The sequence below is a fragment of the Marmota flaviventris genome, chromosome 11 (assembly GCF_047511675.1).
Source record: "Marmota flaviventris isolate mMarFla1 chromosome 11, mMarFla1.hap1, whole genome shotgun sequence".
NCBI classification, from domain to species: Eukaryota; Metazoa; Chordata; class Mammalia; order Rodentia; family Sciuridae; genus Marmota; species Marmota flaviventris.
In genome coordinates this window covers 28464009-28608187 of record NC_092508.1, presented here as the reverse complement: position 1 = coordinate 28608187, position 144179 = coordinate 28464009, and the positions used below count along the sequence as shown (strand labels likewise).

General features: G+C 40.5%; 1 protein-coding gene across 4 annotated transcripts; it reads right to left on the bottom strand.

The window, feature by feature from the left end:
* Positions 1-55052: 55052 nt before the first annotated feature.
* Positions 55053-140873, bottom strand: Klf7 (KLF transcription factor 7). Of its 4 annotated transcripts, none has more exons than XM_071618862.1 (5): positions 140749-140873; positions 139040-139279; positions 98022-98652; positions 62329-62452; positions 55053-55965 (listed from the first exon to the last, which is right to left on the bottom strand). In XM_071618862.1, the coding sequence occupies exons 2-5, from the start codon at positions 139139-139141 to the stop codon at positions 55914-55916; spliced, it is 909 nt and encodes a 302-aa protein (XP_071474963.1). In that variant the 5' UTR covers positions 139142-139279; positions 140749-140873; the 3' UTR covers positions 55053-55913. The 4 variants fall into 4 exon arrangements, with proteins under 4 accessions (XP_071474963.1, XP_027797572.1, XP_027797571.1 ...); XM_027941771.2 differs by lacking the exon at positions 140749-140873 and adding an exon at positions 139482-139587; XM_027941770.2 differs by lacking the exon at positions 140749-140873 and having other exon boundaries at positions 139040-139587.
* Positions 140874-144179: the final 3306 nt, after the last annotated feature.

The following is a 144179-nucleotide window of genomic DNA, read 5'->3' as shown; positions in this document are numbered from 1 at the left end:
TGCTAAAAATGTAAACTCTTGGTCTCTGCTAGACCCACTAAATCAGGAACTCTGGGTAAAAGGTCTACTGACTTTTACTTTTAAGTTTTCCAGGTGGTTTGAGAATCACTGTCTTATAGTAGCCAATAATAAACCAAAAAGATTATAAAGATATGTTTCTAGGATAATAGAGAGAAATAAGGAGACCTAGAGGAACATTCAACTGGTTTTATAATGCTAACATATCCCTGATACAAAATGCAAAGGACATTAATTACAAGACAACTAGAGACCAATATCTTTAATAACCATGGATGCAAAATGCCCTGAATTAAATATTAGAAAATTGAAATTAGGGAAACAGAAAAAGAATAATATACCTAGTCCAAGTGAGGTTTAGTCCAAAAATATAAGACTGAATTTATATTTTGAAATCAATAATATAACTCACTACCTTAACAGGAAGAAAAGAATAACTACACGATCATCTTAATAGAGGCAAGAATGTCTTTGACAAAATTCAACACTCATTTGTGATAAAAGCTGTCAGGAAACTAAAAATGGATGGGGATTTGTCTCAACTTGGTAAATGGAATCCTCAAAAAGTTTGATGCTACTACCATATTCAGCTGTGATTCACTGAATCTCTTCTAAGTCAGGAGCAATGCAAATGCTCACTGTTTTTATTTAAATTATACTAGAAGTCTATGGCAAAAAAAAAAAAAAAAAGGAAATAAAGGGCACAAAGTTTGGAAGGGAAGAAAAGCAAAACTTAGGTTTATTCATGAATTCACATGATTATGTATAATATTCTAAGTATATTCCTATATACTAACAGCAAAAAATGAACATTTAAAAAAACTATACTTAAAATTCTATCAAAAAACACCAAATACCTAACAATAAATTTAATGAAAGATGTGTAAGTTTCTACCTATTTAAAAATAAATAAAACCAGGGGAGGGAATGGGAGAGAGATGGGGAATTGCACGGAAGAGGGAAGGAGACCCGCATTGTTATACAAAAATACATATAAGAGGATATGAGGTGAAGGGGAGGAAAAAAAATAAGAGAGAGTGAGAGAAATGAGTTATGGTAGATGGGGTAGAGGGAGGGGAGGGGAGGGGAGGGGGGATAGGAAGGGGATAGGAAGGGCAGCAGAATACAATAGATACTAGTATGGCAGTATGTATAAACGTGGCTGTATGATCAACGTGATCCTGCAATCTGTACACGGGGGAATAATAAGAATTCATACCCCAAATGTATGATATATGATATGTCAAGATCAATGTAATGTTTTGAGCAACCAATAAATTTCTGATGTTTAAAATAAAAAATAAAATAAAAAGTAAAAAATAAAAATAAATAAAACCAGGAAAAAAAAAGGAGAAATATGCTCTATTCATGAATGGGAATATCATTATTGTGAAGATGTCAATACTTCCCCAAAATTTCTAAAAATTCTACACAATCTGAATCAAGATCTAAACAAACTTTTCTTTGTGAAAATTTAATAATTTATAAAATTAAAAGAAATTTTTAAAAAATTAAAAAATAAAAAAAAGAAATTCAAAGGACTTAAAATACATAAAATTTTTTTGAGAAGATTGAGATACTTACATTAGTAACCTGTTTTCAAAACTTATTTTAAGGGTAAAATAAGCCACAGTATGGAATTGGTATCAGGATAGACAGAAAGGTCATGAGACCAGAACAGAATCCAGAAACACCAAAAACCAACTGATTTTCAACAAAGGTGCTAGTCAACTTTTTTTGTTGATATGAGCAAGGACCTGACCAGAACCACTGTAGAGGAAGAAAGGTTTATTTAGGGGCTCATAGTTTCAGAAGTCTTAGTCCATAGAAGGCCAACTCCATTCCTCAGGGCTGGAGGTGAGGCAGAACATCATGGCAGAAGGCGGGCGGGGGGCGGGGGGAGAAGCTCACATGATAATCAGAAAGCAGAGAGAGAGAGACTCTACTCACCAGATACAAATATGCACCCCAAAGCCACGTCCCAATTCCCATCTTCTCCAGCCACACCCTCCCTTACCTTTAGTCACCACTCAGTTAACCCCATCAGGGGATTAATTCATTGATTGGGTTAAGATTCTTACAACCCAATTGCTTCTCCTCTGAATCTTCTTGCATTATCTCACCCGTGAGCCTTTGGGGGACATCTCATATCCAAACCTTAACAGGTACCAAGGCATTTTAATAGGGTTTGCTGTTATCTTCAGTGAGTGGTGCTGGGGAAAGAAGAAGAAACTGTGACCTTTTCCTCTCCACATACACAAAATTAATTCAAAATGGCACCTACATCTAAACTAAAGGGCTTACATTACAAAGTTTCATGAATAAAATACAATGCTGGGATTGTCAAAGATTTTTTTAGAGGAGATTCAAAAGTACTACTCATAAAAGAAAGGGCATTACAAAATAAAAGTCATCAAATTCCTCCTCAAAATAATTACAATTAATTAGGGGCTGGGGATATAGCTCAGTTGGTAGAGTGCTTTTCTTGCATGCACAAGGCCCTGGGTTCAATCCCCAGCACCACACACAAAGTAATAATAATAATAATAATAATAATAATAATAATAATACTATTAGGTAAAAAGGTGAGTCTGGGAAAATTTATTCATATTAGTTTTATCTAAGTTCTTGTTCATAATTTATAAAGAACTCCTACCAATCCACAATTAAAAGATGACCAAATTTTAAAATAAGTAAAAAATGTAAATAGACATTTCACAAAAACAGATATCTGGATGACCAATAAGCATGTGGAAAAGTTCCCAATGTTATTAGTCATCAGGGAAAGGCTTGAAGGAAGTGTCCAGTATAATGGAAATGTTCCATGTCTACATTTGAGTGCTGTTTACACAGGTGGGTATTTTGACAAAACTCATTTAACTTTACACTCAAGATTTATACCCCATTGTGTGTGTGCATTTTACCAAAATTTAAAGGTATATAAACAGCTTATTTTTTTTCTCCCCGGTTTGCTGCTATTCTACTATTTGTATATGGGATAGATTTTCTTTAAAGTTTTTATTATTTGGTTTTTGTATTGTCACACATTCATTCATTAAGTACCAACTATGTACCAAGCTTTGGGTTTAGAGACACCAACTTGTCACCAGTTTGAATACGACTAGGGGGACATGGGGAGAAGCAGCATGGTGGATTCAACTTAGGTGATGATGTACTGACGCAGAGGAGAAATGACTGGGGCACCAACCAAGGAACTGACATTAGAGATGGAGAAGAGGGAAGAGGAAATGAACCTGAGAGAAATGCTGCTGCTATTATGCCATAGAGACAATTAGACACGGGACACAGACCAGGGAACGACAGAGGGAGAAACATAGAAACATCCTGGACTCCCTTGTGAAGACAGAAGTGTGTGACAGGTTTCCTCACCCATTAGAAAGGTCACAGGTGGCACTCCTGTAACAAAAGATTGTTTAACAAGAAAAAAAATAGCAGACTTATTTAATCAAAGATTTATGACATAGGAGACTTCAGAAATAAAGACCCAATGACCCAGGAAAAACTGTCTATTTTAATGCTCTGGTTCAAGGAAGAATGGGTAGCATAGAAAAGTGAGTGGATAAAAAGAATATGATTCAGATGAAATGAATGAAGAACACACACACACACACAATGGAATATTACTCAGCCATAAATAAGAATGAAATTAGGGCATTTGCTGGTAAATGGATGGGACTAGACTATCATACTAAGTGAAATAAGCTAATCCCCCCAAAACCCCAAAGTTTAAATTTTCCCTCTGATATGTGGATGCTAACTCATAGTAAGGGTTGGGGAGGAAAGAACAGAAGTTCATTGGATGAGACAAAGGGGAATGAAGGGAAGGAAGGGGGGATTGGAATAGGAAAGACAGTAGAATAAATGGGACATAACTTTCCTATGTTCATATATGAATATATACCCAGTGTAACTCCACATCATGAACAACCACAAGAATGGGATCCTAGTTAGAACACGTTATACTCCACATATAATTATGTCAAAATGTACTCTACTGTAATGTGTATCTAAAAAGAACAACAATAAAAAAGAAAATATGACTAAATGGTAATAGACTCCGGGAGTAACCCAGCAGCACTGCCTATTTGGATTCTTTCTGGGTTTCTGTATAGCATTCCTCCCTCCTGAGTATGGGTCAGAACCCCTCTAGAGTAAGAATCATCAAAGGAGAAGAAAAACTGGCCTCCTTAGATTCTAAAGCTTGCTTTGAGAAGGCGGGGTTCTAGTTTCTAGGATCTGTCTAGGGGAAGAGGAATTTTGGTTTCTATGATAGGAAAAAGGAGGCTGAGAGACAAGAGGGCAGGAGAAGGTTGGGTAGGCCTTGCTTCCTCTTCCTTCCAGTGTCCTTCAATTTAAAGTATGCAGTATGACGTGGCCATACTTGGGGTTGTCCTCTTGAGCCTTAAGTGACTAAGCTGGAAGACCATGTCCATTAATCAAGAAAGGACATGCAAGAAAGAAGTTAGGGCCGGAAAGGGTACAGGTAATGAGCTGATACAGGATGATGATTTTGGTTTCGCACAGATTGAGTAGAATCTGCTTTGCAGCAGAAACTTGGATCTCTATTTTAATCAGTCTCATCCATAAAATGAATTTAATTTTTCTGACCCCTTTCGTCAAAATGTTTCAAAGTGAATGGCAAAAAAAAAAATAAATTGGTATTTTGAAATTAACCATCCCCAAACTTTAGATCAGGGTCTATCATGGGCTATCCTATAGGATTAGAAAGCACTTGAATTTTGCAATCCAGCTGAACTCGATTCCAGTCCTTACACTGCCATTTAGAAATGCAATGATCCTGGATAAATTAACTTATGGGTACCAGCTTCAATTTCTTCTTCAGCCAAAGGGGACGGGGAGTCCTATCTTGTAGCAGTGTGGTGAGGTACTGCGTGGGAAAGAACCTGGAATACAATGGATGCTTAATACATTTGGTGCATCAGTAGCCTTCCTTTCAAATGAGGAGGGGATGATGTTTCTTTTACCAGTAAAACTGCTCTAGGTAAAGCTGTCAGCATTGATTCTGCTTCTTTCTCCATCCCTCTTCAAACCCTGAACTTTTCATCATCAAAATCAGTTCTCCTCTTTTCATCATCAAAATCAGCTCTCCGGAGAGGATATGACATCAGTCCTTCGCATCTCTTCACTAATGAGCTTACATCATCTCCTCCTTTGCCTGCCTAGGGGGACTTCATGTTTCAAACCTTCCCAGTAACAAAAGAAAGAGTGGCTTTGCCTCTGGTTAAAAGTTTGGTTTGCTGGTTGGGAGGCAATGCACAGCAGGGCCCCTGCCTGGAACTCCTGAAACCCTGCCCATAATTCCCTCTCTTCTCTGTCTCTTTTGTCTCTGGTGTGAAGCTTAAAGTGAAGGAGAATACTATGTTGCCATATCTACTGTACACCTGTCCCCAACTGTGCTCGGAAGCTTCTCTCCTCATCATGTAACTGCCTCCTTGGCTGTGTGGTTTTATTTTGGATTTCAATTATTTTTTTATTAGTAATAGTAATTCTCCATATGAGATAAATTGGGGGAAGGGGAGTATTTGTCTATTATTTATTACTCTTTACGCTAAATGACAGCAAGTTAATTAAATTGAAAAGTGCCCGCCCCCCCGGGATGTACAAGGTCCCTGGTGGTCCAATAAGGTAATAAAACCATGGTGAAACGGAAAGCATTATTGCATGCTGCTTTATTCTCATCAGCAGCAGCTTCCAAATACAAATTTAGTTAATTATTGGGTGATTCAGAACAGGTTTTCTGGGAATTTAATTATCAAAATGGTCTGATGGGCACCACAGCGGCTGTGGGGCAAATGACTTGGAGTTGTCCAAGGGCCAGCAGCCTCATGTCCTGACTAAGCATATGTACTCAGAAAGTGACTGTTGAACAAAGAAGTCTGCTATGGTTTTATCAAAGAAAGTGTCTATCACAGCAACAACCTCTTTTAAGGGTGTGTGTGTGTGTGTGTGTGTGTGTGTGTGTGTGTTTCTGTGTGACCTCATTTTCTTAGCTCCTCAGCCTCCCTACTATTAATTCATTAATTCTGTAAGTCTTTGTAAGCATCTTAAATTCCCCCAAACAATAGGACAGACATCCTCAGCATCTGAGCAACAATGAAATCAATAAAGACTTTGGAAGGGAACAAGAAGAATGGTACATGGTAATAGCAATTATTCACCGCAAGCAATCTAACCCATTTTTAATTTAATTTGGAGTGCCATTATTTCAGGATTCCAAATGCGAAGGTCATTTTAATCATGCAGATCCCATGTCTTATTGAGTTGTGGTAGAGAATTACTTTTTTGTGTGACCCCGAGTTATCAAGGACATGCTGGGCAAACAGCCAAGGTGCTATTCGCTCAATAATAATAATAATCTATACTTAAAGTTAGTGTGATGGTTATTAGCTATTGGCTATCCTGATAGGAGGAGTGTCACCCCCTCAGACCTTATAGCTGTTTGACTTAGCACTTTCTTTAGTGAATGAGAAACATCATCAAATAAACTATCTTTTTTGCATGGGAGGAAAGAAGGCATAAAACACAGACTATAAAGAGCCATGCAGTAGCTAATAATATATGAAGGAGAGGGGGGTGTAGAGTGGGGGGGGGGCTTTGGAAAGGAGAATGAAAAGAGTCTGATCTTGCAAAGAAGGGCAAAGCCTCCCTTGCCTGGAGGATTGTCACAGAGTGAAGCAGAGCTTTATTGTGCTCTTCTCCAGAAGGAAAAGAAGGTACTTACTGAAGAAAAGAAAAAAAGCCAATAGATACTTAAATCTGTATATAAGGTTTGCATTCTCTTCTCTAAGAGTTATCATTTGTTGAGTTCATATTATGTGCAGGGAAGTTCAAAAGTCCATTGCATATATTAGCATTATTTTTAAAAAACAAATCTGCTATATATATGTCCCACATTTTATAGATGAGAAAATGGAAGCTTGAAGAGGAATATGTAATTTTGACCATAGCTAGCAAAAGGCAGCACAGAAATACTTATTCTGGAATTCCCAGCCTCCCACTCTTCATTCTGCATCACCAACAGGCATTTTCCAACAACTTGTTAGAGGTATTTGTTGGTGGTGCTGTTTGTTTGTTTTAATAAAAAAATCAAATATGGCCTTCCAAAATGTGTTTTTCTGGAGTTAAGTAACTTTCAAGGCTCCCAGAGAAGTACTGAGACATCTGATCATTTATTCTCTCCTTCTCAGAGTGCTCCAAATATTTAAGTTTGATTTTAGAGGCACAACTAGTTAGAAAGTGGTACGTGCTGTTTGGAAGACAGGATGTTCCCTGTTTTAGCTGATAGTTACGTGGGGATGTAGATGGTGAGCTAGTGGACACTTAACTGCGTCTATGCTGGGCCAGCTGTGCTAGAAGGTTTGATGACTTCTGAAACCGTTTTGCTGAGTGACATTGAGAGCCACTTACCCATCCTGTGACTACCTAGAAAGTAGGATTAATAATTTTGGTCACTATCTTTTTGGGCAAAAGAGCCAGATTAATAAAACAATACTCACACAATTGTAATTAGTAGAAAGAAAGAAAAAAAGAGTTGACTTTAAAAAAAAAAAAAAAAACTACTGCAAAAACATTAATTCCTCCAATTTGCCTTCTAGGGAATGAAGACACAAGATAGTCAATAATTCAAATTCCCCAGTAAAATGAGAAAGTGTTATTGACCCAAAAGAGTAGAGGGGTTAATTTATTTGCAAAAATCACCTCTTGCCACCAACTCTGGGTGGAAAAGAAATTATGCTAGCCTTGTGAGAAAACAGTCACCCCATTCTCTCCACACCCCAACATTTCTGTTTGCATGTTAATGAGGGGTTTTGATTACCTGGAAACCATGTTGGAAAATACTTAATAATTCTGTATTAACCGTGTCAGCTCCTTAGCTTTGCAGATTTCAGAAGCGTATATGTTCCCAGTTTGTCTATCAGAGAAGCCAGAGGGATCAAGGGGGATATTGGCAAATATGGATGACAGTCAAGCACATTTTGCAGGCCAGGCAGAATTTTTGCAGGCCTACTTATTTATTTATTTTTTAATGATTTGCCAGCCTGGATAAATTAAATTACTCCGTGTTGATTACAAAGTAGGTTAGTAGGGAAGCCCAGAGGGTCAACCTGTTCACCATTACAACTACTATTCTTTATCTCCACCCGAAATTGTTCTTTGGGGAAATTACTCTCATCTTTAATCCAATCTATAAAGACTATGGCTTTTCCTCAAATTATCCCAATAACTCAAATAAGAGTGCAGTAAATTTAAGTCATGACTTGTTGACATTTGATTGGAGATTCACCGATGGGCTTATTAAGAAGCTTTTTGATTTAAAATTTCTTTGGAATAATATATATATATATATTTTTTTTTCTGGTAGACAATATGTCTGGTTACAGAATTCAAATTCCCTTTAGGGAAGGAATATCTCCCATAGGTATACAGACTAAGTGGGGCCATAAATGACACCTACCCTCACATAATATATGAGGTAAATGGTGGAACTATCACCAGGTCCATAGCAGTCTCCCCTTTATATACACACTTAGGTGGCACTCACCAGTCCTGGCAGCAGAGCAGGGTGAGATTCTTAGGTAAGTCTGGAAACAGAATTCTAAAACAATCTGCCTCTTTTATTTTCCACAGTCAGTTCTGTTCCTCAGTTTTCTCTTCAATACTCTGAGTAACCCCAACCATACTACACTTACTTAGCAAATCCTTATTTTGCATACATGAATGCAAATCCATTCCTGTTGTTTGCAATGAAATACTCTGATATTCTGTCATTATGAAAATGTGAAGATGAGCTGGAAGCAATGATGTTATGACCAAGGTCTAACTGAACCAGATATGTGGGTCACTTACTTAAAAGTTTGGGCTTTGAACTCATTTCTCCCTTGTATTGTTTTAGAAATATCTGGGGTAGAAAAAAAATTACAGTGGAATTTCTCAATTAGCCACAATGCTCTTGAAGAAGGTGTCAAGTCTTAGCCTTTTCTAGTATTTGCCTTTTTGCCTCTGTACCCTGGACAGCAGCCTCAACATACAAGCCAATTCTAATATAAAAAAATAAGCAGCAGATATGATTTCCAAATGACATTTACTATCAGTGTCCCTTCAAAAGGCAACCTGGGAAAATTATGAATGAAATAAATTTCGAATTCTGTATTAGATCATGCCAACCCCTTAGCTTTGCAGATTCCAAAATCTGTTTCCAAGATATGTCATTAGCTTTAATGTATTTTCTAACCTGATTCAGACTCTAGGCTGCTTTTTATAATTTGGGTTCATTCATAATTTACTCCTCAGGAAATTATTGTGTGAATAACAGCTGGAGAAGATCATCCTCCCTGCTCTAAGAATTGCGGTGATAATAGCAAGTTAACAAGGGCTTTCTTGGGTGTTCAGATAATAAACTCCTTGAGCTACATAGTAGTTGAGAACACAGGGAGGGGAAGGTAAGGAAAGGAACTAAATTTTCATGTATTTTTTTGCCAAGCATGATGCTAGGAATTAATTGTCCACATTTTTTTAAGAGAAAGAAATTGATATTTTGAGAAGCTAAATAATTTTTGTTCAATAAATATTTATTGAAGATTTAGCATGTGCCATGAACTGTGCTAGGCCCTGGAAATGCAATGATGACCAAGATGCTATAATGAGGGCTGGGAATGTACCTGAGCTGTATAATGCTTGCCTAATATATATGCAGCCCTGTGTTTAATGCCCAGTACCACACACACACACATTAAAAAGAGAGACAGAGAAAGAGCAAGAGTAATAAATGGCAGAGCCATGAATTAAACCCAGGTGCATTCATCCCTGAAGTCTGGGTCACAGTTAGTAAGTCTTTCATGCCATAGCTCCTCATTCAAGCTTTTTTCTTATGACATAAAAATAGTACCAACAACCAGAGTAGAGGCAGTTTCTTCAATGTTTTAGTATCAAGACAATGAACTCTTTACATAAATATGTGGTGTATTTTTTGCTGATTGTAATAAATTTTAAAAGAATCAAAGAAGAAAAGAATCCAATGTACACATACTTGGAGGAAAAGTCGGAAACAGAAAGAGATCTGTAATCCAATATCACCTACAAAAATTAAAAAACATGTGCATACACAAATATATATGTTGAATTTAAAGATACACATAAAGACCATTAACCTGGCTGGAAGGGAATGGTAGTGGTGTGAGGATAAAGGAGGATACATAAATAGTAGAAGGAATAAAGGAAGGATGGAAAGAAGGAAGGGAGGAGAAAGGAAAGAATGATGGGAGGGAAAAGCATTAGTTAGCTATCATTATAATAGTATTACATAGAAATTATTAAAATTTCAGTGGTTTACAACAATAAATATTGGTAGGTCTGCTGGGAGATGACTGATGGAGGCTGGGAACTTAATCACAAGCTACAAGTTGGATCTGGGGCCATTCCATATATTTCTTTTCAGACTAGAAAAAGGCTTCTCAAGGCATGTTCTCGTGATAAAGGGCAGGAGCTCAAGTGGATGAACACAACTATGCTAATGCAACGGCTCTAACTTCATATTGGCCGAAGTTATACAGTTATACGGCCAACCTGAAAGTCAAGTGCAAGAAGAATGTCCGACCCACCTTGAGACTATGGCACTCCCTACAGAAAACTTAAATATTTGAAACCTACAATAGAATCTACAATAATGATAGTTATGAGTGTATGTAGATAGATGAATAGATTATTGTTACATATGTGCATATGTGTTTAAGTACATAAACACATTCATTAAAAAAACCAACAGAAGGATCCTTGCTTGAACAAATAATGATAATAAACCATGAACTAAGGAGCATGATTAATCACTCCTCTACATCTAAGTCACAAAAAAACAAAAACTACCAAACAACATTAGAACAGAAGGGAACAATAAGTGGGTAGGAAGTTCAAAGTAAGCATCAGAGAAAGAGTACTGCAAATAACTTTAATTAGTCATCTCCATATTCATTATAGGGAACAAGAGTACAAAAAGAATGTTTCCCCCTTTATTTGAAATCTGACAATATATAGGGATTTTTTTTCTGTTGTTGTTGTTTTGTTTTGTTTTTTCCTTCAAAGATAAGTGGAATCCACGCTGCTAAATAGAGCTATGATGTGCTTCTTTTCTAAGCAATTATATAACATGGTCAAGAAAGTCAAATGTTCTGTACTCTATGTATATGTACATACATAGAATCTATATGTATATGATCTTTTAAGTTTTATGTATAAAATGAGGTAAAATCCACTCTGGCTCTACTTTATTCTGGGCTGCTTAATGTACAAAAGTCAATCCTTTGCAACCAGATGTATAATTAGCATACCAGAAGGAAAATCACACAAAGAATTTACTTGGGGGCCGTTAATGAAAATGTATTAATAGAAGCAAATTCCCTTAGAACATGTTTTAAACAACTTCAGTTCACTGTGACCAAAATACCTGACAAGAACAACTTAAAGGAGGAAAACTTTATTTGGGCTTGCATTTCCAGAAGTCCAATACATGGTGGGGGTCAAGTTCATTGTTCTGGGCACAAGGTGACACAGCCAATCATGGCAGAAAGGTGTGCTTGAAAGGAGCTGATCTATTAGTGGCACCTAGGAAGCAAAGAGAGGAAGGAGGAAGTGACCATAGGGGAAATGAACCTTTCAAGGCATGGGCCCAGGGACACACCTCCCCAGCCATGTCTACACTTGCCACTCAGTCAGACCATTCAAATATGGATGGACTGATTAGGTTATAGCTCTTATAATCGAATCAGTTCACTTCTGAACATTACTGCAATAACACAGGAGTTTGGGGTATACCTCGTATCTAAACCATAAGAGATCACATCTAAACTGAAAACTTACATTTACCCATAGACAAATCAGCAAAGTGTTGGGAAAAGATCTTTACAAAGCAATGTGGAATTGATACCTAAAATATAAGGAACTTTGCAAACAAGCAAGAAAAAGACAGGAAATCCAAAAGAAAAAAAAAATGGGCAAGAACAGGAACAGGCAACGGACAGATGGGGAAACTGAAACAGCTACCACATACATGAAAGATATACATCCTCATTAGTAATCAGAGAAATGCAAATTTCTTTTTACAAAATAAGATGCCATTTTGTAAATTTCACCCACCAGATTGGCAAAAATTAGAAAGCGTTGGCAAGGATATGGGGAAGTTTCATCCTCACTGGTGGTGAATTAAGAATTGGTGCAAACATTCTGTATAGCAATCTGGGAAGTATTTAGTGGAAAAAAAAAGTATGAGTAAACCCTCACAACTCAGAAATTTCCCTCAGGGAATATGCTCTAGAGAAACTCCTACTCAGATCCACCAGGAAACATGTTCATGAAGGATTATTGTAGCATTGTTTATGGTACCATAAAGTTGGAAGCAATCAAAGAATCCATTAGAGAATCTAGGTAACCCTTAAATAATCCACTAGGGAAATGAAGAAGTAAAATGTGCTACATGAAGAGTCCGAAATGCTCTCTGCATGTATCAGAATGGTCTACAGGACGCAGAAGTAATACACTAGATTAATACAGAGAAAAATGTTTAGATTTCAAAAACACAAAATTAGATTAAAAAAAAAAGAAGAAGAAAGAGAATGATAGAATACAGCACATTACCATCTACCTAACTTTAAGAAACATATTTAAGTGGCACTATTCATTCTTCTAAATAAACATTAAGAAACCAAATAAACACATGGAAGGTGGATTAAAAGGATCTGTAAAACACAATTGTGAAGGTGCTGATGGAAATGCCAGAGAGTGATTGAGGATGGAGACTAGGAGAGAAACAAAACCAAACAAGAGGGCTTTGCAAGGATAATAGTGTTCCATGAATTGTCTCCACCATGTACCTTGTGATAAATAAATAGCAGTTGGGTTCCTCACAATTCTCTCTATTGCTTTAAAAAGTGCTGTGATCAGAAACTATCTTTTCAAGTTCATGAAGAAGTCCAACAGCAGAAAGCACACAAGAATTGAAGACAACAAGGCCATTTATAGATTTTTCTTGGCTAATCATTCATTTATATGCAGCCGTGGGACACTGCTGATCTAGGGAGATATTCTATTGGTTTTAGCAAGTGTGCTGCAGATGAGTGATTGAACAATGGCATTTGTGTAAGTTAAATTGTTTTCTCTTTGTTCTCATGCAGTGACCATCATTTGAGGACTAAACACTCTATCAAATAGCTCTACATTTCTGACCAAATTGCTGATTGCCAGGAATTGAGCAGGCTGGAAACATTCCTACACAAGTCAGGCAGCTCCAAATCTCTCTGGATCTTCTTTTCAAACAAATGGAGATGTTGAGAAGGGCATGACCCATAGATTCAGACTGACTAGCAAAGATGGCACCTCAAATAATTTTAACGAGTCATCTTCCGACTCATTATAGGGAACATGAGCATAACGCAGTTGCATTTCTCTCCTTATTTGGAACCTGTAAGTGTGCTACTTACTGATAAATATAAATGAGACTCATCCTGCAAAATAGTGCTATGATGTGGTTGTTTTCCAAGCAGAGCTCCAACATGGGTGAGAGTATCTAATGTTCTGGAGGTGGTGGTGGTAGCTGTTTTCATGGGGCTGGGGATCAAACTCAGGGAACACTAGAGGCAAATGCTCTTCCACTGAGCTATCCCCCACCCCTCTGCTCTGGGTTCGAATATAGAGTGAGATGAGACCCTTTTACATCTGGCTCTACTCTATTCTGGGTTGCTTAATGTGCTAGTGCCAGCTTTTTGCCACTAGGCATATATTTAGCCTACTGGAAGGAAAACCCCAAACAGGGAGTTTACATAGGAGCTAATCTGATAATTACATGGATATCTGAAAGCCAGACAGTAAGGGATAGTGAAAACAATATAATTAAATAACTTGAACAAAGCGGGAAAACTAAAGGAGTCTTTCTCTGAGACTGGAGGCTGCATAGATTTTTATCAAAAAAGGAGATCCAAAGAAAAATCTGATACAGAAGCACATTCTCTCTCAGAAGATTGATGGGAGTTCATAATCCCCAAACACCCCCCTGGCCTAGTATTTAATTTTAGGAAGAACCCAAATTGTGATTCTAACTGAAAACAGAACATTCAGGAGTTAACTTTTGGCCACATTCCATGGCAATTCTTTCAGTTCCTGAGTCTTGGGAATGGAAATAAGCCACAAAAAATTGGGGATTCCTAAGAATAATATTCTACAAATATCAATTATTTTCAGTTAGGGTTTTCTTTTCTTTTCTGTTTTTGCTGCCAGTGTAGCATTTCCATTTGCCAAAGTCTTCCAAGATATTTTCACAAACCACCCAAATGTTGCCTTCAAGGAGCAGGTCATCATGACCTCCAGGTCCCAGATGGTGAGGCTGAGGAATTAAGTGAGTAGCCTCAAGCCATATACTTCATTTTGAGGCATCAGGTGCCAATATGAGATTATCTCTCCAAGTTTCTGACTCTTTGTACAGCAAATAAACCTTTTCATGGTGTAACACATCATATGGCATCTGCTATTTATACAATACAAGAAACTCTCCAGTGCAATCTAGACCTCTTTGGATGTCACATCTGCCCTCGGAAGCATCCAGCACACGTTCATCAATGACTCTCCCACATAACAAGGGGAGAGCATTACATTTATTCAGAAGCAAGCACAGGAGACTTGTTGAAAGCAGTGGCATCGAGTGGGCACTGGCAAGACTGAGAATGTCATAAGCAAACACACTGGTTCTTTTTTTCCTCTATATTTTCATTGGTTCATTGTAGTTATATATAATAGTGGAATTTTTGTTACATATTCATACATGTACATGATACAACAATATTTCCCCTTTCCATTTCCTCCTCATTCCCCCTAGCCCTTTTCTTCTGCTTTAATAGTCTCCCCTCAATTTTCATGAGATCCCCACCACCACCACCACCACCACCACCATTTTTTCCCCTTTTTCCTCTCCAGCTTCCACATAGAAGAGAAAATATATGACCTTTGACTTTCTGAGTTTGCCTTATTTCTTTTAACATAATGCACTCAAGTTCTACCCATTTTCCTGAAAATGGTATAATTTTTTTCTTTATAACTGAATAAAACTCCACTGTGTAAAGACACCACATTTTCTTTATCCACTTGTGCATTGATAGCCACCTAGACTGCTTCCATAATATGGCTATTGTGAATTGTGCTCCTATAAACCTGGGTATATATGTATCACTCTAGTATGCTGACTTTAATTCTTTTTTTAAAAAATTGTAATTGTAGATGGACAGCATGCCTTTATTTTATTTTATTTTTATGTAGTGCTGAGGATTGAACCCAGTGCCTTACACGTGCAAGGCAAGCGCTCTACCACTGAGCTACAGTCCCAGTCCTGACTTTAATTCTTAGGGTAAATACCAAGTCGTGGTATAGCTGGGTCAAATAGTGGTCCCACTCCTAGTCTTCAGGAACCTCCATACTGACTTTCATAGGGCCAAGCTGATTTACAATCCCACCAACAGTGTATAAGTGTTTATCCTCCTATCTTCTCCAGCATTTATTGCTTGTATTCTTGATGACTGCCATTCTAACCAGAGTGAGGTGTAATTTTAATTTACATTTCTTTAATTGCTAATGATGTTGTACATTTTTTCATATATTTGTTGGTCACTTGTATTTCTTCTTTTGAGAAGTATCTATTTAGTTTATTCACCTGTGTATGGGTTATGTAGCTTTGTTGTTGGTGGTGATGGTGATGGTATGTTTTTTGTGTTTGTTTTTTTTTTAGATCTTTATATACTCTGGATATTAATCCTCTTTCAGAGGAGTAACTAGCAAAGATTTTCTCCCATCCTGTAGTTTTTCTCTTCACATTCTTAATTGTTTCCTTTGCTGTGCAGAAACTTATTAATGTAATGCCATCCATTTATCAATTCTTAGTATTATTTCCTGAGCTTTAGGAGATTTCTTGAGAAAGTCATTGCCTCATGTCTGTATATTAGAGTGTTGACTCTTTATTTTTCTTTTAGGAGTTGCATAGTTTCTGGTCTAATTGCTAGGTTTTTGATTCATTTTGAGTTAACTTTTGTGCAGGGAGAGAGGTAGGAATCTAGTCTCATTCTTCTATAGATGGATAACCAGTTTTCCCAGCACCATTTGTGAAAAAGACTGTCTTTTCTCCAATGTATTTTTGTGGTGCCTTAGTCAAGGATCAGATGACTCTCTTTGTGAGTTTAACATACTGGTTCTTAAAAGGTATCTGTCCTGAGGCAGAAGCAGGATGTGAACAGGATTTAGATGTGGTTGAATTCTTGGACTCCCCCATTACTGATTGAGTCACCTTGAACTTCATTTTCTTTCTCTGTAGAGAGGAGAAGATACTAAATGGATGGAGTTTTTGTATGTTCTGGGTTAAATTGTGTCCCATTCCCACCCAAATGACCTCAGAATGTGCCTCAGAATGTGACCTTATTTGGAAATAGGATCTTTGCAGATGTAGTTGCATAATGATGAGGCCACTAGGGTGGGCCCTAACCCAACATGACTACGTACCTAAACAAAAAGGGGAATCTGGGCAGGGGATGTAGCTCAGTGATAGAGCCCTTGCCTGGTATACAGGAGGTCCTGGATTTGATCCCCAGGACTACAAAAGTAAAAATAAAAGGGGGAAATTGGACACAGAGAGGAAGATGATATGAAGAGACACCAGGAGAACATCATGCAAAGATGAAGGATTAAAATCAAGAACCTACAAGTCAAGGAATGCCAAAGATTGCTGGCACACTACCAGGAACTGGGAAGAGGCCTGGAAGGATCTTCTGCTGTATTTTCAGAGAGAGCAAGGCCCTGCCATTTTCTTGATTTCAGTCTTCTAGTTTTCAGATCAGTGAGACAATAAATTTCAGTTGTTCTAAGCCACCCAGTTTGCAGTGCGTTATTGCAATAGCCCTAGGAAATTAATATATTGCAAATATTAAAAGCAATTACCTATACAAAGCGTACAGCAGCCCCACAATCAATCTAAGTCCTTGTCTTCATAGAGAAGGACTTTCATGCCTTGCTCACTTTCTCTCTTGAACTCTGCTGTGATCCAACCACATGGCTGATGCATCTCTGAATCTGCTGGAGCAGGCTTACATTCTATAAATCAGTGCCAGAAATGATCTGACCTCTGAGGGACCTCAGGGCTTAGGACTGTGGAGGTCTGAACTCGCCAAGAGGAAATGACTGACTGAAACATAAACTGACATATATTGGGAAGAGCTGAGAAGCTTTTCTCCAAAAGGACACTGAAACACAGTGTCAGGCCTGGCCACATTCCTGCACCCTGGGCCCTTCTCTCCCCACAGCTGTAACCTCTCCTTCTCACCTGAATCTCAGTCCCAGTCAAGGTTCTGGGAACCTGAAGCCCTTGAAAGGGAGCTGTGCTCTGAAAGTCTGTTTGATGCAACGGCTGAGAATGACTCTGGAGCCAGATGGGCAAGTTACTCTTTAAGCCTCAGTTTTCTCCTCTGAAAAATGGGCCTACCCCAGTCACAGGTATGTTGTGCAGATTTGGTGAGATAACCTTGCTCAAGCTAGATACCATAACTAAAGCGATGGGTCAGGTTGAGACATCTTGTGACTATTACTTCTGATGCTATTGTCACCCTGACTGTTCTCCAGCACTGGCTGCTGACTTCCTAAAGCCCTTGTCTTGATAGCTTGCCTAATATTTAGATTCTCCAGAACTAGGACCTGGATCAGACTCTCGCTGCACCTTTTCCCCATTCTCAGTAGATGGGACCTTTTGTCTGTGGCCCTGCCATTTTCCCAAAGACATCCCTAAAGTTACCCACCTGCAGGATGTTCAGATGTTTTGAACTCTGTATCCTCGGTCCCCCCCTTCAATGTGTGATCTTATGAATCTCTGTGTTAACCACTCAAACAATGGCAAATTTTTGTCACCTGCTGCAGCCAGCCAGAATGGATTAGCTTCACATCTTAGCAGCTGGACTGTCCCTGAGATGCACCCCCACCCCGCTGTCTGTTCTAGTTTCCTGCAGTGAAAAGAGCCATGTCTACCTGTGGGACCAGGTATTCCCACACCTCACCCAAATGAGTTTGTTCATTTTTACCACATTGCCAAAACATTAAAAATAGGTGGGCACTAAATAGGCATTTAGCACCTATGATTAATATCTATTTAATAATGACAATCCCATCATTCACAGGTGTTGATCTGTGAATAGGAAAGTCAACATTTAGAAGCAAGTTGCTCTTCTATTAGTCATTCCTTCCAAATGCATCAATGAGTGGTATTCAGAAAAAAAAAAATCTAGAACAAATTACAAAAGTAAAAAAAGTTTAACCATTTTTCTTCACCATGATGACTCCACCTAGGAGGTCTTAGTTAAATTCCTCAAATCACAGAGCTATAGGGGCAACTGAAATACCAGATTGCCGGGAGGAAGGCTCTGAAATTAATGTTTGTTAAGTACTAATTATATTTCAAACTCTACGAAGTGCTTCCCACACAATGTAATTGTCATCAAAATAAACTTGTAAACTAGTTATTAACACTGTATTTTTACAGATGAAGAAACTGAGGCAGAAAAGAAGTTAAATAACTTGACCAAGATTCAAAATCTACTGTAGCTGAGATTTGAAAATTGACCAGAGACCAGACCATGCACACTAAGAACAAAAACTCTTTTACACTCTTTCTTCCTTTTCCAATTGATTTTGATTCCTGCAGCCTGATAGTGTCCAACTAAGCATGCTCCTTCCAAACGTATTCAGTGACATTTGCCTGTGAGACACACTGCCAGCAAACACTACCCTCATTGTCCCCAGCATAATGCAAAGTCACCGTGGTCCTGGGCAGCAGAGGCAAGGAGAGTTCCTTTTCAATTTCATTAACTAACCTTGAGAGGGGATGGGGCGAGGAAAACACTAGAACTGGTTCTCCCAGCCAGCAATCAGCCTGGTCAGGGGACAGAGGCAGGATGTGATTGCTAGGGGCCTTCCATGCTGATTCACCTTTGGTAGAGATAGACCCTGAAAGGCGTGCCTTGGGAATTTCTAATACATTCTTTGATAAAAATGAGCATAAAAATGTTTTTAGGGATGAAGGCAGGAAATTAGTGGCAAAAATTCCCCCCCACTCCATATCAAAGAAAATGGCTTTAGGAAGTTGAGCCTCAAATCTTGTTCCTGTTTCCCCCTCATAAATCTACCCCTAAGTAATCTTCAGGGAATTAGAGCGGTTGCTTTCTCCCTGGCAATAACGGGAATTTCAAGTACAGACCAATTAGAACACACCCAGAACTGCCAGTAAAATGTTTCACTGACTTGACTTTATTGGTTTCATAAAACAAGTGGAAGAAATCAGAGAGAGTTCCAGATCTAGGCCACGATGTGAATCTCTTCATGAAGTAGATGGAGGGGGACCATGTGGGTGCCCGAGCTCCCATCCTCCCTCTAGTGTGCTCTGCCTTTATCTGATGATACCTGTGTAGGACTCTGTGGTCTCAGGAGCATCAGCTCATGACACAGACCTGAGATTTGATCTTTCCCTTGCTGGATATTTGATCAGCGTCCTTGGAGGTTCCTTTCTTTTTCTCTGAGCCTCACTCAGTGTCCTTGCTTGTCAGTTTCAAGTGATGTCCTCTCATACTTATCTCAGGCATAGAGGTAATTTAAGATCTTAGAGAATGACCAAATCCTCAGCTAGGCAAGGGATTGCCTTCATTCTCCCCCCCACACACACACTACATTATACTTCTGGATTGGTATTTAAGCCTAAGCATAAATAATCCTTACTTTTATTGACACCCTATTGCAAGTGGTGTGTGTGTGTGTGTGTGTGTGTGTGTGTGTGTGTGAATGAACGTACCCAGTATGCCTGTCTTCCTTTCATTCTTTCTTTGTTCCTTCTGGAGACTTCTGTGAGAGGAGGAATACAATGGGATGTCCTTGTCCGGCCCCCTCCCCCTCCCCAGGACAAGGGATGGGCCACTGGCTACCACTCTCTTTCCAGGATCCCCCTCCCCCAATCTCATCTGCACAGTCAATGAAATGAAAGCTGAAGAAAAGTGAGTGATTCGATTATTTACCTGACCTTTGCCAGTGAGGGGAAGTGTGGACCCAGTGTTTGTTTTCCATCCCCCTTTGGGGCTTTTCTGACCCTGTCTGGGTAGGAGCCCTCCTGCCGCTCGGTTGAATCAGCCTCAGTGGGCTGGATGTGGTTCAAAGCCAGGAGACCAGGAGCCCACACCCCCTCCCCACAAAATGTGCCTTTATCCCTCATCACGTTGGTTACAAACAACAATCACTGATAGTAATTAGCTGCCCAGAATAACAAGGGCATTATATTTTGCTCAGCTGTACGGCAAAGGCGCATGAGCAAATCTTATTGTGCTTCAGCACAATAAAGGACATTGGAAAATCCACTTTTAGGATTCTGGAAAATATGACCCTTGTCACTTCCTTATAACCTATAGAGCCAATTCCCATATTTATCAGGTTGGATTTCCCTTTTCGCCACAGTTCAAAAGGGAGGAGGGAACTGTCACTTTGCCCATAATTTTTTGACAAAACCAATGCTTGACTAGGAATACGTGACCAGTCACTCGCTCTCTCCTATGGTTGTCTTGGGTTCTAAGGCTTCACATGGCCTTGATGCTGTCAATATTGAGGCAAAAGCAACAATAAAATATGAAGCTCGAGAGAGAGGAGAGGGTGAGAAGTTAAAACTCTATTTAAACCACGGGAAGGGTTGGAAAACCGACTTACCAAAATAGCAATATCAAAAAAAATCCGAAAAACAAATTCACCACCAAACAGTTTCTACTGCTCCATTTATTTCAACTAGTGTGGTATTAATAGAACGCCTAACAGCAGGGAGTAGGAAAATAAATGTATTCTCACTCACAAGGGAATGACTAAATGACTCACAAATGCGAAAATAAATAAATGGCTGCCTATGAAAATCCGAAACTATATTACCCCAACTGAAACAACTAAGCTTTTTAACTGTAACCTAACATGTTAAATTCAATCAGTTTTATTTGAGGCCATAGATGGATTGAGCAATCAATCTCCATTATCCTGGGCTTTTTTTTTTTTTTTCCTTTTCATCTTCATAGTGCTATTTTTCTTCCTATGAGACATTTCAGTTCATTTCCTTGAGCCTTCTTCAGTTTAATGGCTGATTTTCAGACCAAAAAAAAAAAAAATCTCCTCTTCCTCTAGAGGGAACAAGGGACAAATAGAGCAATGGAAAAAAAAAAAAAGTTTAGGAAGGACAGGTCGTAAGTCTTAATTCTATGTAGTCAAGAGAAGGGCAGAGTGAAAGAAGATAACAGGCAGATAGATAAATGCTGTGAGTTCCAGCTTCTTTCAAATGTTAACAACAGGTGCTGCCTCCTGACACTATAAAAAGATCAACTTTTTGTCTCCTTCATAATTTGTGAACAGGTAAGCCCTGAGGACCTCAATGAGGTCATGCCAATTAATGCACCAATTCCTGCAATCAGAGTGATAATGACATCCTTAGCAACCACCTTATCACTATGGCACTAGTTCCTGCTATAAAAACCCTTTTTTATCTGCCCTGGTTGTAGGTTGGGTGGGCAAGAGCTGTGGTCCTGAAATTCACAGGCTAAGTATTTACATGCACCCTTCAGTCTCATTCAGGGCATAGAATCTTTTCTCTCTCAAAAGAGGTGGGGGATAAAATTTTCATTGGCCCCAAAAGCTAAGAACTAGGGCTTTCCCCAAGCACCAAAGAAATCATTGGTTGGTTTGTTGGAATTATCCTTTATTAAGGGAAGTTAATGAACTTTATCTCTCAACTTTGCCCAGCCTGATTGCATTCTATATTGTACCCCTTGCTTAAAAACGACTTGTGAATTATCTGCCTTTATCAATAGACGTTAATATTTACTTCATATGATGGGAATTGATACCCCAAAGGCAGCTGAACAACAACAACAACAACAAAAAAAGTCTGCAACATCTAAGGCCAAGAAGTTATTAAACATTTTTAGGTTTTTGGAGATAGATTGAATATATACAACAAACAGGAAAGCAATGAAAAACACATAAACCAAAAATATCTCTGGTGGACAAATTTACATCAACAAAGTTCTCCAGCTACAGGCATTTCAGTTGGAGCTGACATTTATTATACTAAACCTCTCTTACCTGCTCCTCATTATATTGGATACTTTGGAAAATTCATGAAAATGTAAGATGCTTGAATGTGTCCTTCCTAACCATAAAGGAAGTCAAAACCCTTCTGGGAAGAGAGAGGGAGGGAAAGAAGGAGAGAGAGAGAGAGAGAGAGAGAGAGAGAGAGAGAGAGAGAGAGAGCGCGCAAACATTGAATGGGAGATAATTCTTCAAGGTATAGAGTCTTCACGGCCATACACCACCTTAAATGATCTCTGATAATACATCTAAATAAATAATAAAATGGAAGGAGGGAAGAGAGGAAGGGAGGAAGAAAAGGACAGTCTGAGAGACAACAGAGACTGAAGAACAGCTACTCACACCAGGAGAAGGCAGTGATTACCAGGGGCTCTCCGTAGTCAAGGCCCCTTTCTATGGCTTCAGTTACTTGCTGCCCGCCAAGATCTGACAATATATTCTTATAATGTTCTATTTTATTAAATATTATTGTTAGTTTCTTTGCCTAATTTACAAAGTGAACCTTACTGTAAGTATGTATACATAGGAGAAACATAGCATATATAGGATTCAGTGCTATCTGTGATTTTTGGGAATCTACTGGGGATTTTGGAACATATTCCTCTTAGAATAAGAAAGGAACAACTGTATACCTCAGGGACTTTGCGTTTGTTGATCCTCTGGATGACATGCTACCCAAATCTTCACATGCCTCTTTCATCGTAAGATGAAAATATCTTACTTTGTACCTTTTTAGTGTTTGTATCCCTGCCCCCAACCCAGAAGCTCTATCCATCCTAAAATAGTGCTAGCACAAGGTTTTCTCCAAATGTAATGAAAGAAAGAAGGAAGGAATACGAAGCATTCATTGCAGAAGATGGAAACTGCATATTGGAGGAGCTTGTCTGGTAAGAGCATGTGGGCAGCAGAACTCAAGCAAGAGCTGTTCTCAAATTCCCTAAGCACCGGTGACAGTGTTGGCAGGCCTATGACTTCAGAAATGATTTTCAGAGCCAACGTTATCTGTAATGTCAGCAGTTACCATATATTTCTCATTGGAGGATATCAATTCTCCGTTTTCCTAATTGATTCCAGTAACATAGATACCCTGAGTGCTGTATACAGCTCACTGATTGCTGGGCAAACATTATTGAAGTGTCAATATTTGCTCTTTTTCCTAGAGCATCATTGTCGAAAGGACTGCAATTCATTTGGGGACATGTCTCTTATATTTAATGTACAGGGAGTGCCAATACAAAATAAATCTTCATTGTATTATTCATTACCCTGATCTGGTCACAGGAATGGCTTCACTCACCAGTCACCATGGCTGTCCTTAGAAACTTCAGAAATGTTCCCATCAGATGCTGCTATGGGTAACAGCTAGATAGTGCTATTTCCACTCTTCCAATGAGCCCTGAGAAAGAGAATCTGGAGTGACTTGGGTCGCTGATGATCAAGGTTCTTAATCCTCTTCTGAATTGTATTAGAGGTGGCAGCTATTTCCTGTCTGACCATTTAGTTCTCAGCCTCTTGGGGTAACTTGAACCAAACTTGGACCAAAAGTCCCACCATCACACATGGCTGCAATACTGTAAAACTAAACACATATAACATACTCGGGAACATTCTTTCCCATTGTGGCATACAAATGTCCAGTCTCTTTTTTGGTTTATTGGTTTTGCCCAAGACAGAAAGGACTTTGTCTTGGTAGAGTCAGTGACCTCAAGTCTCAGTCCCCATTATTCATATGGAGATGATTATCCTGCACTTACTTCAGGTGCAATAGAGCCACACTCTAGTGCTTTGTGTCTCCAGGAAAGTTCCCCTAGCTTGCTTCTCTTGGAGCATGTGTCCTGCCCCCTCACTAAATCACCATGTGTCATTCCATCCCTGATCAGTTCCATTCTTCAGATTCCTTTCTTCCAATTCCCACTGGGTGAGAATTTCAGTCTTGGAATCAGACCAGATTAAATCACTCTTATATTCCAGAGGCTTACAAAATATTTTGTGACCAGAGTCTTCAGTTCTGATGACCCTGGTTTCTGTGTTCTTCAAGTTGAGGATGTTGATAATGACTTTGTTCATTCCAGCCATGTTAAGGGCAATTGAGGTCCTTCTGAAAATGAAAACAACCTGAGATGTGAACTTTCGTGACATGCCAGGCAGTGATATTTCTGATTAGTCATCACCAGGCCACCTAGACTTTCAGCTTACTTCTAATTCTGTTTCAGATAATGCTATTCCCAGTTAGGCAGATGATCATTGTAATTTCTGGTAATGAAATGGCGAGGGAGCCCATTCTGTGGTGGGAAGACAGCCAGAACCTGGCACTTGGTGAGAAACAAGTGTTATGGCTTAGGACAGATAGCTGAGGCCAGGGTGCTAGTTAAGCATTTCCAACATGCATCAGATTGAATCTTCATCTATTGCCCTCCCTCCTACTTAAGATGAATACATTTTCAAAAGGACTTGAAAGCAGTTCTGCAGGAAGCAAAGACCTATCATTTTTCTCTCCCCTTTGTGCCCTTCAATATGCCAAAGAATCACTCTTGGCCTTCCATATGGCAAAGTCATTTACTCTCACTATGGTCAATAGTGGTTTGATCAATAACTTACATGACCAACATCAATAAATAACAATGGAACTTTTTTGATGAGTTAATCAGATGATTATGGATAAGACAGGAAAAGGAGAAGGAAAGGAGTTTCCCCCCAAAGTATGGGATTGTCGGTTCCTAATATCCTACACCCCATATTTGTTAATTATACACTATTCACTTAGCTTCACATTTCTGGATCTTTGGACATTCCAGTGAAAAGCTGGAAGCTAGATCTCAATGGCTGTTTTCAGCATATTCAACAGTTTCTCATTCTCCCTCCTAACCATGAAGAACTCATTCTCCTTCAAGGTGAAAACCTGTCTCCCCTGATTCAACAGACATCGATTCCCTGCATACATTTCCCAGTTGTCTTTGTCATCAGGTGGCCAGCTAGGTTCAGGCAATGGAGAGGACCCAGGGGCTGGAGGAAAGGAAGTGATTCTCTCTTTCTGCTTTAGGTGGCAGTTTAAGCAATGATTCTGTCTCGTCTGTGGTTCTCACAGTCCCTCCCTGGCTTCTGGCCTCTAGAGCATCACCTTTCCCTGTATCTCTTCAGACAAAGTTGGCAGCAGCTCCCTGTTGGTATTAGTCTCCGGGTCACTTTATCACTTCTTGTGTGGCTTCTTATCTTTTACATCACCTGCACAATCCATTCTACTCTATTTGGAATACTTAGAGGGGTTTACTTTGCTGATTTGACCTTATCCTAGCCTATTCTGTTTGTTTCTGGGTAACCTTCATTGGATACAGGTATTGATTAAATCCATATTCAGATTTCAAGACATTTCAGCAATAATTAAAACTATTAAGAGCCCAACAAGGACAATAGCATCTCTCAACTATTCAACCACAGTTTCCGGGGGTCCTTACATGCAGCCAGTAGCATGCTAAGCAGGTTGCTCATGTTAGCTCATCTAATTCTCTCAAAACATTCTGGGCTAAGTATTAGCACCCCCATTTTATAAATGAGGCAACTGAGTCTGAATCAGTTTAAGTAAATTGATCACAGCTAGACAATGACAAGTGCCAACATATTGCTTTGAAAGTAGGTTCATTAGAAGCCCCTAGCTTTTAACTCTTGGGTCATACTGGCTCTGAAAATTTTGATGACAACCCACCCACAATCACATTAGGAAGATACAGCCACTTCACAGAGGAATCATTAAAGATCCCAAGCATTGCATTTTTTTAATAACATTGCCCACTTCCTACCCTAACCTTTCGAGGTCATTCCCTCTGCATAGAAGCATTAAAATGGATATTTTCTACATCTCAAGGACACAAGGGAAAGAATGAATGCTCAAAGCTGAGGATGACAATTAATCTCCCTCAGGATGCTTGCAAGGGATGAGAAAACGGTTCTCAGGCTCTTCGAGGGAGCCTGAGCGCCAGGGATGCCTGCTGGCCTCTGGGTTCCCAAGTGCCCTGCAGGCCTGGGCTGCTGAGAGGAGCCAAGAGCTGCAGCCTCTGGAGCAGGTGCACAAGCTCTGATCTTACCTAAGGGCTGAGAGATAAGCTGCAGAGAAAATTAATAAGAGTGAAGGAAGAAAGAGCCCTGAGAGGAGGAGGGGAGGGTTTTGCAAACAAAGAGAGATTGTCTAAACACCAGTTACATCCTCTCTGCTGCCTTTTAAAAAATCCTTTCTCTTTCTGTTTTTCCCCCCCTTTTCTTCTAAGTTTTGTTTTCAGACTGATTTGTCTAAGCATTCCTTTCTTAGCCTTTCTCCCTCCATGTCTAAATATGGGGTGAGGGAAGGGGGGGTCAGAAAAGAAGAACCAAATGAGCCAAACGTTTTACCTTCGGGACCAAGTGATAAAAATAACAGCCTAGTTTCCTCTCTGAATCATGTCAATAGTATTGGAAGCATGCGAATGCTCCACAGGAGGGGGAGCTGGGAAGAGAGGGGTTAAGACTCTCGCTCTGTATTAGAACTTGATTTATGGCTTGGATCAAGTTCATGTTCCTCTCAGGGTCTGGTTTTGAGCAAAAGAAATGACAATCTGCCAAGTACGAAGTCCAAAATGGCCACGCTGAGCGTTATCATGCCACATTGGCCTCCGGGAAATAGGCAGAGTAGAACCTGCAAGCTCTGAGCTTGCTTTGAAGGGGACAAAATGTCTTTGGTCCTTTGCTTTGGCCCAAGGGTGTGTCCGGAAAGAAAGAACTGTTCATTTTCTATTATCCAGGAGCAACTTACCCAGTTTGTGGTTGGTAAAACATTCCTTGATTTTCCTGTTTTCTTCTGTTTACTACTTGCCTTCAATCCCTTCCAAAGATGTGGGCAATGGAAAAGAATTCAGAAAATCAGCAGATTGGCCAATTATTGCTTCCTTCTAAGCCACTCTGATGTTGCTTGTTTAGCTGCCCCTTTTATTTTCTTCTGAGTGCACAAAAATTGTGTTTGAAAACCAAAAATTATCGGGAGATTGGTGACCCTTCCAATTAAATTCCAGTTTAGATCTGTGTCGAACAGATACCACATTTTCAATTTGGCTATGTAAAAGGAAAAAAAAAAAGAAAGATATTCTTGTTTACCTTCTTGCACAAACTGGTGAATGGCCCGTGTGTTAGCGCTGAGCAGCCTCATACACACACACATCTTTTTATACTCATAGCCAGCAAATGCTGCAATGATTTAACACTGCAATCATAAGAGCTATTGAGAATGCAGGTTTTATGAAAAGGGGGCATGTGAGTATAAATAAAATGAGGTGTGAAATGAGAAAAACAAAACATCCAAAGGTAAGACCTATAAAAGATAAGGGCCTGCTATTTTAATTATTATTAAAAAGAAAAAAATAGCAGGTAGAGAAAATAGAAGACACATAGCATAGTCTGAAAGACAAAGGAAAGGGGAATAAGTGATGTTTTAACATTAAGGGTCTCCCCTCTGCAGCAATTATCACTGGCATATTCTGCCCTGACACAGAGAGACATGACTTGATATTAAAGGGCTTTTCCATTTGTACTTCCTACAGTTTGTGAATAACTGGCTTCCCAGGTGACAATTACTCAGCTTCTTCCAAACACAATTCTCTTCCCTCCTTTGACCCTCTCAGCACAAGCACTTAAAAAATAACCCCACCGGGTTCTCCAGAGCTCTTCCTTCTCTGCATTGCAAGTCTGGCCTTGCTATCTGGAGTTTGGAGGTTGGAAACAGGAAGAGAGAGGCTGCAGATTAGAAGAAATCGCCTTTTCAGAATCAGACAGTCCTCCAATCTCCCTTAGAATTAAAACATATTCCCTTGCCACCTTGCTCCATGAGCTTGTCAATCAATGACCCAGGCAAAGGGCCACCTGCTCCACAAGCCACTTCCCACCTGCTAGAGCACCTGATTGTCATAATCTGAATGTTCCTGAGGCAGGAGGGTAACATTGACCTTCAGAAAGGTACCAGGGTGCTGATTTCAGGGACTTTGTGGTGGTGTTGCCCTTAGGGTGCCAGCATCTCCTTTAACTTAAAACTATCTCTCCAAGGGTGCCAGAAATTCCATCAAGATTGATTTGTCTTATTGAGGTAAAGCAGTGGGTCATATATTAGTACTTTGGAACAACCTAAGGGGATAGAATTTCGGAAATACTATTTCCCTTCCCCCAAAGAACTCTTTCCTCTTTTAGGATTCCTGTATCACGGGGAATGCTGTCATAATCAGTGACAAACATCCTAGTATAATTTAGTGGGTTCAAATTACATTTCTATAAGCATATTTTTTTTTAAGAAATAGAATACGCAGGTCACTTCTTGTAGATTCTGGAAATTGAGGGAAGGCTGGGCACAGTGGTGTATACCTGTAATCCCAACAGCCCTGGAGGCTGAGGCAGGAGGGTTGCAAGTTTGAAGCTAGCCTTAGTGATAGCAAGTCACTAAGTGAGACCCTGTCTCTAAAATAAAATACAAAATAGGGCTGGGGTGTGGCTTAGTGGTTGAGTACCCCTGAATTCAATCCCTGATACAAAAATAAAAGAAAAAGGAAAAAAAGAAAAGAAATGAAATTGAGGGAAGGCTGGGGATGAATGCAAGGGCCATAGAAAATAAAGAATGGTGTGTCCATGTGGAATAAATTATGTAAATAGTAGATTCAATAATGGTTCAGAGCAGGACTAAATCATGGAAGCCTCCAAGAAGAGGTAAGATTTGAGTTGGAAGAGAAGTACAAATTGAACTGGAGAAACATGGTCAAAGAAACATGGAGAAACCAAGGTCACCAGGCTTTCTCTCATGTTCTCATCCACCATCCGGGTCTTGGCTCATCATTCTAGAAAGAGCAGACAGGAGTCTAAAACACTAATTGGATCTTCATATGACTTTTTATTAGTTTTAAAGGGAAATCCAAACTCTGGGCCAGCTCCAGCTCCTGCCTTCCCCAGCACTGAATTTCAGCCATGCATTCTCTCTTGTTTTAGAACAGGAAACCCCACCCTCCAACCTTGCCTCCTTCCCCTGCACCCCAAGCCTAGTTGACCCCTCTGCATTTTTCCAGCTTCAACCTAAAGATCCTTTCTTCCAGAGACCTAACCCAACTCCCAGACTAGATTCCTTCCTACTCTATGTCAGTACTGCTGATCTGTGGCAATGCTGCTGGCATGAGAATCATGGTCCCTGCCCTTTGGAGAGCTCCCAAAACTAGCAAATAAACACCTACATATATATGAAATTTTCAGATGGTGTTAGGGACTGTGATGAAAATGAGATAGAGTAGTGATCCCAAGAGCAGTGAGGGGGCAGGGAGGATAGCAGGGATGTGTCCTGCTTAAGTGGAGTGGTCAGGGAGTTTGTGGCTTCCCACTTGTTTGTCTTGTTCGCTGCACTTCCCCATCACAGGTAACAGCAGTGTGATAAGAGCCATCTAATCATTTATGTTCCTCATGAGATTACAATTCTGGGGCAAGGTCTATCTATCCATTTCCTCATTTCCCTCTGGTTGCTAACTTGCCTGGAGTGTAGCGCTTGATAAATGTTGAATAAATGAGAGATTAGAAAGGGGAGACGCTTGAGTTAGATGACAATAACAATTGTCTGATGAAAGGCTGAGCTAAAGTGATGCTACCAAGGGTGAAAAAGAGAGGCCACTTGGTGAGTGGTATCGTAGAGGAAGTCTCAACAGGAGCCAGTGAATGACAGGACAAGGGAAGGAGATCAGAGGAGGACGAGGTATCTCCTTCAAGGCTTTGCAAACAGATTACAGGGAGAGTAGGAGACCACTCATTGCACACTAAAACCCTCCTGGGCACACAGCCAGATAACAGTATGCAACCTCCTTTGCAATTAGAGCACATGACCAAATTCTAGCCAATGAAGTTGAACTAAATGATGTGTTCCCCCTCTCCCACCTGGCCTATATCTATTGCCCACTCAGGATCCTCAAAACCCTTGTTCCTTTTGCAATCTGGATGCCAACCTGAAGAGAGGGCTTGGTTATGGTCAGGGATGCTAGTGGTGCTGAGGTCAGGGTGACATGAGAGTACAATGGAGTAGAAACCAGATTGTACCCCAGTGGCATGGCAAGTATGTGGAGCCAGTAAGCAGAGAAGCCTTTTGACCTCTCCTACCCGGATATTGCAGAGAAAAACTGAAAGTGACATCTGAAGCTACAAAGAGTTGATGAGCAAGGAGGAGACTGTCCTTACCTGTGGCCTTGAGGGTATGTGTCAGTGGAGAGGACTCTGATGAAGCATAAGACAGAAGAAACAAGGAGTGTGAACATTTCTGGAGGAGCATTAAGAGGGAGCAATCCAGTGGACATGGGGATGCATCTCTGTCAACAGAGGGACTCTTTGCTGACATGTTATGGCTTGGATCTAGAATGTCACCCAAAGGCTTTTGTGTTGAAGATTTGGTCCTCAATGCAGCAGTTCAGAGATGGTGCCTTCAGAGAGATGACTTGATCATGAGGGCTCTGACCTCATCAATGAACCAATCAACTGAGGGATTCATATTTGATGATGTTATTGGGAGGCGGTGGAAACTGTAGGAGGTGGAAACTTGTGGGAGGAAGTAAGAAGTAAGTCACTGGGGAGCAGGCCCTGGAAGGCGCTCTCTCTCTCTCTCTCTCTCTCTCTCTCTCTCTCTCTCTCCTGGATGCCCTGTGAGCAGTTTCTCTCCACCAAGTCTTTCTCCCATGATGTCCTGCCTCACATTAGGCCCAAAGCAATGGAATCAGTTAACTGAAACTTCTGAAACAATGAGCCAAAATATGTCTTTCCTCCTCTAACCAGATTGTACCCCAGTGGCATGGCAAGTGTGTGGAGCAATCCAATGGACATGGGGATGCATCTCTGTCCACAGAGGGATATTTTATCCTAGAGATGAAAAACTGACTTGCACAGAGGTGACATCAGTGAAGAACATAATTGCTCAACTCCAAGGAAGGTAAAGGATGTGGCAAGGAAGGAAAGGAGCCGCAGCGGAGATTTGTCCCCACAGGGCCAGATTCACTCTTCAAACCGCACACCTGCCAGGTCCTGCCAGCCTCTTGTTCTCATTTCATTTCAAAGCTCCTGTTTGCTTTTAACTAGAGTCTCCAGCTCTAGGTATTTCTGATCATCAAATCTTAAGATTGGGTCTGGTGTCATCAACTTAGGCCCTGAATGGTGCTTGAGTACTCTAAATAGACAAAATTCTGTGAAAGCATAAAAGAGAACCATATCTCATAATCATGACCCCATTCCCATGTGGGCTGTTGAGGGAAACAGGGCCTGATCCCTGGTATGAAGAAGAAAATCTATTTTCTGTCCCTAACATAGAGCCTGAAGCATGGCAAGAATACAGCAAATGTCGGCAGCTCTTATTAATATTATTATTAACAATTTCCCCCTGGGGTTTAAAGTAGTCATCCCAGAAATGTTATTATCAACAGTAGATCCAAGGGATTGGTGGTTACAGCTGAAACCCAGAATTTTCAAGGCAAGGCACTTGGGGGATGGAAGGGGTGGGTGGGAGGGGAGATGGTCATTAGGCCTCTGCTTCCTATTAATGAAGAGGGTCAGATTTATACTTTAATTATGTTGCCTAACAAAGTAGTATCTTCAATCTCTAGACTGAAGGAAGCCATCATTGCACAACCTTAAACTTGTGTTCCATTTTTGAATCCCACTGTCCATGGTTTCCAAGAAGTATTATTTTTATAAAGGCTTTTAATTATCTTATGAGCTTAAAGTACATTGCAATCTTATATTAAATGTTATTAGGTTAAATGTAGATACAGATAGCAGGATTCACAATGTGCTCACCTATTTGAATGGTTTTTAAGTTCCATTTTGATTTTTCATGTTTTCATTAGGTAGAAGCTTCTATATAGGAGGCTTCCTGGCTTTCTCTTGACCAACAAGAGTTCCAGGCTAGAGATGAACTATTTTAGTGATTCTTAAGCACAGGAACACATTTGAGTCATCAGTGGAATTTCTTGAAAAACAATGCCCCGCCCACCTAGAAACTGAGACAGGAAGTCTGGGGTATATCTGGGACTGGTGTCTATTCTGAAATGCCCTAGGGTATTCTGGTCCACAGCGCTGATTAAGATCCACTGATGTGACCCAGTTATCTTTCCTGCCTCCCCATCTGGGGCTCCACCCATGTGTTCACAGCCTGCATGTCATTTACCAACATATGCCCAAGTTAGGAGAGCCTGGGGCAGGTGCATTTGTGCTCTTTCAATCTGAGCAAGCGAGTCATTTTTTTTTTCTTGCCATCCTTATCAAATCATAACCCTGACGCAGGACCACAATGTGGTGCTTCCCAAAAGCCATGTGCATTTGGCTTCGGAAGCAACTTTACAAAATAAAATAGTCCTCCTGTCTCTCCCCACCCCCTCTCCCCGTCTCTCTCATGAAATTTGATGTGGGAAGCACATGTTCCCAAACTTGAATTGGTGATTAATTGAGAAGATTGCTTTATGGGTGGGACTTTAGTTCCTGCACCACTGGGCCAGAGGAGTGATCTGTGAATTTCCACCTTCTTAGCATAGCAGTCTCTGAGTTAGGGGCTCCAGGCATCCTGGGACTCTATGTCATACCCTTAGGGTGCTCCTCCTAAAAAGGAGCTGGAGTCAAGTGGTCCTGCTCTTCACTCCAGGACACAGAAGTCGCTGGTACAGCTGTGCTTCTGATGCTCCAGGAAAAAGACTGAACATTTGTTGATGTACCGTACACTCCTGAGGGACAGTACAGCACACAGATGCTCCCCATAAAGGGACTGACCATGTGTCATCTTTGTGCTTTCCAGAGGGTCACGGCACATTAGCACTGGTCGTGATACTTTTCAGAGGGATAGGGCATTCTGTCTCCAGATTGCATTCAAATTCTGGACTTAATGTCTGTGTATTTGACACTAAATCATACCCTGTCTCATGAAATCGATGGTCTTGTCTTTCTGATGTTCTATAACTATATATGTATCTCATATACACTATTTATAGTGTATCTCATCTCCCCCACTAAATTGTAGATGCCTTGGGGGGAATTGTCAGTTGCCCATCTTTGTGTCCCCACAACCTGGTGCACAGTGTGAGTTCAGCAATTTCAGACTCAATGAATAAAAGAGTTCAGGAAAGTAGCCCAAATCTACTTTCTAGTTACCAGTGCTATTAATATAAGTCACATCCAAACATTCATGATTCTAAGGTCCTGGTCCTTAATTGGCAGAAAGATAAAGGAGGATAAAGTCAACCAGTGAATACAGTCTTGTTGTTAATGCTAGCTCTCTGCAAATTAATAGATCTGGCCTTTAGTCATTACCAAAGAATTATCTATAGACATCACCCCAGTTCAAATTTCTGACGTTTCTTGAATATTGGAAATGCAAGACAAAAAGCAAGAATGATAATGACTGGCAAATGAGGACTATGTCTTTGACTTTGGCTTTTCTTATTTGAGGTTCTGGTTAGGCTGAAATAGATAATACATCAGTTGTTGAGGGCCTGTGGAAGTACGTTCTATATAAGTACCACATGCTAACCAGTTGTGCCACTGGAGCATCCTGAACTGTGTATTCTGAAACAGAACTGGGAAGAGTGGAAGTCAGTAGTGCCTGGTGAAACAGGATCAATCTATTTTATCTATCAATCTTTGAAATAACAAATTAATTCATTTTGAAATCAACAAATAAAAATTTTATGTTTATCATACACAACATGTTGTTTTGCAGTATATAAGCATGGGGGAAGGACTAAATCAAGCTGGTTAACATATGCAGTCCATCCATTCTATTTCTAGCAATTTAGCCAGAGGAAGTCATATGAATAGTGTGCAAAGACACGTTAAGAAGTCATGAAATTATTGAAAACAACCCAAATGTCCACTAATGGGGGAAACTGTATTTTGTCATTTTTTGTTATTGTTAATGTCTTTAAAAATGAACTATTAGTGTTTTATAATCAAAGAAGTCTCCCAATTATAATTGGCAGCAATTTTTCCTTCATATGGGCATGTAATCTTAGAATTACAGGTAAATTTCATTGAGTGAAGTATGTTATATTAATGTGGAAATATAGTCACAACACACAAAGTTTTACAATTCTAAGAACAGTCTATAGATAAGATCCCATTTATAATATATATGTTAGTTTCTGGAAACAGATGCACCAAATTTGTTATAGTATTTGTCTCTGTGGGGTCAAAGAGTTTTAACCTTTCCTGTATTTTTTTAAATAATGTACAACATTCATGTATATCCAGAAGAATAAAGATATTTTCAAATGAATCAATAGTTGTGTCTTTTTCTTCCCATCCACTAAGAAGCTGTTACTCAGAGTGAGAAGGATTTCAGGACTGGCTGTTCATCAAGGAGGCAGGTGTGCTAAATATTGTCCTTTTCGCCTGCAATCAGGCAGCAACATGGTCACGGCCACAAGTCTGTGACTCTTGGCTCTCAATTCCTCAGTGCAGACATCTTTTTGTGAAGTGGCCTTGCTTGACTGAGCTCCTATATGACCTATTTTAAGTATAGCCTAATAAGATTGTGATGAGGACAAGGAGGTCTTCTCAAGGAATCCTGTTTGGTGGGGGAATGACAGGGGTTGGGGGGGCGGAGTGGAGACAAAGTGGTTATTTGTGGAGAAAAGCTAGCTCTTCTGATTATGAAAGAATAACAAATAAAACATTTAGAAGCTAAGTTTGCCATTTATCTTCTTCTGACCCCCATTTGGTAAATGTGTGCCCATAATATGCGGCTTCAGGATTGAACATCAAGTATGTAAAAGGAGAATTCAGAACATGAGAACAACTGTTTAAAAGTTTCAGGGTTTGGGATTTTTTTTTTTTTTTGGCATTTAATTTTATTACATTATTTAAACAACCATAATTGGATGATAACCAGAGTCATTTAAACTTATTTAATGTGTGATTTTTAAATTCCTAAGCATTGTGCTAAGTAGAATGTTATTATCAATTACATTAGCATTCTTACCACTTTTGTTCTCAATAACTTTTCAGCCTTCCACTGCTATTGTTTCGAATTTTAGTAGCATCTCATCAGCAAAGGCTCATTGTGGCTGCCCGTCTGTTCCATTAATAATTTCTTAATTAAACGAGGAGACGGCTGTCCCTCCTTGTCTGCACTACCTTGTCACTATCTTTCTTTCCAGAGTAATTTTGTTCTGGTCTTTCTCATTTTTTTGTTCCTTATTTTTTCCCCCACAGACAAGCTTAGCTCCTGGTGTCTTTCACAAATGGATCTGAAATCTCTTCTCTGATCCTCACCCCGCCTACCCCAATCTGTTCTCCCATCTACTTGGTTTCAGTTCCCCCTTCATTCCCCTCCGCCCTCAGAGGCTCTTCTCACATCTTTCAGTTTCTCTTCTCCAGTTCTTTCGGTCGTCTGGGGTTTCTTTTCTATTGATACCCACCCACCCCCAATCATTTGTATTACCTTCTTTTTGTATTTCTCTATAAATCTCACCTTACATTCTAAAAACCCAGTTATAGGAACATAATCCTCAGGTGAAGAGACAAAATTAGTGCAGCTTCATCAGGGAAGCCCCTCGTGATCTGGAAACTGTCACATTATAAAGCAATCCCCACAGCAGGCATTCATTTATTTATTCACCTCTAAGCATTTTTTTTCCCCTAGCTATTTTTCTTAATGAGAAAGGGAGAACATTAACTCTGGAACAAGTAGTCTACTCCATACCCAAATACAACCCCCAGGAGAATGTTTCTTAGGTTTTTTTAACTATTGAGACTATTGTAATTGTTTTGAAGTGTTTCCTCTTGTTGATACAGAAACTGTGAACTTTTAAAAAATGTCTAGAATGATATTTGATTCAGAAATTTCAAAATTGGCTTGGGAGTCAATCCTTATTGTATCTAAATGGACTTATCTAGTTCTGAATTGTATGTGTTGAAGCATAGATGGAGCCAGAAAAGACCTTAATGGGTCCTTATTTTGTAGACAAGAGCCCTGAGCAAACACAGTTTGGGGATTTCTTCTGGTCACTCCAATAACCACTAGCCATGCATGACGATTTACATTTAAATTAATCAAAAGTAAAAATGTGTGCATAGTATATTTCTCAGTCACACTAGCCACATTTCAAATGCCGAACAGTCACCATGACCAGTGGCTACTGTATGAGACCACACAGATAAACAAACTTTCCATGTTAGCAGTAAGATTTATTTAAAAGTATTAGTTTGAGCCATACAAGGCTGAGGCTCAAGAATCTAGGACTCCCTACCAGTCAAGGAACCCCATGCCCTATAATAAATTTTATTTTGTTATGTTGTCTTACAGTACATGAATCTGGGAGGTCACATACAGAAGGAAGCTAAATTAAATAAAATTTCATATAGTTTACAGCTCATGGAAAGATGCTTTTCTGCTTGCAAAGCATTTCACATTCATCATCATACCTGGAGCCCACAACGGCCCTCATGATAGGAATGACAAGTGTCCAGTATCTTCATTCAGAAGAAGAATCAGTGGGTATGAGAAATGAGGATTTGTCCAAAGTCACACTTCTTTTAAGTTAGGGCATAAACTCAAGTTTCCTGCTTCTTTGATCTTTTCATCATATTGAAATGCACCAGGTGGATAGGAGTTTTTTTGTTTATGATAATGTGTATAAGAACATTCTAGATGCCAATTATCAAGAATACAAATAATAATAAATGCTGGCAAGGATACAGGGGGAAAAGGTACACTCATACATTGTTGGTTGGACTGTGAGTTAGTACAACCACTTTGAAAAGCAGTATGGAGAGTCCTCAAAAGACTAGGCATGGAACCACCATATGACCCAGTTATCCCACTCCATGGTATATAACCAAAAGAACTAAAATTAGCATACTGTAGTGATACTGGCACATCAGTGTTTATAGTAGCACAATGTACAATAGCCAAACTATGAAATCAGCCTAAGTGCATGTCAACAGATGAATAGATTAAGGGAATGTGGCACATATACACAAGGAGTTCTTTCTACTTAGTCATAAAGAAGAATAAAATTATGACATTTGCCAGTAAATGGATGGAACTGGAGAACATCATGCTAAGTGAAATAAGCCAGACTCAGAAAGTCAAGCATCAAATGTTGTCTCTCATGTGCAGAAGCTGGAGCAAAGTAAGGTGGGGGAAGAAACAGATCTCACAAAATAGATGGAAAATCAGTGGAGTGGAGTAAGGGAAATGAAGAGGAAGGAGGAAGGATAGAAAAATGGAGAAATGTGAAATGAATTTGATGAAAGTACAAATGTACAATGACAAAGCATTGTACATTTATAACTCTGCCACAGTGAATTCCACTTTTATGGAATTCTCCCTTGTTTTCTCTCTTATTTTCTGCTCCCTGTGCTCTCCGCTGGGCCTCCCCCAGCTCTGCAGTCCTGTCTCCTCTGTGGGCTTTGCTCGTGGAAAGTCTCTTCTTCAGCTTTCCCTTTGGATGCTCATTCTCTCCTCCCCAGGCACCTGTGCTTTCTGAGGTCTCTTCCCAACCTTGAATAATGCTTGGCATCATAGAATCTATGTATTCTGCTTCTATGTATTCTATGTATAATAGAATCTATGTATTCCTGCTTTAGGATCCTGCTTGCTTTTCCTCTGAAAAGCAAGGAAGGGGAAGCTGGGAAGGCTGTAGGTACAGGGGTATTGACTGCTTTCTCCTCTCTCAGCTCATCTCTTTATTCTCCTCTATGCTGTTCCCTCTGCCTTCTCTTTACCGATGGTTGCATTTTCATATTTCAAGACCCAGCTTGAACCTAACTCTCTCTGTACCACCTCCTTGATTCCTCTGCCCATGCATGGCAATTTCTCCTGTATTCTTCAAGCAACATGATATAATTCTGTAATGGAGCTCAAGTTAAAGATATCATGTCATGATCTGTTCAGAGATCTCCAGAAGGGGAGCTGCCCAGCCTTCCTGGGGGTGTCTCATCCTCACCTACACCCATGTGGCTCTCACAGGATCCCCCACAGTAGGCTCTGTGATCTGACACCTTGTGCATGCTGACTGGCTGAAGGAGGCACTGGACTGAAGCAGAGGAGCCCTCCCCACAGGCAAGAGCCAACTGATACAGGATGAGCTCCTGGTCCAAACACAGCCAGTCAGAAGCCTTCTCTAGGGATTTCAGAATTAGAAACAAGAAGAAGAACTCGTCTCTAGTTCTGAAGCAATAAACTTCAAAGGTCCTGGCAGCCATGTTTTTCTGACATGAGGGCAAAGGAAGTGGGAGTTTGTAGAAAGAGAAAAAATAAAACAAAAAGCTGAGGGGAGAGCAGCTGAGTTAAAGATACCCTATTATTCCTATAGTTAATTCTATGCCAGGATCCTTAGAATGAATTCCCCTTTGTGCACAGACTACTTCAGTTTGAACTTCTGTCACCACCAAAAATAAATGAGTAAAGATAAATACACAGTTCTAACTAATATAAATTGCCTTGTGCATCTTTGAGTCCCCAAAGTTTAACAGTCTTCAGCTCATTGTATACTCATTAACTAAATTAGAGAATTAATTAATCCTTATCCCAAATCTTGTGTCATACAATGCTAAACAAAAATCCCCCATTTTGTAAAAAGAGCAAATATAACAGCATAGTTATGTTCTGTCAAAACTGGACTACTAACTTACAAAAATGTAGTATGGCTCACCTTTTGAGCAAACTTCCAAACTAAGTGAATCAAATTAAGTGGATCAAGTCTTTGGATATCCCATCACAGAAGGGTAAAATCTGCACATGGATGAGAAACAGAATTAATAGAAATAATTTCTATTAATTAATAGAACTAATAGGAATGTTTTTGCTCCAGCTCTATTACTTAAGGCCAATCTTCCTGGGCCTCAGGATCCTCATTCAAAAAACAAAGAAGGGACAGGGAGTTTGGCTTAGATAATATCAGTTTTCCTACCTCACAGGTTTGTTGTGGATATTAATTGAAATAATATGTTAAAGATCTCGTCCAGCTCTTAAAACAATAGCTAAAGGGGTGACACTTTCACCATTAGCCTATCCTATCGCTGGTAAACCACTGAATAGCTTTCATTTTCTTCTATACCAATGAGAGCTATTATTAAAAAATCCAAATCATCAAACCAAATCAATTAAAATCAGCTTTACCATTATAGCAGGGTAAGTGCTACCACTTGTGGTGGATTTTCAAGAACTCACAAAAGTTCCTCTTAGGGTGGGGAGCGCTCAGGATGTCTCAGAAAGATCTTCTGAAATTCCCTGAGATGCCTTTCCCTTTTCTCAGCTCCCCTCTCTTTTCTTCCCCTCTCACTGAGCGCTGCTTCCCCGGGCAGAAGCCTCCTTTAATACTAACAGGAGTAACAGGACGTTTTCTTTTGCAAGAAATTCAAATCCTCGAACAAGCAAGCATTGTCTCCTTCTCACAGCCAGAGAAACTGACCCAGTGAGCCGAGGCTCCGGAAAGCCAGCCACGCTGCCAGGGAGCGCGGGGCCCGAGGGGAAACACTGACTCTTCTGCTCACATCATCTAAGGACATTCTCCGAGACACTGACCTCCCTGCACAAAAAGAGCCCGGGCAGCCCTGACCCCACGGAAGGGAGCGGCGCTGAATCACGGACCCCTCCGTTTCCAGCTCGCTCGCCCTTCTTCCTCCCCGTGCTCTCCAAGAATTGCAGGAAATCGGACCTCCAGTGTGGAACAAATAACACTTAGCAAAGAAAATGGCAAACATTCCCACCAGGCTTCTGTTTTCTGAGAACACATTGATTAGTTTTTCGGGGATGAGGTCTCTGGAGAAAGAGCAGGAAGGAACCTGGGGAAGGCAAGCTTCATGTGCGAAAGATCCGACCGCCCAGGCGCTCTTGAGGATCCCACCCTTCAGGGGTATCTCAGCTCTGCAAAGAGTGGGGACCTTGGCACCTGGGGGCGGGGGGGGGGGGGGGGGGGGGGGGGGGGGCTCCAGGAAAGCAGGCAGCGTGCACAACTGGAATCCACACAACCATCTTCCCTGCCTTAAGCCCAGAACAGAGGCCACCAGACCAAGGCTTAGGGTGAATATGAGCAGCATGTTCAATTTCCCAAGGACTGTGATTAGATGGGGGTCTCGGAAACCCTCCCCATAAATGATTAGAATTTCTATTAGCAGCAACAATGACTGTCGGCAAGTACAGAGCATGTAGCATGTGTCGGGCCCAACTCCTATTGTTTCCTGTGTGTGAACCAGTGTGATTCTTACAATGATCTTTGAGGAGCTAATAGAGGCTAAACAGTAAACATGGTGGACAATTCATATTTAATGTCTGCTTGTTTCCTTATGTTTTTACAATTTATAATTTATCTTGGAATGTGTTTTGAAGTTATTCTAAACTGAAAGAGGAAGTTCTATTTAAAAGAACTGATACAGAAGAAAAAGGAAATGTGGCCCAGTGTCTCTCTTCAGCTATATCCTTCTCTGCATTTGTAGTAGAAGAGTTCAGAAAGTCTAAGCAATCTGCCTAAGGACACACAGCTCAGCAGAGGCATAGCTAGAGCTAGGAAAATGATTCTTGATTGCTCACCCACCATCCTTGCTGCCTGTTCATCATGCTGCCTCACCCATAGCAATAAAGAAAAGCATCCTTGACCTTTTGACCATCCTTGACTTATGGAATTATTTAAAAACATATGGTATTTTTCACCATTGTGCACCTTTTCTTTAGGGTCTCATGGATCTATCTTGAAAAGTGCTCTTTTGCAAGGAGATGCAGCAAGAAGAGGCATGGATAAGGAGAGATCAATGTTTCCCTAAGGTGAGTGGGTGAATGCAAGTATTGGCATAAATTATAAACTATCAACAGAAACAAGAGAACTATTTGCAAGACCCTATTGAATATTCAAAGACAATTGACCCAAAAGATGAAGGGAAAGACCCATGCACATTGCCTCAAGGAAGCCCACCTGAGTTGCCCATTCTTTCTTCTTTGCCTATGGCTTACCCTGGGGTCTGTAAGGATGAACAGGACAAATGCCTTGCTCTACTGTCTTGCAACAGCTGATTCAGCCAATGATGAGCCAGACCTGAGGCTGGCCAGTGAAATTCTCTCATGGAAAATTGGATGGAGACCCAGAGACTGTGTCAGTTTCTGTGGGAAGCCAGTTGACAGGTCTTTAGAGCATGGACCTAAGGGAGTTCCTTGTGATTAGCTATGGTGGAAGCTATACTGGACCATGTGTGATGGATGAGGAAGTAAGGAAGTTTGTAGAAGAAAATATAAAGCAAATGAACAAAGCAAAACAGAAATGAGACAGAGTGGGAGGTCTTGATAACTCAAATTCCCACAGGGACTATTTTTCCCATGGTAGGGTCTCATGAAATCCCTCTGCATATTTTTCTGAATCTTTTTTATCTTGATACAATTGTAGTAGGTTTTTGCTCTTTGTAGCAATGTGGACTTCCATTTAGAGAAAACCAATAGAATAGAGGAGATATTGTTGCTTTCAAAGGCACAGGTGATGTGGAGCTTAGAGAATAAAGGTAACAGGCTGCAGAGACCGGAAAGGGGAATAGAGAAGACTGAGGCTTGGGGAACACCACCAGGAGTCAGCCTGGGGAAGCGGAGGGGGTGGGTGAGGATGGCACCCCATTGACTCGCTGTCTGGCCAGTTATATTCTCCATCCCCAAGAGGCAATCAGCTGCTCATCACTGCAACACAGGGAGAGCATCAAAGGGATTTAATAATGGTTGGCAAATGTCAAATTACACTGAATCTAAACCAAATTCCAGACATTTAGTGCTGTGCAGTCATTAGCAATCAATTAGTGCACTCACTTTTCAAAGCATTTTTTTTTTATACCCTCTCCTCTCCATGACAAGGAAACACATGCTCTGCTTCCTTCCCCTCTGCGGCAAAGCAATGCAGCGTTCCTTCAGCGTGGTCAGTGAAGGAACAATCCTGTCCCTGTTCTCATTGTGGTTTCGTTTCCCTGTTTGCATTTTCAGGAGTGGAAGGAAACATTAAGTGGCATTTGTACATCCTGTCCTGCAAACATGGGCTAAAGAAAGAGAAATCAGACTTTTTTCTTTCTTGGGAATCACACAGTAATGAAAGGCAAAGACAAGGAAGAGAATCCTCTAAAGCCTCTTATCTAGTTGGAAAGGAGTGAGTGTGGAGCATTGAGGAGTAGTGCATACCAACCACACGGGGAGCCATTCTGTGAACTCAGTTCACCTCTGAAGGGCCATGTTTGGAGGCAGCAGGATTACATTCCAGAAGCACAGCCAGTAAACATTGACCACAAAACAAGACGTGGCTCTATTGATTGCTGCGTATCTGCTTCATCCTTCCCTTTCCAAATTAGCTCAGATTTATGGCAATTCCCTTCCTGTTCCCTGAGTCAACCACATCATCTCTGAGGTCCTGCAGGTCAGAGGAAGGAGATAAGCAGGAATCTGTATCCGAACATTTTCAGGAAGAGCTTTCACAATCGTTTTGAAAATTCCTCTTTTGCTCATGCTTTTTCCTGCTAGATCTCCCAGAGGTGTTATTTTTAGAATAACTTTCTCAGAATATAGAAAAACCCATATTCTCCAACTGTGACATGTATTCTTTCCTCTAGTGTAGTTGATAAAGTCTGGACTTCAAACTGGGCTTAGTTCAAAAGTGGCAAATGCACACATGGGTCCTAAAGATCTCTGTCTTACATTGGGCTTCCTCCAAGCTAGCTTTAGGTCACTGTTGCTTGAAAGATGAGCCTCAATGGCATAAAGGTGGCAGTGCGGAGAGAGGCAGAGGTTTAGGAAACAAATAGGACTTGACACAGAGAGGGTGTCACTGGCTCCTCTTGAAGCCATGGGTGGGGCCCAAGCTGTGATCTTAATCCCCAAAGAGGGTGGTCCTTTGGTCTTGGTTACAGAGTGGTGTTCCTATGTCCCAGTGAGGGCTCTGTCAGAGGCCATCTCAGCACCATACACAAGCTGTCAAGTCCAAGGGAGAGGACTGAATCGAAATCAAGAAAATAGAGCCAGGTACGATGGCACATGCCCTGTAATCCCAGCAGCCAGGGAGGTTAAGGCAGGAGGATCATGAGTTCAAAGCCAGCTTCAGCAACTTAGCAAAGCCCCTAAAAGACTCAGCGAGATCCCGTCTCTAAATAGAATATAAAAGAGGGTTGGGGATGTGGTTCAGGTTTTAAGCGCCAGGTACTAAAAAAGAAAGAAAATAAAAACCCACATCCCCAGTTATCACCATAGAGGTCTATTCTAAGACAAGATCCAGGGAAGGCACATCATACAACACCTTCAGGAGGGGGTCCCATGTATCTACATGGTTGGCTCCAGAAGTCACCCTACAGAGAGTAGTAGAAGGGCAGTTCTCACTGAGACAGACCCCAAACAAATGCAGCCAAATGAACAGATGCACCATACTCTAATACATCATGCTACAGATGTTTGAAAATCCTCATTTTTACAGAATAAACCTAGACAATGTTTATTTGCTTTATTAAAATGTTGCTTTCTTTTACAAAATAATCCCTCTTTATGAGTATTTCTAAGACTCTCCGAAATGACACAGAGAACACCTGTCAAAATATACTTACTTGTCCAGGCCACCACCCTCCTCAGTCCAAAGCATTTAATTCAAGTCTGGGCAAAAATCAGAAAATTGCATTTTACGAAAGAACCCTCAATGATTCTGCTGTGAGTGGTCATTGCCAGCACCAAAAGAAACACCGCACACAGTAGGCTTCTGGGCACAAGTAGAAGTTGATTTCTACTGGGAGAATAATTGTGTAAATCAAAGACCTCCTATACTGTAATGGACAGGATGGTAAACTAAGGGAGAAGGTTGTTTGATTATATTATAATCTTGACTCTATAATTTATCAGATAGCTATCTTATTATTATCCTTTTATTGCTCAAGGGTCTTGATAAGAAGCATTGAAACCTATAAACATGTAACTGACACATCTTACATAACGTGCGTCTTAAGTGACTTGTATACTGTTCTACAAATGAAGCTGTGTTAGTATCCTCGGTGTCACCCAGCATTTTCTTTCTCTAACTGTATCTCAGAGAACCAGGAAATAAACCTACATCATTCTCTTAATAGCACCATTCCCAAATTCTGCTGCAAAATAAATGTCCTTTGACTGGGAAACAGTGACCAGAGGAGGGTGGGAGGAAGGGCAAGCTGCTTGGGAAGATGGTCCCATGCCATCAGAGCAGCTCTGGGTATGGAAAGCCAACATGGGCTTTGGGGACAGTTCTTCACAGTCACTTTGCAGAGAGGAGGAGATAGGAGGGAGAAAGGGAAGAGAATAAATGGAAAGAAAAACAAAACAACCAAGATAGCAAGACTGGGAAAAGAAGGTGTGAAAAATTCCCAGAATGAGACAACATTTAAATTTTGGCTTTTCAATAATATTGTCATCAGATATCATTTACCCTAGCTATTTCTAAGAAGGGATGAAAAAAATGATTTTTTTTTTTTTTTTTTTTACCAATTGGACATGGAGTCAATTCATTGAAGGTTTGGGTGGCATATCTTCTGGCCTGAATTTCTGTGAGTTCACCAAAGCATGATAATAATACCAGTGTTTTGGGGCTGGAGCAAGAGAGACACAGGGTTCCACCCTAGCAGTGCAAAAGAAAAAAAATACTAATATCAGGGTTTTCATTTCTTATAGCTGGGGTTCCTTGAACAGAAAATTTATAATCCTGGCTCACGTACTTGTCAGAACAGTCTGCAAACTAAATCCCAAGAACATTGTATGTTGTTGAGCTAGAGAAAATATATCACCAATGTTTTGGCTCTCATGTTATTTAGAGTCCATGCATGGTAATCCTTTAAATATGCCCCCCCAGTGAATCAAATATGTCCCTATCTTTGTAAAGGAAATGTTGACTATATGCCCATAATAAGACCGGGATGCTAAAAGTTGTTGCTTCAAAGAACAGAATCAAGCCGAGTAAGTAAGGATATGTAATTGCTATTATAATCTAACTAGAGGCTACCCATTTGCTGATAGCTGTTTCCTGTGATAAGCTCAGCAGAGCCAGGTTCCTGTAGACTCTCATTTTGATTGCATAAGGAGAGTTTACTGGCAACAAATTACTGCTTCATCTCCTTTATGAAGTCGCCTGATGGTCGTTGGCTCTGCAGTGACCTGGCTGACTGCTTAACCCTCCCCGCAACCAAGTCCCAAAGTTGGACCCTTGCATATACATATTTATTCTCATCCATAATCTCCATATCTTCCATTCATTTTGTGTGTAAAACTTTTTTGATGTGAAAGTATGGAATCAATTCCTTCTTATTTAGGAACCTATGGTGGATAAGGCCTGAGGATTCACCTCTTCCTGACTAGATGTAGATTGAAACCAGGGAAGACATTGGGCAAATAAGATTTATTAGTGGAATATCAGTTGTCTGGAAGCTGATTGGAAAAGATATTTGGGGGCTGAGTTCTGCATTTGTGTGCATGTAGAGGTGGTAGGCTAGGGATCCAGGAGGGCAGCCATGAAGGTGAGCACAATTGGAAATGGGCCTCACAGCGTACACTAGCTTCTAGGCCTTGACTGTTGACTACAGAATACAAGGAAAGGATAAGATGCCCTTGATGCAGTCAATGCCTGATGCTCAGGGATCCATCCCCAGGATAATGAACACACCCACTGAGAGCGCCTTTCCCTGGGGGAAGATGGGTGTTCCAAGGAGGGGAAAGAAGGCAGAGACTGCACATTCACTTCACTCACAGGCCACACTATCTTTCCTCCAAAGAGACCTCTGTGTCCTTAAGTAACTTGCCAGTCATCAAATCAGTCTTTATTAAATTTTCACAGGCACTTACTTTTAGATTCAATTTGAAATGTGCTCCAAGGAGCATCATATGGACTAAATAATTAGCTAAAGAGAAACGGTAAGGCATAGATTTTAGAGAATGGTACAGAACAATGTTTCTTAAGTACCACTAGTCATAACTGAGCATTTGAATGTAACATTGGAGTTATTTATTTTCATTTATATTTAAAGGGAAAATATCAAGTCAGTAGTTTGGAGACTATTTTTGCTTAGATCAAAGCTAGAACCTGTATTTAGGGTTTTAAAAAGTGTATCAGTTTAAAGAAAAGTACCAAGGAAAGAATTACCAGTGCAAGGATATCACAAGAATCTTAAAGGTCACACTCAAGTGATTCAAGTTTAAGAAACACTGCCAAGACCAGTAGAGCATTACTGCATATCAACATCCCTAGGTTGGGTCCTGTTCTACAAAGAATGTGCTATATGACCTTGGGCAAGTTGGAACTTTCTGAACTTCAATGGACTCAAGTAGTTCAGTGACATTGAAGGACAGACATATCCACACTCCCTTCCAATTCTAGGCTGTGACAATCCTAACTTTACTATTGGTTACCTTAATGCCTGGAAACAAACATACATAAGCATTGAGCTAGCTCCTGGTTATCCTGAAACAGTGAGAGACAGAGGAGAGTCCGCTGGATCTGGCATCAGGGGACCCTGCAAGCCAGCTCCACTATTTGCCATGGGAATTTGACCAAGTCATGTACTTTCTTTGAACCCCAGTTCCTCTATTTATTTTTTAATGAATTATTTTTAACCTGACAAATAGTATGTATCTATTGTGTGCTGCCTGGTGTTTTGAAATATGTATACATTATAGAATGACTCAAGCAAACTAATTAATACATGTATTATATCACATACTTCTCATTTTTTGTGGTGAGAACACTTAAAAACTACTTTCTTAGCAAGTTTTAAGAATGTGTTGTTATTAACTATAGTAAGTATATTGTACAATATAGTGCTTGAATTTACTCTGCCTAGCTTAAATTTGTATCTTTTGATAAACATCTCCCTAACTATTCTACCTCTTGCCTCTGGTAACTACTTTTCTACTCTCTTCTATAAATTCAACTTTTATAGATTCTTTATATAAATGAGTTCTAGTAGTATTTATCTTCCTGTACCCTCAGTTTCCCTATTTGAGAGGGCAAATGGTCACCGTGGTGAAAAATACCTATTCAATCTATGCAGTCTTGATGGACGGCTCAAATTCAGTGTATGGAAAATGAAAACTTCTATACAAACATAAAAATCTTGTTCTTTGGGGCTGGGGATATAGCTCAGTTGGTAGAGTTCTGGCCTTATATGCATAAGGCCCTAGGTTCAATCCCCAGCACCATTAAAAAAAAAAAAAACTTGTTATTTCTTTGTCATTTCATTATCTTAAAATATAGTATGGTCATATATATGTTTATATTATGATTAGGAAGGATTTTTTGAAATAATAGATACGTTAAAACCAATCAGTATTGAGAGTCTTAAAAATCTCAGGTAGAATATTTAATGTTGCAGAAGAAATTGTGAATTTGCTCATCATGGATAAACCAGAAAGCCATCACCTATCAGTAACCTCAAAATATTGTTTTAGTTAAAAATTTTTAGCCATCTGCCATCCTAAACCTATAAGTGGAAAATGAGCTAGAGATACTAAATTATTTATCAATTCCACTGAACTCTTTTTATGAGGCTTCTTTCCATTAGCTCAGAATTCCCATCTGCATACACAGCCTCAGATTAGAGCTGTCACAAGGTTCGGGAACTTACTTGCCTGGAACACCCAGATTACACTTTCAGACTACTGTCTGTTGAATGCCAATTACAGTTGTTGTTGTTGTTGTTGTTTTCACTTAAGAGGTTACCAGTCTTGCTTATTTGATGTACTGATTGACAAGGAGATAAATACTGCTAGAAGGTGACACAGAGCTTCTTGCAGCTTCCATAAAGAGAGAACACCGCAGGGAAAGTAGAACTACCCAATAGGGCAAGCAACCCCATGGTCTATAGTCACCCCTGAATTTACACTGTATTACAAAAATGGATGCTCAAAAGGTTGTAAGTGGGTAACATATATTGAGTCCTATTTTAATCAAAATATGTATCTCTCAATATGGATGCTTTAGTCTTCTAGAATGTTCACTTAAGTAAACCATCTCTTTTCCTTATGCCACCTAGATCACACTTACCATTCTTAACATTTCAGCACAGCACAGGTTGTCAGCCACCTAAAATGTCCAATTTGATATTCTTTTATAAGTCAGGGAAGCAGAATAATAAGATCTGTTCTAGGTATATTGCAAAGCTATCTTAACCCTCCTTGCTCAAAGAAGTTTCTAGGTAAATGATTTTGGTCATGAGAATTAAATTGCTCAGCTAGTCCTGGAGAGGCCAGAGAGTACGAAATAGGTCGGCAGACCTCAGTGCTGTGCTTTCCCCACTGGATCATGTGGTTTCTTGTCAGTCAGGCTTGGATGACTATATGTCCAACTCACTTACCTGCTCAGGAGATGCAGCAGCTGATATTTACAATTTTCAAAACTATTCTTCCGACCCCTGTGGCACTTAATGTTTTCTTTCCTCTTTTATCACTGAGGACACGGTCACTCAGCTTTCCTCCCAAGCTTCTCTCCCTTCCTTACACCTGTTCTCCTGTTCAGAGACTTAAGAAACATCAGGGCACATGCAGCCAACTCAGTCTCTGTAGCCATTGGAATACAGAAAGGCATTCCAAGGCCAAATGTGAAAATTAGGAAGTTCTCACCAGATTCATGTGATTAAGGATATAGGCTTCTTATCATCATGTCTGTTTTGGTAAGTCCAAAGAACAAGAAGAAAGCTCAAGTAGTACCAAGTCCCCCAGGGACGATGTGCTTATTATTTCCAGTTAATGGTACCACTTCTCCTGGGGATCAGCTGGGCAAGGGATGCTGGGATAACACCACCCATTGGGTGCTCCACCTTCCTCTCTACTTTGATGTTCTTTCCAGGAAGTCGTGTGTGGAAGAGGATTTCAGTAGCAATCTTTTGGATTCTGAGAATTTGCCCAGACCTTTCATCTCCCTCTTGGAATCTAAGGCTGCTTGCATTTGTATCTACCTCTCAGCACTCTGCAGAGCAACCTTAGTTTATCTGCCTTTCCTACTCATTTCCTCCCCACTTTGTTACCAAGCATCTCTTATAAATATATCCCCCTCTTCCTCACCTCATTATTCCCCCTAATCTTCCCCCTTCTTCCTTGTTGCACAACTGCTTCAAATGATCCTTTCCAAATATGCTCCAAATGAACACTACTCCAGAACAAACGGCCCCCTCTCACCAAATAAACCAGTTTCAATAGCCTCCCCCAACCTCCTAAACAAATAACATCTTACCATCTGCCTCATTCTAAAATATTGCTCTTCATAATCTTGAACTATTTGCTCTTTTATTCTCCTCTTGAAGAAATAAGCTGCCTTCAGTGTCCCTTCTTTATTTGGACACAGAGCTACCTCACTGAAACCATAATGTACACCCACGTGTGTGTGTGTGCGCATGCACGCGCTCACGCACATACACATACACATACCATCCTCCCAAACAAAGAAAAATGACCAAATATCTTTCACCCTTCCTTTCTCCAAGAGAAAAAATTCCCAAGAGGTATATAAGGCCTCATTTGTGTCTTTTTGAGGATTTTCTTCCCCAATGAAATAAGCTAAGGAGAAATACAGTAAGGCATTCCAAGGCCAAACACATTCTACTGTTTATTACACATATTACATTCTTAAATAAAAATGCGTCACATAACATTTTTTGCATAGATATCTTACAATATACCAATTTAAAAAAGAATTATGAAACAGACCAGTAACAAAAATAAATTTTTTCTTCATTAATAATTTTGTAACATTAACATACCACCATCATATAATACAAATAATAGTTTTAAATCTTAAGACTTTTGTACAGCAAAAAAACTTGACAAAGTAATATATTTATATATATATATAAAAAGCTTAAAAAAAATAAAATGTCAAAAAAAGGCATAACCGAGGGCTATAAGACTGGGTACTTCTGTGATATATTATAAATACCAGAGAAGGCCTGAGAGAATGTGACGGGGGAGGCGGGGTGAGGGGAGGGGCTGGGAGTAGGTCTTTCCAAACACACTTGTTAGACACATCTGGCAAAAGGAAATGTATAGTGCAAAAATAAATTTCTTCAAGCAACTGTGAAGAAGATGATCAAGATTTCAAATAAAGTCATGGTGGCCGGGGAAGTTGCATGGTGAGAGTAGTGGGGGAGAAAAGGGCTTGCAGGGGGGTTGTGAATGGAAGGGGAGGCTTCAAAAAATATTAAACATTTATTTTTGCCTCTGTGTTAGCAAGGAAATCTTGGCCATAACAGGTGTATTTTTCCTCCCTGGAATGAAGCAGAAGTGAAAACTAAGGAAATTAAACTAAGTCAGGGTTTGGATAGAATATGCATGCTGGGGGGGGGGCGGGGGGAACAAAACAAAAAACATAAAGGTCAAGAACCAGCCAATGAGCCCCAAAGCCTTCAGGACCTAGATTTGCAGAAATCATCTGCCTCCAGTCTAAAGGCCTAGGATATAAATGTCCCCTCTCTCCACCCACTGCCCCTCCCCTCCATGTGGAACTAACTCCCAGTGTGGTTTTGATATACTGGCAATTACAAGCATCCATTCCCCCCCCCCCCAAAGATATTAGGCACTGGTGGCTACTCCTCCTAAACGTCAGTAGCCTGTTTTCCTTCTGCGAAGGTACAATGGGCACATGCGCACGCCCGTCCAGGCACGTGTGCACATACCACCCTCATTATTCTGACGTGGGGTCCTTTTTATGGCAGTAGACAGAAGCTGGAGTCAAAGCAATTTACGATTCCAAAGCTCACAGTTGAAAAAAATTGTATAAACAGTCCCCAACCAAGAACGTATCAACATTCCCTCGTGACCACTGAGAGGGAGCCCTGTTTGAAAAGAGTATCTTGTTTGGGATACTGGTGAAGTGACAGCCTAGGATTTCTCTCTCATTTTTGATACCTGTTTCCCGAGGACTTATATGTAAATGCAAAACACCTGAAGAATACAGTACTATAATATTGGAAGGATGAGCGTAAGAAAGTTAACTGCAGCTTTATTTGTCCCCTTTCTGGGATTTATTATAGGAACCAACAGAGGAGACTTAAGCAAGAAAAACCCTGGAGCCTCAGTTAGTCATGAGATACCACATTATTTACAAGCAGTTTTTGCTTCCTTTGACACACATCTCTGATGTCCCATCTCAAGTATTTCAAAAAGTCCTCCAAGAGGAAAATAGGCCATCGAAAAAGACATTGATGTATCCTCCGGCCAGGCCCTCTAGTTTCCAAGATGAGATATCACCATGTTTACCGAAATTTAATCCAGACATCCATAATTTGAGTCCTCCTGCCTGCCCCTGCTCCTGCCACGTACAGAAAATGGAAGGAAAAACTTCCATGAATAAATTTCAACCAGATTTTACATACTGAATTTCCACTTTGGCAATGTTTGGGATGCAAAATTGTGGCCCGAAATGCTGGCCCTCAAAAGATTTTTTTGTTTGATTTTATAAAGGAGGAAAGAAACAATTTCTGTAGTCCAATTGGGTTAAATCTCTCGACTCTCCCTCCTTTCTTCCTTCTCCTAAACAGAACTCATGCAAAGGAGAAGACAAGAGCACTTCCCACTATATTTTTTATTTTACAAAGTGACTTCCATGGAGGAAATAATTTTAAGCCATCAAAATTAATCATTGGGTTTTGTTGTTCTTGCAATTTGAATCTATTTCTTCTGGTTCTCCCATAGAACACAGGAGTGAAGGCTACAGGCAGAATGTTCTGAATGCTCTGGATGAACCACCCCAAAACTCTGTTTATTTCCCCTTTGATGTAAATAGACATGGATAATCTGGAAGCTTATCCCAAACTAAGTTCTTAAAAAATTTTCTCTGTCTTTAGAGAAGATTTTTTAAAACCAGAAATCCATTCTGCTCATCGTGCATTTGGTTGGCTGTCTTTTTACCCTGTTATAATCAGGCAATCAAGATGTAAAAGGGCACAGAAGGTGTGGGTGGGGAGGTGATGACATTGAGAAAAGGGGTATTTGAAGGGCTTTGCAAGGGAAAGCACATAGAGAGAAGGAAATGGTCAGCGTGAAGGTCATTTTGGGGTCTTCAATATTTTTACAAAATGCAGCTTTGTCATGGAATCCAAATGCCTCTGTATCTGGACATAATACTCGGGTCACCACCAGGCATATGCTGGGGCAGTGAACCAACAGGGAGCAGGAGGCCAGCAGCTAGGAGCAGCTTTATCATTCAGGTTTCCACATCTCTGACTTACAGCCAATGTGGTAGGAGAAAGAAGCATAACTTGAAATAAAGAAAACTGTCAGTGGCTTAGAAACACATCAAACTCTGAACCCTGGATCGAGAATGCTTGAGAGGACATCCACAGAAACACCATGCCAGGTTTCTCCTTTCAAATTTGGGATCCCTGGAATGTTAGGAGGTAACCATTTAATTGAGAAAGGGGTTGAATGTGTTTCCAATGTCCATCAAAAAAAAGCACTGCTAAAAATAACCAGCCCTCTCGGGAGCCAAACACATTCCGATTCTTTCTTGGAAAACCTGTTCACATCAGAGATGATGGACCGTTCATCACCAATCCATTTCCAAAATGAGCGGGGCCACCCCCGCCCACAGCGAGGGCTGGTTATCATTCACAGGTGTCAATCTGGGCTAGAGATGAACAGTTTCAAAGCCATACACTTAGCACCCACCGAATTCTCAGGCCATTTCTCATAGTCAGCATAGGACTGAAGCAAGCAAGCACCATCGTGGTGTTTCAGTTCACCCTGCTCTGAGAAAGGTCAGGAGCAGATTACAAAGGACCTCACTGATACAAGAGAGAGAAGTTAACCAAACATTTCAGACACTGATGAGGACCAAAGGGCCTTTGTTCTGCCACATTCAAATGAGACCACAGATGACAAAGGGGAGCAAACAGCAATGATTACTCTTTTGCATTCTTTGTGTTTTTTTAAACTTTCTTTTTAATAGAGCCTTGCATTGGTCAGTTCAAAAATTAAATTAAGTATTATAAACCCTTAATAATAGCATTTTGAGAGGCAAGAGCAGCTCCAGCTCAGGGGAGAACATGGTAAATCGTGGCAGCCATGGCTCAGGCCATCACTGGCGTGTGCGTGCGTTGGCGCTGGAGGCTGCTACAGAAAGGAAAATGAACGAACCAACAAAATGTGGGGCATCTAAAGTTTCATCTAGTGCACTGACTGGAGGCGCTACAGTTTAATACAGCTGAGGTTCAAGGTCCCTCACACATCCTTTATCCAGAAAGGATGCACCACACATTCAAATATAATCCCATGGGATGCCCTGATGGACTGGCCACAAATACACTCAAAACGCAGTTGAGGACTACGAGATTGTCAGCAAACAGTGCTCCAGAAATTGTTTCTAAGTCATATCTAGTTTTAAATCTTTGGAATAAAACTGATTTTTTAAAATACCCTCCAACTAACATATATATAATTGCCTCCGGCAAATGGACAGAATCTGTTTGTGTATGTCTGTGTGTACGTGTGTGTGTCTGTGTGTTTAGGGTGGGTTTTTTTTTTCTTTTTTCTTTTTTTGTTTTTTTTAAAATTTTTCTTTTTGGTCTAAGTTGGAAAAAAAAGAAAGAAAAGAAGTAGGAGGAGGAGGAGGAAGAGGAGGAGGAGGAGAAAAAAGAGAAAGAAAATTCTAAGGGCCAGACCTCAAAACGCCCCAAGTGTCCAACTGGCAGCTACAGCATTTGTGATAAGGAGGTTCCTTGACCCTCAGACGAGTAGCTTCAACACTGCAGTGAAAGCAAAGTTTGTAGAAAGCTGGAAACCCAAAAGCCAAGGATCTTGAAGGTTGCTGACATATATGTGTTTGTGTTCCTTAGATTATGATTTCCTTTGAGAGACTTCAGTTTTGCATCCCAAATATGTATGGGGTGGCATTTTAACAGTCAATGAGTCAAACAGTCAAAGGAGGGCAGGAGGGGAGCCAGCTGGTATGAGGAGCAGCAACCATGTGTGGACCAAATGCCATGTTTGTTTGTTAGACGTGTCTTGAAGGGATGGTCCCAGAATATACAAAATATACAGTCTGTCCTAATAACCACCCCGCTTGCTTGCATAGGCCATGTAATGGTCCTAAAGGCAGTCTTTGGAGTTGAGGCCAGTGCCAGCTAGCTAAGAATGCGGGTAGATAGAGACCAATATTGGATGTGTGTGTGGGATGACAGGTGAGGAATGTGAACCCCCTCGGAGTCAGCTTGCAGAGTAGTGTGAGGCTTCTGTTGATCCTGGGTGCTCTAGGTCACAAGGCATGGTGGGTCTAGCCCAAACCCCAAGAAACATCCCAAGAGAGACACCTCCAACCTCCCCTTAAAGTCAACCCTCATTCCCACAATGGCATTTTGAGTGGTGGATTTTAACAAGTGGGTAATATGAGCTCAGTGGGTATGAGAGAGGAAGATAGGATGATGTTTTGTGAAGCCACTAGACTTAGGAGGCATCCTCAGTTTTCCCCACTCCTGGAAAGAGTGATTTTTTTTTTTTTTTTGGCTTTTTGTCAGGTCAGAACCCAGAGTTAGATTAAATACGCAGCTGCCCTTTGAGACTAGCGACATCTATGCTGTGACTGGTTATAGGGTAGCAATGACACACAGCACAGTGGTTGATCACTACGAGCTGAGGTCATCGGGCCTCAAGGAGGATGAGGGAACTGTGATGTCCCGTCTGATTGGCTGCTTCGAGAGCTGGACATCCAGGTGCTGAGAGAGAAAGAGAGAGGAGTCCTGGAGAGGCTTAGTCCATGGAGAAAAGATAAAACATTTAAGCTTCCAAATAAGCTTTTCAAGTTTCGTTAGCAAAAAACAGAGATTAAAAAGAAAAAATCTAGCACTGGCAAAAAGGTGAGGCTCAAGGGATATACTGTGATTTATCATCAAGGACTTTATTCTCTTGGCCACTTTGCAGTCATGCTAGAAGTTTCCAGAATCCCTAGTGCATATGGTGTGCAAGAGTCAAAAAGTAAGAAAAGAAAACTCCTCCCTTGAGGGTGAAGTCTAGAGAAATGCAGGCCAGAAAGGTGTAAGGTGTTATTCCAGAGTCTGCCGCCGCTAAGGCCGTTGGTACCGACTCGAAAGATCTCAATGGTACTAAGAAGAACCAAAAAACCCATCAACAGTTCTGTGAGGAAGTCTGACGCACGGAATAGTAGGACTTTTCACACACAAAGGACAAATAAACCAAGAGTTAATTTTGGCTACCAAACTGCAATTTGGTTTTCTAGGTCATTTTCCCCCAACTATTTAAAAAGAAACATTAGTGCTACACATTTGCAACTTTAAGCCGGTGTATTCTCCTATCAAGTTGCACTGAGAAGCGAGTTAAATAAGCCCCTCGTACTGCCGTCCACCCGCAGAGACGTCACATCCATTTGCTTTGCTTTCCATTGGCAACAGTGGGAAGAATTCCAATAGCGCTGAAGTAAGCAGCCAGTCTGTCTTGCTGAGTTCACCTGGTTTCCTCCGTCTTCGCCTTCTACCATCTGGCTAGGGCAAGGCATAAGGAATAGACGTATATACTTTAAATATAGTTGAGTGCATGACAGCGTGGATGTGTGTGGGTCTGTGTGTGAGAGGGTGTGTGTGTGTGTGTGTACACAGAGGTTTACAAGTGAGAACTTTCTTCTGCGAGGCAGTGGGTCCCCGCCTGAAGTCCAGCCCCCTGCCTCGGCATTTCCTTCCAACATTGGCCGACGCCATGGCAACTCTGGCCTTTAGGATTTTTAGATATGTCTCTTCATATGGAGGGCAAGATGGTCAGACCTGGAAAAACACCTAGAACATATAGATAACAATGAGGGTATTAGAGAGGTTCACGGAAAGAATTCTACCTTCATCACCCCTTACGCTCAAAAAAAAAAAAAAAATGGCACACATGAAGTGAGTGTGGGAAGGTCAACTCAGGTTTTAGGCGACTTGAGTTCAAATCCTAGCCCTTCCCACAGCTGTGTGACTCTGAGCTCACAGACCTCCCTATGCCTTAATTTCCACTGTCAACTGGGGATAACCCCAGCGCTATTCTTATAGTCTGGTTGTGAGGATTAAACAAAGTGATCTATGCAGAGTACTTAGACAATTACCTGACACCTATTAAGATCTCAATGCACATTAACTATCATGATCATAATTATAATTATTAAATAAGAAGCAAATGTGAATGTACTTTGAAAACATGTGTCATGATCAAATACTATAAATACAGTAAAGAAGAATTAGACTGTGTCATTGAAGAGTGAAACTCTGACATTTTCATCCTTCTGTATCCTTGGTGGTATGGGGCTGTCTTCCTTCTAAGGCTGAAATATGGCCATTGTGATCTGCTAAGTGACAGTCACATGACCCATGGGGCCCCATGAGAGGAAGCTGAGACAGCTGCTGAAATTATTGGAAAAGAGAAGCTCTCTTTCCACTGGGATTGCTAAGTTGCTAAGATATAAGCCTAGAGCTGCTGGTGTTCATATTGCCATTGTGGGAAAGAGCCTGCTTGAGAAGCAAGTGAATGGAAAGAAAAGGAATCCGGGGGATAGGAGGATTAAGAAAGAGCCCCATGACAATGTTTGAGAACCTGGGTCCAGCCAAGCATAAAGACAAATCTAATTCTGTTCTTGTTAGTTATCTAAGCTAATGCACACCCCTAGTGTGTGCTAACACCAGTCCAAGTCAAGTTCTCTATCTTATAACTAATAGCGTGGGCATTTCCATATCCTAACAGCCTGTAATCTAAGGTTTTCGCTGAAATCCCAGTTAAGTGAACATGAAAGAGAATCATCATGCCTGACTCTGGTTGTATGAACTCCCTCTGAATTCCCTCTTGAAATTGGCTACTTCTTTACCTATGAGAACATTCCCAGGCTTCCCACCATCCAAATCTCTTGTTAGGATGTTAGCAAGCTGCCCTGCTCAGGTTAGCAGGGTTTCCTGTTCAGAGCAGGATTTCCCTGTGTTTGTTCATTCTTTAAACAAACAAACCAAAAAATCCACCCTGTCCCCTGACCCCAACATTCTCCACACCCTCTGTTTATGTCCATTCCTTAAATAGGTTCACGTGCAGGATAGAACCCCAAGGAAATGAAGCAAAACAGGACAAAGGTACAATGAAAAACACAGAAGAATTGGAAAATTTCAGCAGAATATCACTTAAACCAATAACGTACTGAAAAATAACAATGTTGATTGCAGCCACCTCTTTCAGGCCCTGACTGAGTATGGGCAAGCTATTTGGATAATCCCTTAGAGATAGCAATGAAGGAGATCTGATATGCTATAAAATGGTGATAAGTATCTTTGGTACACAGGAAAAACCTGCTGGGGATTGAATTTCCAAGGTGCACAACTCTGTCCTGTCCTGGGCACAGCTCAGTACTGCCCACTGCCTGTTTTCTTTCCAGCTCTCCTACTTTCTTTTCTCCTTCTTTCCCTACCTCCTACCTCTCTTTATCCCAAGAACCTAAAGGAAAAAAACCAAGTTGGGAATTTCTCTTTTTAGGTATTTCTTTTTTAAGTTAACATCCTGACAACAACCTATTAAAAAAAAAAAAAAAAGAATGCCGTTCTTATTTCAAGTACTAGATGAGATATTCATCAGAAAGTGGCCAGGTCAGGATTTGAACCCTGGAAATCTCAGCTCCAGAATTCATACTCTTAGCCACATCTGCTTTTTTTAGGCTGAGACAACAATCGCTGAGCCATCCATTTAAGGAGTTTGTGGTCCGCAAGCATCTATAGTGAGTGCCCCACACCTGTGGTTATGGGCAGTGACATGGCAAAAGAGAATTAAGGCTGTAGATGAAATAAATTTACTAATCAGCTGGCATTAAAGTAGGGAGGTAATCCTGGGTTCCCTAGGTGGGCCAAAGTCGCCAGAAGGGTTCTTAAAAATGGAAGAGGGGATTGAAGAAGAGGCTCAAAAGATGGCAGCATGAGAAGGATTGAGCAGTTTTGGTGTCAGGAGATAGGGTCATGAGCTAATGAAAAGGAGTTTCCAGGAGCTGAAAAAGCACAGGTTCCAGAATGTAGCCCTACCAATGCCCGGATTTCAGCCCAGAGAGACCCATGTTGGACTTCTAACTCACAGAATGGTAAGGGAGTCAATTTGTAAAGTAAATAAACATGATATGAAATGTGTGGAGATTGGTTACAGTGGCAGTTAGAATGTAACCCAAAGGTTAAGTGGTTCGGCCAGAGCAGTTGAGACCCGAGAGAGACAGTATCGTAGTAGGCACCAGGAATGTTGCCCTTCCAAAAGAGGGCACAGGGACTTGAGATGGTGAGAAGTGAAGAGGTCCTGGCAGTGGGCAAAACCCCTTTGTTTTCTTTTCTATGCCCTGGGAACTTTCAGGAAAATAGCATTCTTGATACAAAACTTTATTTGAAAGCATTGCTCAGTCATGTATGTGTTCACCTTTAGTCTGCCTTTGCCAGTTACTGGGTATCTAGTGATATATGTGCAAGCATCTGACTTTATCCTTCCATCTTTTTCAGGAAAATGAAATAGAAAAAAAATCAAACCAAATCTTTAACTTGATATGAACTGGAACTGAATCAAATGAGCATCAGTGTTTGTTCAAATACTAGGAAATTCATGATGCTTAGAATTAGACCAGGTTCCTTACCATTAAGAGTTTTTTTTTTTTTTAAATTTAATACATCAGCAAGATATTTAGTCATGATTAATTTTTATTTATTAATTTATACTTACTGAATTCCTTATAGGAATAGTAAAAGTTAAAAAGTAATAGTTAAAAGTTAATAGATAAACTCACTACCTAGAAACACAGAATCAAATAATTTTAAGGGAAATAGACTTCCAGAGGGTATTTATAACTATACAGCAGCCAGATGACCTTAAATAAGGTTCTTAGTGCCTGAAATCTGTACATTGCAGAGGACTAGTCAAACCTCACAACCACTTCTCTTGCTTATAAAAACGGCACAGTACGGTCACATGGGTATTGACAGCTATCTACCAGGGGACTAATGGGCTGAGATACTGGCTGGCATTTCCTACTACCTATCAGTGCACTGACATAAAGAGCAAAATGCCGCCTCCACACTGCCCAAGAGCTCAGGAAGTACCCTGACAGCAGTGCCCCTGGAATATAACTGCTCACGTGGTAGGATGGTGTTGTGCATATTCCTCTAATGGAAACAGAATCTTATTTACCACCATTAGCAGCCTCATGCTCTATGGGCTGCAAAATGACTCATCCCTCTAGCAACTGGTCACTGTGTGATCTTCGTGGTTCAGTCTCATGGTAAGGAAATGGCACAGTCACCTTACTGGTTTTCCCCCAACTGAAACCTGAAGTCAGAGGTCACAAAAAACAGTGTCTTCAAGGGTCAAGTAGATAAGACATATAAGTGTAGTGAGCCACATGTGAAAACCCACAGCACTCTTGGGCTCTTCCCACTTCAGGTTAAGCATGGATACAAAGAAATACTGCTCTTTTGGTAAGAGGAACAACAGAGGAGGTTGGCTAATACTTGAAAATAAATGCTTTGCTTTCATGTGGGGGAGGCAATAAGGGGTGGTGAGGACAGTGGAAAAATGTCATCATGTGGCCATCATAAATGGATAGTGATGGCTAGTCAGTTCTAGCCAATGAGGGCCATGTGGGAATGTGAGCCCACTGTCCAGATCTTATTTTTTTTCAGCAATTTCAGAAATATAGACTTTTCCATATGAAATTTAACAATCTTAAATATTGGCTAAATAAATAAAAATGCCTCATGTATTTTTTAAACTTCTCTGGACAAAAATAGAAGCATAAGTGAGATTGGTACTAGAAAAAGAAAGCTCAAACCCTGTTTAGCTTCTAAATAGGGTAGTCTGCTCAAATTTTAAAGGGCAAGGAGTACATGCACATATCCTCTGGTACCAATCTTCAGTCCTGGGGAGGGCTGCAGATGCTGTCTCTGAATGTAAAAGTCTCCTAAGGAATACCAACTCCTTGGTGACTCCGGGCCTTCCTTTCATCTACTTGGGGCCATTCCAGTTCCCCAAGCCACCTCCCAGACCTGTCTATTCTTAGCACACCTGCTACAATTGAAATGCAAGGTGCTGCCTGTCATGAGAAACTGATGAGAACCTAACCCTTCCTTTCCAACACTGTTGAAGATGCACTACTATCCTGTGCCCCAGGACTCTAGTATATTCATGTACCAACTGTCCAGCACAATTCTAGCTCCAGAAACCATGGTGTATTTTGATGGAGAAAATAAAGCAAGTGACTAACCAAATTGCCCATCACTGAAAACTCCTTCATTGAAATGTCCAGTATGTTTGGAATCTTTTTCTACCTAAATCACACAAATGGCCAGATGGAAGGCTAAAACATTGACTGCTCAGAAGTTGTAAATTCCCTCAATAGTGAGTTGATTTGAAGAGAAGGGATAGCAACCCTGTCAATTTCCCCTGAGAACTCTCTGTCTAGTTCCAAGGATCATGGTGACCCATCATGCCCAAGGAACAACCTCAACACCCTTCAGAAACAGGTAGGTGACCTGTGGTGTGCCTACTGCCAACACACTGTGACAACTCACAAAGAGTCCACCTTCATTCCGGCTGATGTCACAGAATGCCCTCCCTCAAAGACTGTGAGCACAGACAATGTGGGTGTGAGGCTTCTTTATTAGCTACGGCTAAATAGGAGTGAAGCAGGGACACTTGGAACATGAAGGATGCCACACAGGAGACACTTTCTTAGGACACAGTCTGCAGAAGAACAACTGCTGATTCATGACACTCAGGAGGACTTCTAGGGAGTGGGATGGAAATCAACAACTGTTTCTGGGAGGCAGAACAGAATTCCAAGGGAGAGGGAGGAGATCGCTGCCCTGGGTGGAAGTCTATCTCTGAGCTCCAGGAGGCACAGGATCCTTATTTAGTTCTTAAAAAATTAAGATAAGAGGAAAATAGCCTTCTCAGGAAAAAGGGGGTGAAAAAAAAGGAGGAGGAAAAATACAATTGCTCTTTTCGAGGTACCTTAAAGAAGCACCCAGACAACTTGGCCAACTAAGAGACTTGGACAACCCTGTCCTGCTCTTCAAACAAATAAACACTGCTGAGGAAGGCCTGGCCAACGGGAGGTGCAGGACACAGGGATGGGGGAGGCAGGATGCAAAAAACGATCGCATTTCCTCCCAAGGAGAGCCAGGCCACTGCTGACATCCTGCCCACCCCCTCCTGCCATCCTGAGAGCTGCTGCCCAAGCCGGGGAACCCTGAGGCTTTCAGGGGCTTTTATCGTATTAGAAGCATTTTTCTCATCATAACTGAGACCTTTAGTATTGCATTAAAAAATGGTTAATTTTCTTAAGCTTCCTTTTAAACACAGAAATAGGATTAGAAGGATAACACGCTCAGATGCAAGCCCATTATTTGATTATGTCTAAACCTAATCCTGCCTTCACCTTGGCCTGCAGAGTCTCCATTTTGGGGTTTATTGGTTGATAATGCCAGGGCTGTCAGATACTATTACTTGGGTAGTATCTGTTGCTACGTGATCCTTCTTCCACTATCAAATGCTGAAGGTCTGAAATTGAATTACGGGGGGCAGTTCTCAAAGGGTTGCCATCTTTTGGACCTTCATGCTTATCTCCAAGGGAGGAAGGAATGGTCCAGGCCTCCAAAGAGTGGAGGCTTTCTCCAGTAAATTCATTTCCAATAATGCTTCAGGAGAAAAAGAAAAAAAAAAAACCTTATAAACTAACCTCCCTTCTGCTAAACAAGCTATTTTTTCATGTTATGAAGGATGAGGGAAAACGGTATTGATGTTAATAAAAAGATCAGAAGCAGCAGCTGCAGGTGACCATTCTCTACCCTATTACTTTTCCTATTATACTAAAATTATTTGTCACATCATCTCCCTGAGGGTGGGAACAATGTCTTGTTGATACCCAGTGACAAACACAGCTCCCGGCCCACAGCTAGTGTTCAATAAATGCTTGCCTAACTGAACCAAGAATTCGTACCACCTCTTGATGACACGCAAGCAGACATACCCTCTTGGTGGAGAAGTAAAAGGCACTCCTAAATCTACCCATTTGTAAGACAGGTTTATGGCAAATTTAAGCTCCCCCTCCCCGCCCAATCCTCCTCTCATCCCTCCCTAGCCCAGCAGCTTCTAAGGCTCTTTACCTGTCGCAGTGGTTGCATTTAAAGGGCTTTGCACCTGTGTGTTTCCTGTAGTGCCTCGTGAGCTCATCACTCCGTGCAAAACGCCACTCACATCCTTCCCATGAGCACTTGTAAGGCTTCTCACCTGCCGAAGAGAGGGAAAGACCAGGGTCAGTGACGTAACCTCCTACAGCTGATCCGGGTGTGCTGCCTGATGGTCAGTCTTAGAAAAAGCCTGTATAAATCATTCTCAAAAGGCTAGATTTCCTAACAGGGCACATCACATTTTTTTTAAAGTCTCTTCATTTTGTTTTGTTTTGTTTTTTTAAACCTTCAAACATGGTTTCACAAGATCTTCAAATCTGAAGCTGTCATTTCAGTGCTCAGAGTCAGAGCATTTCCTTTGACTTGTGAAGGATCAATTTTTATTTATTTTCTATTCCCCGGAACACTTTGACCCCCCACAGTCCAAGCAGAAAGAAAATGTGCTATTTTCACCGGAACCACAAATGCTTCTGATTCTATTTTTCTCTAGAATCTACGGTAATTTACCATTTTGGGATTTTTTAGTCTCCTCCGTCCTCTCCCCTTCTACCACAAACCATAGCCAGGTAAGCTGATTGACAGGACCAACAGCCCAGTAAGACAGGTTTATGGCAAATTTAAGCTCCTCGTGCCTTCCAGTAAGTGTGAGCGAAGAAGGGACAGGCAGGAAGGAGGAGCATGATTTGAAAGCAAAACAAAAATCACTTGATGAGTCCTGGAATTTTTGGAAAATACTGTCACCAAAGTTCTGGTTAGGAAACCATAACTTAATGACTCCAGTGCATCCATATTATTACACAATATTTTAGAAGTCAATTTGTAGAGCAAGGTTTCAGCCACAGGGTAGCTGCTTAGAAGCATGAAATTTGAGTACATGTGCTCAAGTGACCTTTCACAGGAGAAATACAGATAAAGGAATATGAAGAGAAAGACATAACTTTGCCTGGGACCTTCTTTAAAAAAAAAAATTCCTTTTAACTCATCATGTGTCTGTCACCAAACATGACAAATATTTGCTCTTCCAATTGTGTCGTGGACTGGTTCTAATTAAGAAGAAAAATAACGTTTAAAACCCCCATGAAATCATGAAACCGAGGCCCTGCCACCCAAAGGCAAGTAAGCACAGTGGTTAAGGTCTCCCAAGCTACCTTTCCAAGGTTCAGCTTGCTCTTCTGCCCCTACGGGTCTAACCTTGGGCAAAGTTGAGTAAGCCTGGGTAACGGTCTAACCTTGGGCAAGTTTAAACCTTTCTGTGCCTCACACACAAGTATGTACCTCAAAATGTTTGGAAAGGATAAATCAATATGCATACACATTGTATATTAATTAGAACAGTGGCTGGCACATATGAGATTCAAATAACTGGTACATTACACACTGCATAACTTGGTATTTCAGGATACAGAGGTGCCAAACGATGGATGGAACATTATTTCTCCATTTTTTAATAGCTAAATCTTCACTCTGCAGCCCTTAAGAAGATATTACCAGTTACTATACTTGACCTACTTTCTTCTTTCCACCTTTCTCTTCCCTTTAAACTTGACTACAAAGCATTCACAGTCCCTATTTGTATCACCTAGAATCAAACCAAACATGCTCGAAATTTTTATTTCATTAAATTGGTGCCCTAGTGAGCCACTGCTCTGTAAGACCCACAGAGAAGAGGAATGAGACACACAGACGTTTCTTTTAAAGAGAACCAGGAGGACATGAAGGAGGGTTGGAAGCCCAGGAGGAAACCCATTCATTTTTGGAAACCTGGGGGGGAAAAAAATGAATCACAGAGCCGTGTTAAAAGGTCACCTTCTGGCTCCTTACAGCCAAAATTGTACAAGAGATTGCACCTGCTAAAGTTAAGGTAGATGACTGGAGGTGTGACATCAGTTTTGTCATCAGCATACTTGGGACCTTGCTCAATTTCTTATGGACTCTAGACCTTAGTGTCTTTATCTGCTAAATGGGGGTAGGTCTATTCATAAACGTGTATTTATTATGAGGTCTAAGTAAGTTGTCATGCACAAGATTATGTCTCTTGAGCCTGGAACCCAGCAGGTCTTCAGTTAATCTCAATTCCCTTTCCTCCCCCTATGTTTGCAGGGGCTGTTAGGGAGAAAGGTCTAATTAGCTGTCAATAAAAACTTTAAGAGCTCATGGCTCCAGACAAGTCTGGAGTCACTTGGGGCAGCCTAAATATTGGAAAACAGGGAGACCTTTTTAAAAGTTTTTAATATTTTCTTAGTACATGGAGGGAGAATGGATCTGAAAAACTGAGTGTTCTTTAGGTCGGTGCTGAATAAGAGGGTTAGTGAAAGGGAATTAATGGACCCCGGTGCCCTCTCTGACAGACATGTTGGCATCATTTACTTAATGCCACTGATCACCCACAAGGTTCTCCTATTTTCAGTGGATCTGGCACAAAAAAATAGGTAAATAATAATGAGAACGAGACACCTAAGACTTCAGAAATTCAAAATGCTGTCCATTCTCAAAGATGTTCAAATATAAATAAAACTATGGTTTCCTGGCACCTCAGGAACCAAACATACCCCCAAGTGCAACAAGGGTTCCCGGGAAATCCCATGAAACTCTACACCAACAAGCAGAGACATCCAGTCCCCAAAATCAATCCCACAATCGAACTGACCCATCCATCACAGGAAACCACATTTTCAAGGGCACAGGAAGGACAGAGAAATTAAAGGAGATTGAAGTGAAGGTCTTTGAATATTTCTTTCAATTCAAACTATTTGCTTTTCCTTTTGCCAAATTCTTTTAACCAGTCTTGTTTTGTTTTATTTTGATAAATAACATCAAGGTTTTCGTCATTTCCCAGAAAAATGTTGCAGATGCTTAGTTAATTCCCAGCACACATCGACTATCCTGTCCAGGAGCTATGTCAGTGTCCTTCCAGTGGCTGTTTCCCTTTGGCCACCGCGGAGGGAGAAACTGCAGACAGCTGACGTGGCTCACGATCTTATCACGTTACACTGTTTTCTGTTTGTGGCCAGGTGCTACACAGAATAATACAGAGGACAGGCCCCTTTGTGCCCTGATATTTGGTCAAGTTATACTACAGTGATCTATCAAGCTACTCTTCCAGTGTCTATTCAGTTTATCTTTAAGATGCCATTTCTGCAAATACTCACTAATAAAAAAGTCAAAATAATCAAAAACTAACTGGACAACTGAAGGAGTAGTGCCTGAAACAAAGTTCAGAAATCAGAGGAACAGAAAAAAAATATGGGATTGGAATATGACTTCATATTTAGGGCACAGGAGTAGTGGGTTTAGGTTCTGTGCCCAGTCCCATCAACCAATTTCTCTTGGTGAGGCAGATCGGTGAAATTCTTCTTGATAGTATTTTCAGTATGGGCAAAATGGCATGTCTCCGTGGCTTGATCTGAGGTAGACCCACCTCTAGCTGCAAAGCATTAGTGGCCAACTTAATACCCCACCTAAAGATTTCTGCTCGTTCTGCATGTGGCTTGGGTTTCTTTCTTTATAAAACAATTTCTTGGCAGGTGCAGGGGCACATGCCTGTAATCCCAGTGGCTTAGGAGGCTGAGGCAGGAGGATCACGAGTTCAAAGTTAGCCTCAGCAATGTAGTAAGGCACTAACAATTTAGTGAGACCCTGTCTCTAAATAGAGTTTTAAAAAGGGCTGGGGATGTGGCTCAGTGGTTAAGCACCCTTGGGTTCTATCCCTGGTATCAAAACAAAAAAAAGGAATTTCTTTATTTAATAAAGAAAAGAAGAAATGTGTCCTATCTTTATGAGACAGAGAGAGAAAGTGAAGTGTGGGGTGGCAGGTCAGTTGTAACTAGAGCTGCTTTCCTGAAAAATCAGCCCTTCCCCCTCTACCTTCTCCTTCCCTCTCTCTTCTTCTCCACTCCAGGTACTCTTCCTGGGGATAAAACAGACTATCAACCCCTGCCCAACTTTTGTAATGACACACATTCAGCCTGCTGCACCTCAAGAATGAACACAAGCATTCCAGAGTGGTCTATGTGAGGCAGGCAGAGAAGAGAGACTTAAAACAGTAGGAGTCCAGTCCCCAAGCTGTGATGCATTAATTGAATGAAGGTGAGCCCTTCACCAAGATGGTGGATGAGTGGCATGGTATTCTGCCCAGTTCACCATGCTAGAGGTGGACACTCTCTCCAGAACCTCCTGCATTTTAGGGAGGATATTGAGAACCCCTTTTCCTGCCTGGCAATCACCTTGGGAAACTTGTTTCCCTTGGGGAGTTAGGGGAGGACGTGCCACCTCAGAAGTGACAGTAGGTCTAATCAGGTGTAAATGGATTTACAGCCAGATGAGGGCTCTTGAGGAGAGGCAAAGGGTGCTTGAGAAACATGACTGACATTTAGCGAGGTTGAATCATAGCAAGAATTCACACTCTCCCACAAAATGGATCTGAAATGGAGTGTGGTCTAAAGCACGGTGGCATTTTTTGAGTTTCTGACAGGGTCATTCGCCCTAAATCGTGATCATCCGATTTGATTGATCAGACAACACTTTCATAAATATTTTCTGAGCATGCACCTCCAATGTATGTAGATTTATTCATGAATTATATAAATGTGCTAATGCTCCAGTATATTAGAATATTATAAAATGTACATTCAATGGAGCAATTAAAAAGAATGAGGGCAAATTAAAATAGAAGTTATATATTTTTCTTCTTGCACTCAAAAAGATCATAAACTAAACATAAATAGAAGTTATATATTTTTCCTTTTGCACTCAGTAAGATTGTGTTGCACAACCTGCTTCTGAGGCCAGTGCCCTGTGGGATAAATGGATGGGGCTTTGCTGCTGGCCCCATCTGACCAGTCTCTGCGCTCCCACAGTCTATTCTCCCCACAGCAGTCAAATAATCCTATGAAAATGTAAATCATAGCATGTGTGTCCCTTTCAGGGACTTTAATATATTATATATCCATATAATTGATTTCTTTGACATTCCCTGGATTTTATTTTATGCATTCAAAAACATTATCGTGCAAAAGGTACCAGAAGGCTTCACCAGACTGTGAAGAACACTCACAACTCAAAAAAGGTTAAGATGAAATAAAAGTGTAAATGCTTCCTGTAGCTCCCTGTCCCTCTCAGAATAAAAGTCAAAAGCCTATAAGGCCCCACAGGATGATATCTGTATGATCCTGCTCCTGGCTACCCTTCTGATCCCTTCCAGTACGCTCTCCTTTCCAGAGTCCCACTGCTACCGTACTTTACAGGTTTGTACCTCAGGGCCTTGGCACCTGCTACTCCCTCTGCCTGGAACACTCCCTCATTTCATTCTTGATCCAGGTGTCTGCCTAAATGTCTTCTCCTGAGAGAGACCTATCCTTACTCTCCTCCATAAAAAAGTGGATGGAGTCACTTTATCCAGTTAATCATTCTGAAATTAAGCTGCATATTATTTATGTGTTATTGCTAGCTTCCCCACTAGGCCATCATGTAGGTGTCCATTTTGCTCACTGTGATATCCACAGCACCAGAATATGGCCTGCTCAACCCTGCTGAATATGCTGAATAAATTTAAAAAGCATTCTGATTTGTTAACAAAGACCTGAGCATGCACAGAGGGGCAGGACAGACAGTTGCTGTCAATGTGGGGAACGGGCTTAAGAGCAGAAATGTGGGCTTGGTTATTTAAGCCTGACATCCCTCTTTGATGGGGATTAAAATGTGGTCCTCTACAATAAATGAAGTATCCCTCCCCCAACAGAAATCATTTCCACTTCATCCCTAGCTCTCAGAGCCTAAAACAGAAGGATCCTGAAAACCTACCTCTAACCTCCATCTCACACTAGGATCTCAGCCTCCTGAGCAAGGTGCCCTCTGGGAGGCAAAGTGCGTCATTTTATGAAAGTCGTTTGTAAAATTTTTCTCTCTGAAGCTGTATCTGAGAGAGCATAAATGATATGTCAACTGTACTGGGCTAGAAATGGGCCTTTAAAGATATAGATTGTAGCGTGAAATAGGAACACGTGGCAGAATCTTGCACTCAAGGTTTAATAGTTCCCTGGAAGTAAACATGGCTAATACAAAGTTTCTTCGTCCATTTTCTAATCTGCAAAATTTTAAGTTCCTAATCCAACTCCTAAAAACACTAGGACTTTGATATGCTCAAAGTTCGGTAAAAACTAATTTTATCTCTTATTGTTATTATTTTAAATGTGATTACTAGACATCTGGGTATGTCAATGGTTCTAGTTTCTTCAGGATTTGGATTAAGGACTTGGAAATTTCTCAGATCAAGAAATGGAAAAGCAGATGCATTCTCCTGTCATGTATTTTAAAAATAAAAGCAATTTTTAAAAAAAGAAATAGAAAAGCAAACTGGAAAGGAGGAAGAATATATTGTAATGGGTTTATTTGGCCACCAGTGCATCCAGAGGAAATCAGTGAAGACCCTTCAGTTACTTCTGCAACACTTTCAGCAGCACTAGAGAATTTAAGCCACCTGGGAAAAAAGCCATTGTAGAGAGAAAATGTCACTAAGCTTTCTTAACATTGGAAACATAGTAACAGGTAAACATCACTCCATAGCTTGGCCATGCCTGCTCAGAGTGTAGGTGCTACAACTAAAAAATACCAAGTTATTGACTGACTCTGCTTTGGAAAATTGCCTGAGTTTCCCTTCAATTCCACCAGAATCTTAATTATTTTCTTTTTTTTTTCCCCCAAGATTTTTCACTTTGCTGATTGATGGGAGACAAGACAAAGGCTTTAGTTTCCAGTCTTTCAGCATCATTTATATTAGATATTATATAAAATAAAATGTGTACTCTATTAATTTATGCTCCATTTTGCTTTTTCATTCATCTGTCACTTGTTCACCCAAAGGCCATCTAGGTGTTAGGACCTGAGCTACTGCATTTACACAAAACATCAGTCACTTTATAAGGCAAATATTTACCCTATTTTTTAAAAATTCTTGAAACAACTCTAAAACAGTGACTGGCCTAAGTTACCTCTTCATAGACTAGATCACCACCTTAAAATGGCTGTTCAAATTCTGCAGTCCAAAATTAAACCACATTCTCAATGAGGTACAACCCCTGCAGAATATGGAGAGAGGTGAAAGAGGATTGTGACATAATCCTAAAGCTGTGCTGTCCAGTACAGTAGATACAGCCACATGTGACTATAAGCAGTTGACTTATTGCTAAGGTAACTAAAGAAGTGAACTTTAAATTTAATTTTAAATCAAAAGTTAAAAAATTGATACTCTATGAAAAATGCTGTGCTCAGGATTACATTTAACTTTCACCACTGAAAAACTAGCCTATGGATTGAGATAGGCTGTTAAAAGTAAAATATAACTCATTAATAATTTTTCATATTTACTTCATGTTGAAATGATCATATTTTTCATATAGTCATTTAGGCAAAATATATTATTAGTTTTCGTTTTACCTGTTTCTTTTTACTTGTTTTAAAAATGAAGTTACTAGGAAACTTTACATTCTGTATGTGGCCTGAATATATCTCTATTTTGAACAGCACGAGTTGAAAAGATATTTTCTCTACAGACACCCAGCATCAACTTAAGCTCCATGGCTCATCCTTTCTGTACTTTGGCCTGTGCCCACCCATGGTCTACCTGCCAGAGTTCCCATGACCACATTCTTACCCACGACAGACACACTCTCCCATGCTCAAAACCCTGGGGTACTTCCTAGCTCTGAGAAGACAGAGGAGGAAAGACTGAGCAAGGGAGCCCTGCTACTCCACCTTTGTGGAATTTCTCATCTCCACCACTTTCTTTTCATTCTCATCACTGTCAACCTTACTGTCTAGAGCTCCTGGCAATCTCACCAAATGCAACCACAGCCCTTCCCTGTGTCTAGGGCTCTCCTCCTTGTTCAGTTGCACCAGGGTCACTTCAGACCACTGCTAAAAATGCAGATTCCTGGTTCCCATCTCAGACCTTCTCTCTGAATCCTTTTCTACAATCCCTGTGTATGGGTTCAGGCACCTGAGGAAGTGATGCTTATCAAAGTCAAGATGCAAAGGAGAAAGTAGTGATTAAATGCAGAGGATTAAAGAACTTGGTAAAAAAGAAAATAGTACAAAGGTCCTGGGAGCAGAACTTGGAGCATTTAGGGAATGGTCATTAAACCAAGGGGTTCAAAGAAGCCTCTCTGGTCTTCACATCTCACCCCAAACTTCATGTGTGCTTGGGTCTCTCCCTGGACAGAGTATAGATTTCATGAGAGCAGGAGTGACACTTAACTTATTCTCTCCTTTATCCACGGAGCATAGCATGAACTTCACACATAGTAGATGCTTAGATAACACTCTTATTTATATATTACCCATAAACAATGCCATAAGAAACCCAAAGTAATTTTACCTTTAAATAGTTTGTATCCCCTATAGCCCTCTCACCAGTAGCCCTCTGGTGAAGTGATTCTTATACCCAGCTTGCATTAGAATCCCCTGAAGGATTTATAAAAAAAAAAAAAAAGAAACAAAAAACAGGACCTCACCCTGGAGAGTGTCTGATTCAGTAGGTCTGATTCACTAGGGGAGGGCACAAGAATCTGCATTTCTAGCAAATTCCTAGACGATGCTGGTCTGGAGACCACACTTCAAGAACCACTGCTATAGTAGGGGGAAAAATGGACAACTCATCAAAACATCAATTATTCTAGTTCTGGCTTTGCCACATAATAACAATGTGGCCTTGTAGAGTCAGTTAACTTCTTTGGGACTTATGGTTCTGAATTGTGTGGGGAAGGAATTTTTTTTTAAATGTCCTGCTTCCCTTGCAGTTATGAAGAGTCAATGGAGCCTACTATGTGACAGTGGCTGGGAGATTACATAGCCCCAAGTGAATGAAAGGTGTCACTATGATGGTGGTGACATCAAAAGGAATTTATAGGCATGGAAAAGACTAGAGAGGGTAGTGGGAACAGAGTCCCTTGGGCAAGGCAAGGGAACAGGGGTTTCTCCATGAGACTTCAGCTGGAGTCAGGCAATGCACAGAGTCACTTCACAGGCCCATTCTGCATAAGGTATCACTGGTCAAGGGAAAACACAGGATCAAACAAACCCTCTGGGGCCATGCTCCATTTTTAACAATTATTAACTTTATCAAAATGTTTGTTGGGAGACAGTGTTACAATTCTGGTGAATCTGTTAGAAATGCTGGAGGAAGCTTTTACATTGGATGGCCATTCCAATATGTGTTTTTAGATATTGTGCCATTTCCCTTAAGCCTTAAAAACTCAGAATTTTCAGAGTCAAGTTCTTTTTGTTTTAATTAAAAATGTATGCAGCATTCTAATATTTTCCAGTGGGCTCAGCCCAGTATAGCCAATTAACACTACATTCCCCCAAAACAAAACAAAACCCCACAACTCCTAAGATAGATATTGCTATTATTCCCCAAAGACTGTGGACTCACTTAAGAATTTAGACTTCAACACACTCATACCTGAAGCTATATGTTCTTAAGTTTTGAAATAGGTAAGTATGAACATTTGGAAAAGCTACATTTTGATTTTTGCACCAAATTTTAAAAATATTTTTTATATTTTTTGTTTTTTATTCCTAGTGCTCAAATTTAATTTTAAAAATTATTTCTATTAGCTATTTTAGTGATCAATCCAAAGAAAGTTTAATGTGTCTTGGAAATTTAAATACACTTCGGTGACTATCAGTTACAATAAAGTTAAAAGCTAGTTATATGTTAAATTAGAAGAAAAAGGTTACTAAAACAGCCACTTTTTTTTTTTTCAAAAAATGACAACTTCATTGTGTGAATTTTATTGAGACTAATTGATAAGATGTTTCTTCCATTGAGTACTAAAGGTATTATTCTGCAAGCCAAGTCCCTATAATTCAATTCAATATATTTAGGTAGGAATTTAATTGTTTAAAAAACTATGATTTTTTATTTGTTCTTTTTAGTTATACATGACCGTAGAATCTATTTTGATATATTTCTACAAGCATGGAATATATATTGTTCTAATTGGGATCTCAGCCTTGTAGATGTACACAATGGTGGGATTCACTGTGGTATATTCATATATGAACACAGGAAAGTTGTGCCAGATTCATTCTACTGTCTTTCCTATTCCCATCCTTCCTGCCTTCCCTTCATTTCTCTTTGTTTAATCCACTGAATGTCTTTTCCTCCCATTCTTGGTTAACTTTCGCATATAAAAGAAAACATTCGACTTTTTTGGGGGGGATTGGCTTATTTCACTTAGCATGACAGTCCCCAGATCCATCCATTTACTAGCAAATGTCATAAGGTCATTCTTCTTTATGGCTTATTTATTCCATTGTGTATATATACCACAATTTCTTTATCCATTCATCTTTTTAAACTCACCTTTGGTCAATCTTTAGTTTTTACTTTCCAATGTAAAGATAGTCACAATGCAAAGAAGACATGCAGAGCCGACTTTTACTATAATAATAACTAAACTGTTAGTTTTTTAATCACTTTTTAATTTTTTGGGGGGAAGGGGATACTGGAGATTGAACTCAGGGGTACTTGACCACTGAGCCACATCCCCAGCCCTATTTTGTATTTTATTTAGAGACAGGGTCTCATTGAGTTGCTTAGCACCTCACTTTTGCTGAGGCTGGCTTTGAACTATGATCCTCCTGTCTTAGTCTCCTGAGCCTCATTAAAAAAAATTTTTCAAGAACGAAGAGGAAAAAAATTTACTTTAGCTCCAAACCACATGGTTAATATGAAGGGCATCACTGAGCCAACTAAAAGTGAGGATACCCCTAAAGTAGACAACCTTTAGAATTAAATCAGCTTAGAATAGGAACCTTCCCCTAAAATCCAATCAATTCCAGAGGTTGGCAACTCACATACTCAACTCCAAATAAACAGAGCAAGGCATTCATTAGTTTTGCATTGGAGGAGAGTAGTAAGAAAAAGAATAGCGGCAGCATACATAGCTTTGAGGGAGAGTAGGCTTCCTGCAGAGGTCTTTGGGGGAGCTAAGGATACTGTGAGATGATCAGGTGCCTGAGAATCATGGAAAATGGAGATATGGAGGGCCAGTACAGGTGTGGGAGGGGAAGACAAAAACAAGATTCACCATATCAGTGACCCTTGGGGTCACCAATTGGCACCTTAGTTGATGGTGTCTAGTTTATTGTCCTGAATATGCTAAATATTTTCCTTTTTGCTAAAATTAAATAATAAAATCCTTACTATTAGAAAGTTAACTTTCTCCTACTTACATGATATATATGAAAATAAATGGACCAAGAGTATTTTAAAAAATCCTATAGGATAAAATAATCCAAAAGTCACCTAAAATCAGCTTTTGGAAACAAGATGATTGGTTTCAGCATCCTGAATTTGTTTTGATAAGCTCATAATAACACTGATTGTTATTCCCTGATTATAGGAATGCAGATAGTGAAGAAGTAGCCTAAAAATATCAATATTTCATAAGATAATCTGCCATAATAAAAAAGGTAACTTTTATCAATTTTTAAGGAAACCAAACTGAACAATTTACATCCAGATAATGGAGCACAGGGCCCCTCCCCTTGACTAGCTACATTTGAGTTGCACAGATATAGATCCAGTTCCCTCGAGATTTTTAAAAGCAAATATCAAATCAGTGAAGGCTTAAAACATCAATAATCCACATAATTCTCTTCCAAGATGATCAAATTTTTTTTCAGAAATTGAATTTTCCCATTGGCTAAAGCAACGCAAATGATACCCAAGTATGAGGTTCAAGAAAAGAGTAATCCAAAAGAAAACTGTAGTTTCCTATTGTGACAAATGATAAACTAAGAGAGATGCTCTTTATGTACCACTGCCCACGTACAGAAAAAAAGATATCTGTGAAACCAAGGCACCTATTTTTCTATGCTCATCACCCATCACACCTTACATAAGCCTGCTGGTCCTCTGCATCACTAAATGTCCCTCCCCCACCTTTCCCACTTACAGGGGAATCTTCTACTTATAAGGTGTCAGTCTGCCACACGTCACCCTCTCCCAAAGTATTTTTTTTCTTCTCAGAAAACTACAGCCTTGTTTTAGCTTTTACTCAGGCCACTTGTCTACTATTCCCTGTACATATTTATCTTTTTTATGCCTTGATCTCATGCCCTCCTTTTCCCCACCCACGTGAGCTGGAAAGTGCTTTTAAAACTGGGACATCTTATGCCCGCAATTCAGTAGATCCTGTCTAAGTAGGTGTCTAATATGTGTCCAGGCACTCGGTTAGACACTCCCTGATTGCCTCTTTGTAGAGGAGCCAGTCCAGCTCAGGTTCGGGCACAACATTTGGTAGGACATGTGTTAACTAATAGATCAGCCATGGATCAAAATCCATCAGTACAAAAAGCTTTGTTCACCTTGCTTTCCAGATTCAAAAATCCTAACATGCATCATCTCCAGAACACCTCACCTCTGTCCATGGTGAACCACTCAAGTCAAAGACTTAGATTTCTGGTCCAATTCACTCACAGGGAAAATATAGTCTCTTCAGTGTGACACATCAGATTTCGCCAGCATTAATGGGGTTATAATATGCACCTATCAATGACATTGCTAGAGATTAAAGTAAAAAGGAGTCGCTGCATTAAAGAGATTCCAGGTGGAAAAGCACCAGGCATGCAAACCAACACAACAGGGCCCAGTGAGTTCGATACACGTGGGTGTGTGGGTACACACATGGAAAAGAAACCCCTACAGTTCTGTAGAACCATTAAGGTAGGTGCCCCAGAGGAGATCAGCCTCAGTGAAAAGTTGCCAGGGACAAGGGCAGTTATACATCTCAGGGAGAAGGACAGGCAGGTGTCAAGGCCCAGGGAACAGTAACATTGGAGTTTATCACCATGCAGGTGAAGAATAAGTATATGAGGTGCAACCTCAAGAATGAACTGAGAGGTGGTAACACCCAGATCCCGAGGAACCTTGATGACAACACTCTCCCCTCAAGAGACTGATTTTCTTGAGGCCAGAGTCCCTGTCTTTTTATTTTTTTTAGGGGGGACAAGGGTACCAGGGATTGAACTCAGGGGCACTCAACCCCTGAGCCACATCCCCAGTGCTATTTTGTGTTTGATTTAGAGATAGGGTCTCACTGAGTTGCTTAGTGCCTCGCTTTTGCTGAGATTGGCTTTGAACTTGTGATCCTCCTGATTCAACCTCCCAAGCTGTGAGTCCCCATCTTTGTGCTTATAGCTGGCTCAATGCACAGTCCTAGTAGTTTCAAAAACACATCCTCTGGGAGTGACTTTGGCAGAGGTGGGCGCTCCTTTCCTCTGCTCATAACTTGATCTGGAGGAGACTCACAATACTGAGTAATTTGTTTACAAGCTCTGGCCCTACAAAACCAATGGTCCCTTCCAGGGCAAAAGCCAGGCCTTATCCATCATTTTAAGTACTCCCCAGACTTAAAATGCTAAAGACCTGTCAAAGACCCTCCATTAACCCAGCTGAACAAGCACATGCACATACTACTAGTGCATCTTCCTAAACTTCCTTCCAGCACTGTGCCTACAAGATCTTCCTACATCTTGCGTCTGCTCCTCCCTAGTAGGAGTCATTAGGAAGAACCCTTGAAGACTAAAGCCTTTGGAGTCTACATGAACACACACACAGCCTCCCCTCCCCCACAAAATCTGCAAACAATTCAGCACAAACATATTGACACCCACATATGTAGAAACATCCCCTCACAATCTGTCAGACTATATACCCCTAACCTCAAAGAGCCTTAATTTTTGTCTGTGCTAAACCCACAGCTACAAGATGCTTTCTCTTCATTCTTCTACTGGAGAATGAAAGCATCTGGGAGGAAAATGTCACTGCAATATAACTTTTCACTTTGGAGGTGAAAAAGATGCAAGGCATATAAACGTGTGGTTCATTGGATCCTACATGCTCGCTCTCAGTCAGTAATTTCCCAGTCACTTCATATTATTCTGATAAGGCAATATTCTCATGAAGTGTAAAATGTACCTTAAGTTTCCATTCTGGATTTCTGCTATTCCAATGGAACCTAGTTTTCATGCAAGTTTTTTTTTTTTTTTTTTTTGTTTTTTTTTTTTTTTACTTTGCAATGTGCCATAAACTAATATACTAGGATTTTCACCAGGTCACACATTTAGAATTTCAGAACTCAAGCATTTTCATGTTAAGATGTCTGCATTATAGGCTAAAAAGAAATTATTCTTAAGACCAGAAGCATAGCAGCAACTGCCATTGTTGCCTATATTTATTCTCTTTTCTACAATAAGAGTACCCTTATCTTTTACTTGAGCTCATGGCCACCTGGGATAAAGTCTGTCTTGGTTTCTTTGCAGTTGCTTATTGATATCTAACTAAGCTCTGGATGATGAGATGTGAATGGAAGTGGCAAGTGCAATTTTAAGCTACTTTTAAAGGTTGGGACATTACCTGGCCCTTCCCACTTTCAAAATAACTGCATGAGAACTATGTCCCTAGAAAACAAGCATAGTGGCCAGCATCTCCAACCCCACTAATATGATCATTCCTTAGAAATGGAAATCCTAGGAATGGAGAAAACTGGGTGAAGAGTAAGAATGAGCTTCCAACACTTTTGCAGAGCAGAGCTATCTAAAAGCCTGGACTCCATAGGCAAAAGAAAAATTTAAGCTTTGTTAGCGTAGGTCTCTGACACAAAAACTTCATTTATGATCTAATTCATTCAAAGGGTAAGAGAAACAAGTGAAAAAGATACATGTCCATATGGCCAATACCTATGGTATAAAAATTATTTCACAGCTCAATCTTAGTTATTTTCTTCAGAAAGGTTGTCAGAGCTTCTAGAAATGGTATCTTGTATGCAAGTAAAGTTTAGTGGAAAACAAACAAACACACACACACACACACACACACACACATTCTCAACCAGGAGGCTTGAGTTCTAGCTGCAGCTCTTATAATCACTCTGTGTCCTTAGGAGAGTTATACACTCTGAATCCTGCCTCCCTCCTTTATAAAATGGAGCTAATAATCCTGTCTTTGGCACCAGCCTCACAGTTCTATTGTAAAGTGTTAAGAGATAATTTCTGTACAAGCACTTAATGTATCAGGAGGCACTAGATGGATAGGGTGATTATTAAACTATTCCACACATAAATCCTTCTTCATGCAACATGGCTCATATCAACACTCAGTACCCAACTTCACAGGTGCCTGTAGTCACCTATTTTTAGTAAAGATGGTTAGAGACCAGTGTAAAGGTGTAAGGAGCTTACCACCTCCTGAGACTAGCATTTCATTAATGATAAGATGCCCACTCCAGTTCCTCAACAGGTAACATACTGCTGATCAGAAAACCAATGAGTTTGAACCAAGCAGCACAAACTCATCAGTGTATGGAGAAAAACAGCCCAAAGTCCCAGAACAATTAAAATATGGGACATATCACACCACACCATAAATCTCATCCACTAAAATATGTTTGGCTTTTTCTATTGGATGTATAGATGGCAGGATCAAATCCTGATGGGATGTCGATATTTCTCCTCCTCACATACACACACAGCTAGTAGAAAACTAGGAGTGGGAGGAAAGGTGTGATGTGTTATATGTAACTAAGCTTGGCAGCAAATGTATCCCTGTAGAGAAAATACCTTGAATGATCATCCTGACTTGTGGCCCCATTCCACCACTTTTCAATCGATGATAGTATTTTACAAATCCTGGGTAAATGGGCTGTAGGCTCATGTTTATTGAGCACTTAGTATTTGCTGGGCCCTACAAACACTAAGGGCTTTATATGTATTTTGTCCTTGAATCCTGTCAATAGCCCTAGGGAACCCCTGCTTTAGCCTCCTCTGTTTCCTAGATGAGGAAAATGAGGGTCAGGGAAATTAAGCCAACCACCAAGATCATTTAGCTTACAAGTGTCACAGTCAAGACTTAAATCTAGGCAGTCTCACCTTCAGAGGTCACATGCTTAACCACTACCTCACTGCCTCTTATTTAAATGCCAACAATTACAATAGAATAAATGTTTACATTCCCTTTGGAAATATGTTCTGGTAAAACAAATGTTTCAATGGGAAAGAATTTCAGAACTCCTTAGATGCACTCAAAGAATAGCTGTTCTAACTTTTAAAAAATGAATGAACAAAGGAATGTAACCTCCCGAAACTAGCAGCCCTCTTCAAGGCTTGGTTTACTTGCCACAGAACCTTCATGTGGGGAGAGAGTCAGTTTTTCTCAGAGAAACTGCATATCAACTCCACCAGCATTTCCCCACTTCGGTCCTTTCTCAAAAACCATCTATGTGGCTTGACACAGTTCAAGGTAAACCAAAAATGGAGACCCCCAAGGCTGAGCGCAAAACCCGCGCTTCTTTTCTCACCAGGCCTCTGCTGCTGGTAAGCCCTGCAGAAGGCAGAAGGAAGAGAGCTCCACACTGGGCTACTTCCTCCAACTCCTTAGCGGGGACGAGGTTCTCTCATACCTCTGCCGCATCCTTTCCTACATCCGGGAAAAGAGGAGGATCAGAGTGTGTTCCCTACAGAGAGCAAGAGACAACGTGTGGCAGGAGGAGAGGCTGGAGCAAGACCCTGCCGACTTAGAGCCACTCGCACGCTGCAGTCTGTTAGCCAGGTGGCTCCTGAGTGCTTGAAACGTCGGCACTCAGAAGGCGGACGTGCTGTAAGTGTAAAACAGACACAGGATTTCATAGTCTGCAAAACGGAAAAGGAAAGAATGTGAAATAGCTCAGTAATAATTGTTTATGTTGATTACACGTTGAAATGCTAATATTTGGATATACTGAATTAAATGAAATATAGTATTCTAATTAATTAATTTGCACAATTAATTGCTTTTTAATTGTGGCTTCTAGAAAATTTACAATTATGTATGTGTCTCACATTAACTTTCTATCCAAAAGTACTCTTATAGGCTACACTTAAGAGTTTGGACTTCACCCTACAAACAATGGCAGTCACTGGGAGCTTTTAAGTCAAGGCATAACATGATCAGAATTGAAAACATCACTCTGGCTTTAAAATGGAGCATGGGCAAGACAGGGCAAGGAGTGGATGGGTTGGGGGGCTCTCTGGGAAGTTCTACAACCATCTAAGAGAGGAGACAGTGGCTGGAGCATGGATTTTATTACTTACAGCAGCAGAGATGGAGGAAAGTGAGCAAATACAAAACATTTAGAAAACGGTGCCCACAAGATATGGCCATTGATTGGAAGGGTGTGCATCAGGAATGCCTCCCAGGCTCTGCTCTGAGCAAAGTGGACAGGCCATTCAGTATTTATGGTTCATCAAGCATCCTGGGGTCACAGCAGCCTGTTTGCATGAAGTTTCCCTGCAAGGGGCATGAGTCATAGATGCTCTGGGGACCTTGGAATTAGTGCATGCTGTTCCAAAGTGCTTTCCTCCCAAAGAGCTCCCAGAGCAAGTACCTCAAGATTCTGCCAAGAAAAGAAACACTTTGAAATGCCGCTGGAAATGATGACGGTAATTGATGCTAGACCAGAAAATAAGCTGAAAGCATAGCTAATGGGACTGACTGGGGTGAGGGGAGGGTGGGGGGGTCTTTGCTCCAAGGCCCCCTTCTTGGTTTCTTCCCCTGGGAATTCTGGCACAGCACTGCAGGAGACAAGGCTTTGGAGTCAGGCAGACTTAATAGGCAGCTCAACTACTCACTAGCTGGGTATCTCTGGCCCCCTCTACCCTTCCATTTTCTCACCTTAAGGTGAGAAAACCTTGTCTACATTGTAAGAATTTGGTGAAATGATAGGTAGAGGACCACTGGCCTACCAGGTCTGTAAGAGAACATTCCAGAACCAGGGCTATTATAGATCGACATTTTTCCTCCCCTCAAACCCAGTCAATACAGAGAGTCAATGCAGGGAGGGTGGTGGTATAAATGAAACTCTAGCTTTTCTCACCTCTCCCAGGTGGAAACATGACAAATCTCAAGAAGAACAAGGTGGGATATTTTAGTGTTAACTACACAGAAAACCAAAGACCAGAATGCAGTTGCTCTGACATTGGAGGCTGGCTCCTTCCAGGGCAAGCATTATCATGAATAATTAAAGCGAAGCTCTGCTTATCAAAATAAATGAACAAAGGCTGCCTCTGACATAGCAGTCCCTGCCCCCACCTTTTTTGGGTTGCTTTAAGAGACCTTTTTTTTTTTTTCTTCCCCCAGCTACAGCTCCTTCCAATCCGATCATCTTCAGAGACCTCCCTATCAATTTGGGTAAATTAGCAAGCTTCTCCTCCATATGGACCTGCAGCCGTAAATCACAAATATGAGCATGTGTAAAATTATATAGCATGGGCCCAGTGTAATAATAAACACATTTATATTTTATAACTGCTGTTTTCTCCACATTCAAGCTGCCTCATTGCCTGGGCCCCATGGGTTCCCAAGCACTCCCCACGGCCCCGTGTGTAGCAGTCTCGCTTCGTGTGCAGTTTCCTTCCCGCTTGTCACAGAGCGCTATCTGCCAAATGCCAGCCGGCTCTTCTTTGTGCTGCGGCAGCGGGCAGGGAACCATACAGGCTCATGGCTCTCTGCAGCAGAACACAGACAAATGAGCAGGTGACCTTTCAAACCGTGTCAAAACGGGCCCTTGACCCAGAGACCTCAGAACTTCAGTGGTTTTGCTGTCTAAATCACCCAACTGAAAAGACCTATGTTTGCACAATGTGATTATGTTTACACAAAGATTTAACGCCTCAACAGAGCAAAAGCTGTTCTGTTAATTTTAATTATTGCTTTATTCTTCTCACAACAGATTTTTTTTTTTTTTAAAAAAATGTTTAACAGAGAACTTGTGGTAATTGATCCCATAAGCTTTGTACCTATGGTCCTTCTGTCTTATACAGTGACAATAGTGAGAAGACTGCATGCAAAGTTTCCCTGGGTTGAAAAGGATTCTGTCCAGACCCTGGCTTTGCTCATTAAACATTCTCTCTGCAGAAGACATTAAGGAAAACCACAGAAAAACTTCAAGATCTGACAGTGGGAGAGGGAGGTACACAGGTGGGTTAGAAAGCACAAGAGCCAATATCAAATGAAGATGGAGGGGCCCTGCCAATTATAATGACTTACTATTTCCTTGGCAGGTAGAATAAAATAAAAGGGGGAGGGAATTCAAAAATACAAAGACATACAGGAACACAGGATGACACAAAGAAAAATCTACAGGCAAACAATGCTCAGAAGAGTGTGCCCTCAGGGGTAATGTATACTGTTCCTTCCACCTTCTAGGAATTTGTCTTTTGGTGTTAATATCTTTTCTTTCTTCAGATCTCTGGAAGACAATGCAAGTGCCCAACCTTCTGATGTTCCTGTGGATCCTTTTGGCAGAATGTTGGAAAGCAGCTATTCTTCTGTGCTGTATGCTTTCTTGAATACAGAGGAGAGACCACTGCACATGACAGGAGAATCATAACTTGAGTTTGGGATCTTTGCCCATTAGTGGATTTATAATCCCTATATTTACCAAGGATCCTTAAGACATTTAACTCACCATCCAAACTATCCTCACAACTATCCTCTAAAAAGTGGGCACAAAAAAAAGAATCAAACAGAAAGATCCCTAAGTCCATATTTGCCATACAGACAAAAATAAAGGCACAGAAATCATTTGTTCAAATGATTTTGTTCAAACCTAGTAGACCTCTGGCATGAGCAGAGGAACATGCAACTTGCATGCCAAGGTCCATCCATCCCTAGCTTCCTTCAGCTTCTTCTCAAAGGCACCTTCACTGGATTTCCCAGTTTTGTAATCAGAGAGGGTTGCTAAAGCGCATTCTTTCAAGTAGTCAGGGAAAAGCTTCTATTTACTATTTCTTGCCACATATTCTCTACAACATGCAGGTGACTAGCACTCAGATCTCTTTCAAGAATAATTACTCAATCAATCAACAAGTACATGAAAAAATGCTCACCATCTCTAGCAGCCAGAGAAATGCAAATCAAAACCACCCTAAGATACCATCTCACTCCAGTTAGATTGGCAGCCATTATGAAGTCAAACAACAAGTGCTGGCGAGGATGTGGGGAAAAGGGTACACTTGTACATTGCTGGTGGGACTGCAAATTGGTGCAGCCAATTTGGAAAGCAGTATGGAGATTTCTTGGAAAGCTGGGAATGGAGCCACCATTTGACCCAGCTATTCCCCTTCTCGGTCTATTCCCTAAAGACCTAAAAAGAGCATGCTACAGGGACACTGCTACATCGATGTTCATAGCAGCACAATTCACAATAGTAAGACTGTGGAACCAACCTAGATGCCCTTCAATAGATGAATGGATAAAAAAAAATGTGGCATTTATACACAATGGAGTATTACTCTGCATTAAAAAATGACAAAATCATAGAATTTACAGGGAAATGGATGGCATTAGAGCAGATTATGCTAAGTGAAGCTAGCCAATCCCTAAAAAACAAATGCCAAATGTCTTCTTTGATATAAGGAGAGTAACTAAGAACAGAGTAGGGTCGAAGAGCATGAGAAGAAGATTAACATTAAACAGGGATGAGAGGTGGGAGGGAAAGGGAGAGAGAAGGGAAATTGCATGGAAATGGAAGGAGACCCTCAGAGTTATACAAAAGTACATACAAGAGGAAGTGAGGGGAAAGGGAAAAATAATACAAGGGGGACAAATGAATGTCAGTAGAGGGGGCAGAGAGAGAAGAGGAGAGGGGAGGGGAGGGGAGGGGGGATAGTAGAGGATAGGAAAGGCAGCAGAACACAACAGACACTAGTATGGCAATATGTAAATCAATGGATGTGTAACTGATGTGATTCTGCAATCTGTATATGGGGTAAAAATGGGAGCTCATAACCCACTTGAATCAAAGTGTGAAATATGATATATCAAGAACAATGTAATGTTTTGAACAGCCAACAATAAAAAATTAAAAAAAAAAAAGAATAATTACTATGTGTTTGTTTGCATCTTTAAAACTAGTTTTTTCAAGGAAAAACCAATGAAGATCATCCCCAGGTTCAACCAAAACAAACAGATGATACAAGACCATCATTCTGTTTTCTTAGCTACCCTGAATCTGTAGTCACATTGGACAAGTCAGATGTCACCTCACAGGATAGTTATCATATGCACAATTTTAAACAGGATGGCAGATATTAAGCCATTTATTCCCTGAACCATAAATGCAAATAAATTCATTTTTATTCAGTATTGTTAGGCCCCACCAAAGAAATAACCAATCTATAAAGAAAAACACAAAGTGCAACAAGCTCTGTTACATTTCATCAGTGATAACTTTAACAATCTTTCTCTGAGCCTCAGTTCCCTAATGTGTAAAATGGGTATGCTGAGAATACTTACTCTGTAGGTAAGTCAGGGTGAAATATCATGGCACTTGGCAAGTTATAAAGATCAATGCAAGTGATGTTATCGCTTAGTTGGGTAATGCAATAAAGTGGAAGCAGCCATTCCCAGGCTTCATACTCAACTGCCTTCTTACTCCCAAAGCCAATTTGAGTAGGAGTGTCTCAGCCTACCCTTTCTTGAGCACATCTGCTCTGGGGAACTGACTGAATAACCATTGCATCTTCGGGTCATCAAGATAAATATTACAAATTCCCAACAGGGTCTAAAACTAAGGTCCGATAACAATTGTGATCCAAAACATGGCACTTACCATGACCCCATGAGGCCAGCTCACTAATGGCAATCTCTCCAAGTGGCAAGGGATAAGCTAATCTGTGTGAAAGCCACAGATGTCACGTACTCCCTATAGCTGCATTCACATGTATGAGAGGAATAATGTCAGCAGTATTATCTCCAAACAGCAAGGACAATGCCATACAATTATAATAGCATATTGTCCATTGTATCTGGGGATGGCACATCTGACAATGTTATTTTCTATGCATGTGAATGTAGCTAAAAGGGCCAATGCATAATTCACATCTCCTAACAAAATGCAGGCCATAAATGTATGTGTCCATTAGATAATGCCCTTGAAATACTTTTACCTGAAATAACACCTTTCTCTCCAGGAACTCAAAAGTTTTTCTAGTACTTTCCTTATGGTGCTGGTGCTAACCAGAATAGCAAATAACAAGAAATGTACTCAAGTAGCAAATAACATGCAATGTACAGTTTTTCCAATAAAATTTCTATTTTCTATCTGAAAACATGTCTATCTTGTTTCTGTGCTAACAGTTAATATTCTTTTAGATAATAAGGAAACAAGTGTTATAAACCAATGTGGCTGCCATACAAGAGGTATAGTGGGACTATACCACATGGCAATGAAGATCCTTAGGGCCAGGTCTGTTAGGCCTGTTGCCTGGCAAACTGCCTCTCTCCCACATACCAGGCTGGCAGCTCGTGTGATTCAAACCCCTGTCTCAGCAAAATCTCAAATTATTACAGGTCAGGAGCCTTCAGCAAAAGAGGAGGGGATGGTGCTCAAGAAAGGCTGCCATCACTAATGTTAAATCTAGAAAAGTAAGCATCTTTCTAGATGCTTAGGTGGGGGGGGGTGCAATTTTCTCTATATCCTAAGGAGAAAACAGCATCTCTGTAAGTCTCAATAGAAATAACGAATTATATATTATTTTATATTTAGTCAATGACAGTTAAAGAGCATAAAATGAAAGGCAGGACATGGATGGTAGTTGTAGGAATTCTTTTTCAAGTGGTTCAGAGCAATTCAGAGAAGGTGAGGACAGAGAAGGTCGTGTTGAGCCACACTTCTGACACTTGAAGCCGGATAATTTTCCACTGTGGGGCTGTCCTATGTACTGTGGGGTATTTAGCAGCATCCAGCCCTCCATTCACTACATGCCAGCAGCACCCCCCTATCCCCGCTATGTGCCAATGAAATGTCTCCAAACATTACCAAATGTCCCCCATGGGGAAAAATATCCCCTGGTTAAGGACCACTGCATTAAGCAACTCATGATCTCACATTTTGGGTGAAGGGCCAGATGAAAAGGTCTTCTCTCATGGGGAATGCCTCTTCAGCCATTGAAAGGAGATCCCAACACCCTCCTTGAACCATTGTGTAGCTTTCATTTTCCTACTGTATCCTCATCAGCCTCAGAAATTCTTAAAAGGTCAGAGAAGGTCCCTCTGGGTGGATCACTCCTCTGATGAGCAGGCAGCCGTGCCAGACTGTGAGCAAAGGTGTTCAGGTGAAGCACAAGAAGGAAAAATCCAGCTTTGTTTCTCAAGCACAGGGAAGCACTGCCCCATATAAAGGCCCCCATTGATTGATTCCCCCAAAAAAGGTATACTATGGGTTAGCAGCAGCTCTGGGGTGGGAGTGGGAGGCAAACAGCCATCAGATTCTCCTTTCCAGATTCATCAGGTGATTTACCTGATATGATAGGTAGCAGCCTTGTATGGCATGAAAACTAGCAAGCATGTTTCTGGGACTAAGGAGAATCCAAGGGTTGAAGCATCTACACGTGGAATAACTTCTTTCCTTGTCCCTAAAGCACACCTATATATTTGTGCTCTCACAAGTGCTTTCAACATGGAGATATCCAAAGAAAAAGGTCTGTTCTTCCAGAGAGCATGAAGAAAGGGAGCCCAGAAGTATGGACTGATGTTCCCTCACCACTAGGACTAACTGACCACATCAGCCTCCTAAGACCTCCACCTTGAGTTTCCTGGGTATTTCTAGAATCATAATGTGGATACACAGTCACATCTAATTCATCCAGTGGGTGAAGAATGGATCTAGGCAAGACAAATGCTCAGGATTTCTTTGGACTTTTTGATCCACATCCTGCTTAAGCCAAGTAGTGATGATTCATAAAACACTCGAAAATGTGTTAATCTGGCAATCTTCTGTCAACAAAGACTAAACCCTCAGACAATCAAAACTAGCCCTTTTCCAATATCATAATATGTCAAGTGATAAAGCAATATTCTAACTTTTGATGGTTTCTCCCAAGCAAATGGCTAAATCCTTTAGTATACAAATACTTATGAGTGATAAACAATAGGTCTTCTTAGTAGAGACAGCAGAAATAATACATAGCTCTTTGGTAGTTATCCTCTCATAATAAGATTTTTCTCTTCCTCTTTAAATACTACTAGGGGGTACTTGGTTTCCTTGAGACCTATGGACTGCTACAATATTCCTTCTATTGGCCTAGCCTGCCCCAAGGCCTTCCTCCAATTTTAAGGATATGTTAGGGAGAAATGATTCCATAGAGTCTGATCTTATCTCACAGTGGAAGAGCTTGTAGCTCAGAATAGGGCTCTGTCTGCTTCACTTTTTCAAAGGGGATGGTAGATCTCATTAGTATGGGAAACCAGTGTTAGCCATTAGTGTCAAATCAGAGTCGCCTTTGCTAACTATTTCTGTGCATAGTCACACAACATGCTCTGAGTTTTCTCAATAAAACAGCTTTCCAGGAGGATGAAGTTGCTTCTTCAAGGGGCCCCAACTGACATACACTTTCTCAACCATTTAAAGTGAAATCTCCTTGGAGCATGACTTCACTTCTGAAGAATCTTCCTCCTCACACTTTCAGGAAGAATTTCAATAATGATGAAATGGAAACTTCTTCAATAGAAGTTCACATCAATATGAAAAGTAATGATCTTTTTTACTTTTCTCACTCCCAAAATTGATTTCAAGTTGATATTGCACCATATTCTTCTTTTGCCCTAAGAAATATAAGTGTGCAAAACGAGGGATAAAATTGCAATGTGTCTTCCACAAGCATGAGGTCATGTGCTGTGCACACAGAAGAATAATCGAAAATCAGAAGGGTCTAGAAGCCTCCCTGTATTTCTTCATCATGAATAAAATAGTTGAGAAAATCCCATAATGCTTTTAGTGCATTTTATTTTGTATTCTATTAAGAAGAATCATTACAAAAGAATTCAGTCTCTTTAAGAGATCAAGAGGCATACCTTTAAAACACTAAAGATGCTGTTTTGTTATCAAGTTAGCAATTTCAATGTTTCTGCAAATTCTACTAGTGTCCATGTCAAATATAGATGTGTAATATTCTGCCAATTTTTTTCTTAAAAAGACTAAATCCATTGTTTATGCAATAAGTTTTCAAATATATTGTTTCTTTTAAACTATAATCACAAGGTATCTACAGAGAAAAGAAAGACTTCAAGAGTCTAATGTGTTTTCTTAGCTGAAGGATTTAGTTGAGAAAGCAGGATGAGGGGACGCAGGTGCCAGACATTGTGTAGAATTTGCACTTATGCTCCATTAATTGCCAGCATATCTTCTTCTCCCCTTTTCTCCCCTCCCCCCATTAAATCCCTCCGGAAAACAGCAGAGCAGCAGGCCCAGGCTGGTACCCAGCAGCAACACCAGGAGCAGAAGTAGCCAATTACCCTCCAGAATACAAAGAGGGTGGGAGGAGGGGAAATGATGCAGTTACCTAGCAACCAGAAAGAGCAGAAACAGCTGTGTAGCAGGCCCAGGCTGGTACCCAGGCAGAAACAGGATAGCCAATTAGCACACTGTATTTAATGCTGATGTGGTTTCCTAGTAACAAGCTGTACAAGTCTGTCTGTTGCATTTTTTTTCTCCCCCTCCCCTTTTTCCTCAATCATGCACAGTATTACTATTTGCCCTAATTACTGTTTCTCCACTGCTTCAAGCAACTATTATTTTGTCCCCAGAGAAATTGGAAGAACTCAGAAAAAAATCTTCTGTAATGACAGTATTTAGTTTCAAATTCAGTTTAGCTGTAAGCCTTGAAATACTAAACAACAACAAAAAGGAATGGGAAGAAAAAAAAAAGCCAGCAAATCACCTTCTGCTTAGATTTAGGCAGAGGTAACCTATGTTAACTTTTCTACATTCAGTATATTTACATGTGAATAAAACAGAAAAACATTTAATAATAAATACCATCATTCTGCTTGCTGTACACTACATTTTCAAATAGGTTTACTAGACTGTATAGTTGAATTTATTCACATTGATTTTCTGACACTGTCTACTAAAAGCTCGGAACATAAAATGTCTTATTACCTATATCAGAAACGGGAGATGTATCTTTTGTTGCTCTTTTAAAAATACCAATACTGGGGCTGGGGCTATAGCTCAGTGGTAGAGCGTTTGCCTAACACGTGTGAGGCACTGAGTTTGATCCTCAGCACCACATACAAATAAATAAACAAAATAAAGGTATTGTGTCCATGTAAACCAACAAAAATGTTTTTAAATAAAAAAATAAAAATACCAATTCTAGTTTCAATAGGCTCATGACCAATTGAGAATTCAATATATGAGGAATCATTATTTCATTTCTTCAAGCTGAGTGAGAGTGAAAGATGCTATACATCCCATAGTAAGGAGAGTGAAACCACCATATTATAAGTTTACAATCAAGCAGTGAATTCCACTGAGGTGACATTACATTACATGAATACACAACGTGAGGACAGAAAACTTCAAAACATGAATACTGAAAAGTCACTCTAACATATTTCCTACCACATCTTGCTGCTTATACAGAGAAGAATACAGGCCAGAGTTAACCTTTTTGTTAGGTCCTATTCATTAGCACACAGATTATATAATTTCACGTTTCTTAGAGCATCTATCACTCCTAGAACCTCTCTCAGTTAATACTGGCATCCATATTGGAATAACCTATAGAACTTCTTTCAAAATATCCCTGATGTGAAAACAACAGGGCTGCAGAGGAAGGTATAACACATATACTCAGGCAATTCTCTACTATGGAGAAAAAGGGCTTTTTTTTCCCCCTCTCAGTTGAGGATGGTTTTTGCCTCCTCACCTACAACAAAAGGATTAATAGCTTCTATTACCTTTAGCTCCTCTAGTGAAACAGGTAAAACAACTTCCCAACAAATAAAAAAAATTGTAATACTGTTTGCCTGAAAACAGTATATACCACTTCACTGAATTCCACAGATTAAATGTTAATTATGATAATGAAAAGAAGATACATTCGGAAGGCAGAAATAATGAAAGAAGCCTACATATGTCTCATGAACCAGATGGATGGTTTATAATATAAGAGAGCTTTAACTTATAAATGCATTTTATTTTACAAACAAAAATTTAAAAAGACTCTTCTCCGAATGCAGATAAATTTTGAAGGGAAGAAAGGAAAAGATATAGGGTTCAAAAAGAAGGAGGTCTTCCAAGGAAGTCTGGTTTAGGACAAAGCTGGACCTAGACTCTGAGGAACTACTAATGGGGTACTCTGATCTTCCATGCCCTCAAAGCTTATGGGGTCCAATTCTTAGTCAATCCCCAACTCACCTATATCCATAAGCACAGATGGTGAAGGAGAAGATAAGGAAAACAGAAATGGTAAGTTTTATTCTCACTGCAGATATTCCTAAATAATTTAGGTGGCTTGTGCTCCATTATATAAGCTAACCAGGTCCTACCGCTGAAGGTTGAATATGGGCCCACTACAGAAATAGGGTCTAACTCCAGCACATTAAAAAGTTGCCTTAATTACTTTGGGTGTTCTTACCTCTACCAACATTTAGCTTGAAAACTGTCAAGTCAATATATTATTTGAAAAATTGGTTGTAAAAAAGCTACTTTTTAAAAAAATGTAGAAAATACAGTAGTAGGGGAGGGAGGGACAGCCCAGGGATGGGGTAGAGAGGGAAAAGCTCCCCCAATTTCCAACACTTCACATCACTGTCTCCCTTCTTACTTGAAGACTCTTGAACTTCTATTCATAGTCTCCCATTATTGAAAATTAAAAAAAAAAGCAGGAATTAATGAGTTATTCACTGTTGGCCGATGAGTAATCTACCCATCTCCAAGGTCTTGCTACCAAATCCTGAGGTGGAGAAGGGTAGAAGAAGGCTTGCAAGGCAGGAAGAGAGGAGTGTGGAGGGTATCAGGCTAGGTGCTTAGGTGGGGAATGGGGAAGAAAGGATGAGCCATCCAATTTGCCATCATTAGGGTGGGGACAAAGAGGATCTACCTAGTTGGGAAGGATCAGCCTTTCTCTACTGGGCACCTGCACAGCCTAGCAGAACCCATGTGGGCTGGGTTTTCCAAAAGTTCCTCTGGGTTTGCTGAACCAATTTTTTATATGAAAATTTTTTTTTTCTTTCTGATGATCCATTATCAAGGTTTCAACTGTAATTTCTACTAAATTCAAAGTGAATGATTTTCAAAGTCATATATTTTACAAATATCTTTTCATCTGTCCTCAGTTTTTAGCTTTTTTAGAAAAAAAAATAATCATTTCTGGGTTTTTTAAAAGAGTTTTGTAAATTACACAACTTTCCTCAATTCTGCTTTTTCCCCCTTAATTCAAACAGAATCACTCCATTATTGTTTCAACTTCAGGAGACACAGGAAAAGTATTGCCTACCACCAGAAAGTTCTTATAGCATCATCTTAGCCTTTGGTCTTTACAAATCTCCATTTAATTTTCCTTAAACTTCCCAACATAGTATGCACAGGACAGCATGATCATCATGGTCAGTGACACTCCTACTATAACAGAGACGACTTCTATACGTTATCTGTTTACTCAAGGGCACAATCACTCCAAGGTTCACTCTTGACCTTCCCAACATCAACTTTTCATTTGTACAGATATCTTACGGTTCACTTTTTCTCTTTTTTATCAAACAGAGCTGGGCTTCCCCTTTAACTCTTAGAATTCATAAAATTCTGTTACTTCTACTGCCTTTTCTGAAATGAGATTACTCTTCTCTTATCTCCTTCCTACCCAGCCCCCCTCACCTCAATTCACACTATACTTTTTTGAGAACAGGTTCCAAATATGGGCTTTATTAAACTATAGTTTAGGCTTCTGCACCAAAAAATGAGGTTCTCAGAGATGGAGGAAGAAATGGCATATAGTATAGCGAGTATTCAAAAAAAAATAATTGTTTATGATGAAAACCTCATTAATTTCACATTTTTCATTTCTTCTTGGTTCTTATTTTAACATCCTTATTTATGGTGTGACTACCAATTATCCTTTAAAAGGACATCTGAAATAGCCCACAAAAGTCTACTTTTATTATCACATTATAATGATAAAGCAAATGTGCTTATTTTATGCATGCCAAGTTGAAGTCATTCTATCCAATACATGTTTACATAAAGTTATCTTTATAAATGTTATGATCATATGACTAAATTATCATGTGGTAAAGTTCTGAAGTTTCTGGAATCATAAAATTCTCCCATCTACTTTTTCCTCATTTCACACCCCTCCATTTCAAACTCCTCTTAGGCTTCTGAATATGCTAAATCCAAACTATCAAACTCTCCCATTAAATTCTCTCCACCTTGTGAACTGAATATTTAACCCTTATTCTAGTTTCCATCCTGTAATTGGGGTCTAATGAGTTTCTGCCTCAACTCATGGATAAACTTCATTAGCAGCAAGTGTCTCAGCATATTAAAGGCCCTTTAGTGTCTTAAAATTGCCCCATTTCAGCTGTTCTTGTATAAATTCGAAGAATTCTTATCTATGACACTGAGGAAGTTGAAAGTGGGCAATAGACTCCATACCACAACCCTGAGATATTTCATTTTATCCTGCTGATATGCCTGACCTTGAATTAGGTCTTCTATTTACATCAATTAGCGTATTGTCACATTTGCACTATTTAAAAAGATGAACAGCATGAAAAAAAATACCCTGTCCAGAATGGTGACTCTTGCTCCAGAATGTTCCATGCTTCCTCCTACTACTGATTCAGGCCCCTGCTCTCATCCAATGCCCATTCTCCTTCAGAGACCTTCTCAAATCAGCCTATCCTATTCTCCTTTGATGGTCACTCAATGGCATAGTGTCTCATATCCATATTATTATTTTATACCTATTTTATTATTGCTCTGGGGACTTAATATTCATTTGTGAAATGACTGAGGAACAAATAAAGGAAATACAAAGAAAGGTAATTATTAAATAGGATGCAAGACTAAGGGCCAGGAGATTTGAGTCAACTTTCAATTCTGCCAGTAGGGGAAATGCATAGCCCAGGTCAAGTCATATTTACACCTATGGTCCTCAGTTTCCCCTATATATGCAATAATCCTTGCCTTTATTATTTCATAGGAATAAAGATTAACATTTGTCACTTGAATGAGTGAACTGACACTACGACAAGAAAGTCTCTCCCTAATCCTAAGGTTAAAAAGAAAAATAATAGTAATGACCATGATAATGGTATAATAACAGCAACAACCATAACGGCCTGGAAAGAGGAGACCATTCATTCACTTTGTTATTTCCTTGTACTGATTTAGTCACCCGAGAGGTCATATGTCTAAATATGTTTAAGGATCCTTCTAACTCTTATCTGTTTATTTAAAAGAGTTTTCATTATTTGTTTATATTTAAACCATATGTGCTCCATTTTCTCTTGAGAATAGATCATAAAAAAAAATCCAACTGACTGTTTCTCCATCATTAATTAGCAGAGAGGTAAAGAGATTGGGCTAGACCAACACTGTGGTTCGAATCCTGAGCTGTGTGATGCTAGGCAAATCAGTGACCTCTTTGGGTCATCTTGGTTTCCTCATCTGTAAGACAAGATAATAGCACCCATGGGCCTTAATATGAGAATTAAAATGGCTAATATTTGTAAAAGAGATAAAACAATGCCTGGAACATAGCAACTGCTTTCCAAACACTTATTGAACAAAGAAAATAAACAAATTATATTTCCAACTTTAAAAAACTTTCATTAAGTGCATGCTATGAGCACTGGTTGCCTCCCCCACGCTTCATTTGCCCTTTTGTTTGAAATATGTTTAGCCACCTTTTCATTTGAAAATGAGCTATAAACCCTGATTGAACTTACAGATCATGCTACCTCTGGATTCAATAAGGCTTGCCCCAAAGCAAACGCAAAACACTAAGCAAACTGCACACTTGTATTATCCTCTACCTGAAAAAGCATCCAATTACACCCTTCAGCACAAAATCTATCACCACCTGCATTCTCAATTCCAGCTACTCCAGTTCATGGAAAGGGTCCCCCAAGTAGGGCCTGAAAGAACGTGGCTTGTTCATATAACCGTTAACAGTATCCAACAACTGGAGATTTAATTTGTGGCCTTTGTCTGGACTTTACCAACACGATTCACTCTTAACAATATAAATGTAGATGTGCTTTTCTACGAATTTGCAAAATTAAAAAGGCAACTCACTTAGCACAATTCAGTTTCAGGTTTTTTCCTTTTTTTCTAAGAAGTGGCCCAGAAGAAATGTGGGAAATAATTCTTTCTCTTTTTGTATAGAAAGTATAAACATTTTAACCAATTGTGTTTGACAGAAATTAGGCATCATAAAGGGATTACTTTTTATATTGCAAGTGAAGTTTCTTCTTGCATTGAAATATCGGCATCATTTAGCTGACTCCAGGAAGATGGACGACAGCATGATTGCACTTGGTTGAATAATTGAGAGAGAAAAATGTATCACACAAAGACCAGAAAACAAGAGTAGGAGACAAGGGTATGCCATGGCTTGGCTGCTGAAGGACATCTGTACACTTGTGCCAGCACTAAGTACTCTTCCCAATGAATAAACCATATGTCCACTTTCATATGCTTCCTTTCACTAAGATCCTGTTATTCTCTTTGTCTCCTTCCCTACCTCACCTTCTTCCATCTACAGCCTGCTTTCCCCATCCCTAACTTCACCTCTTTGGGCAACCAGTATTTATGCCCCAGCTACCAACTTGAACATCTGCTAGCTTTAAAAAAAAAAAATCTCATTGCTAAATATCCTCCAGGGCAAAAAGTTTGAAGGATTCAGCATCCTCAAAAAAAAAACCAGCCACAGAAGGAAAAAAATTGCATATCTTTTCTAGTTCAGTGAATTCTATCTATATAAAGATTAAATGAATAACACTTTAAAAATTCCTCAATGCAAGCAAATCCATGTCACCGACAAGGTATTGTCTTTCTTTATGCAGAGAAGATGGAGACTCACACATTTTTTATTTTATTTCACTTGTGCAACTGTGTCTCCTTTGCAATATATTACCATATAAAAGAGATATGGCATAAATATAACTCTAGAGAACAAAATGCTGTTATATGTCTTCTTTCTCTGGGATGATTTTCTTATTTCTCTCCCTTTCTTTGTTTTCTGTCTCAAAACACCTCTCCAGCTGAAAGATGATACCTTTCCATTGAATTAAACTGAGTCCTTCCCCAGTACCAATAATAATAATAATAATAATAATTTTTAAAAAACTAAGTCTATACTAAAATAGTGTGCCTGAATTCATCCAGAGACAATTTGTGAAAACTTCATTTTAATATTTAGTCTTTTCACACCAATTCTTACAGCAGCAGATTCTTTTCCACCCGAATTTTCATTGCCCATATACCTTTGCCCTCAAGCTTTTACCAGTCCATTTCCTTGATATGTTTACACTTAATTTAATTCCATCCTTCATGCTGTTTTCATCAGTCTTAGTTCATCCACACCACATAAATTATCACCTATGTTTTCAGTTCCCCATGTGCCCCATTCACACCAATTCCAAATAAATACTTCTGATTCTCCTCCATTTCATCTAAATTAATTCATATTCTCTCTTCCATCCTCCATCCCTATCCTACCTCCCCTCTTATCTATTTCTTTTTCCTTCCGTGCTTGCCTGTGAGGAAGGTTTTTATAGGCAAAATGCTTCTGTAGGATGTGAGGCAATTACTTCTAAGCTGTCTTCAGGAAAGCCATTCTATACATTACTGCCAATCTCAGTGGACTAATGTCTGCAGGGCCAGTTTTACCCTCCACCCTGGTGTCCATGTGCATTATCACCCCACACCTTACTGATCAACCACTAGGAAAATATTCTCTTACTTTTTTGGTAGTATAGGTTGAATATCCATTATCTGAAATGTTTGGGACCAGAAAATATTTTTTTCTGATTTTTTGAATATTTGCATGCACATAATGAAATAACTCATTTATAGTTCATGTTCTCCTTATACACATAGCCAGAAAGTAATTTTAAACAACATTTTTAGTGTTCTGGCATTTTGACTGACTTGTTCCATGAGGTCCCATGTGGAATATGCTACTTTGTGATACCTGTAGGCTCTCAAAAATTTCAGAGTTTGAAGCAGGACATAGTGGTGCATGCCTGTAATTCCTACTACTTGGGAGGTTGAGGCAGGAGGATCAGAAGTTCAAGGCCAGTCTCAGCAACTTAGGGAGACCCTGTCTCAAAATAAAATTAAAAGGGCTGGGAGTGTAGCTCAGTGGTAGAGCACCCCTGGGAGAAATTCCAGTAGCAAAACAATTTTGGAGTTTTAGATTAGCGATACTCGATCTGTATTTAACGCTGGCTAACTGGTTCATTTCTCATTTACATAAAGCTGGTTTTCACTCAATTATCACTATTCAGTGTCAAGAACAATACTAATAACTATAATCAGCAATAACAGTAATGAGTTTTTACTATCTGCCAAGTAATTTGCTAATTTAATCTTCAAAACAATCTCTGAGGTAGATGGAATTGGCACTATTTTACAGAAGAAGAAACAGAGAAGATAAATAATTTATACAGAAAACAAGCCCAAGTCTACCTAACCACAAAGCCCTGCTCTAGCTCTGCTGCCATGCTACTTTTCTAATAATGCTTACTGCCTCCTTCAGGGCATTGCCCATAGGGAGGAGCACTGCAATCCACCACGAGGCAATGGCTGCAGGTGCTGGGTAGCATAATCAGCTCCACCTTGGTAATCACACTGAGTAGACAATGTTCCAAAAACAACATGCCAAATAATGCATCAATCATCACATCTTCCATCATCTCTGCTGAGAAGAGGGGATAGAAAGAAGAAAATGCTGCAGATTTCCCCAAAGAATGTCTGCTTCACCAGAGTGGTCCAGCTTCCATACAAGGCAGGATGTAGCCTTAGTGTTAATAATTCTGAAAGGTGTCCATAATTATGAACTCTATAACCCCTACAAACGTCAACATTCTTGGTTCATCAACATCCTCTGGCTTCCTGGAGTGGGGGCAGGAGATTAATCATGCATTGAAATCAGGGAGCACTGCAATGTCTTGTCTACTTACTGACTTTAGAGAGAAAGGAATATAAATAAAAATTACTTTCAGGACAAAATCAGAGAAGAAAAAAACCTAACGATATGAGGAAGCACTAGGCTTTACATATAAATTCTGCAGAAAAACCATGAATGGAACCCTACACCTGATCCATAGGACAAAAAAATTATGTTAGGGGATTATCCCATGAACCAAGGAAGAGCCACATGGGAAATTAAGTTTAGAATTAGAGGACATGCCTGTCTTGTATATAAGGAAGCAATGTCTGGTCTCACTATTTCACAGGAGTGACTTTGAGTTTCAGCACTTTTATCCAGTCATATTTATGCATTCCTACTTGAGGAAAAGTTCTTTAGTACCACACAAAGACATTTCATGGACCATCGGAGCTGAAAGGGGCCTCAAGAGCCAGATTGTTTGACAGATGTAGAAAATGAGGCCCATAGAGATAAAGAAATGTACTTCAGGTCACAGAGCTAGTTAGTGGCAGTTAGAACTAGAATCCAGGGTGCTCTGATCTTCCAGCCAATCATCTTTATGATGCACACTTCCTTGGTGGCACAGTCCACAACCACACAGAATACCAGACACTTCTCCCACCTCAGCTGCGACCATCCACTTTTCTCTGAGAATGTTCTTATTCTTCCATTTATACCTTTGGGGATTTTCCCTATTCAGCTTGAAGTGTGCAAAAACTATGGAAAAGCCATACAAGTCATATGCTCTTAGTGACCCACTTAAAAACCACCAATCACAGTAATTGCTCCTAGTAGCACCCTAGTAGACCAAGAAGAGATGCTACCCACAAGCTACAATCTCGAAGTAGAGAACAAAGACCAGCTTAAGATACGGCCAATCTCTCCCTCTTTTGTGTGAACCCCACTCTTCCAAATGATCCCATTGCTTGAAAGATCAATATGAATCCTTGGAATCACCACGGAAGTCCTATGTGAAACATACAGGCCCTCTCCCTCCCCCACCCGCCCTTACCACACACATAGCAATGTAATCACTTTAGCAACTTCTCAGTAACAAGCTCATTAAAAAGCAATTCTGCCATCTCTCCATAAAGCACGCGCCAGAGAACAATGCAAAAGAGGAGATGCCAATTAATTATAGAATGATCACATCTAATGAACTCTGAAACCCTCCTGCTGTTGGTGACTTTGATGAAAAATCAGGGATGCTGGGAAAAGAGTGAATAGGGACACCCTAACCACCTTGTTTAACTGTGGATGCTTCCTAGTGTACCTCCTTGGATTCTGGTGCTGATCAAACCTGCAAGCTACACTCAGAAAACAAAGACAAGTGTCAGCAAAGGGACCAGAGTCTGCACTATGTATGTCTTACGTGAGTCACGCTACCAGATCCCCTTCCATCAGCCTCAGAACTCTGAGTTTATGCTGTGGTTGGCATTGCCTCTGAAAGCAACTCTTAGCCAGCCAGTGACGAACCCAGGTCCTGCACTTGGGACATCTTGAGGTTTGAGGGTATAGAGTGAGTCATTCTGCTTCCCCACCCAGGGCCCTCCTGCCTTTGGGTCACCTCCTAGTCAGCACAAAGGCCACTTCTTAGAACAAAGAGGAGCCCTTCCCACCTCAAGGCAAAAAGCAGGGGAAAGAGGAAGAAACCACATGCGGCCAACTTGTACCACTACCTGTGTGAGTCCTCTGGTGGGCCTTTAGGTGGGAGCTTTTTGTATAAACTTTCCGGCACCCGTTAAACTGACAGCGGTGAACCCTCTTCTTGTTTTCGGGGCATGCTTCTGCCCCTACCCCTCCTTGTTCACTGTCGCTCTGTCCACTCTTAACTGCCCCAGCTGGTGCTACGGCGGCTGCTGCTGCTGCCACCCCTCCCACCTTTACTGAGCTCAGTGCAGCCTTCTTGGCCACCAGTTTCAACGTCACCGTGCCATCCACGGCTGAGAGAGTCTGTGAGGTTTTGACCAGATGGCGGCTGAGCTCAGGGGACGATGGGGGCGTTAATGAGGTCACTGCGTTGAGCTGGGCCTGGTTGACGGCTGTGTAGCTGTCTAGAGAAGAGCTGGTTGGCTGGAGGCTGAGGCAGGTCTCAGATAGCAACTTGTCCCGAGAGAGCAAAATGTCCACTGCAGAGCTCTTCTCGCAGATGGTGGCTTCCACTGGGAGCAGCAGGGGGTCTAAGCGCCGGAAGCTCTCCTCAATGCACGGGGGAGGAGAAGCATGGAGGAAACAGTCCAAGTCCTCACCAAAGGTCTCCGAGATCCGCCTGGGCTCTGTCTGTAGGTAGCGTTCCAATTCAAGACATGTCTGCAGAGAGGAAGGAGGGAGAGAGAGAAATCACCATCTGAGGCAAAGAACACCGGGAGGCCACTGTTGACAGGCAGAGGGGCAAGGAACAGAGAATGGTTACATGGCTGGTATTTGAAATGCTCTCACTGAAAGGTCTGACCCTGCTATTTACTCTCTGAATACTTCTGAAGGGTTCAGAAGGGTCCCATCATCATATGACTTCAATTACTGTGGCTGAAGGAGAACTAGAGTCCCAGAAGGACTATCTCACACCTTCAAGATCCCAGAGAACATCAAATGCCAAAATGATGATCTCCTGCCCCTCAATCCCATTCAGCAGGTAAGATGCTCCAGGTATCCCCAGGATTTCCCATGGAAGCAAGAAGCAAACAGAAACAGATAAGACTTCTCATAGTGTCACTTCCATTTTTTAAATAGATTTGATCAAGTCACAACAATAAATCTATTTTCCAACTCGTTCTAGAGAACAAAGCATGTCCACTCAAACTAAAATGTGACATTAATAGCAATTAACCAACAGCAAGACCTGGCTTAAGCACAGATTTTCCAACCAGGAAGAATGGATCTTGTTCTAAGGAGTGCTTAGCATAAAGCCTTTGAGGTATACAACAAAACCCCTGATGCTCACAGCAAGTCATTAAAAATACAATTTCTACACACTATGTGGCATCTACATACAATGGTTTAGCATCTCTGACTACATGATAATAATAACTTCAGATGCAGCTGTTGAGACCTGTTAAAGATAGGACCCTATATATCTCAACATAAAGTTTTTCTCCTGATAAAGAAATAGAGAAGAAAAACCAGAAGGTTTAGTTTCAACAAATCTTCATCTTTGGTGCCTATAAGTCTTTGTAAGATTATAGAAGCACTTTCATGGCAAAAGTAGATACTTAAGAAGTCTGTGTTCAATTGCTCTCCTCCCTTAAAAACTCTACTTCTCTGGACTATAGTATGAAACTATATTGCTACCTTGCACTATTGGCCCAATTTTCTCCATCTTCTGGGCTTCTGATGGCACATTTTAATGTGACTGGATCCCAACTGAATACCTACGTGAAGCTTCTATGTTTTCAACCAGAGTTCTGATTCTAGGCTTTTATTCTGCTATGCATGTATTTTAATGATATACCTAGTCGTGTTGTATCTGTCAAGGATTTTATTTTGGTGACATTTCAAAAGATTGGGTTTTAATCAGCCTTCTAGAAAAACTCTGTATGACTGAATAAGAAAACCAGATTCTTAACTATGAATCAGCTTTGGGCTTCACAGTTGATTTTTAATGATATGAACTAATGAATGGTTCTAATCTTCATTCAACACATGTCACAAGTGTTCATTCAACTACTGTGCCCACAGCAAGATGCAGGGCTTTGTATGTGACAGAATGATTAAACATGGGAATAGATCCATGTAATATACATGTAGGTACAGAATGAACAATCACAAGCTAGAGAGGATATGAATTTACAAAGCAAAGTGACCCCAAATAAATATTGTACTATAAAGTGAACTGGTCAGGGGATGAGTGGGTAATGAATTCTCTAATATGGAGGTATCCATAAAGGAAAGCTTAATGAAAAAGTAAGATTTGATTGTTTTACTTTTTGATTAAATGTAGCTCTGGCTCAGTAGCTTCTCAGCACTTTATATTAGAAACCAACACTCCAATGTTAGCACCTTCTCAGATCTAGAAATTTGCATTATCCTCCTCACTTGCTCCTTTTCCAGAAACTCCATGTCTCCAAATTTTTCCTCTTCCCGTTTGTACCTTATTGCCAGAAATTATCATTTACTTCTCTGAAATATTGAAACCCCCAGTCTTAGCTTCAGTCACTTCATATCTGGATTATAGAAGCCTACTCCTGAAACCTCTCTTAATCTTTTCTTCCTGTTTTAAAAATGCTGCCAATCAAGCTCAATATTTGGCACCCAACAGATACATGGTATCTGCCAAAGACACAATCAACCATGTGCTATTACTTTGGTCATTCTACCTCCTCTACTCTTCAAAACCCATCTTCTGACACCCAAGCCTTGTACCCACCTTATCCTTGGCACTGTTCCATGTTCTCAAATATTGGGAAAATATCTGTACAGTTTCCCTACTTTCTTCTTCTTCTGAGTGTGTATCTGTCATCAAAATCTGACTGTTTCTGTTGACTTTCAAGTGCCTTCAGGTAGATGCTTTCATACTATGCTCATTATTTTACAGTTATTTTCAGTAGGGAAATCCATTATTATTAGGGACCGATTAAAAAAAAAAACATGTTGTTTAACTTCCAGATATTTTGGAATTTTCTAGATATATTTTTATTATTGATTTATATTTTGATTTATTTTTGCTCAAATAACATACTTTATAGGATATCAATCCTTTCAAATTTATTGAGGTTTACATTATGGCCCAGAGTATGGTCCATCTTGCTGAGGCTGGAGGTCTTGGAAATGACCACTAATGTGGGTCTTTTGAGAACATAATCATAATGCTTCTTGAGTTTTGCCTAAAGAGAAGAACCAGGTCTTTAAGACATGGATATGTTCCAAGTTAAAAAAAAAAATCAGCTGAATCATGGGTTATAGGATGTCCTTGAGGTTACAGGACGGTCCCTGCCTCCCACACAAGGACTAATTCATACACCCAGTTGCTACTGTCTATGGATAGAGCTTTTGTGTGCCCTGTCCATTTACACGCTTTCTAGCTCAAAGATTTGAAAGTCATCAAGGAAATGATTGATGTGGGCTCATCTTTCTTCATAGTCAGAGTTCTGAGAAATTGAGATATTCTAAACACATTTATGCTCTATTCTGGGAGCATTAAAAAATAACCTTCCCAATATTCCCTGGTTTGCATCCCAGGAGCACATGAGTCATACTTATGATCTAAACATGGGGAGACCTTATTCACTAAAATCTGGACCACTTCAGAGAGGCTACCACTTGCAATTTGGACACAGGACTTTCTTGTTCTATCTAAGACTTAGAGAAGCATCAGTACCCATCAGGAAGTGCTAGGTATCCCTGTGAAATCATTACAGAATGATTTTGTTTTGAGAAATCTACTTTTTTACAATATGTTCTAGAGATGAAGCTTAGATAGAAAAGAGCTTGTCACCTGGAATGTAGAAGTTAAAATATTTTCTCATCAAGAGTGTGGAGAGTAAAATGCTAAAGATGAGGAGAATTTTAAGATGAAATCTTTCTAACCCAAACACAACATTTATTTCCAATCATATTTGTAAATAATTAGGAAAATTTACTTAATCAATGCTCATGATGTTTATCTGCAATTTATGGTATCAGTATTTACTGGATTTTAATACACATACACAAACATGAAACAGACACAAAAATTATGTAAGGGCAAACTGATGCTATATCAACAGAGCATATATAGGAATAAATGTGTACATACATGGACAAATTATTCGTACACATATTTCCTAACTCCACCCACTGAGAAGCCTACAAGCAAAGACAATGCTGTAGTAATGAGCAGAAAGAACTTGGTTTCTAGAATCATTATCCAGTAAGGGAAAGCAGGGCTCCTTGGAGAAACAGTCATTTCAAGGACTGGGACAAAGAACCTGTAGGATAAGCCTAGAACAGCTTGTGGAACCAGAAGAGATGGAAATGCTTGTAAAGTAAGAGAAGTGCAGCAAAACACTGAGGAGCCACTTAAAGAAAGCTCTCAATGGCCAAACATCAAACAATTTAAGCAACAACAACAACAAAAAAAAATGGAAGTGATAATAATGGATTATAACCCACAGAATAAAATAAAACCCCATGCTGATATAAATAAATAAGCAAACAGGAAGTCAACTCTTCCTTATAGTAAAATTACAATGAATAAAAATAGAACGTTTGATGGAAATAAAAAAATCACCATGAGGCAAACACAAAATTAATAATGATAGCAAGTAGGAACCACCAATTAATGCTAAAATCAATATGAAAATCAAAGTATGATGAGAAACAAGATAAAGGCCTACTCTCAAGTTATCCTCCAGCAAGATTTTTATTAATTACAAAGACAAAAATAATGACCTGGCAGTGGAGAAACCTGGCTATCACCACCGTCATCATGTGATCAAAGTGAGCAGCACCAGTAATAAGTCATACTGATAACATGCACAGCTAATAGGGCGTGCTGAAATATTCTGTGATATTCTGTGATAGTCCTGCCCCCAAATGCAGGAACTCTTGTCTTATCCTGAGAAAGCATCAGTCAAATCCAAACTGAAGACCATTCTACTAAATAATTAAGCAGTATTTGCAAGTATCAAGGTCAAAAAAAAAAAGCAAGACTGAGAAGCTGTTGCACACTAGAGAAGAGGAGATTTTTAAAAAAGTGACAACTATACACCATGGATCCTGGTCTGAATCCTGGATCTAGAGTAAAAGGACATTGGTAGAAAAATAATATAACTCGAATGAAGTGTACACATTAGTAAATGGCATTGTATCAAAGATAATTTCCTGATAATGATAATTAGACTATGATTACGTAGATGTGGACAGAAAGCAAACAAAGTAGGATATTATAAATTTGGATCTAGAATTCCAATGTCTGTGGGTACATGGGAGCAGAGTCACTCTGTTCTGATGGTGCACTAACCAGCAAACTCCAACTCTGAGTCAGCAGATATGTTTAGTGATATAAATTATGCCTGTTTCTGGTACCACATCTTGGAGATGTGAGTTTTCCCTAGGCCTGACCTAACAATACAACTTAAGGGCCTGAGTCATTGGATATCACCCCACCACCAACACCACAACACACACACAAAAAAGACCCATTACAGTCAGCACTGGGTAAGAATGCTCCCAAGTGCAAAGTGATTTTCTCATGTATTTATGAGTCACAAATGTGCTTTGTGAAAACTCTAATATCTCAACTTTGAAATGCGTGGCTTCATCTTCTCCTAGGCTCCTAATAAATATCACCTGAAATTGGTTTTGAAACGATCACCTGAAAGCTCTATTAATACATTCTTCATGGCCTTTTTACTTGTTGAAACATGCTTGTTAAAAGTAATAATCCAAGACCTAGATAAAAAAAAAAAAGGAATCAAAACTATGACTGCCATACCTTCTACTACTCCCTCTGAAAGTACTTCTACTACTTTCCTCTTGAAAGAACAGGATAATTCATGTCTTACAGCACATATTTAGTTTATGAAAATCTCCCTGCTACCAGCAAGAAGTTGTTACTTTTATGGGTTCAAGAAAAATATAAGACATTTTTTCAACTATGGGCATGATGTCAAAGTTATCAAAAGACTTTTATTCAACCTGTCTTTGGCTCATCAGAAATTACATGAAACTTGCCATTCAAGACTGTAGATATCTCCTGTCACTTTACCACCTCCCCATGACACTTCCCTAAAAGGACTTTGACATCTATTTTTCCTTTTTTACTTTCCCTCCTTCTTATTATTTGAAACATTTCACCTTCCTTCCCACTAATCATCCTTTTGTTCAAAGTTCAACATGTAGCAGCTCCTAGATGGTCTCTTCCATATAGACCGTGGAAGCCTGGTCTGGAAATAACAGTGTAAAGAAAATGTGCTGACTGCCAAATATTGAAAGATGACCCTTTTCAATGGACAATAAAACAGTTATCTCCAAAACATATCTAAGAGTCCACAGCTTGGTGGGATGTCTGGTTATGACCTTAAAAGCAATGAGTGTAAACTCTAGTTGAATATCCTCAATGCCAGTCCTTTCTAAAGTGTTTAGGACATTAAAAATTCTGATTTTTAATTCTTTTAATATGAACACAAGACAAAACCATTGATGCAATACTTTTGCCACCACTCAACAATTATGCTGTAATAATTGGATTAATTGGATCCAATTGAATTCATTGGATCCACGAATACTCAAAGTTGGTAAGTCAAAAAAAAAAAAAAAAGAAATTGCATTCTGCTAATGAGTTTTGTTGTTGTTGTTATTATTGTTTTTTGTTTTTTGGAATGAGACAACATCAAAGAAATAAAAGTCCATCTTTTAATTATCAACTACACTTATGTTGCTAACCAATTATCAGTCATTCATGGTCTCTTTAGCTAGTTGCCCTTAATCTCAGTCATTCTACCTATCTTACCAAAAAAAGGCAAGAGTTAAAAGCACAAAAGATAAAACAAACTTGGGAAAGTATATAGATGCAAAATCATGGGAAAATGGCAACTTTCCACTTCTTAGAAACTTGAACAGTCAGGTTTCTTCTGAAATCAGACTGACCTCATGATGATCATGATGATTATGATGATGTTGTTGATGGTGATGCTACCGCTGATGCTTTTCCTGGGCAAAGAAGGGGTGAACTTTGGTTCCAAGCAAGAATGCTCACCCAGGTAATTACACACATAGGCCAACTACACTTGGCTGCCCTTGGGAGCCTCTTTCTGACATTTATTATGTGTGGTTTTTGTCACGTGCTTTTAACCATGGTGCCATAATCCCCAAAGAGTCTGAAATACAGAAGAGGAAAGGAACCCCTTGCTTGCTCCTGGAAAGGGCCCAAAGCTCAGTGACTTTTTTGCACTTTGAAATCTTCACACACATCCCAGAATGGAAATTCAGAGAGACACAAGACCAGTTACTAACAGGAGAAAAATCTGGCTTTCTTTTTTCAAGTCATCTTCTAAAATACACCTTCTTTTCTAACATTACAGATGTGCTTACACTTCACACTTTTTAGCCAAAAAGGCATTTTCCTCTGACTCCTAAAAAACTGTAGGATTGCAAAGAGTGATATTGATGGGAACTTTGCGGCTTTCCCCCTTCAAAGAATGAGATGATGTAATGATTCTGACATATTCTCGTCTTTTAAAATTAGGTCAGAGTTGAAAGATGGGGAAAGGAAGTGGGAAAGCACAGCCAGAGAGATCTGGTGCCATTTTTCTCAGGGGCTGGAAGAGGGGAAAGAAGCACCATGATTAATAAACTCGGCATGCCCGTGGGAGAATCTCAGCTGTCAAGCACTTGAAACTTGCTTGGATGGTGACATTGAACCTACTTCAGAAAGGATACATGAACCAGTGACAAGAATGGACCTCCTAAGACCTAAAAACTGAGTCCTAAGATGATTTTAAGCAAATGTTTACTCTTTCTTGTTTTTGATCCCAGACAACGTTAGGGTAGAAGATTAAGAAAGAATGAATTTTGTCCAGAAAATGTAGGTAAGCAGGTAAGCAAGTATACAGTGTAAGTGAAAATCTCTTACTGCGGTTTTTTTTTTTTTTTTTTTTTTTTTTTTTGCTATTAGATTAACACACATACATGCGCGCGCGCGCACACACACACACACAATAGCACACACCAGAGGTACAATAGTATTACACATTACTGTCAGAACTGCTGAACTCCACAAAATAACCACAGTATTACATCCAATGTAATTTCCCATTCCTTTTGACTGTTTCTCACATCAACTGGTTGCTGGAGCTAAAACCAAATTAAACATTTCCCTCTAGTAATTTGTAAATTCTGAAAGACAATGCTGTGAAAATTAATTTATTTCTAAACAAACATGAAAGTTGGGAAATTTCTATCGAAACCTCTTCAGTGTTTCTCCTCCCCAAATTATTTCCAACATACAAAGAAAATATTTGTTTGTATATTTTTCCTTGGGGAGGCCAGGGAGGAAGGAGACAAGATTAAAGGCCTGGGGAGAGGATGATGTCTTTGAAATTACTTTCCCTAGGCACATGATGCAAAGCAGCCTCAAATATTCCTTTCATCTTCCAAGGATTCCTCAGTTGCAATGCATAAAAGAAATCCCCTAAACAACACAAATCCAAATTAAATGTTAAAGTAAGCCTTAAAGTCACGCAACCCCAGGCAGAGCTGGGAGCTGTGGCCTAGGTCTTTGCTCTCTGAGGAAGATACTGGGATCCCTTGCATCTCCAACAACTTAGAACTGCCTTTTCCCCCATTTAGAATGTCCATGATCCTCAAAATGAATGGTGTCACTGATGGGCCATCCTACCTTGGTTCTGTGTTGTCTGTCCAGATGTTACCTCTCAGAACATATCAACTTGAAGTCTATTGGTCCAGCCTCCACCCACAACTTCAGTTCAGTCTTAAGATGTGTTGCTCACTGTTCCTTGGACACTAGACTATAAATTCTAACTTCCAACTGGTCAAGAGACGCCACAGTTCGTGCACAGCTGAAAATGTTCAAGTCTACTAAACTCTTATTTCCCAATCAAGCTGCTATTTAGGTTGCCACACACAGGTGGAATCCCATTTGCTACTTGGTGGCTTTGAAAGCAAGTTTCAGTAAATGTCCCTGTATTAGTCATTACATTTCCATAGACACAATAAGATTTGTGCCTTTCGAGTCAATAAAAAATTACTCTATGTATACTATGAGTAAGAGCAAAGGGCTAGATATGGACTAAAGGAGAAACTTACAAAAAAAAAAAATGCAGAAGAGATAGTCCTAAAGGAAAACTCTACCAGGGCCCATGACAAAGCCAACCAGGTCCTGTAGGGAAGAAGGACACTCTATCCAGCTCCTCATGAGAGCCCAAGGATTTGGAGAGGCCACTCTTCTGAAGAGTGATGGCTTCCAAAGAAGAACAATAGGTCTGACGGGTTTTCAGCTTCACCATTAATTTTCCATAAAGAGCAGTTTTCTTGACGAGCGCTTGTGTCAGGCAGGGCCTGATGCTTCAGAAACCTGTAATTATTCTTGGCTCCCCACCCCCCACAGCCTCTGCACCTGTGTCAGTTCAAGCACCAGCTGGCCATGTCTTGCCTCCTGCCTCTTGAGGGGAAAGGGGGGGAGCCATCATTGAAAACCCAAACTCACATTACTCGCCTCTTCTTCCAAAATGCAAAAACAAAACAAAAATTTTAAACTCACCACTCTTATCCCTTCCCCCAACGGGTCTTGCCAAAGGAAACAAATAAACATTAATTGGCTAGAGAGTCCTCATTCAAACCAAAATTACTGAAAAACACAGTTACAGGGAAAGGTCTGACAAGGGGTTATTAATCCTGTTTTACAGCCCACTCTTCCACCCCCCTACCCATTCCTATTAACTTTGCGTGCACACGTACACACACACATACACACACACACACACACACACACCCTCCTCAAACTCCCTGGGCCCCTTTACTCTCAGTGGCCAAGATGGGAACATGCCGAACCAATTACATCATCTCCCCTTCCTCTCCCAAATCACTTGCACAGGCTGACTCAGGCTACTGGGATTTTTTTTTTTTTCTTTTAAGCAAATTCATTTCATTGACTCCCTCCTGGAACATTGTTATGTCCTTCTCAGTTGGGTTAACTAAATATACCTTTCCCTCACTCCCCATAAAAAAATACATTTATATACAATTACTTCTTTGACTCAAAACACATTGCACATGTGTACAGTGTTCTTCTCTCTCTCTCTCTCGCTCTCGCTCTCTCTCTCTCTCTCTCTCTCCCCCCCTTTCACTCACAGCTTGAATTTCTCAAGAACAACAGGTTCAAAGCCCACTGGGGCCTTCAGTGGCAGATGTAATTTAGTGGCTGGTGATCACAGAGGATACTTGCAAAACTGAGAGCTTTCAGGAACCTCCAGTGTAGAATGTCAAAGACAATGTAGGCGCGCTAAGGGGAATGCTTGTTCTACTCAGACCACAGAAAATGGCAGCCAAAAACAATGACACTAAGCCCTATGCTACCTCTCCTGCCTGGATGACTGTACTTTTACTTAACTTGAAATACTTGAGATACTTCCCAAATATTTAAGGTGGGTGCATGGCTGAGACATTGCACTGCTCACCCCAACTAAGCAAAGAGACTGTCCCTGTGTAGATGGACAGGCAGAAGAGTGGGGGATGAAGAGCATCACACCTAGAGCCAGACTTCCAGGGCCCAAAGTCAGATCATAGCACTTACTAACACAACTGCTATGGAGGAAGTTACTTCACCCTTCTCTTTCTCAGTTTCCTCATCTGTAAAATGGGGTAATAGCACTACCTACCACCCAGGAGGGTTGGGAAAGATTAATCAACAGAGATAGGTCAAGTATTTAGAACAGGGCTTGGCACACGCACTATGTAGGGTGTAGCCATTATGTAACCAGTGCTATTTCCATTACACTTCCCACAGACAATAAAGAAATGTATCAAGGACATGGGAATGGAAAATCAAAAATATCAAATAATTTCAAAGTAAAGTAAACCAGTTAAATATAAAAACTTAAGTAACCAGAGGACTCTGAGTTGGGAAGATCAGCCTAACAAGCTGAGTGAACTGAGTCTCTGAGGGCTCAGTTTTGTTATCTACCAGGGGAGTGTGCTGAACTTCTAAAGGACCTACTAGTATGGAATGCTATGGTGCCTTGAAATAGCAACAGAGTGTAAAGATTAGAAAGTGAGACAGGTTCATGCAGAACAGGTTCAGAGGAATTGACACAAGGCTCTGCTATCAATCCAGGGGGGGAAAGGAATTTTGGAAAAACTAGGAGAAGATTGGGTCTCAGACCCTCCTGTGAACTGAGACCTCAGGGGCTCTATTATAATAATTCAAGTTTGCAGAATGCTTGAAACTTTATTAGCCTCACCAACACTTAAAATGAGATTTCACCAAAATGTGGGCTCCTCAAATGAGTGGCAGGCCTCAGGCATTGAATGAATGAATGAATGAATGAATGAACTCTCCCTCCAATTGAAAAGTCCACGGTGATTACAATCATGGGTAGGTGGGATCCAAGAGTAGGATGAATGCCAAGAATTCTTCCTTCTTCTCCAAAAGAACATCAGGAACAATGTGTATGTGTTTATTACTAGTATTTCTCATGCAACACATCAGTATTTTTAAGCTTTATCTACAAGTGTTAGTTACTTGTCTTTCATTTGAAAAACATTTTTATATGTTTGGTCTGGGATGGACCCAGTATTCTAAACTAGGAGGCAACTTTAATTTCATGGTATAGCACTGTAAGTATGTACCTGTGTAGAGATAAAAGCCATTCCCTTGCCCCCAAAGAATGTCCCTGTCCCTCTGCCACTTCCTCTTTTCTCCTCTGGTCCCCAGAAAACACCAGGAAGAGATGCAAAAGACACAAGCGGACAAAATCCTGTTTTCAACTCTCACTTTTTATTGGTGAAAAGAACCCCAGACTCAGTGCCTCCTTTTCCCACACTACCCAGAACATTCCATTAAACAGCAGAAAGTTCACCTCAGTCTCTGCAAAATGAGTGCACCACACTCTCCAAGACCCCTTCCTGCTCTGACTGCTTGCTGATAATCTGTCCATGGCCTACAACTGCTTTTCCAACCAGCTCTTGCCTCCCTTGGCCTTACCTTCCTCCACCCCCACCCTTCTCCCTGCACTCCTCGCACAGACACTCCACGTTCATACCTCTCTAAGAGTTCTAGTACCTGCCTTTCTGCATCCAAGAATGTGGGCTTCCCAGGTCACCTGCTTCCTTTAATGCCTCAACTTCATTGCCATGATAATGCTTCTTTGACTCAACTGAACAAATAAGCCCAAACACCCTATTCATTCTCCATCATTCTGCCTTGTTTTATTTGCTTTTTAATGCTTACCAAGTCCCAGAAAGATCTCAATCATTTGTTTGCATGTTTATTTTATTGTCTTTTCCTACTAGAATGAAAGTTCTAGGAGAATAAGGACTTAGTCTCATGTGCCAATGAAGCCCCAGCACTCTGCACAGTGCCTGGAAAAAGCAACCAAAACATACCAGTTGAATGAATAAATGAATAATGGAAGCCATTAGTTAATATGGAAATTCCAAGTAACACTTGAGCCAGTTTCTCCAGCCCAGAAATCTATCCTAAAATTCCTGCCTTATTAGGTTAAAAGGCTCCATCGTCATTTCTCCATGGTTTAAGTTCTAATCCTAAAATGTCACTCACTGTTCACACTCATCAAACAGAGTGAGAGGGAGCCTCTTCTCAAGACAAAGAGGTCTGTCCCAGGTGTTCACACCCGCTGTTTCAGACAGATGCAAACACCTGCCCATTTCTTCCCAGCAGTCTGTATTGCATCATGTGCTCTGAGTGTCCAAGGATGAACAAAACCCGCCCTTCTCCGCACCTCCATGACGGGTGCTTATTAACTGGTGTCCTGAGGGAATAAAATAAAGATCCAGGCTTAACCTATATCATTTATATCATTTGTTCTCATTTCCATCACCTAAAAGGATCTACCCAAGAAAGGCTCCTCTGGCCACACATCTCTGAAGCACTTGAGACTCATAGCAATTTGGTCCCCATCACTATCAGCCACACATCCATCAGCCCTTAAATAAATGGTCCTTAAGTGCAAAGGTCTTTTCAAATCTAGCAGTCTTCAAGGACTCGTGTTTTCTCTCATCCTAAATGGTGCCACACTCCATGAACACCAGGTGAGGTCCTTCGAAATTCTTATTTTGGCCAATTCTGATGTCTTCCCCATAAATTCCCAAACACTGAAGCATTTCTTTCCCCTCCATTCCCTTTAAGAATTTTACATAAAAAGGTATCTCTACTGAGAGGTGCTATTTATTTCAGGATCATTATTTCACAGATACAGAACTCTCTGACACTGGAAGTGAGCCAAAATCCAATTAAGAGGGTATGGCGTTTGAACCAGGCAAGAGCCGAGGGTGAAAATATTGGATAGAAGCTGTTCAGGATTCCTATGAATGTGTGTGTACGTGTGTTTCCATGCACGCCCCTGACAATGAAATGTATATTCTTTTTACTGTATTTCAGATGCCTTTCTCTAAACCTGTCATTGTTTCCAGAGTCACAAAGCTGTTCCTTTTCCTATTCATTACGTTAGGCAATGGGAATCTTTCATGGGTTGACTGGGAAAAGATGAAGGAGAAAGGAAGAGATGGTTTTCCATCATGTAAAGAAAAGTAAATATTGCTCTTGGCCCATTTCTGAACCACATGACAATGTTGCCGATTTCCAATTAACAATTCCACCCAACTTGACAGGGAAGAATCTAGTGCTGAGACTCTGAAGTTGGGATTCCAGTCACTCTGATACCTCACTTAACCTTAGGTGGCTCGACTGATATCAGATGACATGCACTCTCAAGCGCACCAGGCTCATTGAAGAAGAGACACTAATTTGAATCATCGCTGCCATCCCCTCTCCCCTTTGTTCCTGTCTGAACCAATTTCCATACAGTTTCAAAGAAATCATCAGCCCATGCAAAGGGGAAATCCCAATGGAACAAGAACTACATTAGCAGCATGAGGGGGGAAATCTAATTTCCAATCCAGTTGCTTTGTTGTTTCAACCTCCAAGGAAGGTTGCTACATATGCACAACACAAATTAAGTTTTAAAACATCACCATGATTTAAAATTAATAATAATAATTTTAAAAAACTCTCCTGGGAAAAAGGTGGTTCTTGGTACCAATCTCCTCATACAAGAAAGGTCATGTCCCCCGGAACTTGTGTGTGGTGTGGGTCTTGAGGTCTCAATCATCTAAACCAATAAAATTTTTAAGACCAGTATATATTTATTGAAATCTATAGTTTATAGTGAATTGATTCTTAATCTAAAGCTGATACACATTAAGAAATCTGAAATTACCTTGTAGACAAAGCTCATAGAAATATATTTTAATGGTCCAAATTAAAGATTCCTGTTTTGGCATGACAAGATATGGCAGTGTGATTTTCTAGTGCCCTACTTACTGGAAAAAAATCTTGTGGCAAGACACCAGTGTGACTACATCATTAATTAACCTGAATCACATACCGGAACATTGCTGCTAATAAAACTCCCCTATAAAGAAAACATGTTTTCTCTACTGAGAATCCTGGAATGTGGGCCCCAACAGAGCTATTGACTTAATTAAGGAGTTATTTTGATGTTTGTGTCTATGTCTGTGATTGCTACGAAGTTTGGTCATATTTAGCTTGATCTTTAATAACTTTTCCTTGCATGTGCTCTTTTGGAAAGAGAAAAAGAAAATGGCATCCATGCTATCAGGATTTGCTAACAACTATGTGAATGAAAGGATCACTTTTGTTAAGGCAGGAGATGCTTTATCTGCAGAGTTCTTAAAAGCACAGTGAGCTTTCAACCCACGATTTACTGAATCAGAGATCTATGGAAACCTTCCATTTTCTCTAGAAATCAGGCTGACAGAAAGAGAACAAAGTCATAACTGTAACACTCAGGTGAAATTGGGACTTTTCCAGTCTAACCCATATAAAATGACAGGCTTTTTTTTTTTTAACAGAAAATTCTTTTGTGGAAAGCATCTAAAATGCTTGTCAATATTTGTCATGTAATCTCATCTAGGAGACCTAAGAGATCATACAGGCAGCAAAGACTAAAATTCCTGTCCTCTTTGTGGGGGAACACAGAGTAGTTAAGAAAATTGGGATTACCATAGTTACGCAGTCATATTACCAATATGACCAGAAACAAAACCAAAAATCTCTTTGCCACTAACAATTAGACTATTTTTCGGTCCAATGCTAAATCTTTCATCAAGTATCTCAAAACATTCTAGAAATTCAATAAATTATCATCCCTTTGAAATCTTACATCTTGATGAAGGTTTGGAATATTCCAAATTAGAAACAACAACAGATCCTAAACTTCAACTCATAAGCTTTTGGACTGTATTTCTCTGTGTCATTTCTTCTGATGGGACTGGGATGAGTGGGCTTGATTTTTATTATGAGATTTTTTAGTTTTCTGTGGTTATTCCATACTTTGGTGAAATTATTAACAGCAAATGGGAGTTCAGTCATCCCAATCTGTCAACATCAAGTATAACCTTTGAGGTAAAAAGAAATGGAACTAGCATCATTTTTTAAGATGTGAACCGAGAAACATAAATATAGCTTACTGAAGACCTTATTTTATTTACTTGGTCAATGCCAAATATCTAGAAACTAAAATTTATATACTATTTTAAAGCAGGGATTTAAATCTATTATTTAAAAAATTTATAAATACTTCCTAATTTTAATAAATACAAAAATAAATTTGATTAAATGAGATTCCACTTTTTCCATGTATTTTTCTCCAGAATAGTGGTTCTAGCTCATTTTCAGCACCAGTATCAATAACCTATCCCTTTTGTTCAAGAATCAAATAGAAAACACAGCTAGAAAAAAAGATATGTAAGAAATAGAAGCATCAAAAAGGGGAAAAGAAATGGGAGCAATGGAAAACAGATGAGCAGCAAGCAGTTCATTCCTGAATAAAAATCCCAGATGTGGATGCCAATATCTGTCTTTTATCAGTTAAGATATCTCTAACAAAGAGAGTCCATCAAAATTGAGAAGCAAGTCAGCTCAAGGGCAAAATTTACACGTGGCTCTGCTTCCTACCAGAAATTTAATTTTGAAGTGGCTTGTCTAATCATCTGGTAATAATAGATGGTAGGGAAAAGAAGATCATGATTTGGAAATATGTGGTGGTGGAAGGTTATCTATGTTAAAAATTAGGTAACAGCATATTTTTAGAAAGGGGTGGCTAAGCAGTCTTGAATATCAAAGTTCTCCAACTCTGGAACTTGTTATAAGCATGTAAAATCAAAGGCAAGGAGTGGTCATGCAAAGAACACAAACCAAAGTCGGAAGGACTTTTACCATCTCCTCTTTTGTCATTTACTATGTGCTCTTCCATGAATCAACTCCCTTTCTTCCTCGGTTTCTTCACCAAGAAACCAAAGAAGTTAATAAAATGGACTAGCTATGTACAATCTATCCCAATGCTATGGAAATCCTCTGAGTATGAGTATAATAAATTTCTCATGATCAAATCTTGCTTGTCTAGGGAAACTAAGCAAGAAGCAGATGGGATTCACTACTCTGAACCGTCTGCCATGTTTCGGGAGCACTATGTTTCCAAGGATCTCAATTACAGACTCTGGACTGCAGTTTCTGTCCTTTCTCCTAGGCAGAGTCCCAAGATGTGAGGCCACTTGGTTACCCCTAAAGTCTAGGGAAGATAGGGTTTTATATCGAAGGATGATTTCTTTTAGAAGCTAAGGCCCTCCTCAAATATATATAGGGGTCAGAAAAATAATAGACACTAGTGAAATAGTTAAGGACTATGATAGTAGGGAGGAGTGGGCATGTGGTAAACCAGACTGAATCAACCATCTAAAAGGAGGTTGCTACAAAGCTCAGCTCATTGGTATCAGGTGGGAGATGGAGTCCAAGGTTGGCAAGGAAAAAAAAAATTAGAGAAGTAAAAGAATCCAGAGGGCTATATGAAATCTGAATTTTTTAAAATTTTGATAAATAGTATTAAAAGTTAGAGTGTGTGAGATCAGCAAGAGGTCCTCAGGGGCCAAATTGAGGCTTCTGTTCCAAATGAAAGGAGAGATCAAAGAGAAAACAGAGGCAGATCTTGGCAGTTCTCTGTGACCTATATTATGGCACAAGATAGCTGTAGAACTTTGTGCCTTAGAGTAGCTACCAGCTGGGGAAACTCCGGCCACTTCCCACAGAGGGTTCCTATGAAACTCATTACTTGAGGAGAAACAGGGCTGGAGGAAGTAATGAATTACCCCTCTGCTCAGCTACTCTTGCCCAGCACCACTCAGTTTGAATCCTTGCTCTCAAGAAGAATCAGACAAAAGAGTAAGAGATCTGTACCAGGAAATACCAAGGCGTCACTATGACAAATCCACAGAAGCCTTAAAGTTTTAAACTTCTTTTGGGTTAAGTCTCATGTTTGTCATAATCAGTAGTGCTCAATAAATTCCTCTTGTTTGATTATTCTTAAAATCTGGTTTAGGGGCCCCTTCTCATTGCCTGCTTATCAGTCCTGGATTGGTAGGTCTGTCCAATGACTAGGGAAGAACGCTCAGGATAAATGGGTTGCACCTGTTGAAACTCTGTCAGCCTTTCAGGGCAGGGATAGTATCTTTTACTGTTTTAGAATTAATTCAACAGTTATTCACTGAGCTTCCACTTTTACAAGACATTGTGCAAGAGCGTTCAGGAGACGTTAGGGCTTCATGCCTGCCTACAAGCTGCTCATGGAGTAGTAAGACTGAAGGTATACACACATATGGCACGTGTGTGACTAGGAACCAGGGCTACAGCAACACAGAGAAAGAACCGGTTCACTCAAGTTGCAGAGGTCAGTAAAGGCTGTGTGAAGATGTCCCGTTTGAGCTAGACCTTGAAAAGTGAGTGAGCTGTTGCCAAATGGAGAAAGGGACAATGACATTCCTGAGAGAGCAGACCACAAGAACAAGGGCAAAGAGGATCAAAAGTCCCACTGTGTGTTTGGGAAAGGGTGAGCAGTTTGCAGTACATGTTCTAGAACAGCAAGAAAGGCATCCCCAGGGACTGGAAAATGCCAAGTGTTTTTGGCTATCAATTGTATTGCTGGCCTGCTCCAGGCTCAGCTTCACCACAGCACTTACTAAAAACCATTGGTCATTTTTCTAGATCCTCAGTGATAATTCAGAGTAAGACTGAAACACTCAGAAGACACTAGTGAGGCCCAATAGTCATTTAATGTAGCTGAGAAATATTCCTGAACTTAAGTGTTCCAAAAGTCATCTGAGGCATTTTTGTTCAGGCTTATCCCTCTAATGCAAAGTACACACCTAACAAACCATAAAAGGACAACAGTGACAAAAAATATTAAGAATAATTATAGAGGCTGGGGCTCAGAGGTAGAGCGCTTGCCTAGCATATGTGAGGCACTGGGTTCAATTCTCAGCTCCACATAAAAATAAATAAAGGTCCACCAACAACTAATAAAATATGTTTTTTTTTAAAAAAGAATAAATATAAATATTACCCCAGAAGATCTAGACTAAAAACAACCAAAACCTACTTAATCAAGCACAGAATTAAATTCAATGCTGATCTGCCTGGGAGCAGAGGCAGAAAGATCAACCATGAGTTAAGAAATCCTTATCATCAAATAAAAGGAATTTCAGTGAGGACCTCAGAGACTGTTGTGTGCACATAATGTTTAAAATAAAAGGAGACAGAGGAGGACAAGAAAACATGGGAGAGGAGAAGAAGAGGAAAAAGAGGGAATTATATGGTAAAAATAATAATCTCTCCCCCTATTAAAAAAAAAATGTTTAAAAGGTGAAATCTCCATTAGAAATGCTCAAAGGTTTTATGGGTGAGGAAACCAAAGGTTCAGGGCCTGAGTATGTTTTTTCTCTTTTGTAGCCTCTCTCTGTGGATGTTTTTCTGGCTTTCTAAGCAAAGAGGAAACCTCACCCATTCCTGTAGACACGCAGGCCAGTGGCCCCTGGTAGCTCCTTGCAGCTTCTCCAGGGTGGCAGGGTGGTGTGTTTGGTGTGTCTATCTAGTTTTGGTGCTGTTGTTGCTCCCACCTAGGTTCAATGGTGGTCAGTCTGTGAGGCTCCAAGGCAAGGCTCCCTCATTAAGGACAAAATGTGCAGGCACATTTGACCTTTGGAAATCCAGCCCCAGTCTGAAGCATCCAGATTGAAAAGGAAAGCTCCAGGGCTGGAGAGGGAGTGGGAGGAAGCACACTGCAAGCTCTGGCCCTTCCCCCATGCTCTCCCGTGACTGAGAGTCTCACAAAATCAATAGAGCAGCATTATTAACTCCGCAATATCATAAGAGAGGGCTTCGCTGGGCCGTGATAGGGAGAGAAGGTGGGGGATGGGAGCTTCATTAAAGTCCCAACTGGGGGTCAGGGGAGAGGGCTGCACAAGCTCAACAGAGGAGCCCAGTGTTGAAAGGCTCCCACGAAAATGAAAATCTTGCCCCTGCTCCAAGAGCTGTCACAGTGGAAAAAAGTACAGCTAGGCCAAGCAAAGTCTGGACAGCAAAGAGTTGTTGGTGTTGGTTTCCAATATGTCAGCAAGGGACAAGTCAAGCTGGGGATGACCTAAGACAAAAGTTTTAAATACATCACCTTCGTGTGACTGAAACACCTTCGTCTGGTGTCACAAATTTTAAAACATTCCACTTTCACTAATTTTTCACACTATTTTCTTGGACCATCCACAAATAAAAAATGAATGCTTTCCATTTTTTTCACCAGAACAAAATCCAGAGCTATTGGTAAACCTGCATGGAGATGAAGCCAGCACCTCTATCCTTTAGTTCCTTTAGGTTTGTCTACAGACTCTCTCCCAGCTGGGTCACTGCTCCATTCCTTGGTCGTTATAAACCAATCCAAATACCTTTATCTCCAGGTCAATGACACCAATAAATCTCACCAACAGACAGTGAGCAGGGACTCATTTGGTCTTTGCGTTCTTAGGAGGGTATAGGCTGGTCTCTCCTGCCACCATCCCTCACAGAGGGCTGGTAACTGTCTATTACAAACTGCAAATTTATTGATATTAAAGGTAAACAAAGCAAGTTTCCAGATGCATCTTAATTCCCAAATCTTTCCTCCAATCTTGCAGATCAAGAAAATGTCTGATCTTTGTGAAGTCATGGTTGCCTTCTCTGATTCTGGCATTTGATTCTAGGTAGGTTAAACATCCCCTGTTGCAAATCAGACTTACATCACTTCAATCCATTTGCTGTTAAGAAAGCATCACTCTTCCCAAAGAGGATTTTATTTCTCTCTCTCTTTAGCCATGTACCAAGCCAGAATCAGACAAATGTACTTGCTCTATTTACTGATGTTATTCACATCTGTCAACAGGGGACTAGAGCAACTTGCTAATCAGTCCTAGAGCAGAACTTAAGGAATGGATTGCTTATCACATCTATATTTTAAAAACAAATTGCTGCCAGTGATGACCATAAAACAACCTTCTGCTTTTACATTTATGGATTTTGTTAGGAAGTGCTGTTCAGTAACTTATAATTAAGACTTTTTCTTATCTGAGGTGATTTAATATGTAACAGGGAAAGACCCATTAACTCATCCTTTTCTTTAGTTCCTTTATGTTTTTCCCCAATGCAATAAATAATATAAATCTACTAGAAAATACGATTAAAAAAAAAAAAAACTTTAAACAACACCACCATTATTCAGTGCTAATGATATACAATCTTCCCTTGGAATCTTGGGAGATTGGTTTTAGCAACCTCCTGCCACCTCAGACACCAAAATGTGCTCAAGTGTCTTATGTAAAATGGTATATTATTTGCACTTAACCTATGCTCATCCTCCCAAATACTTTAGATCATATCTAGATTATTTATAGTGCCTGTTACAATGTAGGTGCTATTTGCTATGTAAATAGTTGCTATGCCATATTGTTCAGCCAAAAAAAAAAAAAAAAAAAAAAGACTGTACATGTTTAGTACAGACATAATTTTTTACTGAGGATTTTTCATCCAGAGTTGGTAGAATCTGCAGATATAAAAGGCTAACTATACACACAAAAAATATATAAGTGTGGCAATGTCTTTGCTTAGTAAGATGAAAACTCCAGCTAGATACATAAGTTGGACATTATAAAGCCAAAGCCCTAGAGGAGACCTTGTAATGAATGAAATACAGATGTTTAAAAGCTATACACATTTTAAATGTTTGTTCCATTTTAGATTCTTTTTGAATAGTAACTGTAAACTTTGGGGAAAAGTTTTAGAAGAACATTTTGGGGAAGATAAGCAGGATAATTCCTCAACCTTGTGAGATGTGACTATGAAAGTCACTAAGGAATGTTCCTTCCTGGCAGTCTTCCTTATATCCCACCGACAATTCACCCTCCCAGATTTCAGTATTTCTGGAGCGACTTATGGATTCTGAGCTCCATGAAAGCAGGGACACTGGTCCTCAGCACCTAGCAAGGGCTCACTTAGCACACAGAAAGCCCTCAAGAAATAGAGGGAAGAATGGAAAGAGGGAGAGAGGGAGGAATTAAATAATTAATAAAACTAATAAAATTAATTAGATAATGAATTAAACAGAAGTCACAGAAGAAAAATGAAGTACAGCTACAGACTAAGCACCCTCTACTTCCTTCTCAAGAATGCAAATGTTCATTGTGAATGTAATCACTCTAAGGACCTCATCCCTTCTTAGTGAATGAAGGACCCAGACCTAGCAACAGCAAGTTGAATTACTAGGAATTACTGTTCTGATGTAAGTGACAAAGAACAGGCAAGTGATAGGTGGACAACAAAGGACACAGCAGCTTCCACAGCCAGGGCGTTTTAGAGACGTGGGGTTCTTTTGTTCTCACATATCCACACTTGATTAATGCTACCCATCTATGTTCCTAATCCCTCCGTTTCCGCTTCCAGGTGAGGACACACTTGCTCAATCAGTCCACTTTCCTGACAATTCTGTCATTTTCTGGCCCATGTTTCTCAAATACCAAGGGATAATATCCCCTTGACCCCTTCCCTAGGGTCAGACCAGTGTTGGGCCTCCTTATTGCCCCCGCCCCTTGCCCTTGCTTCACAGGACCCTCCCCTCCACCTCCTCTCCTCTCAATCTTCTCCTTGGGGGAGGCCTTTCCCTTGTCCTGTGATTCCCTAAGAGACTTCCACTCCTACAAGCATGCGTCATTTCCCCTGACATCTCCCAGACAGCTCTACCCTGCCCCTTTTCATGGAGGAGAGACATGGTGGTCCCACTAAAGCCTAGGTGGGACAGGGAGGACCTGGATTGTGCTGGGCAATATACACTTGCCCACTGCTGGCTCAGCCCGTGGCTACAAGGGGCTGGGGACCCAGTGAATACCAGGAGGCTGGACTGCTTTTGCCAACATGGTCTAAATTCAATAACAAAGCTGATATTTGACCTCCACCTGTCTGGTTCCTATGTCTGTTTTCTCAAATAGGCTAAGGTAGGGGAGAAAGGGAGTTCATTTATTATCCCCACTGAAAGAACAACGATTGTACTATAATTATAGACAACTGTTAATGGTTCAAATTATTGATCCTCTCAAGAAGCTTGCTATTTTTTAAGCTAATAGATAAGTCTTTAAGTAAACATAAGCCTAAGAAAATATAAGTAGTCCATCATCCCATTATCTGGATTGTGCTTAAGAAAATTAAGACTAATGATCATATGTGAAGGTCAAAAACAGTTTTAAGCAGAATAGAAAAAGTATAAAAAGTAAAAATTTCCCTTTCTTTGTCCCCAGGTATCCTCCCCCATCAATAAGTGCTAAAATGTTATTTTATTTGAAATATTATGTGCATCAGCCTGTATAATAGACATTTTTATTCCTTTTCTCCTCTCATTTATATAGAAGATAATTTGCTTTCATTTTATCAGTTTAAAGACCCCAGGTGCAGGAAGGCTGTGGGGGGAGGGGAGGCCTGGATGCTTCTCTCTCGTCTTTCCTCCCCTTGCCTATAGCTCGCCGGTACCCCATCAGGGCTTCACCCATTTTTTCCTAGGCATTTCTTCAACCACATCCTCTTACACACAGAGTGTGCCTTGAAATGGAATAATAGTATAGCTAATAAGATATTGCCATTGGAAGAAGCTGGGGAAGGGCACCTGGGCCTCTTTGTATTATTTCTGAAACTTCCTGAAGGTCTATAACTATTTCAAAACAAAAAGTTTTTTGTTTCTTTTTTTAATGAAGTAATTCAGCGCTTAATGGAGAAAGGCTCAATGGAGGACCCTAACCTGAGAGGAAGACAAGTAACTAATTAATGACGATGTGCTTTGATAATATTATATGCCAAATGTGAACATCAGCTCCTGGCCTGGATGCTTCCATAATCCCCTGTGAGCCAGGGTAGTAACTTCAGCCAGTTTTTTGAAATGTTTTAGGACATGTTTGATTTTCTTTAAAGAACAAAATAATGTTTTCCAATAGAGCTCATGGTTGTGAATTTGGAATGTTACCACTTTATTTAAAGCATTTTATTTTTTTTAATAGTAGAGTGAGGTTCTATGCTTTTTAAAAAAATCAAAACTAAATCTTAAAAGTACATAAATATTTAATTTTGCAGAGAAAGGTATGGCTCTCCAGATGGGGAGGCTATCCAACTCATGATCTCAAGCATTTTATAGCCTCACTTCCCTGCAAATCACACTGATGGCAAAAGCCCAGCTGCATGCTCAAGTGTTTTGTCACATTCCTGACCTCAGAATCAAATTGCTCGTGTGGGAGGTTGAGCCAAAGGTATGTCCCAACAAGGCCCTAGGGAAGGTTCTGGAGGCTGACATTCCTGTCCTCCTTCACCTCTTCTTCCCCAAGGAAGTCTAAAGCTAGGGCCAACAGTAGCAATGAACTTCAGGGACATCACCCAGTGCTACCCAGAGTCTACCCAGGAAGACGAAAGGAAAGGGGCCTGCCCAAGTCCCTGGACACCACTGCCTCCCAGGAAATGTAAGCTTTCAATTTGTATGGATGTATGACAGAGCTACTCATCCCCAAGGATAGATGGGCTAAACATTGGTGGCCCTTAAATCAAAAGATTGGATTTTTTTTTTTTTTAATTCTGATTTCCAATAGTTCTTGAAAAAACAGATCTGGCTAAAGATACTGTGTTCCTTTAGAGCAGCATCTGGCTAGAGCTGAATGGCATTTTCCCCTTCAGATGGAATCTGGACTATGTTGTCACAGTCCCCAACACTCACTCTTGCCTTACACTCTGCCTGCCTCGCTCTTCAACACTACCAGCCTGGCTCCCAGGGCCATCTTTAGGACTCCTGCTCCCCTAATTCTCTTTGCCAATATCCACTTTGAGGGGAAGCATCTCCTATCATCTCTACCACCATCTAGTCTCCATCGTCTAAATTCTTGATGGCTTTTACATATGACATACCCGGTCATCACCCAGCCCTCTAATGTCCCCCCTTTTGTTCAAGACCATAAGAACAAAGGCTTGTCTCCTAACACCCCACTCTTTGTTCTAGCTACAGCATGCACTTTCCATCAGCTCTTAGGGGCTGATAAATCTTTTTCCAAGTACCACCCAGTCATGTTGATTCCTTCATCAAAAATAAGAAATTGGTGTGGTTTCCTTTCTGTGATGAATCTTCAATAAATTTCTGGGAAGAAAAATTTTAAATATGTTAAAAACAACACCCCCACTCAGAGCTGTCACTCTCTCTCCAGGAGGCTCTCTGCCTTTGTCTTCGACATTAGCTGTAAGTTTTTCTAGCATGATCACTGCTGAGGTTCAGCAGGGGTGCCAGACTTGCACAGAGGAAGGGGTCTCCTGGGCCCACACCCCAGGTTTGCCCACATCTGCTCTACTGGAAATGCCATTAGTCGTCGAAGAAATCACCAAGGATCCATCCTGGCTGACTCTTGTGCTCTCTCGGCTCAGTATAGCACTGTCCAGTGTGGATACAGCACCCTGGCCACAGGTGCTGGTGACAGGAATACACCAGAGAGCCTCTCAAAGACAAGGTTCCATTTATGTCCTCATGCCCACCAGAGCTCCGGGTGAGAGGGTACTTTGCACTTGACACCTGGACCCCCAAACCCCTGCCAGTATGGTGCCTGCCTTAAATAGTAAGGTGAGCCTGAGCATGGTCAGTGAAGGAGTTCATGGGGGTTGGCCAACAATGCAATGCGGCCCTGGTGTCTGAGAGTTCAGCTTGCAATTACCTGCTACCAAGGTTCCCTCTGGCTGGGATAAGAGTCCGCAGTTCCAGATAGCAAGATGTTCCTCTGTCACCTCACCCCCAGTGTGGCATAAACTGGCAGGTTTCCCAGCAAGTCAGGCTCTCAGAGGTCCTGGGAAGCTCAGGACTTCCTATTCAGGTAAGTCCCCATCTTCTTATCATTTAACAACATGTGACAGGGCATTGTTGATGAGTCATTAAGCCACAGAGACTTCCACTTTCAGAAGCAAACTGCCCTCAGAGCTCTCACTTCCACCCCAAAACCTAAACTTCCTTCATTCCTGGGTACCATCACACACATACACACACACACACACAAATGCACACAATTGCTTTGTGAGTGTGGTAACATATTTTAATGATAAAAAAATGTGTTTAAAATTTTAAAACAAATGTATTATTTTTAACCAGAATTTCTGACAAGCTCTAAAGCACAGATTTAAGTTTATTTTCATAAAATGTAGTTAAAAGTGAACACACAAATTCATATATAAGAGTTTTATGTCCTCATTTAGGTAATTGGTAGAAAAGTTTTCAAAATGCCACAATTAAGCGACAAGTAACAGCCCTGTTTGAACAAATCAGCTACTAAGTTTCCACTCAGAAAACAGTAGAAATCTCAAGAGAAAGAAAGTCAACAAGAAGCATTAGTTTAAAGCTTGAAACAAAAGCTTCCCCTACCAGGGAATAGAACACAATAACAGTGCATAGCGCATGACAGTTCACAAAGCACTTTCACATCCAAATATCATTTGATTATAACAATCCTATTATTATAATTCCCCCACTGCAGATGGGAAAATGTGGTTGAGTAATTTGCCCTGGTTTATACTTTAAAAGTTAGGACTAAGTTCCACATTTTCCAATGGCAAACCCCTCGAATTTTCCAGAACACCGGTATTTCTCAGACTTCGTTTTCCTTCCACCTTCACACATTTTTTTTACAACATTCCATCTGTACAATCATTCCCCAATTTTTATTTTTCAGTTTTCTCCCTAAGGCTGCATGTGTTTAAATTTTTTTTCCTACAAATGTCCATTGATAAATGATCATCATAAACTTGAAAACAATAAAATCAAAACAATATTATGAACTTTTAAGTGGACGTTTGTCTGTCAGAAGCTCTGGGTCTGAAACCTGTTCTCTTTATTAAAAATAATAATAATCAAATGAAGGGAGGGAGGGAGGGAGGGTTGGAGAGAAGAAGAAATTATCAATCCTTGAAAAATGTTAAAGAAGCTCCCTCAAAGCCGACTTTTTTCCTTGAGGTAGAAGGAAACCTCTTAGGTTATTTAACTCTGTGTTCACAGAGCCCCACAGAGTGCAGCCCACCCTTTGAGAAGCATTGTTCTAAGTCATGCCACACCATGCATTGTGTTAACATGCAAATGTACTGAAAAGGGGCTCAGGATTCTTGAGAGTCTAATACTCACTTGGACTTAATGATCCCTAAAGCTCAGGCAGGTTATTTGCAAACTGAAGGGGAGAAGGAGGGATCCTTCTAAGAAAGAGGGATCCTCCTAAGAAAGTTTTAATATTTGCAAAATCCAAGTCTTGTGGATGTAAAAGCAGGTATGTGTACACTGGGTAGAAGGAAAAATGGTTTGCATTCTGCTTCTGCTATGTAGGAAAACCTGCAAAGACATCCTATGTCCACATGTCAGCCTTTATTCATATCTTTTTCTTCCTTTGTTCCTTTCTAGAAATATTTTTTCAGAAATATTTTAATATTAGCTAATTCACCTAGTAAGACAAATACTTATTGGTTTTGAAAAAAAATAATACAAACAGAGAAAGAGAAAGCAAGAGAGAGCATGCCACGATGATGACCTTGGGCCTTCACTTAGCCATCAGAAATTTTTGAAAAGTAACCGGAGATCGGAGAAAAGAAGATCTCCTCCAAGTAATTCAAAGGAATGGCTGTTTTTAACCGGAAAAGAATGACCCTGAAAATCCCCATCTGGTCAACCTAAATGATATCCTGAGTAATAGAAGGAAGCCAATATAAAAGAACAATTCTTTTAAACACCCCTAATGTACAATAGCACCCTGAAAGCATTTGAAAATGCAGGCCAAGTGCCTTGCTAGCAGTTTTTGAATGCTGAGGGGAGGAAGAAAGTAAATGATTTTATTCTCAGGAAAGTACATTATTATAATACCTTGGACTTCTTCACACAAAAAGCATTACTTCCTCAGTGAAACAAGCCCTTTAAAATCCACTTCCACACACACATACACACAAAAAAAAGGCAATTAAAACAGTTAGTGGAATTATGTACAATGTGTATCTACGTCAGACTAAGAAAATTCCAGAGCGGGTTACACGTTTTTCTTCCAAGAAAAGGGGTTTTTCCCACCACTGACCAGTTGGGTCTCTGTGAGAGGAAAAAGAGACCATGCTTTTTTGTTAATGGGGGATGTCTAATAAAAAAAAATGTTTGATATTATTCCAATTGACTCCTACTGAGACCAAGAAGAGGTTCCACATACAGGAAACTTAAGAGTCAGTTTCCAAGTTGGAAAATGTTGCAAATACCAATAAAGAATGAACATGCTCAAGACAACTGCTCAACCCAGGCAGGGGGAAGGCTGAGCCAGATGGTCTTTTCCATCCCAGATTTCGATGATCTACAACAGAACCTGGATGACTAGGAAAAAGTGAGATGCAATTTGGAAATTGCTTTATAAAATAGAATCCCAAACAAAGACATTCAACAAGACGGAGAAATTGAAAAAGAAATTAAAATGGATTCTTGGTGAGAGCAGAGAGTAAACCAGCATGAAATGGTACAGAGAAATAAAGGTTGTCCCCCAACCATAGGTTTTTGGAGGGAAGGTGACTTAGAGTACTCCTAGTCTAGGGAGGTTACAAACCCAAATGCATGCTCATTGGACCAGATCAGAAATTAAGTTAGGTGGAAATCGTGGAGACATGGTTAACTGAAAAGTATATGATTGTGTCTAAAAGCATCCAAGTTAAAAAGAAAATTGAAATATGCATGCTGGACAAATAATGTACATCTTTACGTCACTATAGCCTAACAGCTTACGGTTTAAATCTCTGATAATCTTACTATTCTTAACAGAAAAAAATGTATCATTTTTTGAGAAGCACAGAATGGTGGCTGTATGTAGCAGAGCCAAAGCACTAGACTTATGCTACACCCAAGAAGAGGTTAAACAGGAGAAAAAAAAAAAAAAAAAGAATGAAAAAGAAAAGAAATTAAGGCAAAAGTCTTCTGAATTCCTTTGGTTCAGTTATACCAATTTTATATGGTTTATTCTTTCAAGGACAAATTAAATTATCAACTACTTAAATACAAAGTTATTGAAGATTAGTGGAAGATACAAAGGGAAATTATGCTTTAAAAAAAAGAAAGAAAGAAAAAGTAAACAATTAAGTGACCAGAAAGTCAGACACTAAATTTAAAAGGAAAAAAAAAAAATGGCCAAGTCTGTGGCCCTGAGTGAGAGATGACAAAAAGAGTCCATAATTTCCATTTTACAAATAGGAAAAGTGAGGCACTTACAACTGTTGTTTCATAGTTTGTTATTTAAAATGTATTTTTTAAAGTTATGGGTTCAGGGTTCCTTCCAGGTACTCTCCCAAGGGAGGTAAGCAAAATCTTTTCCATTCCTGCTATTGGTTAATACACATTAAGAAAATGACTACACTTAAAAATATTTTTTAAGTGTTATTCCAGGGGGGAAAAAGTTACCTTTCAGATACATTAAGTGGTATAAAATCTTCCCAGGAAAGCCCAGGAAGTGGAGGGAAGGATGAGAACATCCCTCCACCCCCACCCAGGGCAGCTGGAAGCAGACCAGACAAAGAACTGGAGCCCAACTCCGCTGTGCTAGTCAGCGGGACTTTCCTTCCCTGGTTTCTATATATCTAAGCAAACAACAAATGCACGACCCGCAGAAGGAGGGAATTCAGTCTTCACACCAGGCTGGCATCTCTAAAATAAATCTCTCCATAGGTACGAGGCTAAACCTTAAACATGAAGAAATAATCTTTGAGTTTTATAGCAGCATATGCATGTTTCTGCCCCTCCCCCATAAAACTCCCAACAGGAACAACCACATCAAACGACTGCTTTTCAGAAGCCAATTCAAAAACACCCTACTTTATCACAGAAAGAACATTCCTTATATATGTGAGCACCTCCATTATGTCTTATTTGAAGGAGGAAAATGTAATAAAAATCCTATCTGAGATATTTATAGATCTCATAAAACCTGATTCGCTCTCATAAGCTGCTGTAAACTCAGTCATCAGGTAAGGCAGAATGGCAGGTGTGGTAACCAGCACTGTATTATGTTATATGTGCCTAATTCTGGCTCCTAAAAAAAAATAATAATAATAAATAACTGCATGCTGGAAAAACTTAGGAGAAACAAGTCAAAAGACTACAGAGAAAGAAAGGGAACAGGCTGGATACCTGCATAAGCAAGCACACAAATTCCAAGGATGTCACCCTAAATCCAGTTTCTGGGGGGGGCAATATGTATTTCTATTCTTTCCCCAGTTCTAAGTACAAGTTCTTAATGACAGCTTCTCCGTGGATGGATAAAGGAACACCAGAGCCAATGCCTGCCATTCTGACTTCCCCACCTTCCCTTCATTCATTCTTTCTTAGACACTCTCTAGGCTCACTGGGATCTTCAAGCACCTAGTGACACTATTTCGAGAAAGAGCATTGTGCCATTTTGTACTATCATTGACAGAGAGAAGCAGAAGGATGGAGCATTCACTGAGTGGCAGCTCAGTCAGAGAGCCAATTCTTAGGTAGGAATTTGTAACTTTATGTCACATTCAGTGACTTTCGCAGGGTTCCACCTGTGCCTGATGTCAAAGCCTACATGCAATGTGTCTATGAAACAGTGTGACCTTAAGGAGTATTTGCACAGACTAGCCTATTTATAGATGAGAAAACCAATGCCCAGAAAGCAAACAGACCAGTAAGCTATTCCAGTCCATACAGGTCCACTGACTGCCAGTCTACTACTCTGGCTTCTGCCCTGATGTCTCCTATCTAACCAGGAGTCACTATAAATATAAATAGAGTGTGGGGCAGACTGCCTAGGCTTGGATTCTGACTCAAAAACTATCAGGCTGTGATTCTAGGCAAGCCATTTAATACCCAAAACCCTAATGTCTCCATCTATAAAATGGGGATAAGCAGAATATGTATTTCCCAGGATTGCTGTCAAGAATAAATGAAATAATGAATATAAGGTGCTCAAAGGAGATAATCTTCAGGAAGTAGCTGATTATATATATACATACACACACACACACACACACACACACATTCACATAATATAACTATGATGACAGGAAGAATAGCCAGATGGGAAGAGGGATGAGAAAAATATATCCACTACTTGTTTGCTTTGCAGCCACAGTAAGACAACTTGCTTAATCATCCTCTAGCCCAATTTTCTCACCTCTGAATGGTAAGTTCTGTAATATCTGCCTGTTCCTTAGTTATAGCAAGGACATGTCAATAAGAAACCATGAAAGAAACACCCCGAGCCCTTCAGAACAACAGCTCATACAGATGTTTGTAAGACACTCCTAAGCAATGGGGCATGGTGTATACACAGGTAATTCCAGCAACATGGGAAGCTGAGGCAGGACAATGGCAAGTTTGAGGTCAGCCTCAACAACTTACCAAGACCCTCAGTAACTCAGCAAGAACGTCTCTCAAAATTAAATAAATAAATAAATTAAAAAAAAAAAAAAGATCTAGGGATGCAGCTCAGTGGTTAAGCAACCCTGGGTTCAATCCTCAGTATCCAAAAAAAAAAAAAAACTTTTCCTATGCAAACATAAAAATTCCCATCATGCCATCATGCAGCCAATCATATTAAAAGAAGCAAGAGCCTCAAGACAGACAGGAAAGTGCATGTTTTAAGGCTGAGCAATCTTGGAATTCAGAGGTAAAGTCAACAACTCAGGTCTGACATTGAGTAAGATCTCAGTAGCTCACAGGAGAAGCAGTTGTGCATAGGGCCTCCTCACAGAAGAACTCCAACACCACAGGAGGAACTGTGTCCCATGAACTGGGTCTACAGTGGCCACTGGAACAAATGTTAAAAGCTCAAAAGGTAGGGGTAGGGGGTAGGAAGAATCTATTTCCACTCCTTTGTATACGAGCAAATTTGCCGTCTCTCCAAAAATAAGTGCCAACGTTCTGACCACTCCATTGAATTCCTGCTAACTGAGCTCTGAAAGGTGAATGTTAGAGTGGGGTCAAGAGCAGGCAGGCACTCCCTTGCAGGGCAACGGCTCCGCAGCTAATTGCCATTTTCACAGCTGGGTTGAGCTTTCCAAAAAGCATCCTTCAACCCTGAGCTCTGAGCTCCTCTGCTCTTGCCAACCATATCCCCATCAAAGACAGTTCATAGATGAAACGATGTAGCTATAGTACAAACAATTTTGCAAACATCACAGTTTGAAAAAGGGGTATTTCTAAACCTTCTTTGTGGATATCGCCACAGGCCCACGGTCATGACCACAGGAGCCAAGCCTTCTATGGAAATGGAGCCTGCCTCCTTGCCTGAATGTCTTCAGCAGCAATTCTTCCACAGTTTATTTTGGTTTCTCTTACTAGAAAGATGGTTCCTTTGAAAATACTTTATAAATAAAGTCTACTTCCAAACAGTGTGGTCAGTGAGAAAATGAAGAGCTGGTAGCGAATGCCTATTTGGCATCAGCCAACAGATGTACATCCAGACAGTCATCCCTTTAAACCATGGAGTAGGCAGAGGTAAGTGGAAAATCAGGGCTGAGGACCTACCAAAGACGAATTCTTTGAAACATCACATGGTTGGAACTTCATGCCCAATACCACAGTTTCCAGAAATGGAATTTGACCAGGTTAAGCAAACCCAGGGTAGGTCATAGGAAATGTGAACCAAACAGGACTGCCTTAGACACTTTAAGGTGAGGGAAAGCAAAACAAGAAGAATGAAGAGTTTTTGAGCAGCTGCCATTAACCAGTGAGCTAAATGAAGTGCATATGCCAGCTCTGTTCTGCTTTTTATAAACCACTGGTACACTTAAATTCCAAGTTATACAAGAAATTTGATATTTCAACATAAGAAATAAGGTACCTGCAACTCTGATATAGCATTAATTCTCTAAAGATCTATGGGCTCAGTACCTTGTCTTCATACTGGAATCCCTGGAAGCTTTACAAATACTGATGTCTGGGTCCCTTCCCAAAGGATACTGATTTACCCAGTCTGCAGTGCAGCCCTGATTGGGAACCACTATTAAAAACACAGTCAAATCTTAAGTCATAGTCAGAGCATGCTCCCCAAATAATTATTGAATTCCTAGTATGTGCAAAGCTCTCTAAAAAGCAGACTACATATTAAAAGCTGATTATCAAAATCATAACCAAGGTATCAATTTTGCTTTACATCATGCAACCTAACTGGAAAAACGAGAAGAGAGAGAAAGGGAGAGGGAGAAAAGCAGGCAGGTAGGCCATACTACAAGACAAAAACTACAAAACATCATAAGGAAGTACAAAGTTTTACCCAAGAGTGTAGAAATCAGAGCAATTACTGTTGAAGGGGGAGGGGGGCAGTTTCCTGGAAGATTTGGCAACTCTCTGAAAGTTAAAGAATAGGTAGTATTTGGACAAAGAGAAGTGGGGGGGTAAGAGGAAGAAGGAGGAAGAAAGAAAAAGATAAAGAAAAAAATTGTAAAAACAGAAGCAGGAAAAGCACAGTCACTTAATTTGGATGGCAACGACTATACACAAAACAGGCAAGAACTTGCAGATCTTATGTAGGCCCGGCCTTGGAACACCTTGACTCTTAGAAGTCTGCTTTTATCCTGTGTGCAGTAGGGAGCCACAGCCACACAAGTGAGGAAGGCAGAAAGACAATTTCCTGGAGGTGACAGGGGTCTCCCCAGGTGGCAGAAGGAGCAGAAAATTGAAGACCACCAATGTTAATGTACTACAGAAGCCAAAGCAATGAGACTTTTTCAGTTACTTTTACATTTCAATAATGGAATTTTTCAATCTAGAATTTTTTTACAAATTATATTCAAGGGAAAGAGAAGAGTGAAAGATGGATTACAAGTTAAATCTAGAACATGAGGAGAATGGTCATGTTAACAAAAGAAATAAGGAGGCCAGGAAAAGGAAGAGGTCCACGGGAGAAGATGATGAGTTAGGGGTTTGGGACACACTCAACCCAAAAAAGCATTTAATGTTAGTTGCACAGGTCTAATTTTAAAATGCAGGTCCAAAGTGCAGGAAAATATGTGGACTGGATCTATAGATTGGAGAAGAAAAAAAGAAGTCTCCAAATAATTTCAAAAAAGAAAATTCAACTTCTTCTTAGAGGTGAAAGAGATTTGTGAGACAAGTTCCAAGAGAGAACTTCCACCATCAGAATTAGCAGAGATGACAAAAGGGTAAGGAAAGTAAAAAAAGAACCAACCAGATGGGTACAGTGGTGCACACCTATAATCTCAGCAGCTAGGCAGGCTGAGGCAGAAGGTTTGCAAGTTCAAAGCCGCCTCAGCAATTTAGCAAGGCCCTAAGCAACTTCAAGATGGATACAAATAAAAACTGAAAAGGGCTGCAAATGAAGCTCAGTGGTTTAAATGCCCCTGGATTCAATCCCTAGTACAAAAAAGAAAAAAGAAAACTAGAACCAGGATGTAGGAGTGATAATTGGGGATAGTCGTGAAAATTAGGCCTGCTTCACCATCCAGCCCCCTATGTTAGGCTGAATTCATTCCCTACTCCTTATTAAAGTATGCAGTACTTTTTGTTTAAATTTATAAAACATCCCAATTCCATTGCCCATCCAACCCTCTTAAGAATTTTAAACTGCTTCAGAGAAGAATGTCATGGACTGGCACATGGGTTGCTGTTTCACGCCATTCTCTGTTGGCAAGGTGCCATGGAAAAAAAAAAAAAGCCACTGCACATTTGCTCCTCTCTACATAAAACACTGTATCTTTCACCCAACACCCTACCATGTCTGCCTTGATGCATCCTCCTTACGCCCACTCCACTTATTATTTAAATGACAGTACTTTTTATAAGACTAGTGTTGTAATTGGGGGCTTTTTTTTCTAGCACAGTGTATATTTTCCAATTTACCACACATTATTAAAGTGGAAAAGAGATTAAATTAAACAAGTAAAGCTTCTTTGAAATATTCAATAGCTTGGTCTAGGACCCAGGCAATTCCAAAATTCTATGTATTCATATTCTTGGAAGTAAAAAAAAAAAGGGGGGGGGGATTTTTCTCACCTCCCTTTATGGAGGTGGGGGAGAAGAATGAAAAGCGAGTCCAAGTTTATTCAAAGGCAATGATGGAAAACAAACAAACTTTTGGGCATCTGAAAGAGTCTTGTGCCCTGGAGCCACAGGTGTTAACATAGGGCAGTGGCCTTAAAGACCTCAAAGCCTTGTCTGGCTTCAACAATCACTTGGTCCAACCCTACTCTCTTAAGAGTTGAGAAAACCAAGACCCTTTCAAGAATTACAATTCTAATACTGTATGTTCCTAGCTTTGGCACAGGCTGGGGACCTGACTTTCAATATGACCCTCAGAAAATGTCAATAAATTCATATTCAGAAATAGATATCACATATGGCTCTACATTAATTATCGTAATTACCTAGAATCATTTCCGAATGACTTGTTTCCTGGCCATTACAGACATGTGTATTCATTCACATTGTACACTCATCTGCCATAAGAGTATCCAGCCCCCAACATGTCTTTAACTAAAAGCCTGCCCAGGGTAGAACTGAGGAAATCTCATGTGTGTTTTATAAGCAAGTCTGTAACAATGTACATAAATGCAGATAGGCACAGGCCAGTGAGTATTTAGAAACTCACAGAATTTAAGATTTTTGTTTGTTTGTTTTGTTGCAACTGTGTTCTACTGTGTGTGTGTGTGTGTGTGTGTGTGTGTGTGTGTTTTAAAACATGTTTTTTCTCCCCTGCTAGTCAAGTTCCTAGGGGAAAAAATCTACACCCAACTCTACTTTGCATCACTCAAACCTAGTATTTTGCACAAAACAATAGGTATAATATTTTCTGGATTTAATATAAATAAGAAACCCCCACAAGGTGTAGGTCCATCTACCAGTTCAATCAGGAATGGTCTCTCCAGGAAAGCAGTCGGATCTCCCATATCAAGCAGGCTGACAGTAGACTCACACCAAGGCTGCCACAGACACTCAGCTGTAACATCTACACATCAAGCATGTGGTGGGTACAGCTGCTCCAATGCAGAGTCGAATAGACAGAATACACTGCAGAGGACCAATTTCTCAGAGTCACACCAAATATCAAGTGAGAAAAACAAAACGACCCAAGGCAATGGAAATGAGTCTGCAAATTAACAGCAAACAATTAGGCCAAGAGGAGAAGTAAGATCATGACCCATCTTAGGTCAAAGCATGTCCTAGTGATGCCAATACTTTATTTATTGGGGGAACTCTTACATTAGGTCTAATAGGATAGTTTATCTCGTGAATGTTCTAAAATGAGCATACAATGTAACAAGAGAAGAAGTATTTTTTAACTTCTCAATGAAATATGTAACATTAATGATTAGATACTGTAACTTCTTCTAATTTGAACACTATTCTTAGCTATAGTTTTCTGATCACTGTACCTGGTAAACTTTGGCAATCTGGGGTTGAAACATCTCCACCAGTTTATGCTAAACAAACACTGAGCTGATTTGGGAGAACAAAGGGACTTGGAAAAGACTAAACCTCAGCACCTCACCTTCTTGGCATTGCTCAAGTTAAGTTGGGGAGCTGTCCTAAACTTTCAGCAAATCCCTATTCTAACACTCATGCTAACTGACATACAGAGTGAACCAGAATCGCAGAGGCATTCTCTGCACTCACCAGCCATAGGTGATTAAAAACCTGTCCCAGAGTACTACAAACTGCAAAGATGGGGGCATCTACAAACCAGGCAGCTATCCGAGCACCTGTCCTATCTCACAGGAGACACTGTGACTGGCTCGAGTAAGCTATATTCTTCTTTCTCTAATAAGCACAAAGTGATGAAAGATGACTACAATGCCTGTACTAAAAAAGTTAAAATACGGGAATTCTCTGAAAGGAGAATTTGAAGACTTATAAGAGAATGGCTATTTTAAAACCCCATTTTGACCCTCTCTAAACTATCCCATTTAAGTGGAGAGGCAAATTAGCCCCCATAGGCATTTATATTTAGAATGGGCTGAGAGAGAGGAAGAGCCCACATTTGAACACTTAAGGTCTCTGATATGCCCATCCATAAATCATTTCAGGGCAAAGCTGTCACCCTGCATCTTCTGCTCTGCCTTTTAAATGGATGGGACCCCAATATCCCATTCTCCTCAGGGTAGGGAGTGGGGGTGGGAGATTCATGGAGAACAAAGAATAGTGGTTTCCTTTTCCCCCTATTCAGGACAGATGAAGTAAAAATATCTGCATTGAAATCTTCATCCACTCTAAAATACTAAATTTCAAACAGGTAGACTGAACAATAATGATTGAGAGCCCCTAAATCCACACAAAGATGTATCTATTAAAAGAACATGAAAATGAATTTATTAAAGAAAGGCTAAGTGTGTGATTGATTGCCTTCACATGTGCTTTCATTTTTAAAACTACATTTATTTAGTGATTGCATCCTCATAAAGCAAAATCTGGATTAACAGGGGAAATTCTAATTTTTTTTAATCCACCAAGACACTGTTTTGAATAAAGAAACAGATTTACAGTTAGTAAGAATGCACAAATTAAATATATTTTTAAAAGCCAGCTATTTTATCCTTTCAGCATGGTTACTAAGGCTCCTTTGTGTCTACAAATTTCTCAGGGTGGTGCTGTTGCCAAGAAATTCTAATTCATGACAAGGTTTTCTGCAAATTGGGGACAGTGGCAAACCTGCGGATGGACAGATCCTACCGTTTGCTTTGTTTTTCTGCCTGAGAAAGTACCTAGGTGTTTAGGCCTGGAGAAGGCAGGCAAAGGTAAGATCATACAAAGGGAAAGGAAATGTTAGTCATAGACTAACTCCCATCCCTGGTACCAGGAGGCTATTCTTGGAAGGCAAGGATTTCTTTCTGTAGGTTTTCCCCTAGAGATGCCTCCTACCAAAGGCCCTCATAAAAAGTGTTTCAGGGTGCCTGAAACCAAGATGAAATTGCAGTGTTATGGGGACACTTTAGTCCTTACAGTGGCCAAGTATGCCATTAGATTAAAACAATGGGGGAATGGAGGAGGAGGACAAGAATGTTCTATGATTTATTTATTTGTTTCCAGTAGCAGTGGAAAATTTTCTCCAAGCAAAAGGGAGGCCTGAAACTGACCCCATCTGCCAATTATGAATCAGCATTAACAATGAACATAAATGCAGAAGAGATTTCAAGTAAACATGCCATCCATGTCCCTCAATGACATGAAGCAAAGTGAAGTCCAGGTAAGACCTAGAGCATCATTACTTGACTTGTACTCAGGGAATAGCCAGCTAGGTATAATGAATAAATAAAAGTCTAGAAGTCTTTTAAATAGTCTGCAAAAAAAAAAAGTATTGTGTCAAATCCTTTTTATTCTATTGGCAATAAAAGTCATGAATGGGTCTCCCTTTATCTGCCATCAAATTATACCCTATAATCTCCTCCAGCTTCTGTCCTACCCTTGACTTTTTCCTACTTTTGCTCAGACAGCTCTTGGAAATTTTCCTGCAAGTTTCCAAAGAGCTTAAGGCTGGTAGCCTTAAGAGTTGTGTCAGCTGAATTCCATAAAATAATAGACCACATAAGCACAGTGTAATTTACAGTTATATGACAGGGAGAGATGATGTTACTTGGGCCAAGTGCTTAAGTATGCAGTCAGAGCCCAGGAATGGAGAGCTGTTAATGTGGGATGTCCATTTGGGTTTTTAAATTATACCAGCAATGATTTTTCAGAGTTGGAGCAGTATGCAGCTACAGCATCACTGCCTGAAAATACAATGTCAAAATGATAATGATCTCCAAGACAGGAGGAGGCCCTGTCATAGTCCGGGACTTTGTCACGGGCTCATTGACACAGGAAATTATCCTATTTCATAAGTTTGAAATAAAATCCCCCAAATAGTCCATCCTCAATTACAAATGCACAAATGTTCTTGGGTTTATCATCCTAGACACTCTTTCCTCTAGAAACCAAATCAGATTATGTGGATCTCAGTATTTCGCTCCTCTCCCCGAGGCCAGGTACACTGCTCACTTTAAGAAGAACATCTAATAATTACTCCTCATTTGACCTCTAAAATCTGATTACCCCACAGCATCAGGAAACTTCCTCCTGCCTGGGGTTCTTTGCAGCAACCTTCTCAAGCTGTTTTGAGCAAAGGAGTCTCAAAATTTCACCATCTGATGGTTGATTTGGAACCAAGACTTGCATATAATCACTCCCCCCACTTAGCAGTAAGGGGGTTCAGAGAGGGGAAGGAAGGAAGAGATGGTGATGGAGGCTAGAGATGTTGTCATCAATGTGAACTTAGGGTCCTAGTTACCTTTATATAGAGAGAGCAGTTGTGGCTGCAGAGCAGTCATGGAGTGGTACCTTGTTTATAATTGCTCACCCACAACTTATGTTTCTGTACAGACTATGAGCAAGCCTCCGAAATAATTTGGTAAAAGGTTTGAGAATGAGAGCAGTTGGAGGGAGTTAAGGTAAAAAATAAGGAAGGGGTTCAGAGGGACGAGAATTCCTTTGCCTGCAGATAGAAACTAAGCTAGAGGTTCCTTGAAGGGGGAGGAAGGGAAGGGAGGAGGAGGAGAGAAGGGAGAGCAGAGCTGGCTTCAGAGGAGACAATAGAGCTAATCTATCCCCTAATTGTCAGGCCACTGATGTTTCTTTGCAGATCTAGAGTTTCTCCTGGAGGGTCTAGCCAGATCTAGAAAAGCAGGTTTCCTCTGGAGAGGCCTTCCCCCAAAGCAGGCTTTACTACTGCGAAAACTTGAACCAAAACAAAGTTGTGTGATTCATCAGGAGGGAACGTTCTAACAAATAAAGCCAACTTTCTTCCCTCCAACACTGCTTAACAGTCACAAACAAGGGCTGCCTTGGGCAAGCTGACTAAATCAACAGATTCCCTTCCCTAACCTGTCTAGACAGTCGTTAATATGCAACTGATTCAACACCAATGAGCTGATAGTGTGAAATGAAGGCGATTTAGAAAACGAAATTCTGGCAACATTTTAGTTAATTAGCATGCAAAATAAAAGAAGGAAAAAGATCCAGTGAGATCCTTCATGAGATAAAATCTTGTTAAGAACGAGGGAAAGAAGGCAATGAAGAAATGCTTTATGCTACAAATGTGTGAACTGTGCATGTATTTAGACAGAGTAGAGAGTATCTGCCAGCATCTTCAGACAGGAATGCATGTGAGGACACACAGACACCAAAGGCCAACACCTGAAGGAAATCTTGCAGCTTCTAACCAGAGAACAACAACTAATAACAATGGTACAGTCAGAGGATCAGCTTTACCATTGGGCTACTCATACCAAAAGCCAAACCTCTCTCACTAAAGCAGCAACTGTTACATCGCAGCCTCAAGCTGGCAAATCCTGCTTTGGATCCTGGCAGAGGAAATTCAGCCGTTCATTAGCCTTAACAAGCTGCTGTCACTGAGCAGAGAAGTTACAAGAGCAGCCACACACCAAGCCTCTCTCAAGGGCAAGTGGGTGTCTCCAGGACGGACTGGACAAGTTCACACTTTCGATGTGCAAATCCAGACCATCTTCTTGGACTTTCCATGGTGCATATTGTTGGGTTTTTAAATACCCATCTGTCCCCCCCACCCCACCCCCCACCATCTTTCCTGCAGAATGTCCCCTCAGCAGCTTCTAATCCCTGCTGGGGGAAAAGAAAAGAAAAGAAAAAAAAAACACTTTTTTTGCAGTAGACCCAGCACTTTCCACTGACCAGCATTTTCTTTATTCCACTTCACAAAGCCCAGTGAACTTATCCCTAGCCCTGCTTCATCCTCCCTGGGACGCAGAGCCAACTTGGCACGGGTGCCCTTCAGCATCCTAGGAGTTTCTTAACTAGTCCTCCAAGACAAAGTCAGAGGCGTGGAAGCACACACCACCCTTTGTCTGAGGTTTTGCTATCTAACTGGAGAGGGACCCCAAACAAAAAAAGAGAAACAAGGACACATGTAGAGGGTGTTTTTGGGTTTTTTTTTTTTTTTTCCTTAGAGGCATTACACTGGGGAAACCTACAAGGAATTGTCAGCCTAAGATAGACACATCTTCCCGTCCTCCTTGTAGATATCCTTGAGTACCTTTTGTCACTGGGCTCCTCTCCCTAGGTCCACATTCTAATCTCAAAATCAAGCTCCTGTTCTTTATTGACACTCGCTAATTACTGGGAAAACACTCCGCTTTGCTCCCCCCACCCCATCTGACAGTCGTCAGCAGCAGTTGAAATAGATGAACCTGATTTAAGGTACCAAACAGGTAGAGCTCCGTGGATGTAGAGATGTGGTATACTGTCAGCGATCGCTTCTAAAGCCCGAAACCACCTCCCCACCCGGCTCCTCCGAACCCCAAAAGTTCGGCAGGTCTCCGCTGGGGGACAGGGGTGTGCGCAAGGATGTGTGTTGGTGACTGAAACACAGGCAGCTCGGACCGGCTGCTCAGCTCGGCACACTAAGGGGTTAGGGGTGGGTGGAGAGGTAAGCGCATATGACTCTTTAAGAAAACATTTTAAACAACATACAGCCAAAAAGGAAAAAAAAAAAAAACATAAAACAAACAAAAAAAATTTCAACCCAGAGCCCACACCAACGCAGCCCCTGCGTCTCCGCCGCCACCACACGATTTACACAAGTAATTTAAATCATTCACCTGCTGCCAGGTCTCCTCCAGGGATGGCAAAGCTGAGAAGTAGCCGGTGTCGTGGACAAGTTGTAGCTCCTGGAATATACTATAACTAGCCAACACGTCCATGCTGCTGCTGCCGGGCAAAACGGGAGGAGAAACCCTCCCCCGAGCACAGTTGGGTCTGTTTGTTTGTCAGTCTGTCTGGCTCACCCCCCAAGAAGGCAGACATCCAGTGGCCCTTTTGTTTTGTTTTGTTTCAGTCAACTAAAAAGAAAAAAAAAATCAATGCAGGAGACAGGGAGAGAGGAGGTGAGAGAGGAGAGAGTGAGTGGGGTGGATGGAGAGAGGCATCCAGCGTGTACAGTGCAGATGACTGCCAGGAAAAGGGGACTTCACGGGAGTAACAATTCCCTTCCAGGGCTCTAATCACTCCAGCTCGTGGATCAGGAAGGGGATGCAAACTCACTGACACGAAGCTGCCATCTATTTCTGCAGCGCTGTTCGCTCCTAATGCAATCTTTGCTCTTTATTTTGGGAGGTTGCATTTTTTTTTTCTCGCGATCGCTTCTCTCCCCCTCACCCCTTCCCTTCCCTACCCTCCCCACCCCCCACCCATCCTTGCTAGTTTGTAGTCTTCCTCCCCCCTCCCAACCCTTTCTCCTCCTCCTGCTCTTCCCCCTCCCCAAACTCCCTCCCTCCTCCCGGCTCTCCGCGCAGCCGTGGGATCTCGGAGGAGGGCATCCATTAGGCCGCGTGTGACCATGTAAGGTAAACAGGGGGCTCATGAAGTCACTGAGGACCAATAGGGAGCTCGGAGCGGGCCCCGGGGCGGGGCTTGGCCCTGACGGCCCGCGCGGATTGGCCCGCAGCGGATCTCCCTGCTGCCATACAAGGCGGTGCGAGGCGAGCTATTTTTAGAGGGCTATATAAGGGGGCTGAGGCGGCCGCCAGGCGGCCTGGGAGCATGAGCGCCGGGGAGGGCCGTGGCGACGCTCGCGCCGGCTCCCGGGATGCCGATGCGGCCGCACTCGGCCCCGCGCCGGCCTCCGACCCTCGCTAGGCTGCCCAGCGAAGCCCCTTGGTGACGGGAGCCTTAGCCCCTCGGAGGGGGGGGGGGGGTCCGTGTCGCCACTGTGGCGTTGAGGCGGCCGGTCAGGAGGTGCCAGTCCAGAGTGTTGGGTTAGGATGCCTCCTGGAGGAGGAAAAGGGAGGAGAGCCGGGGAGAAGCTGTCAAGGAGAAAGTGACACTTTGCACTCTGCCTCCCTCGCAGGCACCGGACGAGGGGCCGCGAGGGAAAGCGATGCAAAGGGGTAGTGTCACGTACTACAAAGTAAACAAAAAAAATAAAAATAAAAAAAGCACCAAAAGCCCCTTAACGAATTCCCCACAGGATCCCAGGCTACAGAGAAGCAGCTCCGGAGGAGGAAGTGCCTCACAATGGCAGAGAACAAAGGGGAGCAGCACAGAGAGAGCGGCCTGCGCCCGCCCCGGCGCGGTGCGCAGTCCCCGCCCCGACCCGCGCGCCGCGGTGCGCGCGGCCGACACCGCCCTCCCGTGTGTTTCTTCTGACCCCAGTCCGAGACCCTGCTCCTGATGCCCAGCTAGAGTAGATTGAAAACGTGCCTGCCCTTGAGTGGGCGTTAAAGAGAAGAGCGGGAGCCAGCCTAGACCTGCCCCCCCGCCCCTGGCTGGGGACTGGCAGCTTGCTAAAGGGTCTTTATGTGAGGCTTACCGTATGGCTTTGGCGAGGGGGTCTATGCAGAGCGAGGATGGGAAGCTGAGGAACCCGATTGTTTTCTGGAGCTGGGATATAGAGATAGATTCTGTTATCTCTAAGATAAAACCCCTGCACAGTACGTGTTGTTTGAGTTGACCAATTGTTTGCTTGACCTTAAATGGTTAGTGTGGTTCAAGCTTCTCCAAAATGTACTGCTAGCTGAACTTCTACTTTTGAGATGATTGCAGAATTCAGCACTTAAGAGATGAGAAACTTCCTTGTGCCTTTAGTGGAAAAAATAGACTTACCTTGATCGCCTTCTTCACCTTTCCCTGCCTTTGACCATGAGGGCCTCCATATCACAATATTTGAAAGATTGTTTTGTGGAACAAGCACAACTTGAAATATAGTTCCAGGGGGAATTAAACAAATTACTGGAATTGAAGAAGGGATAGTTTATTCACTTGTTAATGTCTGGAATTCTGCTGGTCGTATTTACAGCATTCATTGTATATTTGGCACATTTACTCTAAGGTAGATGCATGGAATGTGCTGCCACTCACTAGCTGCATGACTTTCAGTGAATTACTGGGTCAAAGCTTCTGCCTACGGTCTCAGAAACAGGAATACTGATATGTGTCTTGGCCAGTTGTTATCAAGAGTCAAAATGACATTTGTGACTCACCTAGCATAGCATCTGGCACTACTAGGTGAATACTAGGTGTTACTATCATTGCCTCCAGACTTTAGCTAAGTGTACTAAATAACATATGAACTAATAGGCCCCATGGGGAACATGCCAGAATCATCCAGATAGAGAGAAAGCAGAAATCCCTTGCTAATTTGTTGTAAGATCTTGCCTTCTTATCCTCCCCACCCCATGCTATCTTTGGAAGACCAGGGTGCACTTAGCAGGAAGCCATTGAGAGGCACTGGGGTAGAAGATATGTTTCTGAGTTACAGGGAAATGAAATGAACTTAGATACAGGGAAAAAGGCAAGTCAACACCAAAGCATATAATTTGGTGTTTGTGACTCAAGGAAATTAAGTTTTTTATTTTGTTACAATATTAACATTTTTTAACAAAGTATGACATTTATTAACTTGTGAGTTTCAAGACTTTATAAATACTAGTACCATTTATTAAGCACTTACTGTGTGTACCTAAATGTTCCATATGCTATGTCTCATTTAATCCTCAGAACATCCCCAAAGGGTAGGCATTTACATTATTCCAAACCTCTTGGATAAAGATACCCAGACTAGGAAACATTAAATAAGTTTGTCAAGTTCATACAACCAGGAAATGAGCAGGCAAGTGGTTCCAATACAGTATCAACCGACTTCCACGACTGCTCTGAACTGGATTCTGCATAGTGAAAGATTGAGTTTCTTGGCTTTAAGACAAAATGTTTATAAAAATTGGGTGAGGTTGGGGAACTGCCATTGAGTAGCTATCAACCACCCAACTTACCAAAGGGGTGGGGGGAACTCAACCAAAATTTCACAAAGTAAATCATGCAAGTCTCATTATGAAGTATTTTTGAAAGCATTATAGAATGTTTCAAAATTCATTCTAAGAGATGTATGCAACAAGGTGTTCCAAAGACTACATACATTTTCAATATTCCTTGTATTTAGCTACTATATATATCCTAGAGACCCTAGGTTCTTGTTGCAAAACACATGCAAATTATCCAAATATACAAAATAACCAACAAATTAAGATCACAAAAAACTTTGGCAGTCAAGCAAACCAAAAATAAAGTACACAATTATAACTGCTGCAAATTGAATGCCTTCTCAGTTCCCAGCATCTTGCACATATTCATATCAGATCTTCACCACTATCATGTAAGGGAGCTATTGGTGGTCCGTTTTTACAGGTGAAGATTCTGAAGTTCAGAGAGCACATGTAATTTACCCATTACCATATGTCCGTTAGGTAGCTGAAGCAAATTCAAAATATGGGTCTGCCTCCAGGTTGATTGCAAAGTATGTGTTCTGTACAAGTATTGCCTTGGGAGACACTGATGATCATATTCTAATCATATCACCTTTTGGAAGTAATCCAATAGGAAACACCTAAGAATAAATAATACCCCCTAAGAACTCAGGAGGATAGTTTAAAAATAAAATAGAAAAAATTTAATATGTAAATACACACAACCAAGTCATCAGATTGTTAGCAACAACAAAGTTGTGCTTCATTGCTACAGAGGCTACTATTATCCTGATGTGAGAGTACTGGTAAAGTCTCCTCAAAGGAAACCTATTTAAAACAGGAACCAAATTTTAGAGCAATTAGTGAAAGAAGTTTGCTTGGAACTTTATTGGACAATAAAACTCAGTGTTATTAAGCATTATTCTACACTATATTGAACAAAATTTATGTTTAAAGTAAAACGATGTGCTAATTGCAGAATGAATAAATAGTGAATCAAGAAAATTGCTGTAGGGCTGGGGCTCAGTGGCAGAGTGCTTGCCTAGCATGCGTGAGGCACTGGGTTCGATTTTCAGCATCATATAAAAATAAACAAATAAAATAAAGGCATTCTGTTCATCTTCAAGAGAAAAAGAGGAGGAGGAGGAGGAGGAGGAGGAGGAGGAGGAGGAGGAGGAGGAGGAAATTTAAAAAATTGCAGTAGGCTTAATTTTGCCTGCAAAATGTGAAGCCCCTGCCGGGGTTCAGAACAAGACACCTCAAAGCATGATACCTTGGTATGCTGAGTATTTTGAGTTGAAGGAGACTGGGAGAGCCACAGAAGCAAGAAGACTTTTCTGGCCTTCCCCTGTCTCTCCTTTACTCCCACAAAGAGGGTCACAGAAACTAGAATTCCTCACCTCTGAAGTGAGCCAAAAGACTAAAAGGTCATTCTCTGACTTCCCACTTCTCCCCTGAAGATCCTCAAATGACAGGAGTCCTGCCCCATACCCAGAGAGGCCAAAAAGAATCTGAGTAAACAGAACTCGCTAACTGTCCCCTGGTTTGTTACCATCAGGTCATGCCCGCTGTTTCACTCAGCTTCTTCACTGCTGTGACTAAAAGACCCGACCAGAACAAAGTTAGAAGAGGAAAAGTTTATTTGAGGGCTCACAAGTTTCAGAGGTCTTAGTCCATAGAAGGCCGGCTCCATTTCTCAGGGCTCAAGGTGAGGCTGAACATGATGGAGGAAGAGTGTGGTAGAGGAAAGCAGCTCACATGATGATCAGTAAGATGAGAGAGAGACAGAGAGAGAGAGAGAGAGAGAGAGAGAGAGAGAGAGAGAGAGACACTCCACTCACCAGATACAAATATCCCAGAGCCACGCCCCCAATTCCCACCTCCTCCAGCCACACCCTACCACTTCAGTTACCCCTATCAGGGGATTCATTTAATGATTGGGGTTAAAACTCTGACAACCCAATCATTTCTCCTCTGAACCTTCTTGCATTGTCTCACCTGT

Coding starts and splice junctions, on each gene's coding strand:
- Klf7 (XM_071618862.1), bottom strand. CDS start 139,141: ATGGACGTGTTGGCTAGTTATAGTATATTCCAGGAGCTACAACTTGTC. Junction 98,653..139,039: donor TGGAGGAGACCTGGCAGCAG/GTGAATGATTTA, acceptor TCCTCTCTGCAG/ACATGTCTTGAATTGGAACG. Junction 62,453..98,021: donor CCACCAGAGGACTCACACAG/GTAGTGGTACAA, acceptor TCTCTTCGGCAG/GTGAGAAGCCTTACAAGTGC.